Source organism: Metopolophium dirhodum, chromosome 1 (assembly GCF_019925205.1).
Source record: "Metopolophium dirhodum isolate CAU chromosome 1, ASM1992520v1, whole genome shotgun sequence".
Taxonomy (NCBI): Eukaryota; Metazoa; Arthropoda; class Insecta; order Hemiptera; family Aphididae; genus Metopolophium; species Metopolophium dirhodum.
In genome coordinates this window covers 134822544-134966722 of record NC_083560.1, presented here as the reverse complement: position 1 = coordinate 134966722, position 144179 = coordinate 134822544, and the positions used below count along the sequence as shown (strand labels likewise).

The following is a 144179-nucleotide window of genomic DNA, read 5'->3' as shown; positions in this document are numbered from 1 at the left end:
TAGTTAAAATGTCACAGCTCGCTACACCTCACCACCCTTTCAAAGGTTTTTGTAGGGCTACAATTTGTAGAACTACAAAAAGCTTTAAAATTTAAATTTTACATAGATTATACAATTTACATAGATAATGTTTACAATTTGTTTACATTATACATAGTTACATAATTCAATAGTATATAGATAAAATGGTTAATTATTGTCTTATTATGACAATTTACATGATAATAATTATTTAGTTACATATTTTTTTTATTATTACTCGAATAGAGTATTACAATTGATTAGATTTATATTTTTGTTAGTTAACATAATATATTATTTAAATACAATAAAAATTGTTATTAGTAATTTGATTAAAATAATTTGAATAATTTTTTATAATTGATAAAATGAATAAATGATGATTAAAATAATAGTACAATGATTATACAATTACAATATAATAAATTATGTTAGTATACATATATATATTTGATTACAATAAAATAATAGTTAGTATTTAAAATCTCCATTGGTATATATGGGACCAGTATATATTTTGTTTATATTGGATTATATTATATTATTAATTATCTTTCGTAAAATAGTAAATCTTTTGCACTAGGTACAATATTAATATATCTGGCCAAATCCAAACAAATTGGATTTGCCAAATCTCTGAACAGCAGTAACGCAATTGAATAACGAAGCATACAAGTAGTGTTTAAGACACTATCTGAAAAACACTATATTAAGTCAATCCCATATTGTAAATGATCAAAATGTATATCAATGTGATATCATGACCTTTGTTACAGAACCGTAGTACATACCTATTTATTATGTTTAGTAGTATACTTGTATGTTGCTACAAAAGAGTTGAATGTCATTGAGTTAAGTTATTAAATCAAGTTTGAAATACACAGTAGGTACCTACATTAAACTTATGGGAGTACACGACAGTAATAGTGACAAAGTGTTGACGTCCACCATAATAAAATGTATACTCACCAAAGACGGCACTGCTGTGTGCAACAGACGGCGGCGATGTGCATTTTCTACAGCGTAGTCATAATCCGGAATAAAGTGCCTTGAACACACCTTGGAGGTGTGGTTCACAGCAAAACCCTGGGCCACCACAAATGCCACCCACTCAAGACGACGACGCACGTCGGTTGGAAATCTAAAGGTGACATATTATTGATTTTATTACATTGATATTCATTGACGTGTTGTGTGAAATCGTAAATACCCGTGTATTGAAACGCCGTTGATGTCGTCCACGATTCCGCATAGAATGCAGCGTTTGACCATATTGAATAGCCTAAAGACATCACGAACAGGTTATAGTAAATTTATCAGATTTATTTATATAAGTAAAAAGTAAAATATACTAAATAGTAAATAATATGAAAAACTCGTTCAAAAAAAAAAAAATCGTTGTAATCGAATATAACGACGGTATCAGTCTGTTATCAGTGTTGATGTATTTTTAGAATTAATAGGTATACACCTTACATTGTAGTGTACGTAAGAGAAAATAGGAAAATGTGAAAAATGACATACCCAGCTCGTCGTAGCACACCTAACTGTTTGCGTAAAAATATGCTAAAGCGACTAAAAACATGTCATAAAAAAAAATAGTAACCGCAATGGTAACGCGCCGAAACGGCCAACGGGCTTACGTCGATCAGAGCAACTGATAATTGTCAATACGAATGCGGCTATAAAAAAGTTAAAAAGTACAATGAAACTGCGGTGTCAAAAACAAAAAAAGCGACGTGGTCAAAATAACGGAAAACCATGTGTGTGTAGGTAGTTAAACGGCACACGCTACCGCCTGTGTGCGGAAAAGGTAATCTGAATATTATAATGCCTATCTTGACTTGTACTCACTGGTATGAAAAGCGCCCAAAACAAAGCACACCAAAACACAGAGAAAAGCTCTAAACAACAAACTCTAACACTTTATAGTTTTTTCTGTGTTCGTAAATGTGCGTTGCGAGAGCGCCGGTCACAAGATGACGTTAGATGACACGGACGCGCACCGCGTCGCTAAAGTTGTCCCCCGCACACCACCACACCACCGACGACGAATGCGTATAATCATAATCTACTGGTCATACTGTAACAACTACGTGGTATTGCAGTGATATATTGCACACACACACACACACATACCCACAAACACACAATATACACATTACACATACTTATGTATATTAATTACGCAAAACAACCACAACAAATATTATAGTGTGTATATTCACGGACAACATTGTTGAAAGCACATACTGCTCGTAGGTAGCTATTGAATCAACTCGACCAACTATCTCGCTTTAAGCTGTAATATAAAAAAAAATTGTATTAATGACTAATGAATAATATATTTTAACCTAAGCAATAAATACCGAAAAATACCTACCTATGTGAATTAATAAATCCACACTTCTAAATATATAATAATATAGTCCATCATTTACCAACTGACTTCCCTGTTAATCGATATATATATATATATATATATGTATAATATGTCATAATATAACGTAGTCAAATATAATAATTGTATATAAAGTCAACAGCACATATTATTGTGTAATAGCTTAAAAATACAAACTACCTACATACTGTATAGGTACATTTATAATATGTTGTCGTATCATACATCTGAGTTAATTTTACACGTAAATACACAGGCACACTAATGATTATCAATTATCATTCTTAATTACTATTCCATAATTACAAATTACCTTTCGTTGAGTGTGATAGCAAAAGATAAATTACGAAAAAAAAATTCCAAATTAACACGGCCGCCGCAAATTATCTTCAATCCCGGCGTCCGGCATCGAAACCACGACCCCCGGGTCATCCGCACCGACATCATACCTACTTACCTACCTACTGAGTTGATAACTGGTGTCGAATCTATGACTCTTAAGCCGTTTCAACGTCCCGGCGAATGACGAACGCGGTCCCAGCGTCCGCAGAAGGCTTTTGAGCCAGCGATCCCGCCGCTTTGGGCAGCGGACGACCACCTCCGCCACCCTCAGACGTCGAAAACGCGATATTCGCGAAAAAAAATCGAACCCTCCGACGCACGTATTTATGCCTGTAATAGTAATACCCACTCGACGGCGGCGATATGGGCAGTCGGCTCTCGGCGTCGTCCCGCGGCCTCGGGACTCGTCCCGGAGGAAGTACGGCCTATAGATTTAGCGGGGAACGCGAATAAGGGGCAAACGGGGAGGGCAGACCACTCGAAAACGGCTAAAACTCGAATATTTGAAAAAAAAGGCAAAAAAACGCGCGCAACGGCGGCGGACGTAAGGCGCGTCGTCTCGGCCGCGGAGGGCAAATAGGTACTCAAAATCTGACGGGGAACGCGAATAAGTCATCAACGGGGAGGTCCGACGTCTTCAATAGGCGTAAAACTCGAATTTTGAAAAAAAAACGTAAAATGTTGGTTAAATACGAATATCACGATAAGGCGAAAGCGATAGCGAAAGTTAAATACCGAAAAAAAAAACGCGAAAAAAAAATTCCGAATTAACACGGCCGCCGCAAATTAACTCCCGGCGGCCGGCATCGAAACCACGACCCGACGCCTTACCTACCTCCCTACCTACTGAGTTGATAACTGGTGTCGAATCTATGACTCTTAAGCCGTTTCAACGTCCTGGCGAATTACGAACGCGGATTCGACGTCCGCAGAGGGCTTTTGAGAGGGCAATCCAACCGCTTTGGACAGCGGACGACCGGCTCCACCACCCTCGGACGTCGAAAACGCGATATTCGCGAAAAAAATATAACCCTCCGACGCATGTATTTATGCCTGTATATAGTTATACCTACTCGACGGCGGCGATATCGGCACTCGACTCTCGGCGCCGTCCTGCGGCCCCGAAAATCGTACCGGTGAAAGTATGGCCGCGCGCGGCCTATAAATTTAGCGGGAAACGCGAATAGGGTGCGAACGGGAAAGGTGGACGCCTCGAAAAGGGCTAAAACTCGAATTCTTGAAAACAAAGGCAAAAAACGCGCGAGAAAGCGGCGGACGTAAAGCGCGTCTTCTCGGCCGCGGAGGGTGGGCCGGGAAAAAAGTATGGCCGCGCGCGGTACGTAAATTTAGCGGGGAACGCGAATAGGGTCCAAACGGGGCCGCCCGAGGACCCCCGGGGGGGGTAAAACTCGAAAATTTGCAAAAATTTTGAAAAAAATCGCGAAAAGTGATAAGAAGGAGTGATAACCGTAGTACATACCTATTTATTATGTTTAGTAGTATACTTGTATGTTGCTACAAAAGAGTTGAATGTCATTGAGTTAAGTTATTAAATCAAGTTTGAAATACACAGTAGGTACCTACATTAAACTTATGGGAGTACACGACAGTAATAGTGACAAAGTGTTGACGTCCACCATAATAAAATGTATACTCACCAAAGACGGCACTGCTGTGTGCAACAGACGGCGGCGATGTGCATTTTCTACAGCGTAGTCATAATCCGGAATAAAGTGCCTTGAACACACCTTGGAGGTGTGGTTCACAGCAAAACCCTGGGCCACCACAAATGCCACCCACTCAAGACGACGACGCACGTCGGTTGGAAATCTAAAGGTGACATATTATTGATTTTATTACATTGATATTCATTGACGTGTTGTGTGAAATCGTAAATACCCGTGTATTGAAACGCCGTTGATGTCGTCCACGATTCCGCATAGAATGCAGCGTTTGACCATATTGAATAGCCTAAAGACATCACGAACAGGTTATAGTAAATTTATCAGATTTATTTATATAAGTAAAAAGTAAAATATACTAAATAGTAAATAATATGAAAAACTCGTTCAAAAAAAAAAAAAATCGTTGTAATCGAATATAACGACGGTATCAGTCTGTTATCAGTGTTGATGTATTTTTAGAATTAATAGGTATACACCTTACATTGTAGTGTACGTAAGAGAAAATAGGAAAATGTGAAAAATGACATACCCAGCTCGTCGTAGCACACCTAACTGTTTGCGTAAAAATATGCTAAAGCGACTAAAAACATGTCATAAAAAAAAATAGTAACCGCAATGGTAACGCGCCGAAACGGCCAACGGGCTTACGTCGATCAGAGCAACTGATAATTGTCAATACGAATGCGGCTATAAAAAAGTTAAAAAGTACAATGAAACTGCGGTGTCAAAAACAAAAAAAGCGACGTGGTCAAAATAACGGAAAACCATGTGTGTGTAGGTAGTTAAACGGCACACGCTACCGCCTGTGTGCGGAAAAGGTAATCTGAATATTATAATGCCTATCTTGACTTGTACTCACTGGTATGAAAAGCGCCCAAAACAAAGCACACCAAAACACAGAGAAAAGCTCTAAACAACAAACTCTAACACTTTATAGTTTTTTCTGTGTTCGTAAATGTGCGTTGCGAGAGCGCCGGTCACAAGATGACGTTAGATGACACGGACGCGCACCGCGTCGCTAAAGTTGTCCCCCGCACACCACCACACCACCGACGACGAATGCGTATAATCATAATCTACTGGTCATACTGTAACAACTACGTGGTATTGCAGTGATATATTGCACACACACACACACACATACCCACAAACACACAATATACACATTACACATACTTATGTATATTAATTACGCAAAACAACCACAACAAATATTATAGTGTGTATATTCACGGACAACATTGTTGAAAGCACATACTGCTCGTAGGTAGCTATTGAATCAACTCGACCAACTATCTCGCTTTAAGCTGTAATATAAAAAAAAATTGTATTAATGACTAATGAATAATATATTTTAACCTAAGCAATAAATACCGAAAAATACCTACCTATGTGAATTAATAAATCCACACTTCTAAATATATAATAATATAGTCCATCATTTACCAACTGACTTCCCTGTTAATCGATATATATATATATATATATATGTATAATATGTCATAATATAACGTAGTCAAATATAATAATTGTATATAAAGTCAACAGCACATATTATTGTGTAATAGCTTAAAAATACAAACTACCTACATACTGTATAGGTACATTTATAATATGTTGTCGTATCATACATCTGAGTTAATTTTACACGTAAATACACAGGCACACTAATGATTATCAATTATCATTCTTAATTACTATTCCATAATTACAAATTACCTTTCGTTGAGTGTGATAGCAAAAGATAAATTACGAAAAAAAAATTCCAAATTAACACGGCCGCCGCAAATTATCTTCAATCCCGGCGTCCGGCATCGAAACCACGACCCCCGGGTCATCCGCACCGACATCATACCTACTTACCTACCTACTGAGTTGATAACTGGTGTCGAATCTATGACTCTTAAGCCGTTTCAACGTCCCGGCGAATGACGAACGCGGTCCCAGCGTCCGCAGAAGGCTTTTGAGCCAGCGATCCCGCCGCTTTGGGCAGCGGACGACCACCTCCGCCACCCTCAGACGTCGAAAACGCGATATTCGCGAAAAAAAATCGAACCCTCCGACGCACGTATTTATGCCTGTAATAGTAATACCCACTCGACGGCGGCGATATGGGCAGTCGGCTCTCGGCGTCGTCCCGCGGCCTCGGGACTCGTCCCGGAGGAAGTACGGCCTATAGATTTAGCGGGGAACGCGAATAAGGGGCAAACGGGGAGGGCAGACCACTCGAAAACGGCTAAAACTCGAATATTTGAAAAAAAAGGCAAAAAAAACGCGCGCAACGGCGGCGGACGTAAGGCGCGTCGTCTCGGCCGCGGAGGGCAAATAGGTACTCAAAATCTGACGGGGAACGCGAATAAGTCATCAACGGGGAGGTCCGACGTCTTCAATAGGCGTAAAACTCGAATTTTGAAAAAAAAACGTAAAATGTTGGTTAAATACGAATATCACGATAAGGCGAAAGCGATAGCGAAAGTTAAATACCGAAAAAAAAAACGCGAAAAAAAAATTCCGAATTAACACGGCCGCCGCAAATTAACTCCCGGCGGCCGGCATCGAAACCACGACCCGACGCCTTACCTACCTCCCTACCTACTGAGTTGATAACTGGTGTCGAATCTATGACTCTTAAGCCGTTTCAACGTCCTGGCGAATTACGAACGCGGATTCGACGTCCGCAGAGGGCTTTTGAGAGGGCAATCCAACCGCTTTGGACAGCGGACGACCGGCTCCACCACCCTCGGACGTCGAAAACGCGATATTCGCGAAAAAAATATAACCCTCCGACGCATGTATTTATGCCTGTATATAGTTATACCTACTCGACGGCGGCGATATCGGCACTCGACTCTCGGCGCCGTCCTGCGGCCCCGAAAATCGTACCGGTGAAAGTATGGCCGCGCGCGGCCTATAAATTTAGCGGGAAACGCGAATAGGGTGCGAACGGGAAAGGTGGACGCCTCGAAAAGGGCTAAAACTCGAATTCTTGAAAACAAAGGCAAAAAACGCGCGAGAAAGCGGCGGACGTAAAGCGCGTCTTCTCGGCCGCGGAGGGTGGGCCGGGAAAAAAGTATGGCCGCGCGCGGTACGTAAATTTAGCGGGGAACGCGAATAGGGTCCAAACGGGGCCGCCCGAGGACCCCCGGGGGGGGTAAAACTCGAAAATTTGCAAAAATTTTGAAAAAAATCGCGAAAAGTGATAAGAAGGAGTGATAACGCGGGAGACCCGTTTTCCATCCACAATTCACTAAGTCAGTACGAAAAATCGCCACAGGCTGCGCCACACGGGTCTTCGTTATATACTATAAGACTAGCTCTCCGAGCGTCGCTGGGGGAGACCCCCAAACCACCCGTGGTTGGTGAGGAGTGTTGTCGATATCGGATGCCGCAGTGGTCTTGTGGTCTGGTCGTCAACCGAAGCCGACGCGGTGTATGGCTGATACAGAGGTCTAGTAATAGGGATCTGTGAAAAAATTAAGTGATAAGGATTTTAGATGTTGATAAGGATTTTGGATTTATGATAAGGATGGTGGATTAGTGATAAGGATTTTGGATAACTGATAAGGATTCTGGGTTAATGATAAGAATAGTGGATTGTGAATGGTGGACAATGTGCGTCGGCCGGGTCACGTCGTTAGATATGCAATCCGACTGCGTCGAATCGCGGACAGCGTTCATTACTGTCGCCGAAAACGCGAAATTGAGTAATAAGTTTCGTGAAAAAAATTGTAAAACATTTCGGGCGTCCATGCAAGTCATATAGCCGTCGTATTTTTTTGAGTGTCTAGCAGGTCAGTCACCTCAGTGGTCCGAGTAGGCAATCCCGCGCGACCTATAAATGTAACGGGGAACGCGAATAAGTCGCGAACGGGGAGGGCAGACGCGTCGAAAAGTGCTAAAACTCGAATTTTCGAAAAAAAACGGCAAAAAAAACCCCGCGACGGCGGCGCTCGGTTTGCACGTAATCGCCACCACAGCGGGCCCGCCGGCAAAAGAGTACGGCCGCGCGCTGTACATAAATTTAGCAGGGAACGTGAATAAGGTCCGAACGGGGCAGCCCGGGGACCCCCGAGGGGTAAAACTCGAAATATGAAGAAATTTTGAGAATCTTGAAAAAAGTCGTGAAAAGTGATAAGACGGAGTGATAACGCGGTGACGGCTCCGCCGCCGCAGGGAGACCGCCCGTCGAATTTTTTCATTGGCGGTTCACTAAGTCAGTACGAAAAATCGACACAGGCTGCGCCCTCGGGTTTCTGTTTTATACTATAAGACTAGCTCTCCGAGCGTCGTTGGGGGAGACCCCCAAACCCCCCGGTGTTGGTTATGAGTGTTTTCGATGTCGGAAGCCGCAGTAGTTTTGTGGTCTGGTCGTCGGTCTCGAGCTAGACAGTGTAAGGGTGATACGGAGGTCTGGTGATAAGGATCAGTGAAAAAAAATTGTGATAAGGATGATGGATTTTTTATGAAAATTTGTGATAAGGATGATGGATTTTTTATGAAAATTTGTGATAAGGATTTTGGATTTATGATAAGAACGGTGGATTTTGATAAGAAAAGTGGATTAGGGATAAGAATTTTGGATTACTGATAAAGATTCTGGATTAATGATAAGAATAGTGGATTTGTGATAAGAATGGTGGATTAGTTAATCGGATAGCTGTAAGTTTTTTACTGCCGTCAAAAACGCCAAATCAAGTAATAAAATTCACATATTTCAGACGGTCCAACTAATCATATAGCCACCTCGATTTATTTGGGGTCTAGCAGGTTGTCACCTAACCTCGAAGTTGGACTTATATGTCTCGGCAACAGGTATGCAACGTTCATTACTGCTGCAGAAACCGCAAATTAAGTTTATTCCGTTAAAAAATTGTAAAACATTTCGGGCGTCCATGCAAATCATATAGCCACCGTCTTTTTTTGAGTGTCTAGCAGGTCAGTCACCTCGAATGAAGTTCGCCGTAGTAATAAGGGTAGGCTATCCGACTTTGTCGGATAGCGGACAATGTGCGACGGCTGGGTCACGTCGTCAGTTATGCAATCCGACTGCGTCCCATTAGCGGGTTCTCTATTTTCCCTCCATTATCCTCTATGCTGGTATGGAAAAACGTCTCGGGAGCGCTAGACGGGTCTTCGTTTTATACTATAAGACTAGCTCTCCGAGCGTCGCTGGGGGAGACCCCCAAACCCCCCGGGGTTGGCGAGGATTGTTGTCGATATCGGAAGCCACATTGGTCTCGCGGAGGTCTGGTGATAAGTATCTGTAAAAAAAATTAGTGATAAGGATTGTGGGTTTATGATAAGATTGGTGGATTAGTGATAAGAATGGTCAAATACTGATAAGTAAAGTGGATTAGTGATAAGGATTTTGGATTGCTGATGAGGATGTTGGATTAATGATAATAATGGTGGATTTGTGATAAGGGTAGTGGATTAGTTAACCGGACAGCTGTAAGTTTTTTACTGCCTTCAAAAACGCCAAATCAAGTAATAGAATTCAAATATTTCGGATAATCATATAGCCACCCCGATTTATTTGGGGTCTAGCAGGTCAGTCACCTACCTCGACGTTGGACTTATATGTCTCGGCAACAGGTATGCAACGTTCATTACTGCTGCAGAAACCGCAAATTAAGTAATAAATTCCGTTATAAAAATTGTAAAACATTTCGGGGGTCCATGAAAATCATATAGCCGCCGTCTTTTTATGGGTGTCTAGCAGGTGTTCAGTCACCTCGAATGACGTTCGCCGTAGTAATAAGAGTAGGCTATCAGACTTCGTCGGATAGCGGACAATGTGCGACGGACGGTTCACGTCGTCAGGTATGCAATCCGACTGCGTCGAATCGCGGACAACGTTCATTACTGTCACCGAAAACGGAAAATTAAGTAATAAAATTCAAAACATTTCGGGCTTCTATGCAAATCATATAGCCACCGTCTTTTTAGTGTGTCTAGCGACCGGCTGAGTCAACTCGGTAGCCCGAGTAGGCAATCCGACTTCGTCGGATAGCAGATAATATGCGACGGCCGGGTCACGTCGTCAGGTATGCAATCCGACTGTGTCGGATAGCGGACAGCGTTCATTACTGTCGCCGAAAAACAAAATTAAGTAATAAATTCAAAACATTTCGGGCGCATATATTCAAGCCTGTATAAGATAGTAATAGCGACACGACGGCGGAGCTCTCCGCGATGTCAATCGGCCCCCGGGACTCGTCGCGAACGAAGCGCGGCCGCGAGCAGCCTATACATCTAGGAGGGAACGCGAATAAGGTTTCAACGGAACTGTATGGAGTTCGAAAAGGAGGTAAAACTCGAATTTCGAAAAAAATATTGAAATTTTCGTTAATTACGAATAATATAGGCGGAAGTGATAGCAAAAGTAAATAACGGAAAAAAAAATTCGGATTATCACGGCCGTCGCAAATTATCGACAATCCCGGCGTCCGGCATCGAAACCACGACCCGCAAGTCATCCGCACATACGCCTAAACCTACCTACCTACCTATCGAGTTGAAAACTGATGCCAAATCTATGACTCTTAAACCATAATGCTCAAAAGAATCTAACCCTCCGACGCATATATTCAAGCCTGTATATAGTAATAACGATTTGATGCCGCTAAATTAATTATTGTTGTTTATTTACTAAACGTACCTATACATAAGCAATATCAAACAGTATAGGCATATCATTATACCAGGTTTTACTGAAATATATGAAGATCTATTTGTTTATTAATATTGTATTATATGGTATCTGCAGCATTATAATTTTTAATTTCCTCAACCAATCAAGTCACCTAAAAACTGTAATGAATTAAGTGGGTACTATATAGTTATATTGTACTATTGTCTATTCAAGTAAAGAACCATATAATGCAGCCCTTGTTAAATAATATAGGTGGGTCGCTCAATAAATGTGTAGATAATAAAATAGTATTAATTAAATATTAATTATTAAATAGTTTAATAGTATAGTCATATCATAATACAATTGAACTGCCAGAATTTAATTAAATACATAATAAGTTATATTTTGTCTATTAATATACTTAATTTGACTAACCTAACAACTGAAATATTTTATTATACATTTAATATTTAACCACATAATCGTTTGACATGGGCTCAAAACCTACCCATATAGTATAGTCATATCATAATACATTACCTCAACCAATTAACTCACTCGAACTGTAATATATTAAGCACAACATACTATACGTTTGTTATGTTACTATTGTCTATTCAAGTAATTAATTTATTATGTATTAAATAGTTTATTTCATATTATACTCATAATTAAACCTACCTATATAAGTTGTTTCAAATAGTTTATAGTCATATAATCATACAATTTAATAAAAGCAGTAGCTGTGTATATTTTTTATTTATTAATTTGATTTTATGCTAAAGATTGAAGAAGTTCAAGAAATTAATTAAATACATTCATTTTTACTATGTTTATTTATATTGTATTATTTAAAATCCGTAGCATCGTTTGTATTTTACACCAAATTTGACTCACCTAAAAACTGTACATAAAATACATAAAATTTATAATTAGCAAATTATATTACCTCAAAACTGTAATATATTTAGTACTACCTTCATAGTATACATGTAGGTAAATTATATTACTATTGTCTAATTCAAGGGTTAAGGCGGCCATCTGGCGAATGAGCCCGCCGAAAGCGCCAGGTGCGGATGGTATAAGCGCAGCCATCCTGAGGAAGGCTTGGCCTATAATAGGAGAGGACATAACCAGAATGTTTGAAAGATGTATTTCCGAGGCTGTATTCCCCAGCGCTTGGCGTAATGCTAAACTGGTGGTGATACCGAAGCCCGGAAAAAAGGACTTGTCTGATCCAAAGACGTATCGACCCATTAGCCTACTGCCCACCTTAGGCAAGGCGTTAGAAACGCTCATAATCCAAGACCTGGAAAGAGAGACCGGCTTGAATGACTTCGAAAACCAACATGGCTTCGTGCCCGGAAAGTCCACGATAACGGCCATCAGGAAAGTTTACGACTGGGTAGACACCACCAGCTGCAGGTTTGCTTTTGGGGTGTTCTTAGATATCACAGGAGCGTTCGATAATGTTAGATGGGGTCCAATACTTAGCCGATTAGAGGAGATGGGCGCCTCCAACAGAACGTTAAGGCTAATTCAAAGCTACCTAAACAACAGAAAGGTAAATTATGACCTTGAAGGAGCCAGCTTTCAAAGAACGCTGGAGCGTGGATGCCCACAAGGTTCGCAGCTTGGCCCCACCTTGTGGAAGGTGGCCATGACTAGCATAGGCAGCATTAGAATGGACCAGACAGCAGCTATCGTCATGTACGCTGACGACATTGCATTGTTAGTTGGAGCTGCAAGACCGCCAACTGCTTTCAGGAGAGCTGAGGTGTATTTAGAAGAACTCAAGGCATGGGCTGCCAAATATGGACTAAAGTTCTCTCCTAGTAAAAGCCAACTAATGACAATGAAAGGTGGACTGAAACCCCTATACTCGGTCAAATTCGGTACTAACGCGAATGACCAAATGATAAGAGCTAGCGAAAACGTAAAGTACCTAGGAGTAATACTTGACCCTAGGCAGAGCTATTGGGAACACATAGCCTCCCTCAAAGAGAAAAACAAGATGCTATACAAGCGCCTAAGGAGCATGACATCAGCAAACTGGGGCATGGGCAGGCTGGCGGCCATGACAATTTACAAAGCGGTATTTTTACCGAGAATTACGTATGCAGCCGAAATATGGGGAGACGCATGCCATATGAAGAAGGCGATAAAGGCCCTAGGTAGCATGCAGCGTGACCCCATGATTGCCATCACAAGCGCTTACAGGACGTCATCGACGAACTGCCTGTCGGCAGTTGCAGGCGCGCTTCCTCTGGACCTAGAGATCAGGGCGCAGGCCAGCAAACTTAGATTAGGGAAAGGCCTCGTCTCTCAGGAGGACCATGATACCGCGGTGAGAAATTTCATAAGCGAATGGCAGGAACGATATGACTCCATAGAAAAAGGAGAATGGACGAAAACTATGATACCGGACCTAAGCCGGAGATACGGACCGCCCATGACCTTATACCACTACACCACCCAATTCTTAACTGGTCATGGAGACTTTAATGGGAAGCTAAACCAATTCAAACTGGTTCCGAGATCAAACTGCGCCTGCGGAAGCGGCTCTGAAACAGTAAGGCACGTCCTGCTATATTGCAAAAGAAACGAAGACCACAGGAAAAGGCTAATAGATGCGATGCGAGACGAAGGGGAAGCGTGGCCACCGAGGAACGGTGCCTTCCTCCAAACAAAGAAAACCTACGAAGCCTTGCGAACATTTAGCAACAATAGCCTCCGCAACAGAAGCGATAGGTAGGACCTATCATGGGTCAGGACGTAGCAGCACCAAAACCGGTGTATTGCACAGACTCGGGGTTACCCGGGTGAGCTAGCACGGAGAAAGTGGCACAAGAGGCGGGTTCCGCTCGAGCGCGTCCTGACCCGGGGCGAGCTCACGCGTCTGGGACGAGGAGTATGGCCCTGCTGCTGGGGTCATTCAGAATTCAGCATCAGTAATCCCTGCTTGTCGTAAAAGGCGACTGAAAGGGAGCCTGGCCAGTCGGGCCGGTGCCTGGGGCGCGGACACACCGAAACCTCCGGGGACTAGCGTGTTGTAGGTTCTGACCGCGACCTCGAGAAGAGCGGGTCGATCACCTCGGTGATGCCTCTGGGAGGCGTGGCAAAGGCTACCGAGCCTTGAACTCGGGGGTCGCGGCCACCGCGCCAGGGCGACCGCCACTGGTAAGGGCCCACCATGAGCCCGTGATACACGATCCTAATCCAGGTAGGACCAAAGCTGAGACCTCCAGTCGACGAAGCTCGGCCCGGCCATCCCACCATTGATGGGCCTTCCTAACAGGGGCGAAAATGGCACTTCGGGATGTGGGGGAGCCCCGCGGCGCCGAGCAATTGGCGACGCGCCCTCACACGACGGCCCGTCCCGACTTCGGTCGTGGCGTGGTCGGCGGCGGTTTGGTTTCGGAGTGGCGGCTAGCAGGAGCTAACAATGTGGTTAAAAGACCAAGCTTGGTCTAGGGGAAAGCTGCCGAGTGAGTATTCTCCTTAGCGCCCACCCAGCCTACCGGTGGGGCTATATGCACCGGAGGTTGCCCGTGACCAAACACGGGAAGTGAGGAGGATAGCCTCGCGATCCCACCTGGATGTCGAAGGGCACGTGAACGCCCCAGCCAACGGTACGGGCGCTATCTCTCCCGACTTCGGCGGGAACGGGTGTGCGCCCGGTGCTCGTGGTCCATTGACGACGCGCGGCCGGTGTACTGTGTGGGAAAAACCACCTTACGCCGTCCGTGAACCTCCGCGGCTCTCGACTAGCGCACAGCGCTAATGTGAGGTCCGCGGTTGTAGCCGCAAGGCACCAAACCCGGGAGTCTTCGTGTCTAATTCAAGTATAAAAGAACCGTCCCATATATTCCATAAGTTCTATTTTGTTATTGTATTATTTAGAATCTGTTGCAGTATATTTTGTATGCTACACTAAATTTATTTACATATTTAATATTTAACCACATAATCGAGCCCAATAAATATTGCTCAATAAAATATGTACAAAAAAAGGTTAGGTTAGGTTAGGTTAGGTAGTCAATAAAAGCAATAGCTGTGTATATCAATTTGTTATTAACCTTTAAATTAACTGTTTATTAATTTGATTTTGTGCTCTTTACGGGGTAAATAAACTCACTTGAACTGTAATATATTTGGCACAACATAGTATACATGTACATTAGTTATGTTACTATTGTCTATTCGAGTTATTAATTTATTATGTATTAAATAGTTGATTTCATATAATACTCATAATTAAACCTACCTATATAAGTTGTTTCAAATAGTATATAGTCATATAATCATACAATTTAATTTCCAGACTTTAATTAAATACATACATTTTTATTTTCTTTATTAATATTGTATTATTTAAAATCTGTCTCATCATTTGTATGCTACAACAAATTTGACTCACCAAAAATCTGTAATGAATGAAGTGGGTACTACATAGTTTACATTTAGTTTAGTTATTATAAGATAATAAAAGCATTAGCTGTGTATATTTTATTAATTTGATTTTATGCTAATGATTGAACCTATCAAACAATGCTTAATAAATGTAGCTAATTATTTATCAAATAGTCTAATTGATCACTTAATACTCATAACTAAACCTACCCACATAAGTAATATCAAATAGTATAGCCATATCTTTATACAATTTAACTGCCTGAATTTAATTAAATACATTAAGATCTATAAGTTCATAATAATTATTGTATTATATAGTATCTGCAGCAGCTTTGTATCATACATAAAATTTATAATTAGCAAATTATATTACCTCAAACAATCAACTGCCCTAAAAACTGTAATATATTTAGTACTACCTACATAGTATACAATGTAGGTAAATTATATTACTATTGTCTAATTCAAGTATAAAAGAACCGTCCCATATATTCCATAAGTTATATTTTGTTATTGTATTAATATTATTTAGAATCTGTTGCAGTATATTTTGTATGCTACACTAAATTTATGATTACCAAATTTGACTCACCTAAAAACTGTAATATACTAAGTACCTACTGCATAGTATAGGTATTACATATTTAATATTTAACCACATAATCGAGCCCAATAAATATCGCTCAATAAAGGTAGACAATAAAAGCAATAGCTGTGTATATCAATTTGTTATTTACCTTTAAATTAACTGTTTATTAATTTGATTTTATGCTCTTTACTATGTAGTAGGTACATAATATATTGCAGTTTTTAGGTGAGTCAGAAATGGTAATCATTAATTTAAAGTTAAATTGTATAATGAATTGGCTATACTATTTGATATTACTTATGAAGGTAGGTATTGTGTATTTAATCATGAGCATAAAATTAAATTAATAAATAGATAATTAAAAGGTAAATAATAAATTACAGTTTTTAGGTGAGTCAAATTTGTTAAGCTCTTAACATTTAGGCGTTTATTTATTTAGTATACATGTACCTACAGTACCTTCTGTGGCTATATCGCGTATCAAATATATATGTATACCGATATGAGTAGCTCACGGCGTCACCGAGACCGAGTAGGCAAAAGTCTGTAAAATATAAAATCGAACGCTTCGACGCATATATATATATGCCTGTATATAATAATAACGACGCCGTCCGATATCGCTGTTCGCGAACGAAGTACAGCCGCAGGCGGTCAATAAATTTAGCGGGGAACGCGATTAAGTCATCAAGGGGGAGGTCCGACGTCTTCGAAAGGGGTAAAACTCGAATTTTGAAAAAAAAGGTAAACTTTTCGTTCAATACGAATAATATGATAAGGCGAAAATGATAGCGAAAGGAAAAAGACAAAAAAAAAAAAGCGATCCCACCGCTTCGGGCAGCGGACGACCGGCTCCGCCACCCTCGGACGTCGAAAACACGATATTCGCAAAAAAAAATCGGACCCTCCGACGCACGTATTTATGCCTGTATATAGTAATACCTACTCGACGGCGGCGATATCAGCACTCGGCTCTCGGCGTCGTCCCGCGGCCCCGGGACTCGTCCCGGAGGAAGTATGGCCGCGCGCGGCCTATAAATTTAGTGGGGAACGCGAATAAGTCTTCGACGGGGAGGTCCGACGTCTTCAATAGGCGTAAAACTCAAATTTTGAAAAAAAAACGTAAAATGTTGGTTAAATACGAATATCACCGATAAGCATTGTAATTGTCTCGCCGCTCGACAGGTAATATGGCCATTATTAAATAATACTGTAGGACCCGAAATGAGCAATAAGAACCAATTAGGCAAATTGCCTAACACTTCAACACCCACGCTAAAATCAAACCTAAATGTCATACCCAAACCAACGGGTAACCTAACCCGACACAACATCACTCCAAAAAAACAGCAAATTATTACTACACTCAAATCAACAAAAATAAACCATAATAGCGCATCCATGCCGAGCCAGACGGCAGGAAACAACAAACAGTACCCCACCCCTGCCTCCAGCTACGCAACATCTTGAAAATTTCACAAATAAATCGATCAACATTCATTCTCTTTGTAAACAAGTAAATTCAGATATACCCTCGATTATAAACATAATTTATAAAGTTCGTCCACACCTTGAATTAAATGTATGCAATATATATCTACCAAATCAACACAGCTTTGACCAAATTGATATAGCAAATATTCTAAAACAAATACCAACGCCTTTCATAATTACCGGAGACTTCAATAGCCACAACACCAGGTGGGGTCAAAGTCATCTGATAGAAGAGGAATAGAAATTAATAAAGCATTTGAAGACGACAATATTATAATACTCAATAACAACGAACCCACACATATAAATATTGCAAACGGACTTATGTCCAACATCGACCTAACACTCTCAAATGCATCGCTAGCTCAAAGACTCGAATGGAAAGTATATAGTAATATAACCAGCAGTGACCATTTCCCCATCATCGTTAAATACTTATCTCGGATTTCTGATGAACCTTCTTCCGGGGAAAGGTGGAATCTAAAAAGTGCCGATTGGTCTCTCTTCAATGAATTACTCGACGAAGAAATCAAATATATAAACGATGCCGATACGGAAAACACCAACACAATAATACATACTTTTACTAACTCAATACTCAAAATAGCAAATCTAACAATTGGTAAATCAGCTACCAACAATAAAAAACCCAAAGTACCCTGGTGGAACCAAAACATTGTAACGTCTCCTCTTTACCTGGTGCTCTTCCCCGTTCCGGTGTCGTTCTGTTTATATTTACGAGGTCTCGGAGACTCGACCTCGGTGTGTGATATTATTACTAGGGATCAGGGTTACCTTATGTGAAGCAAGTACTCAACGTAATGTATATATATATATATCTGTTATTGATGTATTATTATTATTTACTACAAGTTACAATATTGAAATATACTTATAAATTATAACTCCGGGCTACCGATCGGGCCATGGTGTGTCGTGGGTGCCGATGTCCAAATGTGGGTTGAGCTGGTCGTCCGCAGGTCCTCTTCAGGTCGTTGTCAGCCCTCGAGTTCCACTATCGACCACCTCACTGTCGACTCTTCATTCTTGACAATCCAACTATCAACCGCCGAGCCTATTCTATCGACTACCTCACTGTCGACTCTATCATAACTCCCTCCCGTCAGGCGTCCAGGTCGGTTATTTACACGATGTGAGCTAAACATCGCGTCAGCATAATATATATTTCATACATATATACACATTTGTCATTACTAACACTCAGCATATTAGCCGTGCTCAACGTAGGGAGTAATGTACGATGTCGATGACGAATATCGTTACATGTACCCCTTGTCCATTTAAATCTGGACCCCAGATTTGGGAAGTCAAGCAACGGTAGCTGTGTTAGTGGTAGTGTTGTATTTTCTGATTTCATGTTCATTGTTCATCCAGTAGCAAAGAATAACGGTACTCCAACCTCCTCCGACTGTATTTTCTTGCTTGGACTGTGAAACATGAATTTTTTAGGTATACAAACACCAAGCCACCAAGGCAATGGTCATGCGTATATAATAATATTAATAATATATGCTCATTGTATATTATTGCTTGATAACTTCTGGATAGTGAAGTGGATTGTCGTTGGCTCTTCCGTCCTTGAATATCGACACCCACGGCTGTCTTCACTTACCCCTTTCAGTTGCCTCAAGTTAGTTAAAATTTAAGTATGCAGTATAAAGACATTTTTTTTTTTTTTTTTATATATATATATGTATATAAGAAATAGTGTTTAATTTCATACAAATTACATTGAAGATGGTACATGAAATATATTATAAGGTTACAAAAACATTGCAAGTAGGTACTATTAACATTTTTTTTTTTTTTTTTATCACTATTATAATAAATGTTCATAATACATTATAACATGTTTGAATTCAAAAATAGCATACAAAACAATGTACAAATATTTGTTTTGTTCAACTTAATATATAATTTAAATTACAATAATAAAAAAATTTTTTTTTTTCTGATATAATAATATACATTTAAATATTATACTCAAGTTATGTCTAGTGTTTTAACTAGTACAAAACCTAATTACATAATTTAGTACATAATTTTTATTAATCAAAACTGTACTAGTTAACTATAAATAAACTCAACAGTAGAGCACCAATTTTTGGCTAAACTTGGATTGGTTGCTAATTCAATAACGCAGTATTTTTACATTAAAAATGTATTTTTTTCAAATTTTCTTGGGAAAAAGGTTTAAATTCACATTTTACACCAAGTTAAGAATTATTAATTCGATTAATAGGTATTCTATTGTATTAAAATAATAATAAAAATGATAGTATTAATATCGTAGGTATAGACGATAACTCCATAATCAAGGTGTATCAATACACCTTGCTATAATATAATTTATAAACCTAATCAATTATTACCTGTAATAAATAATATTAATAATAATAAACATACCATAATTGAATAAATTTTTAAAAAAACATTGACACGTTATTTTAATTATTATGGTACACTAGTCATATCATATATTATAAATATTAAATATATTATTTAAATTTCAAAATCCTTGTTTAGAAATAGTGTTACCTATATAGTTATGACTTTATGAGTTATGACTGAATAATGACGATCAAGCAAATGGTTAACAAAAAAAAAAAAAATATTGTACATGAATTGTAATGGATGATAAAATAGTATGAACAATTAATATTTAATATGATAAATATTACACAAATTATGCACTAATATAGTATTAGATGTAATATTAAAAATTTACCAAGTAATTTTCAGTCGCTGAGCCATTATTCACCATATTATTGTCTATTCAATTGGTACATTAATTATATTATATTATCTCCGTGTAGCCCTCTACCTCTGGTTCTGTTAACCATTTCCCTTGGCCCTCTCTCTCCTCTACAATATAATTTTATTTTAGTAATAATTGTATGAATTACCAAATATCCTACGAGAGCCCCTATTAAATACAATCCATAAATGTATAAATCCTGATAGTTATTGGTTACGACGTTTTCTAATTCTTTGTCTATATCATCTACAATTTCGTCTAATTTTTGGGCGGATTGGTGTAAATTTTTTAATTCTGGCATTTGAAAGTTAATCTTTTTTAAATTTGTTTTTGAATTCTGTATTTTGTCTATTTTCAAACCTAATTCAGAAACATTTAATAAGGATATGTCTGGATTTATATTAACTGATATATTTATATTTTTGATTTCCTCTCCTGATGACTTAAGTATCACTGTTGGTGTATATAACGAGCATGAATATGGTAACCTAATAGTCCCTGTCCCTTTTAAAATATGAAACGTTGTTGACGTAGAACAAACTAAGGTGGTTTGTATTTCCGTAGCTACCCAATATAAAAATGTGTTTTTTGTTTTTAGTTTTTCAAAGTAAGCATTATTATGATAGATATGGTGCACAGTACATTGTTTCGGAAGTACAGTATTATTCGTCAATTTGAGAAGCTGTATTTCGCACAACGGGTATGATCCCAAATAAACCGGCATATCTAAAGCACAATATTTTATAGTAACCCCTAGAGTGCATTTATTGTATTCAATATCAGAATACGATATAAAATGTTGGTTATCAGATGAAATTGCTAGATATGGATTATTGGGCTGGATAAATATAAATTGTAAATTTGTTAGTTCTATTGGCATAGGCCATATCTGAAATAAAGTATAAATCTCTGGAGTACATATAGGAAAATTTATAATAAAAATTAATTGAAAATTTAGTAGTCACTTTTATAAGTTTCATAAAACCTTCCAGTGATGAATTAGTGTCAATATTTATTGGTAAGACTTGATTTACAGGTAATTCTCGCTGTATATTTTCCAAAATTGTTTTCAACTGAATGCTATTAAGAACTAGTGGGTGTAGTGTATTTTGATGTGCTAGTAGTAAAGCATCTAATAATTCTTCTATTTCAAGGGAAAAACTTGTCAAAATGAAATTAAAATTTGTTAAGTAATTAATTAATTGCCGATTTACTTGAAGCTCTATTAGATCATTTTTCCTAACATTAATTTTATCTACCAAATCGTTATATTCTCGTTGTAGTTTTATGAAATTTTGTGAAATTGTTGATGATACATTCGATATCTGATTTAATGATGATTGAACTAATTTTACTTGCGACTTCATAGTAACTAGAGTATTTTTATTATTTTTTTTTATTCGTATTTAATTCTTGTTGTATTTGTTGAAAATCGTTGTCTCCCACGACTCCGAAAGCCCAGTTTTCAAATTCTCCTATTGCATTTATTAAACCCCTCTTTATTCTTACACCATCCTGTAAAGACATAAGTGTTGTATATCGTTTCAATAGTTCCGTCTTAGTTATTTTTAACGTTGAATTAAAGTTACTGCATATATTTGAAACATTATGTTTGTTGACGGAACATAATCTATCATTGTAGTTCATTAAATTATTAATTTCATCAAATTTCTCAACAAAAACGGAAATATTTACATGTGTTAGTAAGTTAAATTCACTCGAATATACTCCCGTTTTATATATTGGTTCATAATAAATATCCGATCCATGTCCTTGGTAGTTGTCGATAATTGTCTCTTCTGTTTGCAACGTATCTGGTATTATCACGCTTAATGCTAGAACAACTGTAACTATTGCGAACATTTTACAATTTATTAAATTATAAAAATTAAAACGAAATGATTAATTATAATATAGTATAAAGATTGCCGATTAAATATTATTAATGTTAAATATTAAATTTCAATTTTAAAAACGATAGTTATGACACATTGTTCATTGACTTTCGTAGTCACGCTCTAGGTGTGTTATTATAATATCATTCGCTAATGTATACGCTAGCTATATATATATCCTTACTTATAATATTAATAATATTATAATAAATGCCCATGAATGAAATTGTGCTGAATTAATATTTATGTTGTTCACTCATTGACCTATATTTATTCAGCTAAAATGCCAAACTGTTAAAAATTACGTTATATACCTACACTATAATATTATATTAAAATCTATCGTTAGGAAATGAAGTGATGAACACACACATTTTTTTTTTACAAACAACTTAGCTTCGTTAATATTGCTTAACAATATTAAGAAATTAAGTGGTTGTGAAATATATTATGGTGGTCTCTCGACAGTAATATTATTTACAACGTGGTAAATAATATGTTGTGAGAGACCATGCAAATTGTCTTTATATTTTAATATTTTTAATTACATTTAATATTGTGTGGGGACCCTAGCTCATATCTATCCGAAAATGTATTTTTTCTTGTATTAATCTTTACTGTCGTGAGGTAGATTTTGGTCGACTTTTTGAAATGCCGTATAAGGTTTTATATTTCTATCTTGGCAAGGAATATTTGGATTGTTTGAATTTAATAAAATGTGTTTTACTTCGCGAACTTTGGTTAATGGACAATTAGCGCGTTTCAAGTCGTTTTCATTGTTTATTACCTCGGTTTCGGGTAACTTGATTGCTTCTAACATTTTCCTTTCTCTTAGCAAAGCACGAGAAGTATGAAGAGAACGAAAATCATGCGTAAAAGTAACTTGTGTAATTTCTAGGTCGGGATTATCATATTTTTTGTCATAACATCCTGGTGTCCAATGATCATTTTCAAAAAAAACTACTAGAAATTTCCTACCTGGTTTATAAAACCCTAAACCTGCAGTTTTTTTAGAATTTTCGTAATTTGGGCATATGATTATTAAATTGAAATTATAAAAATCAGCTACTGCTGCTACGTCCTCACAGTCTAACCAAATTGGTTTTTCGTGTAAATTTAAATCAAGTAAATGGGAAATGGTTTCTGCAGTTACATAAATATTTTCGTGCGCCAGCATTACTGTCAACGCATATATTGCACAAAATCCGTCTCCCGGGACCTCAATCAACTTACTACTACATCTAACAATTTCACGTAACGTTGGCTGAATTAATATTAAATTTCCCATTTTTTCAATTTTGTTGTCATTATCCGTATCCCTATTTAATGTAGTTTCATCGACTATTTTTTCAATTTTCAATTTAATATTATCTGACGTTCTACGTTTTTGATCGAATTCCAAAACAACTAAACCTTTATCACCTGTTAAAACTATCTGTTTATTAACAAAATTTATTTTGGCTTGATATAATTCTAAAAAGTCTGTACCTATTAAACTAGGTCCAACTAAGTTCCTAACCACCATGCATTTAATAAGGAATTTAATATTTTCGAACACAACAACTGTATTAATAATACCAAGTAGTTCTAAATCGGAACCGTTTGCCGTAATTAGCTTTACGCAATCGATTGCCTTTGGAGTGATTCCTACTGTTAAATTGTCAGCATTAATTATAGACGCAGTGGCCCCTGTGTCTATTACAAAATTATGTTCTATGTTTTCAATTTTGCCTACTACCTCAAGTCTTTGACCTGGTTCGAATGCTGCCGGAAGCGAGGTCGGATTACACGTCGTTATACATTTTTGTATCGTATTGTCATTATTTTTTTGCTTTTCAACAGTTACTGAATTTTTAGTTGCGAATTTGTTTTGAATATTATGGTCACTAATGACTGCTACTTTTTTTTCATTGAATAAACTATCTATATTATAATCGTCTATGTCAGTGTTTTTATTAATATCAATTTCATTATGTGTATCGTTAATTTTTAAGTTTTTTAATTGTTTTGGAGTTGGAAATAAGGTTTCGTAATTTTTATATTTTTTCGCTATTATTGTTTCCAACAATGTTGTACTAGAAATGGTATCGTTAGAATTTTTTTGCTGGCATAGAGGGAGTCTAACCACTCTCTCTTGCCTTAATAGTTTTTTTGATTATTATGAAAATATGTTTTATTCAAATTACGTGTATCATTATCAGGCACCTGACCGATAGTGTGCTGATTCATCACGTTATTTACGTCTACATTATTTTGATTCATACCATTTGTAGCATGCGATGGATTTTGATAATTTTGGCCTACGTTTTGTTCGTTAAAATTTGCACCTTGATTACTATTATACACATTATTTTTATAATATTGCTGACTTTTTTGGTTAGGCCTATTTTTATACCTATCATCCCACTTTGGTTGTGTATAGCCATTATTACTATTAAAATGATTTGGAGGGTTATATGTATTTTTTCGATAGAAGTGTTTATTAGGATCTATATATTGATTCGGTCTAATTTCATTATTTGTGTTGTAATTATTATTTGGATAAAAAGTATTGTTTGGGTGATAATTTTGATTATTAACATAATCGTTTGGAATAAATGAATTATTTGAACCATAGTTTTGATTACTAAAATTGTTGTTTGGATAAAATGAATTATTTAAATTCTGTTTTTGATTACTATAACTATTATTGTTATTATTGCATGGGTCGTAATTGCACATATTATTATTGAATGCATTGTTTGGATTATTTTGAAGATTGTGATATGGGCTAGGACTATTCACATGCATATTATTATTAAATTTCTTTTTCTGGTTAAAATTTCTATTACCATTGTTAATATTATTTAATTTAGATTTTAAAAATTCATTTTCTTTCCTAAGAGTGTCAATATCTACGGAACTTATATTTTGAAAATCTGTGTGCATCAATTTCGAATTTTCTATTTTCTTTAAATTAATTTCCAAGTTGTCTAAAGTGTCATTATTCATAATAGTTACGGTGTTATAATATTCTGGTGTTAGTGCCTCTAATATTATATCAATTTTCTCGGTTTCAGGAATGGTGCAATTTGTTTGACTGATTAAGTATAAAATATCTGCTAAGAACTCCGATATTGTTTCTGTCGATTTTAATTGTTTACTTCGTAATTTGTTTCTTAACATACGATTCCTAGCCGGCGATGCAAATTTTTCCTTAAATATTTGTTCTATTTCATCAAAAGTCGGATATAAGTTATTAATTGTTAATGTCTTGTATAATTTATAAGCGGAATTTTTTAAATATAATGGCAAGTAAGTTAGTTTTATTTGCGGAGACCACTCATTAGCAGTAGCTACCACGTTAAAGTACTCGAAAAATTCTAAAACGCATTCATCGCCCGAACCGTTGAAAATATTAGGTACAAATTGTTGAGGTCTTGCCATTTTATTTTAGGTAATAGGATAAAGGTATCTTTCCAAATTTCGAATTTTCAAAAAAATCTCCTAAATTATTCTCATCGATTTGTCGTAATATGCCGATCAATTCTGTTGCATTTATTTCTGAATCGAAGTGTTCATTTAAAAATAAAATATTTAATTTTGTTACTTTAGCAATCTGATTATTAGTATTTCGTTTAATATAAAATTTGACATCCATTAAGAATTATTAGGCCAATAACTTCACATAAGATTCACATGACACCCAACAATAATATCACAACACAAGGGGTGTACCTTAGAATCGAAATTTTTCTCGAGAAAAAACAAAATATAATTTCTAAAAAAAAAATCGGGACTCCAGGGACGGGCGCCTCCACCAACTGTAACGTCTCCTCTTCACCTGGTGCTCTTCCCCGTTCCGGTGTCGTTCTGTTTATATTTACGAGGTCTCGGAGACTCGACCTCGGTGTGTGATATTATTACTAGGGATCAGGGTTACCTTATGTGAAGCAAGTACTCAACGTAATGTATATATATATATATCTGTTATTGATGTATTATTATTATTTACTACAAGTTACAATATTGAAATATACTTATAAATTATAACTCCGGGCTACCGATCGGGCCATGGTGTGTCGTGGGTGCCGATGTCCAAATGTGGGTTGAGCTGGTCGTCCGCAGGTCCTCTTCAGGTCGTTGTCAGCCCTCGAGTTCCACTATCGACCACCTCACTGTCGACTCTTCATTCTTGACAATCCAACTATCAACCGCCGAGCCTATTCTATCGACTACCTCACTGTCGACTCTATCATAACTCCCTCCCGTCAGGCGTCCAGGTCGGTTATTTACACGATGTGAGCTAAACATCGCGTCAGCATAATATATATTTCATACATATATACACATTTGTCATTACTAACACTCAGCATATTAGCCGTGCTCAACGTAGGGAGTAATGTACGATGTCGATGACGAATATCGTTACAACATCAAATCGGCAATTAAAGATAAACATATTGCATTAAAAAAATTTCAAACGTCCAATAATTTTGAAGACTTCATTGAACTTAAAAAACTCCGAGCTAGAACCAAATATCTGATTAAAACTTGCAAAAAAGCCTCCTGGGAAAAATTCACAAGTAGTATCAACGAAAAAGCAGACACCAAACTCGTTTGGAACAAAATCCACTCCCTAAAAGGACTCAGTAGAAGTCGCAAAATAAACCTCATCGACAATAATACTGACCTACTAATGAATAACGATCAATCAATTGCGAATAAACTGGGAGAATACTTTTATAACAACAGTAGCGATAAAATCTATAAAACCCGGTTCCTAATGTACAAACAAAAATGCGAAAATGAAACTATTCTCAACAATATAGACAGTAATCTTACGGATCAAATTCTTCTAAATAAACCAATCTCCATCCAAGAACTCACATACACCTTAGCTAAATGTAAAAGTCACGGTCCCGGGCCTGACAACATACCTTACATATTTATTCATAACTTTGGACCAATTGCCCAAAAATGTATGTTAAAAGTATTCAATAGAATCTTTATCGAAGGCTCTTGGCCAATTACTTGGAAAAACGGTACAATTATACCAATCACTAAAAATGAAAAAGACAAATTTAAACCAGAAGGATATAGACCAATTACTCTACTGAACACCATGTGCAAAATATTAGAAAAAATTATCAACCATAGACTAACTTGGTTCCTTGAAAAATACAACTTCCTTTCTAAACAACAAAGTGGTTTTAGAAAAAATAGAAGCACAATTGACAACCTCTTTCTAATTAAACACGAAGTAAATCAGACCTTCGAAAGCAAGCAAATCATGGGACTAGTTAATTTGGACATCTCCATGGCATACGACTCAACTTGGAGACATAACATATTAATCAAACTCAATCGAATTTTAGCCAAAGGCTTTACACTCAATATTATAGCCGATTTTTTAAAAGACCGCACTTTCCAAGTAAAAGCGAATAACCAGATGTCCGATGAATTCTCTCAAGAAAATGGAGTACCCCAAGGCTCAGCATTGTCAGTAACGCTCTTTCTGTTAGCTATAAACGACATAACCCAATGCTGCTCCCTTCCCGTAAAATGCAACCTCTTCGCTGACGATTTTAATTACTCATGTCGAAGCAATAACATCTGCACAGTACAAAAATTTCTCCAGATAACCACTAACAATCTCGAAGAATGGGCAGGAAAGACAGGCTTTAACTTCTCTCCCAAAAAATCAAACTGCATAGTATTCACTCAAAAAAGAAAGGTAGGCCAACTTCATATTACTCTCGACGACAAGCCAATTCCCATCCAAAAATCAGTCAAAATCCTTGGTCTCTTTTTCGATCGCCGCCTCACGTGGGCAACCCACATACAATACCTTAAGACCTCAACCAATAACGCATTAAACCTACTCAAAATATTATCTCACACAGCTTGGGGAGGTGATTCTCAAACATTAATCAAGATACACAGATCTATATACAGTCCAGACTAAACTACGGTGCCATTATGTTCAAATCTGCATCCTACTCTACGCTAAAATCAATAGATGCTATTAATAACAGCGGGCTAAGACTGGCTATAGGCGCATTCCGCAGTAGCCCAATTTTAAGCATTTATAACATAGCCGGAGAATACCCTCCCGAGTTAAAAAGGACAGACTTAGCTCTAAAATACTTGGTTAGAACAGTCAGAGCCAAATTCATTCCACTCACTGAGGAAAATACTGAAATTCACCAAGAATTAAATGTAAACGGCATTGACCCGGCTCTAATAATATCAAGAGAACCAATGAACTATCCCCCGTGGATAGCCCATTATTCAATAAATACAGAATTAACTTCCTTCCTAAAACCCCAAACCCCTCCCTCAGTATACAGAAGTCACTTTCTCAGTATATTAGAACAATATAAAGACTACCAAAAAGTATACACTGACGCTTCTAAGTTTCATGACGAAGTAGGGTTTTCAATAATATTCCAAAACAGAAATCTACTATTCAAACTTCCAAGAACATGCTCCATCTTCTCGACTGAAGCAATTGCAATACTCGAGGCATTAAAAATAATATTACACGAAGACCACCCAAAACATATTATATGTAGTGACTCCCTAAGTACCCTCACCAGCATCAAAAACCAATTCCATCCCCCCCCCCCGAAGACGGTTAAAATCGGCTCGTACGGTCTCGAAACAAGACGCCGAATTTCATCACGGGCCTCCAAACAATAAATATCTCAAAGTTTAAGAAACGTCAGACGACATGCTGAGTTTTTCCGAAATAACTTTGAGGGGGGGGGGCAAAAGTACCCCGAATGCTGGGGGCCGTTTAGAGGGCCTCGAAACAAAATTTTTGGTGGTGAAACGGGGCATCCAGGTTGAAACCCGACCGAGATATCCTTAAATCAAAATGAATGAAACGTGATATTTGAAGCAGACTCATCAAACTCGCAGGGACGGTAGCCCAGGGTACTTGCTACGATCTGTGAAAGTTTCAGGACGATCGGTGGAAGGGTTGATTTTATATATTTTTTTTAAGCAAGTATTGGGTTTGCCGGGTGAGTCCCGCGGTAGACCAACAATGCACGATGAGATCCCTAACACCGTGATATTGATGTCACGCTCACCAACTGCACAGAGAGGGTAGCTCTGGGTACTTGCTACGATCTGTGAAAGTTTCAGGACGATCGGTCGAAGGGTTGATCTTACAGAATTTTTGGAATTATTTAAAACACGATTATATGTAATATAGCGTAATACTGTACGCGGATCGATGTATAATACGATATAATGGTGTGAACGGGTTTAAACCTCGGTAACACAGAGTCTACAGGGTCCTTCACAGGGTTGCAAAAGCTGGGGATGATCGGGGGAAGGTCGATTTTTTATTCAAAAAAAGTGTTCGGCTACAAGCGGTATTGGTCTAGCAGCAGTACTTTTGGTACGCTGGTGTGCTAAATAACCTTTTATTCGCAATCGGAGGAAGAAAGAAACGCTTATGAAAAATTACTACAATTCTCAAGTAATCTTTTTGGAAAAATTCTTTCAGTAGATGAGATTCGAACCCTGGTCGACTCTGCCCGCAGACAGTATTCATACCGACCACACCAGCATCGCGCCGTAGTTACAATCGTAAAATATAGTGTACTTAAGCCGCGGTCGCACTTGGTGCAGGATTACTACAATAAAATCATAGACCTATTAACAGATGGACTGCGCTTTCCATACCAACGACGTATTGATAATTGTCGCCAATATAAATTAATAGTGTTAGGTATAGTGATATGATTAATTTGGAATTAAATTTGGAATTTAGTACCACAAGGTCTCCTAGTAGTGTCTTTTCATTAAGTAATATTCTATTATCCTTTGTCGCATCATCTGTAACCCCTGCTTGTCCATGAATCGCCAGTATACCGAATAATCTATAATATAATTAACTGGATATTCTTTGTATTCCAGTAGGTCTTCTGGTTCTGGTATAAACTCCATGGAAACTAACAATATTTCACAAAAACATTCGCCTAACCATTCCCTATTGTCGGTCATATCATGTTAGAATCGTGCAATAACATATTCCTCTGTTTTACCTAAGGTAATTGGGTCATTAGAATTCAATAAATGAAACAATATGTGTCTATAGTAATAATATATATATATATTTAATAGTTTATCAGCAATTCAATTTCCCCTACGCCTTTCCTCGGCCATTCACATGGGTTTACCCTTTACTTTCTTCATACACCACACTCCGTAGTCGGTCCATGCTAGACGGTCGATCTTTGGATTGTTTTCGTAAAAGTTTTTGGCCACTCGTTTCGATAGTGCCCACCCGGTCTTTAATTCTTCTACACTTTCGTGGCCTGTAATGGTCGGTGTGGCCCAAGTTCCCTATAAATAATGGTCGCCGTACCTATTAGTACTCCCCTTTCTGCCGCTTGTCTGTTGAAACAACAACGTTCTTAATAATATACATATTTTTTTTTTTTTTTTTTTAGCTATTCATGGTGACTATTAAGTTAATTATTTCTTAATTCTAATTTCTTTTCTATAATCCTAATAATTCCTTAACTTGGATTTTCGTGATACTTTTTTACATCATTTTTGTGTACTGTAACCTTTCTTCTTCCTCTTTGAATAATAATGTTTTCAGTATCTAATATTTCTAAAATTTCAAAAGGTCCCTTCCATAAAGGTGTTAGTTTGTTCCGTTGAGTATTATCTCGTAACAATATAGTATCCTTTACAATATGTAATTCTACACTATGCGCATTACTATCATAATTAGCTTTCAATTTGATTTTCTTTTTAATTAACCTTTCCCTAGCGATTTTATGAGATTCCTGCATTCTTTGCTTCAAATCGTATAAATAATCATCATAATTGTACCTAGGTTCTGGATTACCTTTCAAATTTACTGGAATATTTAGTTCTTTTCCATACAACAATGTATATGGTTGATAGTTTGTAGACGAATGTTCTGTCGAATTGTAAACGAATAACGTATAAGGTAATAATTGATCCCAGGTGTTTAAATCTTTGTCTACGTAATGTCTAAGATATTCAGCTAAGGTTCTGTGCGATCTTTCCAATCCCCCATTGGTTTACGAGTGGTATGGACTAGTGTTTATCTTGTTAATTTTTAGTAGTTTGCATACTTCGGTAAATGTTTTACTTAGAAAATCTGTCCCTTGATCAGTAAGTATGATCTCTGGTATTCCATGAATACAAACGAAATGTACGACAAAAGCTTCAGCGACAGTATTGGCTGTGTGATTTGGTAATGGTACTCCCAAAGAGAATTTAGTTAAATCATCCTGCATTGTTAGAATATAAGTATTTCCAGAAGCAGTAGTTACTAATGGTCCTACTATATCTAAGAATATTTTTTCTAATGGCTTTGAACTTGTAGTGGTTATGACCATGGGTTGCTTAACTTTCCTATTGGTGACCTTGTTCTTTTGGCAGGACTCACATTTCTTAATGTAATCCTTAACATCAGATTTGAGTCCTGGCCAATTAAACTGACGTTTAATCTTCCTAATGGTTTTGTTTATTCCTGCATGTCCTCCAAGTACTGAGTCATGAAATTGTTTGAATATGGTTAACTTTTTTACCTCTGTATATTCCATTTTTGAACAAATTAGGATTTCTATTCCAGTGTTTCTGAATATATATCTAATCATAGCTCTAACCTTGTCCCATTCTAATCCATCCTTTCGACCTAACTGATTCATTATGAGTTTCTTTAAAGAATGCTTTTCACTAAAATGTTTTAAATTCAATAAAGCTGTATATAGATTTTCATACGTAGTGTTCTGCTTAGACTTACTTTTGGTTATTAAGAATATTATATACCTATCTTTATGTTTAACCTTTGTTACTTCTCCTACTTGTTTGTTGGATTTCAAGATAACGGTATCCCCAAATTTCTGTTTTATTTCGTAGTTGGTTCCTGACCTGAAGTTATAATACTTTTCTATTTCAGTAACTATATGATACTCAGGAGGTGACTCCAACAATTCTCCATGTACCTCCTTAACGTTACCATTGGTTATCAATGTGCCTTCGAATTTTACAAGGAAATTGTTATAGCTTTCCTCTTTTATATCCTGTATAGTATACATTCGTGTCAAAGCATCTACATTAGCATTCTGAATTCCAGGTTTGTATTTAATGACGTATTCGTATTGTTCTAATTGTATTCGCCATCTAACTAACTTTGATAAGGGGTCCTTTAAATTAAATATCCACGCTAATGGTCTGTGGTCGCTCAAGATAGTAAATTTCCTTCCATAAAGATAAGGTCGAAATTGCTTAATTCCATAGACTATAGCTAAACATTCTAACTCTGTTGTGGAATAGTTGAATTCGCTTGGACTTAAGGTCCTTGAAGCATATGCAAGGGGCAAATCTTTTCCTATTTCTCACTGTGATAATATGGCTCCAGTAGTATATATATGTATGTTCTGGCTCACTTCATATTATATCAATAAAAGATCACAAAGAAAACAATGTGCAAAAAGATCAGAAAATCTAAATGCAATAATAATTAAAATATTTTTTCGCAAAACTTATGAAATTAATTAATTAAATTCCAAATGAAATATTTCTTAAAATATTTTTTTAAGAAAATCTAAATGCAATAATAATTAAAATATTTTTTAATATAATTGTTCTATTTAAAATAAAAATCTAAATGCAAAAATGTATTAAAAAGAAATTGAAAAAATTAATTTAAAAATTAAAAATATAATAAATAATAAAATAATGGAAACAACTATCAAAGATTTTAATAAATTACAAGAAAAAGAAATGCAAAACGAAATAGAGAACTCAATATTAAATAATGAAATCTTTGTTAAGTTTTGTAAATACGATAATACTAATATACTATAATACTATAATACTAATAATAATAAAAATATTAAAATTATGAAATATAATCTAAATAAAATTCCAATTAAAGGAAATATTTTAATTGTCGATCATGGACACAATATTTCTGGAAATGGAAAACCTTATGCTTCTAAAATACTAGAATCGCCAACATGGCTTGAAATTTGTAAAATAGCTAATGATTTAATAAATACAACCGGTACTTATTTTTTCAAATATCTCCATGATATTTGTGTTGTTTAAAATTTCGGAAATATTAAAATATGTTGTCTTAGCATGGGAGGTACAGATTCCGATCACAAAATGCTTAGAATATAATAATATAATTAATTAAATTTTTTAATAGAATTGTTCTATTAAAAAAATATTTGATATTTAAAATCCAAAAATCTTTGAAAACGATTTTACACTATGATACTATGAGGGGGACTTATAAAGAATTAAAAACAAAAATGTTTGATGTAAAAATAAACATTCCAACATAAATAGCAACGGAGTTATACTTAAATGAAAAATATGAAGCGGGGGGTAAACTTTTAATATGTAGTGTAGATAAGCATATAAAACATATCTGTGTTGATCCGCCTTGATTTTATAAAATATTAAATGAAATATAGGACTTGTAATATTTAACTCTGTATAATTATACGAACTCATTATTAATAAAAAAAATGCATACAATTTGCAAAATATCTGTGTTGTACAGACATCCAGAATGGTGGCCACCTCTCACTTTTTTTATTTTTTTAACTGGTTGTCTGTACAACAGAGATATTTTTTTTTACCGAAGCACTGTGACGTGGTGGGTTAGACAGGTATTTATTTGTAGAATTTAAAGTCAGAGGTGGACATTATATACGTCAGCCTTGGAACAAGACTGAGGTAGATACAAATCAAGGTGACAACGTAGGCCGCACCACGTGACAACCTACATTCGCATGTAAATCACCAATCGCCCGAAGCGCTACAATTGCCGGCTTTATAATGCCCCCCACCTAATTTCAAATCCTACTACGAGAACAAACACAGTAGGAACAAATCTGCTGCAGTCAGATTCGAACCTAATATGTTCAGTCTCAAAACACACGCCTTAACCCACCGCGCCACAATGCTTAGGCATGTAATGTATACTATGTAACACTATTTAAATAAAATTAAACTAGTATAATTATACCACGCTGTATACTTCACACTGTATACATCACACTGTATACTTCACATTGTATAGTAGTCAGCTGATAACATTCCACAACAGGATGTTAAAAAATAATCAGTCGAGTTACATATTATTATTAAAACTAGGTCATTACACTTTAATTATTATTATTCGAATCATGTAATTCCTCTTGTATTAATTTACGTAGTTTGTTTAGTGAAAGTTTAATTTCATTATAATATAAATATATTTTTTTTAACATCGAATTATTAAAACATACATATGAGTACATCAACGACTCGTTAACGTAAAAAAACGACTCGTTAACGTAAAAAAACGACTCGTAAACGTAAAAAAAAAACGACTCGTAAACGTAAAAAAACGACTCGTAAACGTAAAAAAAACGACTCGTAAACGTAAAAAAACGACTCGTTAACGTAAAAAACGACTCGTTAACATAAAAAAACGACTTGTTAACGTAAAAAACCGACTCGTTAACTCGTTATTTTTTAATAGAAATATTTCTATTAAAAAAAATTATGATATTTAAATAAATTTTTTATAATTTTCAATAAATTCTAAACATAAATGACCACATATAGGTGGATCATTATAGTATTGAAATTGGGAAACAGTACAAAAAAGATTATCTTTACCCAAATATTTTAAAAGTTCTTTTGGTGGCTCACCAACTATATTACCAAATGGGTCAAAATATATTTTAAATGTATTGTTTATTTTTTTCCATGCAACCCAATGAGAACCATTTTGAGTAGAATCATTTAAATTAAATACTCCACATTCATTTTCCCATGGTGTTGTAGGTAATTCATTTAACATAAAACACCCTCTATAATTTTTTATTTTATTTCCAAAGTAATTTATATCTATATTACTCAATGGGTCAATTTTTATATTATTTTCTTTAATCCAAAACCGTGTATAAATACCTTCAAATTTTTCAATATTATTTCTAAATGTTTTTATTTCAAATTTATTCATTTTTTTAATTTTTTTTTCAATATTTTTTTTTTTTTTTTTCAAACCAGAACCTTGTGATCTAATTTTTTCCATCTCTTTATTATGTCGAATTGTTTCTTCTTCCAATTTTTTTTTATTTTTAGCATCAGTTATTGCTGTATAAACTGCACTTGCACCTGCAGCCGCAGCACTTAAACCTTCAATCACAGCAATAGCTATTGGTAAAAATCCACCTTTTTTAATTTGAACATGTTTAAGTTCTAATCTTGATCTGGTATTATTTTTTTTAGCGTTTTTTAATTTTCTTATTTGTTCTGACTCAAGAATAAATTTATGTTTTCCACTATCAATTTGATTATTTTCAATTAGAATTGATTCATCTTTATTATTTTTATGAGCTTCCAATATTTTATTAAATTGTTTTTTATTTAAATTTAGATTCATTTTATAATACAAAAAAATAAATTAAATTAAATTCATTCCAAATCGTCTTTTAACATTCATTACATTTGCTGTAAAAATGGCTGCAGTTTTTTCACCTATAGAACTATGAGGATCATAAAATCTTTCCATTGCTTTTTGTTCTAAAATTTTATCAGCAATATATCTTGTTTTAGTATCTTTATTATCTTTATAAAAATAATCATGTTCTCTCGCAGCTTCATCTAATTTGTTTATAGGTTTTTTATTTTTTTCTAACTTTGTTCCCGGTCCTAAATAATTATAACCAGGCCAATGTATTTGAGGTAAACTTGAACAATTCAAAAGAAAATTAACAATTCCTGAACCTGTAATAATTTTCTTTGGTAAACATGAAACATATGATGATAAATAATCTGCACCAATAATAGGTATATCAATTAATTTTTCCATTTCTCTAATACAAATATTAAGAATATCAAGTTTTTCATCATGGTAAATATTATTTCCTGTACTTTCTTCAATTGATATAAAATGTATACGTTTAATTATTTTTTCTTTTGATATATTTTTCACATAATTTGGTAAACAAGTTACATATTTTAGTAAATATTCAATACCTTCAGGAGTATCAATATGGTTTTCCATAATTATTTTAAACAAATGAAGAATACCAAGTTTTTCGTTTTTAAAATTATTATTTCCAGCTCTTTCCTCTGCAGAAATAAACTGTAAATTATCTATAACTTGGTTTACATTACTAATATAACGATATTCAATACGATTTTCTGTGTATTTCTTTAAACCCTCCCCTATTTGATTATCTTCAGCTAATATTTCATTATTTTCTTTCTTTTCCATAATTTCATTATCATCATTATTTTCTTTCTTTTTATTAATTTTTTTATTATTTTTTTTATTATCAGTAGTTTCTTTCTTTTTATTATCCGTAGTTTCTTCATCATTTTCATTCGTTTTAATTCCATTCATTTCTCTCCAAATGTTTTTAATCATATCATTATATTTTTCACCACGACTTGATTTAGCTCTTTTCGTTGAAGGATCATTGTTTTGATATATAGAATTAGTTTCAATTAATATATTTTTATAAATATTAAAATCATCATCTGTATAAAATTTCGGATTGGTAGTATCTACATGAGTTAATAATCTCCACAAACCTAGAGTTCCTGTATATGTTTTTCCATTTAAAATTATATTATCATTTTCAAAATTTATTTTATCTTTTCCAATCATATGAATATCATCTTCTTTATTATAATATATTCCAAAAGAATTAGTATCTTTTACAGTTGGTAAATATCTTGTCGAAATAGCACCTAAGCTTATAACATTTTTAGGTAATGGAGAATTACTTGTTGATTTTTGACTAGAATATTTTGGAGTTCCAAAAGTCTCTTCTGAACTTGTTAATCTTTTTAATTCTGGATTTCTAGGTTGATAATAATAGGGTTTATTTAATTTTTGAATGTCTCCTTCAGTTTTAATAGCAACATCTTTAACTGCATTCATTGTTGTATTAACATTTGTTAATGCGTTCATTATTGGTCCAAACTTTTTTTGTTGTTCTTCAATTACATGTTTTTGTTTTACAACTGTATTTCTAAATCTATCCTGTAAATTTTTTTGAATATTAATTATTTTATTTACATCTGTAGATTTATGTTGTTTTTTTTTTTTTTTAATATTATCTTCATCTTCATCATCTTTTTTTATAATAACAGTCTCTTTTTCATTAGGTTTAAAAAATTTATCTTTAAATCTATTTTGTAATTTTTTTTTAGTATTAATTATTGTCTGAATCTTTACATCTGATGTGTTTTTTAAATTATTTCCTACCTTAGAATTGTTTTGTTTTTGATCTTCAAATGTAACATTTTTTTTAATTTTTTTTTTTAATTCTTTTTGAATTTGTTTAATATCCATTTATTATACAAAATAAAAATAAAACATAATCATTCATCGATATATAAAATTGTATTACCTTTACTGTCATAGATTAAATTTTTTATCAAGTCTATTGTTATGAAACCATATGATTTTATTTTACTTTTTTTATCATATTTTTTACAATAAGTTTTATTAATTTCTTTAAATTTTTTTAAAGGTACATCTTCACTAATCAAATCGGACCATATTTTTTCAATATAATAATTTGATTGATTAAAAACAATTAAAACATTCCAATTATTTCTTATTGTTTTTATATCTACTGAAGTATAACTTTGTGTTAAATAAATAACACTAATATTCTTTGATCTTGATCTTATAAAATATTCAATTATCATGTCTTGTTTTTCTTTTAGAAAATCATCAAAAATCACTAAACTATTTTCTTCACAATCATCCACAGATATTATTTCATCATTAGAAAAATATGTGTTTATAGAAGGTATATCATCAAATATTTTTTTAATATATTTATAGACTGGTTGATCAATATTTTTTGTAAAAATATATAGATTTAAATAAGGAATCCAATAATTTATAATCAGATTATACAACAAGTTTGTTTTACCACAACCAGATGGTCCTATAATTAAAACACGTGAAGGTAATTCAAATAAAGATTTTTTTTTATTTTCATCTTCAATAAAAAATTTTACTTTTACTTTATCCATTTATTTAAAAAAAAATATATATTTGGTAATATAAATAAGAAAATGGAAAATATTTTAAATAAATATGATAATTATATAATAAATAGCCAATATGAAAGTTATATACCTCAAATCACAACAGAATTAAATAAACCAAACCGAAATACAATAGTTATAGTAGATGGTAAAGATAAATTTCTGAATGTTAAAAATTCAAAACTTTATTTATTACTTGAATATGTACAAGAAGATGGTACTAAATATCCAGCAAAATCTAATGTTATGTTATCTGATAATGGTGGAGCATTTTTGTTTCAAAAAATTACAATTAAATTAAATAATAAAATTATAGATGAAAGTGAGAATACTGGAAGACTAAGTACAGTAAAAGGTTATATGAGTTATGCTGTTGATGGAAATGGTCCTACACAAAATTCAGGATTTCAATCTACATCTGAAGGGGGAGGAAGTGTCGAACTCATCATTCCTTTATCACACTTAGGTTTAGGGTCAATGAAAGATATAAAACAAATTTACAATGCTAGATTTGAAATAATTTTTACAAGAAACACTGATGATGATGCATTGATTCTAGAAACAATCACTGAAGCTACAGCAGAGTCAAAAAATGTTAAAGCAAAACGTGGTAAAGTTAATATTTTAGAATTAAAAGTTCAAATGCAAACAATAGAATATGATGAAATAACAAAAATTCAAATAGTTGATGAATTAATTAAGAAACCGTTTATTTTAGATTTTAAAAAATGGCAATGTATTGAAATCAGAAATCTTACTGGAAAAAATATAAGATGCGATTTATCACCTAATTATCGAAATAATGAACATCCATTTTTTGGTGTTGTTTATTTTCAAAAAAATAAACTAGACAATCAAGATAGTAATGCTGCTTTTTTTGATGATTGTAATGTTGTAAATTATTCTTTTAAAGTTAATGGAAAAAAATATCCTAATGAATTGCAAAATCTTGATTTTAATGATATGAAATTTTGTCAAGCATATGAAGATCATATGAGTTATAAAAAAACCTATTATAAATCACATGAAGAAAATCCATTAATGTATTTAGATAAACAAATGTTTAAAAAGAGACCATTTTTTGTTGTTAACATGAGTAGACATCAAAGTCAAATTGCGGTCACCAACTGTACACTAATTTTAAACGTAGATTTCAGTAAAAATTTACCTGAGAACACAATTTGTTATGTTTGTTTAATTTCTAGTGCTAGTGCAATAGTTGATGAAAGTTTTTAAAAAAAATCGTTCCATACTTTAATTTTTCAAGATATTTTATCTTGAAAAAAAAGTTGCCCTCGGAATTTCCGAGGCCAACTTTTCATATTTATTTTTTGATTAGATCAAGAACACCAATAAATTCTTCATCAAAATTAACAATATTACCTTTCAAATCTAAAATATAAATTTTTATCTTTTGAAATCGATTTTTACTCACTGGTCTATATATCATTTTATGAGGTTTAATCAAAGCACTATTAGAATTATATTGAAATAAAAATAAAACTTCATCATAATGAGATAGCTCATCAATATGATGTGTAATAGATTCTTCAATTATATTACAATGTACTTCTAATATTTTGTTGTTATTATTTAATGATGAATTTTCTCCATAATGTGTATGTATTGTATCATTCAATCCTAAACTTAAATTTAAATCTTTATCAAATGAAAAATAATCTTTTGTTGTTATTTTAATACAATCACTATTATTTTCAAACTTCATAATCGAATTGAATAAACTATTTAAATGATTAATTGAATAATTTCCTTTTAATTCTATTTTACTATTTTCATTAGAAATAATACCTTTTATTTCTTTTAAGAAATCTTGAGTGTAAAATTTTGGATTTTTTTTTCCTATTACCGTATGAGTAATATCTGAGTGTATATGCTCAACACCTGATTCTATTTCTTTCCATTTAGGCCATGTTTTATTAATAGGGAACAAACGTCTTATAAAATCAAAACCTAAACAATTTGACAAATATTCATCAAAGCACAGACCGATTGAAGCAGTTATTTTTAATAAATTGTTATTTATTTCAAGATTTATTTTAGGAAAATTAGCCACAAATTTAGTTCCGAATGAATTAAATAAATTTTCAATTTCGCCTATTGAATAAATACCTATAGATATTGTACCTAGTGGGATTTGACCATTTCGACCTAATCTAAATTCACATTCTTTTTCAATATTTATATAATATTCACCATCAATAGGATGATACATTTTTTTCTCACTTGTCATTGAAAAATCAATTTCACTGTTTTCGAAACCTAAATATTTTTTTAATTTTTCATCTAATTTATAATAACAAGGAGATTTAATTGTAATTCTATTAGTTTCATCAGAAAATGATATAATAAGTGGTTCTATTTCTTTATTCAATTGTTCAATACTATATCTACCTGTTTTTATATGTATTATATTCTGTTTAATTTTTATACAACAGTCTGATTCAATATTAATAAAATTGTTGCCTTTCAAAACTATTGAATAGAGACCTAAAAAATGATCACCATCATCATTGTGAATAGTTTTGTTTAAATTAATACAACCCTTTTTAACTTTTATAAATACCATTTATAAAAGTAAATTTATTTTTTATTTAAAATTAAAATCATGTCTTGTTTTCCCATTCTTTAAAATTTTTTCACAATTATAAATAAGATTCAATTTTGTTTCCGAACATGTATTATACCATGTTATTTTGTTTTCTGTAAATTCATTCTTATATCTTTCTGGTAAATTTAACATATATTCATCGTTTAATACAACACTTACTCTTTTTCCAAACTTTGTATCAATCTTTATGAACTTATTTACTGTGTATGGTTTTCCTTGTTCCAAATCATTAAATTTTATAAATGTATATCCATTGTTCATTTTATTTAAAGCATCTTTAAAGTTTTCCATTTCCATTTCTTATTTATATTAGAAAATATAAATTTTCTTATTTTCAATAATTTTTTTAAAAATTTTCTATTTAAAAAATTTTTTTCAATATAAATATAAAAAATGAACGAAACTATATATTGTCTTAAATGTAAAATTCAAACAAAAAATATTAATGCAACTAAAATTCAAACAGTTAATGGTAGATGGAGAATTTCATCAAAATGTTTCAACTGTAACACAAATAAAAGTAAATTTATAAAAAATCCTACAATTGGACATAATATTTCCAATAAAAAATTAAATGATACAGATAAAATGATATTAGCTAAAGAACTTCATAAACCAGTTAGAAAAAAATTTCCTAAACGAAGAATAATTACTAAAGGTATTGATGATTTATGGGCTGCTGATTTAGTTATAATGAGAAATTATTCTGATGAAAATGAGGGTTATTCTTATATATTAACTGTTATAGATACATTTTCAAAATTTTCTTGGGCTTTAGAACTCAAAAAGAAAGATGGAATTAATGTTTCAGAAACATTTCAAAAAATAATAAAACAAGCTATATCACAAAATCATCAAGCACCAAAATTACTCCACGCAGATAAAGGTTTGGAATTTGAAAATAAACATTTTAAAAAAGTTTTGCAAGAATATGGAATTAAAATGTATCACACCCAAAATGAAGAAAAATCGTCAATTATTGAAAGATTTAACAGAACATTAAACAGTAAAATGAGATTACATTTCGAAGTTACAAATTCTAAAAATTGGATTAAAATTTTAAAAAGTTTAATATATGAATATAATTTCAAAGACATACATCGATCTATTGGTATGAGACCTTGTGAAGTAAATAAATCTAACGAAGATGATGTTTTTCATAAATTATTTTCTACAAAAAACAAACCTAAACCAAAAATTAAATTTAGTGTAGGTGATAGAGTAAGAATAACAGCTTCTAAAAAAACATTTGGTAATAAATATAGTAATAATTGGACAAAAGAAATATTTATAGTTAATGAAATTTTATACACAAATCCTATTACTTATAAAATTATAGATTTAAACAATGAAGAGATTATAGGGAGTTTTTATAACCAAGAGTTACAAAAAACAAAATTTTAAATGATATTTTTTAATAGAAATTATTCTATTAAAAAATTGAATGTAAAAAAAAAAATAATATTTTCTATAATAAAGAATGGAAGGATTAAATAAAATTGAATCTTTAGTTAAAGAAATTGATATCAATAATAAAATGGATGTATTAAATAAAAAAATATATCCTGCTAAAACTTGTGATAAATGTAATTTAACAATTGGTTCCAAAAGTTGGTCTGCTCATTTGAAATCTATTCGACATCAAAAAAATGATATAGATCAAACAATTTTACCTTGTAGAGTTAATACAAAATATAATGGTGTACCAATTAATCAATATAGACTAAAAAATTTTAATTTTTTGAAAGTAATGCGAAATGAAATAAAAAAAAGTATACAAAAAAAAAATAATAAATGTTATGTGAAATTTTGTGCTTTTGAATACTATGAATATTCTGAGAGTATTAAATATAATCTAAATAAAATTCCAATTGATGGAAATATTTTCATTATTAATCAAGGAGATGATGGTTTTGGAAATGGAAAGCCTTATGTTTCTAAACTATTACATTCACCAACTTGGTTAGAACTTTGTCATATAGCCAATGATCAAATTATTGCAACAGATGATTATAATCACTATTATCTAGACGATATTAAGATTGTTCAAGATTTAGGAAATATTAAAATGTGTGAATTTAGTATGGGATCTTAATATTATTTAAATATTATTTTTAATAAAAATTATTTTTATTAAAAAATTGAATGTAAAAAAATAATAATATTATCTATAATAAATAATGGATAATAAAAAAATTGAAACAAGTGTTAAAGGAAATGTTAACAATAATAAAATGGATAACAAAACTTGTGAAAAATGTAACTTAACAGTTAGTTACAAAAATTGGTCTAGACATTTGAAATCTATTCGTCATCAAAACAATGATCCAGATCAAACAATTATACCTCGATTTAGAGGAACATACAGAGGTACAACAACAAAAAATGTAAGAACAAAACAAGAGAGAATACCAAAAACAGATAAAACTTGTGATATTTGTAAGCTAACAGTTAAATACAACAGTTGGTCTAAACATTTACAGTCTATTCGTCATCAAAATAATGGTATAAGACCAAGAATATCAAGAGAGATAATACCTAAATCACATAGAGTTTTTAATTTTAATGAAGAAATATTTGAAATAAACAACACGATTCGACCTATTTTAAAAAATGAAGAAACAGCATTTCAAAGTAGATTAAAAACTTATATTATTAAAAATAATATGGGTATTAAAGATATACAAACATTTTTAAATCGTTTAGATAATCCAGTAATAGGACGACTTAAACAAGAATTAAAAATAAAAAAAATAAAACAAACAAATTTAAAAGTAAATATTTGGTTGTATGCTATATATAAGAGAGGTACTAATAAAGAAAATATGGAATATGAGGAAAAAAGTTTTAAAACACCAAATAAAATTTTAACAAAAAATTCTAACTTAAATGATTTTTATACAAATACAAAAATTAAAATTGTAAAAGAAGAAGAAGATTTTATAATGAAAAAATCTCAATGGAGACTTCATGAAATTTTAAGTTTGGGAATAAATATAAATAAATATGTTCCTTTTAAGGGTTCTTCATATATTCCATTACCTTAACATATTGGAAATAAAAAAGCTATTATAAATGTTCAAAATAAAGATGATAAATGTTTTCTTTGGGCAATACTCTCTGCTTTACATCCTGTTGAAAAAAATGGAGATAGAGTAACTAAATATAAAAAATGGGAACATGAATTTGATAAAGAATTTAAAGATATTGAATTTCCAGTAAAAATCACAGACGTTCCGAAATTTGTTAAAAGAACAAAAGATATTTCTATTAATATGTTTTGTTTAGATAACAAAGTAATTGTACCTTTAGAAACGAATGAAATCGAAAAAACTAATCATATAGATTTATTATATTTGACAGTGGATGATAAGGATAATAAAGGACATTATTGTTGGATTAAAGATTTAGGGAAACTAGTAGGAAGACAAAACACTAAAAATACTAAAAAAAGATTTTACTGTAAAATGTGTTTGAATAGTTTTGGTACAGAAAATATGTTAAATGAACATAAACATTATTGTACTAATAATAAAGCAGCTAAAATAATTCTACCAGAACCCTATAATAAAACTTTAGAATTTGAAAATTATAATCATTCATTAAGAGTCCCTTTTGTGATTTATGCTGACTTTGAATGTACACTTCAACCAATATATACTTGTCAACCAAATGATACAGAGTCTTTTACAAAATGTTATCAGAAACATATACCTAATAATTTTTGTTATTATATTAAATATAGTAATGGTGATTATAAACCACCTGTAAAATATTCTGGTCCAAACGTAGCTAAAGAATTTTATGAATGTATGAAAAATGAAGAAATAAGTATTTCTGAAATATATGATAAAATAGTTCCTATGAAATCATTGAATGCAGAACAATTAAATAATTATTATAATAAATCTAATAAATGTCATATTTGTGAAAGATATTTATCAGATTTACCTCCAATGTTAGAGAAAAAAATTAAAATAATTAAAGACACTATTGAATATTATAAAAATACTGATGATGTTAAAAATTTTAAATTGTATGAAGATAAACTTAAAATAATTAAAGACACTATTGAATATTATAAAAATACTGATGATGTTAAAAAATTTAAATTGTATGAAGATAAACTTAAAATAATTAAAGACGCTATAGAATATTATAAATTATTAAATATTATAAAATATTGTAAATTTAACAAATTTATTTTGAAACAAAAAAGTAAAATAAAAAATCTTATAAAACAAGTTCTTTGTCCTCAAACGGTTAAATTGTATGAAGATAAACTTAAAATAATTAAAGACACTATTGATTATTATAAGAATACTGATGATGTTAAAAAATTTAAATTGTATGAAGATAAACTTAAAATAATTAAAGACGATATTGAATCTTATAAAAATACTGATGATGTTAAAAAATTTAAATTGTATGAAGATAAACTTAAAAACGAAATAGAAAATAAAAATAAAAATATGAGAAAAGTTCGGGATCATAACCACTTAACTGGAGAATATAGAGGAGCAGCACATTCTATATGTAATCTTAATTACCAAAATCCTCGTTTTATTCCAATTGTTTTTCATAATCTTTCAGGTTATGATGCCCATCTATTTATAAAAGAATTTGGGAACGATACTGAAAAAATAAAATTGCTCGCAAATAATGAGGAAAAATATATTTCTTTTTCAAAAGTGATATCACGTGTAGTAACTAGGAATGGTAAAGACATAAAATTATCTACAGAATTAAGATTTATAGATTCATTCAAATTTTTACCTAGTTCTTTAGACAAATTAACAAATAATTTAAGAAATGATTCGAAATTAAATTTAAAAAATAAATTTAAAGAACTTAGTAAATATTTTCCTGAAGAACATTTAGATTTAGTTACTAGAAAGTTAGCTTATCCCTATGAGTATATGGATAGTAAAGAAAAATTTAATGAAACATGTTTACCTCCTATTGAAAAATTTTATAGTTCTCTCACCGATAAAAATATAACTAAAAAGGAATATGAAAACTCACAAAAAATTTGGAAAGTGTTTAATATACAAAATATGCGTGAATTCACAAGTTTATATAATATGATTGATGTTTTATTGTTAACAGATATAATAGAAAATTTTAGAGATATTTCTTTAAAAAATTATAAATTAGATCCTATGTGGTATTTTACAACACCAGGATTTGCGTGGAATAGTATGTTAAGAATGACAAAAGTAAAATTAGATTTATTAACAGATGTCGATCAATTGTTGATGTTTGAAAATGGAATAAGAGGTGGTTTATCTCAATGTAGTCAAAGGTATTCAAAAGCAAACAATAAATACATGGGAGATATATTTAAAAAAAAAGAGGAATCAATATTTTTAGAATACTTGGATGCAAATAATCTTTATGGGTGGGCAATGAGTAAATATTTACCTACTGGAGATTTCAAATGGGTTGATAATCTGAATGATTTTAATGTAATGAATATTTCTGATGAATCATGTAAAGGTTATATTTTAGAAGTCGATTTAATTTACCCTAAAGATCTTCATGATCTACATTCAGATTTCCCTTTAGCACCGGAAAGACGTTTTGATGACAAAAAACTCCCAAAATTATTAACAACTTTGTATGACAAGAAAAAATATATAATACATTATGAAACACTAAAATTATATATTAATTTAGGTTTAAAAATAGAGAAAATTCACAGAGTTTTAGAATTTAGTCAATCCCCTTGGTTAAAAGTGTATATTAATTTTAATACTAATCTCAGATCAGAAGCTAAGAATGAGTTTGAAAAAGAATATTTCAAATTAATGAACAACAGTGTTTATGGACGTACTATGATGAATGTTCGAAATCATGTTGATATAAGATTATGTTCTAATGCAGTCCAACTAGAAAAATTAATTGCAAAACCAAATTTTGATCGAAGAACAATTTTTACAGAAAATTTAGCTGCAGTACATATGAAAAGATGTAAAATAACTTTCGAACAACCAATATATGTAGGAATGTGTATTTTAGATTTATCTAAAATGTTAATGTATGAATTTTATTATAATATTATAAAGAAAAAATATAGAAATAGAGTTAGATTGTTATATACAGATACAGATTCACTTATATTAGAAATAAAAACTAATGATTTTTATCAAGATATGAAAATTATGTTAGATCATTTTGACACTTCAGATTATCCAAAAGACAATATTTATGGTTTACCTTTAGTTAACAAAAAAGTTTTAGGCAAGTTTAAAGATGAATTGAATGAAACAATTATGACTGAATTTATAGGTTTAAGATCAAAATTATATTCACATCGAATATTAGATAGTGAAAAAGAAGTTAAAAAAGCTAAAGGTGTTAAAAAAAATGTTGTAGAAAATAAAATATGTTTTAATGATTTTGAAAATTGCTTACTAACAAAAGAATCAAAATATGTTAAACAAAATTTATTTAGAACTAAGAAACATGATATTTTTACTGTAGAACAAAACAAAAAAGCTTTAAGTGTTTATGATGATAAAAGATTTATTTTGGAAAATGGTATTGATACATTAGCTTGGGGACATTATAAAACAAATATAGATAGAAATGATTTTGTAAACCATCTCAATACACTAATTAGAAATCAAAATCAAAAAGATTAGAAAAATAGATAATAATAACGCGTCCCCTATTTGGGTGCGCGTTAAATATCAATTTCTTTTTAATACATTTTTATTTTTAATAGAACAATTATATTAAAAAATATTTTAATTATTATTGTATTTAGATTTTCTTAAAAAATATTTTAAGAAATATTTCATTTGGAATTTAATTAATTAATTTCATAAGTTTTGCGAAAAATATTTTAATTATTATTGCATTTAGATTTTCTGATCTTTTTGCACATTGTTTTCTTTGTGATCTTTTATTGATATAATATGAAGTGAGCCAAAACATACATATATATACTACTCATTTGTCTTCTGTTAACTGGTTTATTTATAATCAATGAGCTGAGCAGCAATTTCTGATGTTTGTCATCTCCCATGTTCCAGTATTCTTTACAAAGAATAAAACGTTGTTCCTCTGATAATTTATTATTGCATTTAAACCTAAAAATCAAATATTTTTATTAATAATGTAATACTTTAGATTTAAAATACTAATAATGTAAATCAATTTATTTACCTGCATTTTGAGCAATCAACAAGTCTTGGAAGTTTTTCTGAGATTTTTTTACCACTTCTATTGGTATATTTTAAACCTTTCAATCTAAGATTTTTTGATACTGTTCTTTTCCAATTACTTTTATTAAGTTTTTTTGATCTTTTTTGCACAGTTGATTCTATTTCATTAATTCCAGACTCTAGTAGACTTTCAACTTCATCAACATGTTCTACAATACCTATATTAATATACTAATTATTAAACAAAATTTTAATTTTATCATAATATTTAATTATATTACAATTTGACATGATGTTTTAGTATTAAAACTTATAATTTATAAAATACCTTCATTATTATTTGAGTTTAATGTTTGATTGTTTGAAAGTTCTACATAATTTAAGGATGTTACTGAACTATCATTTGAAAAATTATCTGTAAATATTAATTTATATTATAATAAATCTAATATGTATTTAAACTAACAAGAAACTTTATTAATATAATATTTTATTAATCAATTTAATTGTATACTAACTATTAGTTTGATATATTTTATAAATAATATTGATTGATTTAAATATCTAATATTGATTCATTGTTAATGACTAAAAGAGGTTATTCATATTATAATACAATTTTAAATTACCTTTTTCGAATAAATTATTTGGCATATTCACATCTTCATCACAAGAAGAATCTGTAATTGCCATTGATGTTGGTACATAATAGTCACTTGAGCCCGAGTCATCATAATTAACACTACCATCGTCAGAACCAAAATCAAAACAGTGTGGTGGAGACTTATTTTGAATATCTGTTTTAATTTAAGATAATTTAGTAACAATTTTTATTAAGAGCACTATTATTCATACTTGTATTTGGTGAAGTGTTTGATTTTTGTTATTTTCTTTACACATCTGCAGTAATTTTCTAGTTCTTGAAGTCATTGTATTTAATATAGTTTAACTTTAAATATAACTATTTAATTATGTACTATAATTAATTTAACATTTTACTTCAACCGTTTTTATTAAGTTACCTATTGGTAAAAATACCGCATTAAAATAATAACAATTTATATTATTATCATTATATTGATAATGTAGAATGATTGTGCTGTCCAAATACAATAATACCAGGCAAAACATAATTATTTATACAAAATTCTTATAATAGAATATTGTATTATCTACTGGGAAAAATGTGTTAAATTACATAACCGTCATTGTGGCAAATGTGGTAAGTGCTTTTATCACATATGAATTATATGATATTACTAGAACAAATGTGATAAGTGCTCTTATCACATATGGGATAGATACTAGAGCAAATACAACATCTGACTATACAATTATATGACGTCACAAGAGTATTTCATATACCTCATTTGTGCACATAAAAATACACAATTTGAAATATTTATTTCATTACATAACACATTTTACACAAAATTTGTACTTAACACATGTGTGCACTTAACCATCGATATATTTATTTAAAGGTAATTTTCATGGTTCCTCTATTTTAGTTTAACATTCTTGCCCACGTAGTTGTATAGTTTGTTTTAAATCATTGTTTATCTTACATATATACATTTATTTTATTATATTTTGTATCATTTATTATAGCTTTTAAATATTCTTAATGTATGCGCTTAAATTACCTATTATAAACTATTCTTTCTAAATAAATATTAGCTAGCAACTCTCATAGTTTATAATTATTTAATTACACCTATATAGTGTAATATATACAATAGCTACCAGACAAAAAATATCTTTACTTATTACTACCTATTTATAACCTTCAATGTGTTTGTCAATAATATTTCACCTGCTGATCATAAACAGCTATTGTTGCAATTTTACTTTATTTCTTTACATTTTTAATAAATCATTTAATTTGTTTTAGATGCTGTGAGATTAAATTTGCAATATGCTAAAGTACCTGATAAAAAAATTGATGTTCCACTTCGGGTCTGGTTGGATCATGCAAAATTCAGAATTAAAGAGAAAAATGAAAAAAAGAACAAAGATATTAAATTGATAAATTAAATAATTGTATTAATACAATTATTATAAAAAGTTATTATAATAATAAAGAGATCTTAAATAAATAGTTTGTTTTACATATTATCTTTTTTATTCCAAACTTAAATATAGGTGGAGGTAACTTTCAAGCTCTCTCAATTTAAGAGTATGGAAGTTGTCATAATATTAATTTATAATAATATTTAACTAGTTTAAAAATGAAAAGTTATTTAGAATATTAACATAATATTCCAAAAGTAAATATGACTGAAAAAATTATAATACCTAATTTAAGAATATGTAGAAATATTGATTTAAGAATCTTTTAAAATAATGTTTACAGAATCTTGAATTAATGTTTTAAGAATCTTTTAAAAAAATGTTAACAGAATCTTTTCAATTAATGTTTTAAGAATCTTTTAAAAATTTAAAATAATGTTAACAGAATCTTTTGAATTAATGTTTTAAGAATCTTTCGACAAAATATTAGAAGATAGTTACTTTTGTGGCCAAATAATTTTGTTAGAAGATTATAGGAACTTTGAAAAATTATGTGGAAATGACAATAAAACTTTCTCACATTCCTAGAAAGTTTTACTAATATTGGATTGCTGTCTGGGATGTAGGTAGTACTAAATATATTACAGTTTTTAGGGCAGTTGATTGTTTGAGGTAATGTAATTTATGATATAAAACTACGCAGGTACTATATAATACAATAATTATAAACTAATAGATCTTCATGTATTTAATTAAATTCTGGCAGTTAAATTGTGTAATGATATGGCTATACTATTTGATATTACTTATGTAGGTAGGTTTAGTTATGAGTATTAAGTAATGAATTAATCTATTTGATAAATAATTAACAATATAAAAAATAATAATAAACTTCAATAATCCGCCCTCAATAAATTCAAAAAATATACACCAATATACCTATGCTCGACTACTTAACAATACTTTTGTTTTAATTATGTTGCATACGTCTATGTAACAAATTTAAAATAGTTATTCAGTCACAATAAAGCGGTGTTCCTTGATGCCGATGACATACTGATGAATTTGATGGTGCTGCAACGTGACTTATTTGATTTGTGTAGGTTCTTCTTCAGAGTTGTCGCCTTGGAAGAGTGACCAATTCCTCCTTGTTGACTGTAGCCTTCGACGGTTGCCTTCTTTGAATGAATACCCTGTCGACTGCGCCAGTGTTACGTGCTGCCTCTTCAGGGATTCACTGTGTAGATGATTTGAAAATAATAGTAGTCAAATTAGATTTATAATACAATGTTTTATTAGAACAAAATGAAATGTATAGTATCGTCGTGGTAATAGTAGTAGTAGTAGTCGTCCTGTATATGGCTAGTGACGTGAAGTCGCTTCTGCGTTGCTGGTCCAGGTACATCTGTCTTTACTGTGTTCCCAGCCCTCCTATATATAATGTCGGTTCCTTTGATGGATCCTGCGCATGGACGGGGCGGTGTATGTAGCTGATTCAATAAGTTGTTATTCTCGCAACCGCCGCTTCGTAACTTGTTGTTGACGTCTAGGAGATCATAACAACTCAAGGAGAACTGCCTCTCCGAGTAGAATAATACATATATACTAATACATGAATTGAGTACGTAAAGCTACTCCTTTACACTATTTGAAATAACTTATATAAATATCGGTAAGTTTAATTATGAGTATTATATGAAATCAACTATTTAATACCGTAAAATGGGGTGAATTGCAACAATTTTTGAGTTCTACCCAACTTTGATCTTCATTTAAAAATCAGGCATTTATACTACTGTTAAGGAAAACACTTTTTTAGAATTGCTGTTACCTTTTTCATCATTATAAGTATAATTCAAAAATATAACTTATAAAGTTTTTTTATAATATATTTTTATTTGACTTTGTTGCAATTCACCTTTGAATGGGGTGAATTGAAACATTGCATTAAAAATCATGTTTTATTCATTTAAAACAATTTATGGGTGAATTGAAACACTACATACATTTTTTTTTTTTAAAATAGGCAATTTTTTGAATTTATTGATATGATTTTCAATTTTTTCTGATTATTATAGGCAAAATAATAAATATCTCAAGTTTCAGTAACATAAAAATATAACAAACTTTGACAAATTTCAGTCTTTGAAATCACTTTATTATTTCATAAATTTATATAAAAGTGTATCTCCTAATTACCATATAGTAAGTAATATAACAAAATTACATTTTTTATTAATATCTTATAAAATAAAAAAAACAAATGAGCAAGTAAGTAATAAAGCAAACTTATATGTTAACATAATACAACAAATTTAACAAATTTCAGTCTTTGAAATCACTTTATTATTTCATACATTTATATAAAAGTGTATCTCCTAATTACCATATAGTAAGTAATATAACAAAATTTTATTTTTTTATTAATATCTTATAGTTTCATCATAATTAATAATATTTGATGATGGTACACCTTCAATTGATACTTCTAAATTATTAAAATAATTATCAATTTGTTCTGGCGAAACAGCAGCCCTTGCCCTTTTTATGTTTTGACAAATCCTGGGAGTAATGCTCTTTGCATGTCTTTTTAAAAATGACAGTGCAAACTCATGACCAGGCATATTGTCTTTAAACCGTTTTATAACTATACCTTTTTTATCACAAATATGTTTTACTATCATTCGTAGGTCCATAGTGTCCATGGGATAGCCCCATTCAGCACATTTCACTAATCTTTCAACAATCATATTTTCCATGTCTGCATCTAAAACTGTTTGACCTCCAATTGTTCTCCTTTTTCCGTTAGCTTTAACCCATCTTTGGAGTGTTGAGTAATGTACACTATGGTTTTCAGCAGCTTTCCTTAGAGAAATTCCATTTTTAACTTCAGTAGCAGCAGCATTTAAATCACCTTCATTTCTTTTTCTATACTGTTTCCCTCTGGGATCAGAAATATATACTCTGGGCATCTGAAAAAAAAATGTATTTTAAAAGTAGGTTCATGAAAGTGTAAAACAACACATTTTTGGTACTATTTATGTTTTTGTTGCAAATCACCCCATTTTTGGTTAACTACTAAAAATGTTTGATTCAAAAATTTATAATTAATTGAAAAATGTACTTACGTTGTTGTATTGTAAATTTCTTATAAATTTACAAAATTTTCTATTCAGAAAAAAAAAATTACTGTGATAGTGACATTTTAACAATATCAACTGAACTAGGATTTTGGCGGTTATAAAATGAGTAAATTGATAAGCGCGAAGGAAATATTTTGCTGTGGAGGTAGAAATAATCCGATAACAATAATTTTTTTTCCAATAGATAACATTTATCACAAAGAATTTAATTCTTATTTTTTCATAGTGATAACACATAAATTGAATATTCGTCATCAATAATAAACAAATTACTGAAGACTTGTTGCAATTCACCCCGTTTTACGGTACGTAATAAATTAATTCCTCGAATAGACAATAGTAACATAACTAACGTACATGTATACTATGTTGTAATTAATATACTACTGTTCAAGTGAGTTTATTGGTTGAGGTAATGATATATGACTATACTATATTGGTAGGGTTTGAGCCCATGTCAAAAAATTATGTGGTTAAATATAAAATATATAATAAAATATTACAGTTTTTAGGTGAGTCAGTTAAATAATTGTATTATGATATGACTATGCTATTAAACTATTTAATAATTAATATTTAATTAATACTATTTTATTAACTACACATTTATTGAGCAACCCACCTATATTATTTAACAAGGGCTGGATTATATGGTTCTTTACTTGAATAGACAATAGTACAATATAACTATATAGTACCCACTTAATTCATTACAGTTCTTAGGTGACTTGATTGGTTGAGGAAATTAAAAATTATAATGCTGCAGATACCATTGTTATGGACGTCTCCAAAACCGAGTTTGTTCGTTAATAAAGAAATACGTGGTGTATGAGTTATCACTAATACTTTATTAATATAATCAATTTTAAAAGAAATTTAGTTGTACAGAATACTTATTAGACTTAAAAGATTAACAGAGGTTCTGCTCGATGGTCTGACAGTACTACACTGACTCTTATACAGACAGCGAGACACAGTAGGGGCTCGCTCGGGCTCAAAACTGTCCACACAGCGTATTCCTTTAGACCGTGTGACTCTGTCTGTTCACATATTAACATTGTAACGTGCCCCAGTCAATGAATAGAAGGATGAAGGTAGAAATGTAGAACTTGAGTTTAAAGTATAATATAGTTACGTTTATTTAATTTATTTAACTGTTATTGATATATAAAAATTATTCTAAGTCCAATTATACGACTAAAATCTAGCGAGATGTGACTATATAGTTCCTGATGACTGTTCCTAAGCTCGTCGGTTGTTCGTCTGATGAACGCTTGTCCATCAGCTCTCCTCGATGGTTCAGTCCCTGTCACTACTTTACTCTGGATAACCATATATGGTCTTCTTGCGGTTAGGCCTACCGTGGGATTGTCACACGCTCTACACACGGCCGGATGTCAGACATATATGTGTTGTTGTTGTGCATTTGTGGTGTTTTATTCCATATAACCACACAAGATCTATACGGACATATTATACGAGTTATTTATATACGTAGGCATAATATATATATATTGACGCACGCCGTCCATGGTCACGCGCTTGATATTCGTTGTACTACTACACACGCAGCGCATACGCTATTATTATTATTAATGGTACGCGGCGCGTACTATGTACGATTACGTATACACTTTGATCTACTCTTTGATCTACTCTTTTATCTACTGCCTAGAAAGGTGTTATATTTTAGGTAATTGCATACTTATTAAATAAATGTCTAAACGTTAAGAGTTGAGACGGTGGTTGGGTTAGTTAAATTATATGATAATATCCTAACTCCACGATGGATGTGACAAACGTTTGAATACTTCAACGCAGAGTGTATGACTATACTACGGGTAGGTATATTTTGTATGCTACACTAAATTTTTGTTTACCAAATTTGACTCACCTAAAAACTGTAATATATTAAGTACCTACTACGTAGTAAAGGTATTATTTATTTAATATCTAACCCAATAAATGTAGACAATAAAAGCAATAGCTGTGCATATCAATTATTTGTTATTTACCTTTTAATTATCTATTTATTAATTTGATTTTATGCTCATGATTAAATATACAATACCTACCTACATATTAAGTAATATCAAATAGTATAGCCATATCATTATACAATTTAACTTTAAATTTATGATTACCAAATCTGACTCACCTAAATACTGCAATATATTATGTACCTACTACATAGTAAAGAGCATAAAATCAAATTAATAAACAGTTAATTTAAAGGTAAATAACAAATTGATATACACAGCTATTGCTTTTATTGTCTATGTTACGTACCTACGTATTAAGTAGTCATATATTAACTATGTACAGCGCGCCGCACGTTTCTAATAATATTTGACACTATAACTAATACGGAAATTAGTATAACATGCGGAGGTCGTTGCTAAAGTGTAGAGAAAACAATTAAACTATAGAAGGTGCCGTCACATACGTATCTTTCCTGGAAAGCCAACGCCCATACGCAGGATACGAGTCAACCAGCATACCAAATACGAGACCCGAACTCTGTCTCATCACCGCATGTATAATTCACCGCGGTTACAATTCGTCGTGGATATAGTAAAATTTATTAATGAGTAAATAATAATATAATAGTATAATTATTGTTCATTTAATTAAAACTTATAAATTAGTTTATGCAAATACATTTAGTATAATTATTGTTCATTTAATTAAAACTTATAAATTAGTTTATGCAAAAACATTTAACTGAAAATTATGGGCTATGCCTCTTAAATAATCTTCTGTTATTCTATTATGATAGTCATCACACACATTTTTTAACCTTTCAGCAAAGTCTTTGTATGTTCTTTTAACACCCATTGAATGCCCGGCTATAAACTGTTCAACATGGATTTTATTTAATGATTCTTCTTTTTTAAACGCCTCAATACACTTCCAAATACTAGGATGAATTACATTTAATGTGGATGAAAAACTATTATGCCAACCTTCGACAGAATTGTTTGTTCTTGGAATGTTTTCTGCTAAATAAGCATAACAGTTCCACAAATTGATCGGGAATAAGGCTGGCTTTCTTCTGTTCCTACGGTCCATACGACCAATCCACGTGTCTTCGAAATAATTAACCATTGGAGTTAAAAGTTCTTCATTTGTTGTGTAGTAACTAGTATCCATCAAATCATTGAAAGCCTGTTCAACATTAGCTACAGGTACAAAACTAAGGGCAGTCATCATTCTGATTTGTAGAGCGAATTCTGAATCTTCAGTATATTTTTGTTGAAGTCCAGCTTGTTGAACGTGTCTCCAAACAGACTGTGTAAAATGAAAAAAACAACCTCGAATTTTTGTAACTGGAAATGTTTTTGAAATGGCATTCATGGCCGCTTTCTTGAAATCAATCATAATCGTGTCCGGATTCAATTCAGGTTTTATTGATTTCAATGCTTCGAATAGGCGACAATATGTAGATTCCATTTTATTTGGTAATAATGCAAACACTGATGGGAAAACATTACTGTACTGTACACCATGTATCTGTAAAATCATATAGTAATTTACACATTTAGTTACAATAATTATGATATAACTTAATTTTTCTATTCGAAAATTAAAGTAATTTCATTACAATATTTTTTGAGTAACGAGTAAAGTAACTTTAATACATTTATCTCTAAATAACAAGTAAAGTAATTAAATTTAACGTTTTATCGGTTATATACCTATTATTATTTATACCCTTATTAGTTCACCATAGCCTTTTATTTAAAATATACTAATATATTAAAAAATAATTTAAAACAGTTACCGTATATATTTGAGTAAACAATGAAGGCGATGTCGAAAATGTTCCGTCTGCATACCAATGTTTACAGTTTTCCATAAGACGTAAATTTCTTTCGGTCGAAAATAATAGTATTCGGTCTTCTCCTGGACCACTATCGTACAGTAAAAATGGTTGTTCATCGTTCGTCAATTGGTATTTTTGGGGAATCATTAAATCACTTAGTGATTTTGGGTTTGGTGGTGAAGTATCTTCCTCATTTCTTATCCGCCGAATCGTTCGTTTAAGAGAACTTAATTTAGGTAAATGCGCTGTTGCTGAAGTAGTTAACTACAAGATGTATAATATTATGAAATAGAATAGTTTTACAATTAATAAAAGAAGTATTTTAAATAAGTGTACTTACAGATGTCGAAATTGAACCTAGTACTGCACGTGTTCTTAAATCGGGTCGTTCGATAGCTTTTTCTTTTAATTCGTTGATTGCTTTGCATACTTCAACTTTTGCACAGTCCGGCACATGATTATGTTTAAATTCTTTTATAATTTCGTCATTACAAACATGCAAACGTCCTTTACATTTTATCTTCTGATAATTTTCACACTTCCATATTAATTTATTTAAACCTTGTTTTTCAAGTATATAAATGTACCCTTTTAATATTAATTTATCTTTACCCCGTTCACTTTTAATATACGATATATTATTCATGATTATAAAATGAAACACTCTTGTAAACGTCGATATACGTAGTGGACGATGCCGACACAATAATTCAATAATCAGTAACGTGTGTAATCGTACAGTTAAACGTATCTGGTTATTTTTAAATTTAGAATTTTGGATAAGGTTTCAATTTGTTCAATCAATTTATATCAGTAAGATAAACTTAATGGCTCATCATATCAAAAATGCCATTTCGTAATTTAATATATAGACATCGACTGATAAATTGGCTTATTACATTTTTACATTATCAAAAAAAAAACTGCGATGAATTGTATGCGCGGTGAATTGTACACGCGGTGAGTTGTAAATGCGGTGAAATGTTGGCGGTGAATAGTCGCGCGGTGAAATATCCGGATACCGATAACATTAAAGGTCCTTTCACACACATCCGATCCGGGTCCGTTCCGAGTCCGATCCGTCAGGGCATCCGTGTACTCGGAAATATAAACTTGATGTATTCTAGTGAATATGTTCACAAACGTCCGATCCGAGTCCGATCCGAGCTTTCCGAGTTCTATCCGATCAAAAAAAATTTGTCGCTGACCGATTTTCCGTCCGAGCTCGGTCAAGTTTGGATACGGAACGGTGCCGAATCGAACCTGTAGGAACATGCATATCCATGAATATGCATGTATGAATATGCCTGAACAGGCATCCGAAGTCAATGTGCATGATTGTGTATGTTCGGCACCTATCATTGAGAAGTTTTTAATTTTTATTATTTTGTATACGTCAATTAGTACATTCAGTTGTCAGTATATACTCGTTTTTTTAAGACACTATTCACTAAATTTTCTTTACAAATCTCAAGATGAACAACGAAAAATTAATTGAACTCGTAAGAACGCATACCGAACTATATGACTTGAGTCATTCAAAATATAGTGACAGTACATGTAAGGATAAAGTTTGGAAAAGTATTGCTGATGAACTAAATCAAACCAGTAAGTTTTAAAATATTAAATAAGTAATTTATTAAAGTAGAAGTAACATAATATAATAGATATAATTAATATATATAATATATAATATAATATAATATATAATAATAATATATAAAATATATTGTATTATATATATAATATATAATATATATTTAAGTAGAAATTAGAAATAGAAGTAACATAATATAAATTATATTATAAATTATTATTATTTAGTTACTAATTTTAGAAAATTATATAAATGTGTAGTAGTATTTATTACAATTTCAATTTGTATACTGAAATGAACCCTATTATAATCTTAACTAATACTTAACATTAATTGTTTTATTGAATAACAAATTTATAAAAAATTTAAAAAAAAAATTAAACATTATTTTGCCATGGGATTGACCCTATGGACGAGTTAAAAAAATCCTTAAAAGTGTTTCTTATAAAAAATGGTTCCCGAGTTGCTTTTCCTCCTCGAATAGGAATATTTGTTAATGTAGTTACACTTAATTGATCTGCATTGAATTGCTGATTATCACGTATATAGGTTAGTTTACCATCGTACTTTTTAATAAAATTATGCAGTATGCATGTAGATATTATTATGACATCAACATTTTTAGGATTGGCTTGAATTCGCCTATTATATATTCGAAATTTTTGTGATAATATTCCAAAGGCGTTCTCTACGACTCTCCTAGCACGACAAATTCGATAATTATATATTCTTTTTTCATTGCAATCAAGATTTTTGCCAGGATAGGGTCTTAACAAATAAGTTTTTAAGGGGAATGCTTCGTCCCCAATTATAACGAATGGTACTTCATTTGTTGTACCTGGCAATGCTGCTTTTTCTGGTATATCCAGTTTATTTTGCTCTAAAGCTTTTCCCAACATTGAGTGGTTTAAAATACCACCATCGCTATTTTTGCCATAGCTTCCTACATCTACAGCTATAAAATTGTAATGCGCGTCGACCAGTGCTAATAATACAACAGAAAATGTTTTTTTGTAACAAAAATACTGTGAGCCGCTGTTAGGAGGTGCTTGAATTGTTACATGCTTCCCATCGATTGCACCTAAGCAATTTGGAAAATTCCAGGAAGTCCAAAATTCTGAAGCTATTTCTTTCCATTTTTGTTCATTTGGTGCAGCCATGACTTCGGGCATAATTTCAATAATTGCATTACATACCTCTATAATAATTGTATATACCGTAGAAACTCCTAAACGATAACTAAATGAAATACTTCTCATCGAATCTCCGGTTGCTAAGTACCTATAATTTTAAAATAATTTAAAATAATATTTTTATTAGATAAAGAACTTGAAAATGTAATAAAGGTTCCTCATAAAAAAAACTGGGTAAGTCACTCTGCTGTATAGTAGTGGTCAAGTAAAATAACGATTAGGCCTCTAACGATTTTTGATATTTGTTTTTATTCAAAAAGTATAAGTCATAAAACTAGAAACTTCTACCAGATGTTTAAAGTGACATTTTCTTTGCATGATTTTTTTTTCAAAATATTACGTTATTTTTTATTTAATTAAATTTTAACACCTTCATATATATCACAGTGACCTACTCAAGGACAACCCTACTACATAGCAGAGTGAGTTCCTATTTTTTTTTTAAGTACTTGGAATTTTTAACTTTTGACCACCCAAGCTAAAGATTAATTTGTACTCAAAAATGACATTTTTTATTGATTTTGAATTATATTAATTGTTTGATAGCTATTGCATGCAAAAATCGATGGAACAATTTAAGAGATCAATATAGGAGAGCAATAAAACGAAACAAAACCATATCGGGACAAGCTGCACCAAAAAAAATTAAGAAATATAAATATGAAGATAACTTGCAGTTTTTACAAGAGTTTTTACAAGAACGAGACACTATTACAAATTTATCATGTAATCTTAGTGACAGCTCTGAAGAAGATGGAAACACAGAAGAAATACATGATGCCCAAAACGATACTTCTATGAACAATGACAATTTAAAAACAAATCAAAGTGTTAATGATAACATTTGGAAAAAACAAAATACAATAAAAAAGAAACAAAGCTTGCCAACAACCAGAAACAGCTTCTACAAGTCTTATGAAATACTTATTGGAAAAAAAAGAAACAAGTAAAGAAAGTGATATTGATCCTGTAGATGCGTTTCTCAAAGGTATTGGTGCTACATTGAAGACATTTGATCCTTATTCTTTAAATTTGGCAAAATCTAGAATATTTAATACCGTTCAAGACATTGAAATGTCCAACATTTTAAACAAACAACAATCATGTGCTCCTAATAATCAACCTTCTCCATCAGTGTCATCTAACTCATTGTACAGCAACTATTCTCAGTCACAATCTCCACAAATTATACAACCAGACAATACAATATTTACACCAAGTGCGTTTACGACCTTTGGAAATGAAAATCAACACCAATAATTTCGTAATATTTAACATTAAAAAAAAATTAATAATTTCAATTAATAGTTTTTTATATTTTTCTTTTTTATTTGTAAGATTTATTTTGTTATCTAACAGATTTTATTTTATTTTAATATTTAAATAATTAAGAAGGTACTTAATATCAGTTAATAACACGTTTTTTTAATAACAAAATGTAATTCACGCTGTCTAATTTTAACATAAATATGATTCAAAATTGAGTATTACTAATTTATAAACATTTATACTTTTCTTTTTTTTTGTAAGATTTATTTTGTTATCTAACAGATTTTATTTATTTTAATATTTAAATAATTAAGAAGGTACTTAATATCAGTTAATAACACTTTTTTTAATAACAAAATGTTATTCATGTTATCTAATTTTAACATAAGAAATATGATTCAAAATTGGGTATTACTAATTTAAATTTTGTGTCGATTACTTACCTTAAGCATACAGCTAATCTTTCCTTTGACGGTATAGGTTTTCTCCAATGAGTTTCCTTCTTTGTTATTAAATTTTCCAACTTTTCATGTAAGACATTAAACGTGTATTGAGACATACGGAAATATTCATAAGACTTTTGTTCATCATCAATTAGACCGTTATACAAAGTAAATTCGCCTTCGGTTTTCCTTTTTTTCCACAGATCATGAACCCACACAGTTCTTTTCCGCTTATTTGTAATACTTATTTTAGATTTATTTTCTTCTTCTTCTTCTTCGTCAAGTAATAGTGCTATAATAATTAACTCTTCTTGGCTAAATTCAACCATGATGAATAGGAACTCTTGATGAAAACTGTTCTATACTACTGCGTACTGTGTACTGTGTAAAAATGAAGCAACTAAAATTAAAATCGGAACGGAGACGGCCCGGGTATATATGAACTAAGTCCTCGGAAACTACTAGGAATGGAAAAAATCTGATCGGACTCGTAACGGCCCCGGATCGGATGTGTGTGAAAGGACCTTAAATGGTGAAGATTTTGAAATAATAGTACAAGAGACACCTGACTATGACAATGATGTTAGTGTAGTATTAGGAACACCAGAGCATGTTTTTGAACCAGGTATTAATTATTTATACTTAGTAGTTGTAATTTATGTACAAAAAATTATGAAACTTAATGAATTTAAATTTATAGAAATGTGTCTTCTTTGAAAATCCAAATTTTTCTTCTCTATTAATAATATAAAACTACTTAAGTTTTAAGTACCATTACCAATCTACTTTATTATTAGTTTTATTTATCTTACAATGTGTTTGAAGATTTATCTATACTGTTAAATTACTTTTGATTTGTATGTTACCATAATGTTAAGTTAAAATTTATTTTTTGTCCAAAACAGTTAATTTATTTTTCTCCATCTCCCTTACAATACCCTGCCCCCTCCATGCAAAAATAAAAAAACAAAAATTATAAGCTTTAAGACAATTTATTTTTATTAATGAATTTTATAATAATTCTAGTTTTGTGTAACTATATGTAGGTATAATTTACTTAATAATATAATTAATACCTAATAATAATCATTATACACTATAATATATTAATACACACACCTATTAATAAATAATATAATTTACTTAATTATTACTAATTCAATTTACTCTTGACCCTGATAAATATAGTGATTTACATAGGTATATCAAATATTTTATTCTGATTTTATGTCTTAGATTTTGCTATGAATATAGAAAGTGTTGAAAATGTTGAAAGTCTTGGAATAATTGACAATATTGAAAATTATGGTAATGTTGAAAATGTTGAAAGTCTTGGAATAATTGAAAATATTGAAAGTGATGGGAATGTTGAAAATGTTGAAAGTCTTGGAATAATTGAAAATATTGAGAGTGATGGGAATGTTGAAAATGTTAGTCATAGCAGAAAAAATAAAATCAGCAAAAAGGGAGATACCAGACTTTATAGACAAAACAGGAAAGAAAAAAGAAATTGTGGGGAGCAATATGTTACTAATAAAGGAAAGCTAGTAATAGGTCGTGTAGACCTTTAACTGACTGTAGACTAAGATGTAAGACTAAAATTAATTGGGATTTACAACAAACATTTTTCAATATTTACTGGTCGATGAAATCTTATGATAGGCGGATAACATATATATCTAATCTCATAAGACCAACTAAAAAAGCAGTTACTAGAAAGAGAAGAGACACTCCAGAAAAGCAAAAAAATATACAAATGACATATCAATATCATGTTCCAAAGGACAATGAAATGGTTATTATTTGCAAGTTATGTTTCTAAAACATATTTGGTGAAACTCCAAAATTCATTCAAAAAATGTGTACACAAAAACTTTTATCTCCTGCTCAAAAAATGTCTCCAGATAAGAGAGGAAAAAGTACACCAAAAAATAAGAAAATTATGATTATAAAAAAACTACAAATGAGTCAGTCAGTCGTTGGTTGTATGAAAAACATTTTAAAAAATCTGGTTTGAAAATAAAAAATCCAAAAAAGGACACTTGTTCCCAATGTGACAGCTTAAATATACAAATTGTCAACAACAGGTGCACAAATGAACAAAAGGCTGAATTGATTATTAAAAGAAGTAAGCACCACGAAGAAGCAGAAGATGCATATGAATCAAAAAGGAAAGACTCTAGTTTAGTAACTGATGATATATGTGTGATAGCATTTGATCTTCAACAATGCCTTCCAACTCCCAACTTGGAATCATCTGTGGCCTTCTACAAAAGACAGTTATGGACATTTAATGTTACAGTACATAATGTTTTAACATCACATGCATATTGTTATATTTGGAATGAAACTATTGCTAAAAGAGGTGCCAACGATATTGGGTCTTGTGTTTTCCAGTACTTATCAAATCTACCACCAAATATATCTCATGTTATAATGTATAGTGACTGCTGTCCAGGCCAAAATAAAAATACTATATTTATGGCTATGTGCTTGGCTTTTTTGGAATAGCAAGACAAAATACAAATTATAGACCACAAATTCATGGTACCAGGGCACACGCGAATGGAGTGCGACTCTGACCATGCACGTATAGAAAAAGCTAAGAAACGTTTCTCTGCTCCTATCAACCATCCTCATGATTGGGCACAATTGATTCGTTATGCTGGGAAAGATGAATTTAGTGTCATTGAAACAAATCAAACTCATTTTCTAGATTTCAATAGCTTATTAAAATCAAAATATCAATTTAAAAAAAAAAAATGTTGTTGGGCAGTTGTTTTTGTTCAGAGATGCCAAGTGGTTTAGATATAAAAAGTGTAATAAAGATTTGGTATACTACAAAACTTCATTGAAAGAAGATGCAGTATTTGAATGTTTAAGTTTATCTCGAAGAAATGCTATTTCCAACCCATTACCAACCATACCTAAAGCTTATAATAATGATTTACCTGTAACACTTGAAAAAAAAAGGGATTTACTATCATTATTACAATTCATTCCTGAATTGTATCATGATTTTTATAAACAATTAAAAACCAAGGAGAATTTAAATGATCCTATTGTGTCGGATGAAGACGACGAGTAAGATATTAATTAGGTACCTAATGTGTTTATCATTTTTTATTAATTGTTTTTATTTCAATTTTCTATAAACTATTATTATTATGTTATGATTATGTTCCTAAAGTAAGGATATCAATAAATCATTAAAGTTTTATTTTTTAATACTCTTAAAATGTTAGATAGTTATAAATACCTATTATGTGATTATAATGTTACATATTTCACTATAATAAATATTATGTTTTTACTTTTTATCAATTGTTTTACTTTTTATTTAATGTTATTCCTGAAGTAAGGATCTCACTAAGTTGTATAAGCTTTATTTTGTAATGTTTTAAGAAATGTTTAAAATAATAATATGTTTTTACTTCTATCTTAATATTATTAACATTTAATATTTTTTTTGTTAGCTATATTTTATTAATGAACTCAACATTTATTTTCCTGAGAAAAGAATTTCTATTGGTTTGTATTCAATTATTTTGAAATATGAGTTAGTAATATTTTAAAATAACAATATATTATTAATTTTCATTTTTTTGTTACTTATGCCCTTTCTCACAAATAGTATTGAAATTTATTTGTGATAAAAGTATTAAGTCAAATGTGATAAAAGACATAAGTCAATATATTTTAAAATATCTAGTCAGTGGCGTACCCAGGATTTTCGAATGGGGGGGGGGGGGGGGGGGGGCTAAACAAAGTAAATCAAAATTTGACATCATCATAACAAACAATTTTCAATAAAGTCTTATTGCAGTTAATTGTAATATTTCATTATTATATAACATAACACATACGTCATACATAATATATTAGTGATATACAAAATATGTTATACTATAAATTATAAATTATTTTATTTTATATAACTTCAAATTCAAAATAAATATTTTATTTTTTACATTATTTGCTCCAGTCTTCTAGTTGCATCCTTCTGTGTGCCTTTTTGGAAAATAATTTAATTATTTCATCCTCACTCAATTGTTCTTTTTTGTTAATATTTGTTAATGCCAATCCATTGAGTCGTTCTTCCGACATGGTTGACCGTAAATATGTTTTTAATCGTTTTAGTGTTGAAAACGTACGTTCGGGTGTGGCTGAGGTGACTGGCAATGTTGCAAACAATTGTAAGAGTATTTTAATATTTGGTACGATAGCTGTGCAATGGGGTAAGGTAACAATGGCCGAATCTGGTATAATTTGCATATTTTTCCATTGGTGTCTCCAAATGCGCAACTCTGCTTTAAGAATAGAATCATCATCAGTTGAAAGATCTTGAGCATAGATAGAAGCCTTCAATATAGTTTCATCGTCGTACATACTAAAATTTGATGGAATAAGTCCCTGTAAAGGTATTATATCGCTTAGTCGTTGATTAAATCGTGCATCCAATTCTTGAAGGATGAAATCAAGAAAAGGAAGAAACACTGATACTTTGAAGTATGTCTCTGGATCTTTTGAATTTATATTTATTCTTTGTGTTTGCCTACCACATATCCGAGGCATGCATATTTCTACATTCGCTAAATTTGCAATATCAGAAACATCCTTAAAAATTTGTTTAAAGTGTCCATCTGCACCTTCTCGAAGCTCTTCTAGTGCACTGCGAATAACCATTACGTCGGATAATGCTTTAGAAATATCTTGTTGTTTGCTCTGAAGAGAAATACTGAGTTGCAAAGTGTAGGCAAAACAAGTTACTGTAACTTCAAGTGCAACGAGAAAATCAATTTTTGTCACTGAATTTAAATATAATGCTGCTTTGCATGAGCTTTCAGGATTAGGATCATGTGAAATATCTTCAAGAGCATGCACTACATAAACATAAAATTGTTTAAATGTAATCAATGCGTCATGACGCTCAATCCAACGTATCTCGCACAGTGTTTTCAATTTTTCTTTTTTTTGTGAATTATTGCTATCGCCTAAAATAACTGATTTCAATTTATCAGCTCTCTTAGCTGAAGCAGAAAAAAAAGCAGCAATACTTGATACAATTCCCATCATATTTTTGACCGAGGGAACATTACAGGCCTTGTATAAGCAAAGGTTCAAAGAGTGGCTAAAACAATGCGTATAGAATGCTAGTGGTTGCTCATTTAAAATTAGACTTTGGACACCATTATGTTTACCAGACATGTTTGCTCCTCCATCATAACCTTGTCCTCTAAGATTATCTATGCTAAGACCAACTTCTTTAAGTTTTATTAATATTGCATCTTTTATTGCTAAACCAGTAGTTGAAGTCATTTTTACAAATCCCAGAAAATCTTCTCTAAGTATCCAAGATGACGTATCTACATATCGTATACATACTGTCATCTGTTCAGTAGTGCTAATGTCAGTAGTTTCATCACATAGTAATGAAAAAAATCAAAATTGTTTGACTCGTTCAACTATTTTCCCTACAATTACATCACCAATTACATCAATTATTTCATTCTGGACTTTGGGGCTGATCATTGTGCAGTTTTTAGGGGAAGTTTCAAAGTGTCTTTGAAGTTCTGTATCACCACTGTCGACACGAAAAGCCAGAAGTGCACGAAGAATACCTTGTTCACCAACTGTACAAGAACTTCTCACACTTTCTAATGATAAAGAACCAGCTTCTCGATGACCACGCAACGGTAAATTATTTCTAGCACAGAATAATATTGTCTTAACAATTGGTATCAGCCTTTTTTTGTTGCTTTCAATCGATTGTTGTAGATGTTTATCAAAGAGTACATCAACTGTTTTTTCAAACCCACTTTCAAAATTGATTAGGAAGTCATTTGCTCTTTGAACAGAAAGAAGATGATATTCTGTTTTTGAATGTTTGTTGAAGTCATTCTTAGCATTTTTAAACTTTAACATAGGTGCAGTTACTAATTTTCCCAAATTCTAAAATTATGTATTAAGTTTTAATTAATATGTTGTATTTTCAAGAGTAAGGTAAAAATCATTAGGTATATAGGTTTAGTATGTAAGCATAAATTTACCTGTCTGCCTATTCCACCACCAGAAAAAGCAAACAAAACGCAAAATTTACAATAGGCTCCTTTATGTATATCACTATAAGCAAGCCAAGAATATTGTGTTAAATACTTATGCTGAAATTTTCTTTTTTGTTTGCCTTCTATATTCTCTGGAAAATTAAAATCTAATGGAGGTATCCAAATGTTTTTTAAACAATCAACAATTTCAGATTTTTTCAGCGTTCGGTCCATTATGAAGCAAGCAATATCATTCTTGTAAATTTCATTTTCAGTCAAAGCAGGCATTGATAAAGACTAAGAATAAAATATACAATGTCTATGATTTAAAACTTACAAAGACAGCAAAGCAAATAATAGTTAATTTTAATTTTATCAATAATTAATATCTAATAAAAATTTGCACCAAATGAATTGTACTTAGTAATGCAACGATACACATTATATAACTATTATAAATTACAATGCTCTATTACTCTATAAATATTAAATAATTTAAAATGACTTACTGTACTTTTCAGGGTCTCATTTTTTAATAAATTAGGATTGTCAACTTCTATACCATCGGGCAAAAGGCTGTCTTTTTTATTTCAATATTATTGCAACCATCCTAAAAAAAATATAATTATACTAATCTATTTTTTGCTACCTACCACATACAAATTTATTACTTATTAATTATTATAATATTTACTTACGACAGACTCAACTTTCTTTTTTTTTAAATTGAATACAGAAAACACATTAGGTCTTTTCTCAGACATTATTCTCAAAAAACTGTACAGAAAATAGAAAAAGTAGTAGCTATATTATTTAGTAAAGACTACGGAGTAAGGACTGTGTTAGTGTTGTTTGTCCGTTTGTCGCATCACGTCATGCGCCGTCCTGTACACCACAGATAACTGTCGTACTCGTTGTCGTATCATAATGTTCGTTACTACGTTCATACCGATCAAATAATATTATATCGTTACCATATACGTAACGTTTATTTTTTGCTTAATATAATAGCTCGTTGTTACTTAAGATAATACCATTAATTATAAATACTATAGTATTACTTATAGTATTTATAATCAATGATAATACGTTGTATTCAACACTGTTTTTAGAAATATCATGGTTTGTACTTTGTCTTTTATAATATTAAATGTATTCCATAACACGGCCAATGGGGGGGGGGGGGGGGGCTGAAGCCCTCTAAGCCTCCCCCTGGTTACGCCACTGTATCTAGTGCAACTGGACATAAGTCGTCTATAAACACCTGTTTAATAATTTATACTCATATTTATCATTTTATGTGCGAAAAAGTGCATATAAAAATTATAAAAATAGTTATTGTAAATATAATTACTTCACAGTATAAGTTATTACATTTTTTTTGTCTCCTGGAAAATCGTATAATTTGACTTGTACCCTTTCTCATCAAAACCGTCTATATATTTTATATATATATATCATATGGCCATGGGGGCGTCGCTTTTTACTATATTTTTACTATATTTGCGTATATTTTTATTCGTGCATGATACATTGATAAATCAATTATCACTCAGACTTCAGAGCCCTTTATAATAATATAATATATTATACGCTGTGTCAAGATACCCGTGTGCCCGTGTAGATAAAGCGTTCACGGAACCATCGGTGTATATTAGATACCCGGCTGATTTATGCGCATGATATGCGTCAGTGGTCAGTGATGCTGTGCAAGCGGCATTCGTCGATATGCACTCCTCGGCGCCGTCGCTCCGCTCCGCTAATCGGATATATCCCTCGACTTAACACCACCTCAAGTAGGTCACAGGTAATTACTAAGTTACTAACTGTTGTATCAGTTATCATAAAAACAATTAAAAAAGCGCAAAAAAAATTTTTGGTTGTCCCTGATGTGAACTCATTACATGTCGCGCTTCGTATGGTTTTCGGTACTACGTTTTAACATGCTCTCATAAAGCAATATAAGCTATTTAATTTCCGCATTAACTAGTCGGAATATTATACATTATGAAAATTAACTTTATTGAAACAACACAACATTGTATAATCGTCGCTAATTTACAACTCTTTATTGTATGAACTTCCAGGTTAGGATAGACCTTTAGAGTTTAGATAATATTATACTAATTACTAGTATATGATCCATAGACATATAATTTAATTTATATGTCTATGATATTATGATCTTATAAAGGTCAGCTACCACGGAGATAAGATAAGAACGTCGTGGCCGACGGGCGACGACGCGTTGCCAAAAAATAAATGATTATGAATGATGCACACTGCACAGGTCTCTATGTTATAAAACAATATACGCACTTGTGTAATACAACAATTAAAATAACAATAAAAAAATTGTTTTTAAAAATGCTTCATCGCAAGAATATAATATATCCCTTTCATATATTATATCCAGTGGCGTATCCAGGGGGGGCACAGGGGACATGCCCCCCTCCTCATTGACCGTAGGTATTTGCTTTTTATTGCAGTGTTATATATATATTATTTTTATTTTTGGCTATTTTTCTAAATTTCAGACAGTCGCGTGTGTGCCCCACCCCACTCTATGTATTATTCTCATCGGAAGGGGTTGCCAACCTTTTAAATCAAGTGAGCTATATTCAAAATGTTAAGTCTGGTGATCAACACTAGGTATGTCGAAAAACCATATTGTCAGCATTATTTTGATTTTACTTGATAAAGCTGGCTTGTTTAATATATTTATTATTATTAGTTATATCCCCGAAGTACCAACATTTCATAGTTCATACGATTACAGCGTATTTTATGAGATGTAAATATAAAGTCGTTCTAATTCTAAGACTAAAATAAATAATTTAATGATGGAAATATAGTAATCATTGGGAATTCCATAAGTTTATCAATATTTTAATACTACGGCGACGATGTGTGAGTGCGACGATATAATAATACGATATTAAGCTTGTCATTCGTCAACGATCAACGGTCACGACTCACTTCGCCTCACGACTCACCTCGCGCCTTCGCTATCACGTCTATATTATAATCGTGTTCGGCGACGGCGTCCGTCCTTCGCACGCGTTTCTTGAACGGTTTTATTCTTTACGAAAATACAAATACATAAAATGGTGTGGTGTGTTGTACATTTTGTTTTGGACAACACTGTGGAAGTAGTTCCTGGATTCTGGTATGCAAAAGGGAATTGTGCTTGGCCAAGATCGTCCAAAACTAAAGACATAAAAAAAGCAATATTCAATCAAGTACGACCAAATAAGCTTGATTTTTCGTTTTTTGAAGCACGTTGTTTGAGCAGTAATATTGGTAAGCATTATGGAAAACTATAAGTATATTTTGTATTTTAAATTAAATATGATAAGTATCTGTATCAGTACTGGTACAAAGATTATACCAGAGTGGAACGTCTCGCAGTTCAATATTTTAAAAATGAATCACATTTCAACTACATAATATATTTTCAAAAACATGTAACTTATAAATAAAATATTTAACTATTGGAATACAATTGCTATTAAAATGTTTTGAATTTAAATACTAATAATATTGTTTTAGCAATAATACGTATGTTGTATGTATGGTTTAAATTATTGTAAGAAGTTTAATAAAAAAATTCACATAAATATTTAAAAAAATTGAAAGTATACAGAACAGTAATCCCTCGTTATCCGCGGAGATTATGTTCCAGGAAAGTTGCGCGGATAACGAGACCATAAAGCAATGTAAAACGGGAAGTTAGGTTTTATTTACATACAATTTTTTATTTTTATTAGACATTTTTATTTATTTGTATTTTTATTACACAAAAAGGTTAATATGTTTGACAATTATTTGATTATGTATTTATTTTTTTAATATAATTTATTAATTATTTATACATACATAATATATTAGGAAGGAAAATAATTTGTAATTGATGTTTGTTTCCTTTTGTTTTCTATGTCTTTGCGAACTTCTTCGTAAGGCACCAGCAATTCTTGGATTCCTCTTTTGAACTTTAATGCTCTTTCTGTGAGTGGATCCGTCATAGGAACTTGTTCAGTTAGTTGGTTTGCTAATGAAAAAATCTCTTTGATTGATTTAGAGGAGAAATCCGGCTTCACAGGTTCTTCTTCCTCTTCATCATCCTCGGATGTTTTGGTTCGTTCGGGGTTTCGGTAATTTCTTCTAGATCATCCAATGTAAGTTCCTGATCGTAGTTCAACATAATTTCTTATACCTGAGAGGAACTTTTTTTTGGGTCTGGTCTTTAATCCAAATATTAAAGGTTTTTTCGGTCTTCTCCACCTTAACACGTTTTACTGGAAATAGGGGTACTTTCCATAACACTGCGTCGTATTGTCACTTCATTTTTTCTTATTTCTCGAACACTAGACTCGTTCATTTCGTACTTCCTAGCAAGTGACGCTACGGTATCACCACTTTTTATTTTATCCAAAATGTCAACTTTTTGCACGAGTGTCAAAGCGTTTCTTCTCCGTTTCATTGAAATTTTAGGTTGAGAAGCCACTTAAAATGAAGTATGGTACTAAATTAAATAGTAATATGTACATACAACCGTACACGTGTCACGCACTAATATCAACCAACAACTGAACAATTTTAAGATATAACAAATTAACCGTACATATTAAGGTATGTACTTTATGTAGCTTATCTGTTATAAGTATGGGTACAATAAAGATAAAATTTCATCGTATATATAAATACAATGTTATTGCCGACCCAACCGTGGATTTTTAATCCGCGGATAACGAGGGATAACTGTATTCACTTTTAAATTTAAAAAAAGGGTGGGTAAGTGGATGTCGCTCTGCTGTTCAGTAAGTTACAAGTGGGCTACTGAATAATGGACGGTATTAAATTTGAATTCAATGATATCATATAATTGTATACGAGAAACGATTCTGAGCGGTGACGGTTTATCAGTGTTGATATTTTAATTTTATATATTATTAATATTGTTATTAGGTATTTATTATTAATACGGTATCCGGTAAGTTGAAAAAATATTATAAAATTACAACAAAATTACTTAAGTCTATATTATTCAATTGTTGATTATTTAATATGTAATTTCCTCAAAATTTGAACACAAAATAACTATAAAAAAAAAACTGTGAAATTTTTTGGTTACAGAATAATCTACTTCCAGCCAAAAAAGTTTTCAATCCTTAGCTTTAAAAGTTGAACATTTCATACATTTTTAACTTCAAAATCATTATCAAATTTTAAATTTGATAAATCAAAAATCGAACTTAAAATGCCTATAAAAAAAGTTGTGCTTATTAATTTTAATACATATTTTTCAACTGCTATTTAAGAAATATATAAATATACCTTGTATTGCATTTTGAAGTTCTTTGGCCTAACAAATACAATTTTATTGATATTTAGAGGAAAAAAAAACTAAAAAAATTTCAATTTTAAATTGTCCACAAATAGCTCAAAACAACTCAAAATATTTTGAAAATCTTATCATGTATAGTAATTGATAAAATAATTAGTCAAATTTTCATGTACCTTTCTACAGTTATTGATTTTTGAATTACAACAAAATAACAAAATCGCAACATGAGAATTCGAGTGAATATCCAACTTCAAACGCTCATAAAAATTTAATTTTACTTATAGACATTTTTTTTTGAAAGTTAGATAACCTTATAAAAATCTTGTATTAAATTTTCAAATCTTAGATTTAAAAAAGAAACTTTTTTATGAATTTCCAACTTAAAATAATTTGCATATTTTCGTGATTTTTACGTGTTTTTTCAACATTTGAACATTAAATGCTTATAAAAAAAATTGTGACTGGATTTTTAATATGCTTAAAATATCATTGTAACAATATGTAAAGAGCCTTGTATTTCATTTTCAAGCTTTTTTACCCAACAAATAAAATTTTATTGACATTCAAAGAAATAAAAACTAAAAATATGGAAAACTGTAAATGTCCGTATACAATTTAAAACACATCAAAATATTTTGAAAATTTTATCTAAGTAATATTATATAAGTTACACCAAAAACTAAAATCAATTTTGTCAAAAACCAAGTTTGCGTAAAAATGTCCGTTTTTTTTTTTTTGTTTATCCCGGCACATTCGAAAATTACTGGGAATTTTAAATTTTGACCTTCCCAATGCACCAACTATATTTACTTTCCCATCGAACAAGATACTGAAGTTGAAATTCAAAGCATTATTTCGACTACCTATTGTGTACACAGACACAAATGAAAAAAAAAAATGAAAAACAAGTCATTGTAATAGCAATACATTCATCCCTCAGAATCTAAAACAAGTCTATATTCTATATTTGTCCAAGAGGTGCAAATATTTAAATTTCTATAACTATTATTATTATTACCTAGGGTTGTACTGGTCTGTGGTTTTGACGTTTGACTGCAAGGTAGGCCCTCTAATATTAATCGAATTTATTAAATATTTTTCAATTTATTAATGGTAGTTTTCCGAGCCGAGCCGATTAAAAGCTCCTGGCAAAACAAAAATTTGCACCCCCTCAAACAAAAAAAAAGATTAAATGTTAACTTATGAGCATAATCGATGTTTACTTTAAAGCTTAAGAGTTAGGCCCGGTTTTTCAATCACCCAACTATTCGTTAAATTACTATTCGTTGAATAAACCTATTCAGCAAATAAACTTCCAAATAAAACAAAAAATTATGACAACTGTTTTTCAATTTAAATTTATTATCCGAATAGTTATTCGGAGAATAAAACTAATCAGTAGATGATAATGATAATATGTATTAGGAGTTGTGCATTGTGGAACAAGTTAAAGAGTTCTGATCCATTGTAATTGGTTGAAATATCTCATCAGTGATAATATTATCATTTATCAAAGAAAAATCTGTATATTTTTATTATAAACAATAAACTGTTATATTGCTATTCTAAATTTCTGTATTATTCTGTTATTCATCAATCATCATTATGTCGTCCAATAAAAGGAATAGGGCAACTAACTTTACCTTTGAGGAAAAAGAACTGTTATTAAAATATGCAATTGAAAATAAATCTGTACTGGAAAATAAAGTGTCCAACTCTGTGTCCTGGAAGGACAAAAACCAGTGCTGGTTAAAAATTAGTGAAGCATACAATTCAACCACATCAGGCTGTGTAAGTTCTAAATAAAAATTTAATAATCTTCAATAAATATGAATTAGATATACATTTTTTTATAAATAACAGCCTAGAGATGCTACAAGCTTGAGATTAAAATATGAAGGATTGAAAAGATTATTGAGAGGAAGTAAAAGTAATTTATTTAAGACTGGAGGTGGCCCTCATGAAAATGATTATACTTGCTCAAGTGAATTAGAAAAACAATTATACAACATAATACAATTGTCGGTTGAAGGGTTGCCTTCAAAATTCGATAGTGATGCTGGTCAGTCACTTTTTATTGCCAAAATATTTTTATAATATGTATTATATAATTTAATAATTATTAAATTGACTTTTAAGTAGTTAACATAAGTAATATTGATGAAGAACATGAAGTTGAAAATGAAATAATAGATGAATCTGCCGTTGATATGTTTGCTCAATATGATTTTGTTTTTGATAACAATAATGAAGATCTTTCAACTATTATAGTTGGCCAATCAGATAAAGGTATTTTCATTTCTTATAAAGTTAACTATATTAAATGTTAATTTTTTTTTTATTTGTATGAGGTAAGCGTTATTTCGAAAATTTATGGGAGATGCGTGTTATTGTCATTAGGAGATTCGTGTTGTTATCATTAAATTATATTAGATAAGTGTTATTATTTACCATTAATAATAAAAAAAGATTAATTAATTATTAATATTTTCTTATAAATAAATAATTTACACGTCATGATATTCAATTTTAAAAAACATAACCTTTATTATTATTTATCATAGTAAAAACAGATAAATATAAATTGAACAAAAAATAAAATATCAACTTGTATATTATTAAAATAGAAATTAATAGAAATCAACTTATGAAAAACAAAAACGAAATAATAGAAACCAACTTGTTAAAAATAAAAATAAACAATATTTAAAACTTAAAAAAAATAAATTTATAACTTATTTATGTTAGGAACATTAATTGTCATTTTAATTAAAGGAAATATTAAAAAAAAAAGTTTGAAAATTTTTAAACTTTTGTAGTTTTGCGAGCCTTTAACTGTTGCTCGTGTGGTAAATTATCATAGAAATCATGCACATCTCTTGGCAAAACACCTTTTAGTTTCTGCAAATCATTCCACTTTGAAAGTGTTAGTACATTTCTACTTTGGTATAGGTTTGGTGCTTCTTTGTTGAAATCAATTATTTTTCTGGAACGATTATATTGAGGAATTTCCTGATACTCATCATCAAATTTTAACTTGAAATAAATTTTTTGAGAAATCGGATCATATTTTAATGCCCTAATATCCTTTACTTCTGGGTCTCCTTTTGATTTTCCTGGTCTTATGGATTTATAGAATAAAACATCTTTGTAGTCTTTAAAATCTGAATGAACCATCAAAATTGATTCATACGGACTGGGGTTTTGGCGTGCAGTCTTGGTAAGCTTCAAATAATCTGGAGGTAAATAAATTTCTTTATTTTTTATGACTTTTTCTATCATGCTATGGACACTGTCACAGGGCATCTGTGTGTGTCCTTTCATCAAAAACTTTTGTTCAATTGTAATATTATTTTTAATAGCAAACTGGAGTAAAGCGTTTGATAAGACACTATTACGATTCTGGTACCCACATCCATCTGAATAAAGTATTATGTCATTTTGAGCTGTAGAATCTTTAATGCAATTTAGAGTTAAATGTTTAGTTATAAGGGATGCAAAAACAGATGCTTCTAACTCACCCTCTGATTCGTCCCACCAATAGTTTGAGCACTGGTGTTCTGGTGCTAAATTATACACAGTGAAATTATGTACTTTCACTTCATACTGTAGTAAAGTGCACTGGCATTTAATGCTGGGCATAACTTGACTGCCTGTAAGTCCATGGTAAATACATTTTTTTTATATGCATGAGCATCAAGTGTATCTTTAGTAAGCTCTTCTCGGGCTCTGTCTTTTTCTTTAATATGCTGTTGATAGTCATTTTTACTCACCTGATTCACTTTATAACTAGAACATACGTCACATAAGTCTTTCCTTGGTTTAAATATTGATAAATTTCTTTTTTTCATAAATGTAGAAAAAATACTTTTACTTAATGGATTTTTAATGGAGTCTTCAACACATTTTTGTACATAGGCAGAGTATATTTCCATTTTAGAATTAAAAGGCCCTTCAAGGTAAAGTCTGTTTGTTTTCTGTCTACAGTAGTGACTGGGCATCTTGGCTAAACTGTCAAACCATAAATTTAAGTGGTCATATCTCATCAAAACAAACCTTCGAGGAGACATTTCATCTTGGTCTCCATCAACTGCCACTTCATTAGAACCAATGTTTTTCAATTTTTTTTGTGGAAGTCCGTTTACTTGATTGGAGGAATGTAACCAATTTTTTATCATCCACTCATTAAGACCTAATGTATTCTGGAACATGGTCTTGCACACAACAAAGTTAACATCTCTGGATTTCAAATGATATATGTAAGATAAATTTCTTCTACTGCTTTCTCCAGCAGCTGTTGTGTCTTGTTTTTTTACCTGTTTTGATATCATGTTAATACAAAATGTTTTTTTTTCCTCCCAACTACATTTCCAAAAGTCATCGAACATGGTTTTTCTTTCATTTTCTAGGAAACTATTGCAGTGTCGTACCTTTGACTTAATGCAGGATAATGAAGTACAAGCAGGCTTTAATATTCTTTTTTCCCGTTTAGTATCATGGAATACTTTTTTTCCTTCCCTGTGATATCCAACATAACCCTGTCCATGCATTCTTTTTGTTTTAGCTTGTTCTCTTATCCATTCATTTTTGTCTGCGAATAGTCTTCTTTTTCTTTTTCCATTTCTATTAACATTGGTGTCTAAACATGTAAAAATAATATTATTTTATACTTTCTAAACTGAATTTAAAAACATAAATATATTGAGTTAAAAATAATACCTGAGGTAGTCATCATAATATCAGATTTTATATTATCAATATCAATAGTTTGATTAGATAAATCATCAACACCAGCTGCAGTTATAGGATCTAAAAAATAATTTAAAATAAATATAACACCACACATCATAAAAATATAAATATTATAGTTAAAAATAATACCTAAGATAGTCATCATAATATCAGATTCTATATTATCAATATCAACAGTTTGATTAGATAAATCATCAACACAAGCTTCAATTATAGGATCTAAAAAATAATTTAAAATAAATATAACACCACACATCATAAAAATATAAATATTATAGTTAAAAATAATACCTGAGATAGTCATCATAATATCAGATTCTATATTATCAATATCAACAGTTTGATTAGATAAATCATCAACACCAGCTGCAATTATAGGATCTAAAAAATAATTTAAAATAAATATAACACCACACATCATAAAAATATAAATATTATAGTTAAAAATAATACCTGAGATAGTCATCATAATATCAGATTCTATATTATGAATATCAATAGTTTGATTAGATAAATCATCAACACAAACTGTAATTATAGGATCTAAAAAATAATTTAAAATAAATATAACACCACAAATCATAAAAATATAAATATTATGTTGAGTTAAAAATAATACCTGAGGTAGTCATCATAATATCAGATTCTATATTATCAATATCAATAGTTTGATTAGATAAATCATCAAAACAAGTTGCAATTATAGGATCTAAAAAATAATTTAAAATAAATATAACACCACAGGTACGAAGGTATATTATTATTGTACTGTTGATTTACCAAATTCAACATATATTTACATCGGTTCGATTGACAATTAGACCTTTTTTTAGGCATGGTGTACGACAGCTATAATATTATAATAGGAATAATACAGTATTAATCAAACAAGTAAAATATTGTACATTTTTATCAATTAATATTATATTACATTATGTTCCTGTTCTATAATTATTAACCTAATACTTAACAATAATAAATTACTATACTACCTTGCAACAAAATAGTTATACATACCTATTTGATCGAAGTTCTTAATAATAATATTTGAAGAAACGAACAAAAGCTCCGTACACCAACCAACGTCAAACACAATTTAAAAAAACACGAGATAAGTGTTATTCTACACAGAATTAAATACTTGTTATCACTACAAATGAGTTTTTGGAGGGAAAAACACAATAAAATTTTTCAGTCATGAATACAAATTACGCGCCATGATAACAGCTATACAGTGGTACCAATATCTCATTTTCGAAAAAACCTTGAGATAAGAGGTATTAGCACGAGGGTCGCGATATATATAACTATATTCAAGATTATAAACTTTTTTAGATATCTTATGAATATCAGAGACAATTTATTCTGTATGTATCATTAACAAGATATCCAACGAATATTCTTAACAAATAAGATTTTTGATATACTATTTCTTATATTAAATACATACATTGTAGATATGTTATTCAAGATAAACTTTTTTAAATATCATATAAATATTAGTAACAATATGTTCTATATGTATCGTTAACATGATATCTAATATATAATATAAAGAAATCAGATTTTTGATATATTATTTCTGATATTAAATAGATAAATTATAAATATGTGATATAAAATAAACATTTTTAGATATCATATAAATATCAATTATAATATGTACACCAAATATCGTGCTGAAAATATCTAATGTATATTGCACACAAATTACTTTTTTGATATTAGAATCTTGATATAGTAAAGTTATGTAACGAATATATAAACACATACATTGATTTTCAGTTATCTTTAAGACATTGTAAGTATATTACCTAACGAATGTAGAAAAAATGATATAAACTGAATATCAAATATATATCAATATATCACATTTGCTATATGGGTGGCGGTTGTTTTCGTACAAATTGCACGGCAAAAGTCACACGGTCGTCAGACTTCCTGTCCACCTGGAGGGTCGTCAGAACGTGTACTTTGCGCCGGGCCAAGCAGAAGAACGGCTACAGAACCAAGCTGTGCGTAGTACGAAACTCACGCAGTTCTTCGCGCTCAACACAACAGACGTGAATGCTCGACAATACTTGTACCAAGAAATACCGACGCATTACACCTGGCAGATGCCACGTAATCAAGAAAACGTACTCGTAAGAAATGTCACCCAATGGTTGCCGCGGCGGATTCGGATGGCAAACGTTACGTTGGCTCGGATGTACATAGTAAACCCACTGGACCGGGACCGTTTCCACCTGAGATTGCTACTTCTGAACCGAAGAGGCCCGAAGTCCTTTCAAGACATAAGGACGGAGGACGGGGTCGTTCACGAAACATTCACGGCGGCTGCCGTTGCACTCGGATTATTGGAAGACGACCGAGCGTGGCGGGATTGCTTGACGGAATCGGCGACGTTGGACACACCGCGGCAGCTGCGGTATCTGTTCGTCACTATACTGGTGTTCTGCGAGCCCTCAAACCCGCTGGCGTTGTACGAGGCGAACGAAGCAAACATGATGGAGGACTTCAACCGCCGTCTCCAAGACGTCGACCGCGCGAGGGCCGCGTGTCTGGCGGCCATCGAGGATCTACTTCGTGTACACCGGAAATCGCCGGGCGACTACGGTCTGCCCCTCGCCGACCCCCGTCTACTGGAACCGCTGCAGGACGACGCGCTGTTCCGGGCAATAGACGCGGCGGCACGGTGGGCCCCACAAGTAGACGCCTTGAACGCCGAACAGCGAACGGTGTACGACCGCGTGATGGCGGCCGTCGACGACCAACGCGAGGTGGCGAAAACTTTCTTCGTCGACGGACCCGGGGGTACCGGAAAAACGACGCTGTACGGATGCCTGATATGGGCGCTTCGGCACCGACCTCCGCAGCGGGAGGTGTTGTGCGTGGCGTTCACCGGTATCGCCGCGTCGCTCATGGACGGCGGCATGACCGTACACTCGACGTTCGGACTGCCTTTCGGCACGCTGACCAAAGACTCGACGTCCAGCGTCACCATGCAGTCCGAGCGAGCGCAGAAGATACGCAACGCGGCGCTCATCGTCTGGGACGAAGCCCCAATGTCGCCGGGACTGCAACTGACGGTGGTGGACCGCCTGCTCAGGGACGTCATGGCATCGGAATTACCGTTCGGCGGTAAAACCATGCTGTTCGCCGGCGACTTCAGGCAGATATTGCCCGTGGTCCGGAGAGGGACGAGAGCCGAGATCGTCATGTCGTCGATCAAGGAAAACGGTCTTTGGCGCGTCATGGAGCGCTTCAATCTGGTCCAGAACATGCGCGCGGACCACGACGCGGACTTTGCGACTTGGTTGCTTGAGCTCGGCAACGGCCGACTGCCCGCGGTTGACGGCGTTCCGAACACCGTGCAAATCCCGCGGCAAATGGTATGCGACGTTGATGATTTGATCGATTTCGTGTACCCGCAGCAAATGTCGTTGGCCAACGTCGACGAATTCGCTCGGAGAATCGTTGTGTGTCCCACCAACGAAGACTGTAGAGGTGTCAACAAGGACGTGCTGGAGCGCGTCGACGGTGCTCAGATGAGCTACACCGCCGTCGACACCATGATGGCGGACGATCCCGACGAAGTGGCCAATTTTCCCACGGGGTTCCTCAACAGCTTGGAACCGGACGGCCTGCCGCCGTACCGGCTGACGTTGAAGGTGGGGTGCATCGTGATGTTGCTCAGAAATCTCGATCCGAGGAGACGACTGTGCAACGGTACGAGGTTGGTGGTCACCGAACTGCGGCGTCACAATTTCAAGGCTAGGATTTTGGGCGGTGAAGCACAGGACGACGACATCGTCGTGCCCAAGATACCGCTCACGTCCAGCGGTGAGGACGACCTGCCCATCTTACTGCGGCGCCTTCAATTCCCGGTGAGATTGTCGTTCGCCATGACCATCAACAAGTCGCAGGGTCAGACGTTCGACCGTGTAGGTTTGTTACTGACGTCGCCTGTGTTCACGCACGGGCAACTGTACGTAGCGTTTTCGAGGGTGAGAAACGCACAGTCCGTGAGAGTCGGCATGTACGCCGATGACAGCGGCCGATTCGTCACCAAGAACATTGTGTACAGGGAAGTTCTGTAATGCATTATGTGTTGACAATGGTAAGTGTAAGTCTAGCGGACGCTCGATAATCAAGGTTGGGTGATGCTCAATGATCAAGTCTAGGTGACGCTCAATGATAAAGTCTAGGTGTCGCGTTCGGCTCTTAACAAAAATAAATTTCTTATAATTAAAGTTAAGGGTGCCTTCACGGCAAGGCGTTAGTTCAATATAAATATTTTACTAACGACCTTATAATAATAAAGAAGATATTAAAATAGATAACCCGAGCAATTAATATATTTAATGATTGATTTTATTGTAATGATAAGTAATGGTAGGTAATGAAATAATGATAATAATATGGTTCAAGAATAATACAGCTTAAATAATATAATATATAAATGTGAGATGCCTATTTGGCATCCACTAGGTAATAACAATGTAATAGAATGCTTGATTAGCACCTAAACATAATAATAATTGAATATCAAATATTTAATAATTGAATACTACAGCTCGTCAGCTGGTTACCTGGAGAACTGGTGTCCGTTAGCGGCTTCGAACCAAACGCTACCGTCTCAGGATGCGCACATTTTCACAATAAAAATACAATATTATAATAATTAAATGTGCAGCAACCCGAGAACGTACGACTAACGAGCCACCTGTTCAAACGAATAAATCACTGAACACATGTAATTGACAACGACACAAAATTCACGTGCTTCTGCAAGTATCTCGTGGTACGCCCTGATTAGGGGAATAATATTAGTGGTTGAATGAAAACAAATTAATGAACGATACTTACAGAAGGCAATTCACAGGAGACGAGCACAAAACGAATGAATAACGAAAACGAATGTATTAATGAATGAATAACGAAACCGAATGTATTAATGAATGAATAACGAAACCGAATGTATTAATGAGTGAATAACGAAACCTGGCTAAGTTTCGACCGCGCAGCTCGACAGACGAGAAGAGAGAAAAAAGAAAAACGAATGTATTTTAATTGAATATGAGGTTTTTACGAAAACGAATGAATATTTGAATGACCAATGAAAAAACGCATAACTCACAAAAATGCGATCAGTACCACCTTAAACATTTAATACGACGAAATATAGACTTTCGGTGGCACTGAAAGCGGTACACAACTTTATGAATAACGAAAAACATTGAAAAAATACACGAAAAAATAATATGAGACTATAACCGTTGGAATACGCACATTGCCCACTATCAGTAAGATAACACAATGTCACAATCTGACAGTGGGACAAAGCGCGCACTCCCCGATCCGTTGTCGTGAATCACACACACACATGCGCACACCAGACAGCCAGCTGATTTGCTGTTGGCGCGGAAACGAAGACATTTAATTTGTTTGCGGAGCGAACACTAGGTGACACTCGATGTTCAAGTCTAGGTGACGCTCGATGATCAAGTCTAGGTGACGCTCAATGATCCAAGTCTAGGTGATGATAGATTATCAAGTCTAGGTGACACTTGATGTTCAAGTCTAAGTGATGATAGATTATCAAGTCTAGGTGACGCTAGATTATCAAGTCTAGGTGACGCTCGATGATCAAGTCTAGGTGACGCTCAATGATCAAGTCTAGCGTCACACCAGATGTTCAAGTCTAGGTAACGCTCGATGATCAAGTCTAGGTGACGCTCAATGATCAAGTCTAGCGTCACACCAGATGTTCAAGTCTAGGTGATGTGGAGAGAAAGTTTGACAACCTCCATGTGGTCTCTCTGGATGCGAATACTCAAAGGTGTATTCGTAACTAATGTCAAACGGTTTGTTAGGATTTTATAATATTGTACAGTCACACATACATTTGTCAATAATTAATTTACGCTATATCAATAATTATTTATTTATACCTACTTGAAAATACATAGTCAATGTAATGAAATGTAAAAAATCATTTAAATAATATTATGTAACTTTCTAACGTTAGTTTAAATTATTTGACCTTTTTATATGTTTTGTTAGTATTAATATCATACAATGGATTTGATATTGATGTCTGTATGAGTAACTTTTTAAATTTGTTTTTACTTTTACTTATATAATATTAAATTTTAAACACAATTTGCAATAACTTTTTATATTAATCTAAATATCTGTTAATATAATATTATTATAGTTGAAATTGCATTCACAATCCTATACTGTGATTGTATTTATATTTGTTATACTATGCTATTATGAAACTTTTTACATTTGTTTTTTACTTTGTACCATATAAGATAATTTGGTATTCAACCACTAATTGTTATTATAGTACTCTAGCTTTATTGTATTTATCTCTCTATAACTTTGCTATTCATGTCTGTATTAATAACTTTTGATAACAATCTAAATATCTGTTATTGATTTGTTGTACATATATTAATATATTAAGTAACTTTTTACATTGTAATGTATAGTTAATTATATTCAATATTTTATTGGTATTTGACCACCAATTGTCATTACAATGTTTGTATAATATAATACCTTTAAACGCCTATGTCAAGAACTTTGTGATTTATATCAGTATGAATTATTTTAAATAATAGTCAAAATATCAGTTAGTTTCAAGTAGACTGTATTGTTATGTTTGTATTGTTTTTACTGTGATAGGTAACGTTTTAATTGTATCATCAATATTTTACTACCTACCTTATTATTATTATTACCTACCTATTACACTACTATTTGACACAATTCAATACTATAAGCTATTTTACCTCTCATCACTTAGAATTACTGGTAATTTGTAAATAATTTGTAACGTCTATGTAAGAATAAAAATAATATTGCAAGGCGACTCATGACTTATATTTAATAGCCTAAAGTTTTATTTGTATCGTCACCGTATTATAATGATACATCAGTATTGGTTGGTGTTCTTTGTATTACACTGCCTATTTTTGTGATACACATCTACCAATGGCACAAACTATTCAAATACATAATTACACAAGTAAACATATCACATCAGACCCCTAGAAATTGTACATCTAACACATAGGCTACTCATATTATTATACTCTAATAGTACTACTATTAAGTATTAACTAATGTGTTAACCATGATTATTATATTAAGGTAAGAAATAAAAACAAGACATGTGAAAAAAAAAAGTTTGGTGGCCATATGATTTGCATAAAAGCCCGAAATGTTTTACTTTTTTTTTTCACAGTAAAAAAAGCTGTCCGATATCCGACGCAGTCGGATTGCATACCTGACGACGTGACCCGGCCGTCGCATATTGTCTGCTATCCGACGAAGTCGGATTGCCTACTCGGACCACTGAGGTGACTGACCTGCTAGACACCCTTAAAAGACGGTGGCTATATGATTTGCATAGAAGCCCGAAATGTTTTGAATTTTATTACTTAATTTTCCGTTTTCGGTGACAGTAATGAACGTTGTCCGCGATTCGACGCAGTCGGATTGCATACCTGACGACGTGAACCGACCGTCGCACATTGTCCGCTATCCGACGAAGTCGGATAGCCTACACTTATTACTACGGCGAACGTCATTCGAGGTTACTGACCTGCTAGACACCCATAAAAAGACGGCGGCTATATGATTTTCATGGACCCCCGAAATGTTTTACAATTTTTTTCACGTTTCACGTTTTGAACGTTGCATACCTGTTGCCGAGACATATAAGTCCAACGTCGAGGTAGGTGACTGACCCGCTAGACACCCTTAAAAGACGGTGGCTATATGATTTGCATAGAAGCCCGAAATGTTTTGAATTTTATTACTTAATTTTCCGTTTTCGGTGACAGTAATGAACGTTGTCCGCGATTCGACGCAGTCGGATTGCATACCTGACGACGTGAACCGACCGTCGCACATTGTCCGCTATCCGACGAAGTCGGATAGCCTACACTTATTACTACGGCGAACGTCATTCGAGGTTACTGACCTGCTAGACACCCATAAAAAGACGGCGGCTATATGATTTTCATGGACCCCCGAAATGTTTTACAATTTTTTTCACGTTTCACGTTTTGAACGTTGCATACCTGTTGCCGAGACATATAAGTCCAACGTCGAGGTAGGTGACTGACCCGCTAGACCCCAAATAAATCGAGGTGGCTATATGATTATGAAATATTTGAATTCTATTACTTGATTTGGCGTTTTTGAAGGCAGTAAAAAACTTACAGCTCTCCGGTTAACTAATCCACTATCCTTCTCACAAATCCACCATTCTTATCATTAATCCAACATCCTTATCAGCAATCCAAAATCCTTATCACTTATCCACTTTTCTTATCAATAACCACCGTTCTTATCATAACACTCATAACCGACATCGGTTGACGACCAGACCACAAGACCACTGCGGCATCCGACATCGACAACACTCCTCACCAACCACGGGGGGTCTGGGGGTCTCCCCCAGCGACGCTCGGAGAGCTTCTTATAGTATAAAACGAAGACCCGTGTGGCGCCTCCTATGTCGATTTTCCGTACCAGCGTAAGAGACTACCAATGAAAAAATTCGACGGGCGGTCTCCCGGCGGCGGCGGAGCCGTCGCCGCGTTATCACTCCTTCTTATCACTTTTCGCGATTTCTTTCGATATTTTCAAAATTTCTTCACATTTCGAGTTTTACCCCCCCCCTGGGGTCCCCGGGCGGCCCCGCTCGGACCTTATTCGCGTTCCCCGGTAAATTCACGTACCGCGCGCGGCCGTAATTTTTTCCCGGCGGGCCCGCCGCGTGGGCCGTTACGTGAAAACCGAGCGCCGCCGTCGCGGGCGTTTTTTGCCTTTTTTTTTCGAGAATTCGAGTTTTAGCCCTCTTCGAGGCGTCCGCCCTCCCCGTTCGCGACTCATTCGCGTTCCCCGTTACGTTTATAGGTCGCGCGCGGCCGTACTCGAATATTTTAGTGCGCCGCGGCGTAGAGAACGATAGCGGAAAGCGCGGCGTCGTCGCTGTCTTACCGATTTTTCCGACTTTTTCGACTAGAGTCGCGTCTCGCCGCTCTCTCGAAAGTCTCACCTCCCCGTCGACGCGATATTCGCGTTCCCAGCTAAATTTATAGGCCGCGCGCGGCCGTACTTCGTCCGAGACGAGTCCCGGGGCCGCGGGACGACGCCGAGAGCGGAGCGCCGATATCGCCGCCGTCGAGTAGGTATTACTATATACAGGCATAAATACGTGCGTCGGAGGGACCGATTTTTTTTCGCGAATATCGCGTTTTCGACGTCCGGGGGTGGCGGAGCCTGTCGTCCGCCGCCCGAAGCGGTGGGATCGCCGGCTCAAAAGCCCTCCGCGGACGCCGGGACCGCGTTCGCGATTCGCCGGGACGGCGAAACCGCTTAAGAGTCATAGATTCGACACAACTTTTCAACTCGGTAGGTAGGTAGGTAGGTAAGGCGTCGGTGCGGTTGACCCGGGGGTCGTGGTTTCGATGCCGGCCGCCGGGAATTTCGTAAATTTGCGGCGGCCGTGATATTTCGGAATTTTTTTTTTTCGCGTTTTTTTTTTTGTCATTTTCCTTTCGCCATCACTTTCGCCTTATCACTTTTGACGAATTTTCAAAATTTCTTCAAAATTCGTGTTTTAAACGCCTTCGCGCACCTCGGACGGCCCCGTTCGGACCTTATTCGCGTTCCCCGTTAAATTGTGAGGCCGCGCGCGGCCGTACTTTGTCCCGTCCCGTCCCGCCGAGGCCGAGACGACGTGCGATAGGAGTGCCGCCGTCGCCCGCGTTTTTCGATAATTTTTTCGAATAGTCGAGTTTTAACCGTTTTGGAAACGTCTCACCTCCCGTTCGCGACTTATTCGCGTTCCCCGTTACATTAATAGGCCGCGCGCGGCCGTACTTGAATATTTTAGAGCGCCGCGGCGTAGAGAACGATAGCGAAAAGCGCGGCGTCGTCGCCGTCTTACCGAGTTTTCCGAGTTTTTCGACTAAAGTCGCGTCTCGCCGCTCTCTCAAAAGGGACGACGCCGAGAGTGGAGTGCTGATATCGCCGCCGTCGAGTAGGTATTACTATATACAGGCATGAATACGTGCGTCGGAGGGTCCGATTTTTTCGCGTTTTCGACGTCCGAGGGTGGTGGAGCCGGTCGTCCGCTACCCGTTGCGGTGGGATCGCCGGCTCAAAAGCCCTCCACGGACGCCGGGACCGCGTTCGCGATTTGCCGGGACGGCGAAACGGCTTAAGAGTCATAGATTCGACGCCAGTTTCCAACTCTGTAGGTAGGTAGGTAGGTAAGGCGTCGGTGCGGATGACCCGGGGAGTTATGAACAGTTATGAACGTTGTCCGCGATTCGACGCAGTCGGATTGCATACCTGACGAAGTTACCCAGCCGTCGCACATTGTCCGCTATCCGACGAAGTCGGATTGCCTACTCGGACCACCGAGGTGACTGACCTGCTAGACACCCTTAAAAGACGATTGCTATATGATTTGCATAGAAGCCCGAAATGTTTTGAATTTTTTTTCACGTAATTAATTTTTCCGTTTTCGGTGACAGTTATGAACGTTGTCCGCGATTCGACGCAGTCGGATTGCATACCTGACGAAGTTACCCAGCCGTCGCACATTGTCCGCTATCCGACGAAGTCGGATTGCCTACTCGGACCACCGAGGTGACTGACCTGCTAGACACCCTTAAAAGACGATTGCTATATGATTTCCATAGAAGCCCGAAATGTTTTGAATTTTTTTTCACGTAATTAATTTTTCCGTTTTCGGTGACAGTTATGAACGTTGTCCGCGATTCGACGCAGTCGGATTGCATACCTGACGAAGTTACCCAGCCGTCGCACATTGTCCGCTATCCGACGAAGTCGGATTGCCTACTCGGACCACTGAGGTGACTGACCTGCTAGACACCCTTAAAAGACGATTGCTATATGATTTGCATAGAAGCCCGAAATGTTTTGAATTTTTTTCACGTAATTAATTTTTCCGTTTTCGGTGACAGTAATGAACGTTGTCCGCGATTCGACGTAGTCGGATTGCATACCTGACGAAGTTACCCAGCCGTCGCACATTGTCCGCTATCCGACGAAGTCGGATTGCCTACTCGGACCACTGAGGTGACTGACCTGCTAGACACCCTTATAAGACGATTGCTATATGATTTGCATAGAAGCCCGAAATGTTTTGAATTTTGCATATTTTTTTTCACGTAATTTATTACTTAATTTTGCATTTTTGGCGACAGTTGTGAACGCTGTCCGCTATTCGACGCAGTCGGATTGCATACCTGATGACGTGACCCGGCCGACGCATATTGTCTGCTATCTGACGAAGTCGGATTGCCTACCCACACCACTGAGGTGACTGACCTGCTAGACACCCTTAAAAGACGATTGCTATATGATTTGCATAGAAGCCCGAAATGTTTTGAATTTTTTTCACGAAACTTATTACCTAATTTCGCGTTTTCGGCGACAGTAATGGACGCTGTCCGCGATTCGACGCAGTCGGATTGCATACCTGACGACGTGACCCGGCCGTCGCATATTGTCTGCTATCCGTCGAATTCGGATTGCCTACTCGGACCACTGAGGTGACTGACCTGCTAGACACCCTACCCTTATTATTACGGTGAACGTCATTTGAGGTTACTGACCACCTAGACACTCAAAAATATACGACGGCTATATGACTTGCATGGACGCCCGAAATGTTACAATTTTTTTCATGAAACTTATTACCTAATTTCGCGTTTTCGGCGACAGTAATGAACGCTGTCCGCGATTCGACGCAGTCGGATTGCATACCTGACGACCGGCCGACCTATATTGTCTGCTATCCGACGAAGTCGGATTGCCTACTCGGACCACTGAGGTGACTGACCTGCTAGACACCCTTAAAAGACGATTGCTATATGATTTGCATAGAAGCCCGAAATGTTTTGAATTTTTTTTCAAGTAATTAATTTTTCCGTTCTCGGTGACAGTAATGAACGCTGTCCGCGATTCGACGCAGTCGGATTGCATACCTGACGAAGTTACCCAGTTGTCGCACATTGTCCACCATTCACAATCCACTATTCTTATCATTAACCCAGAATCCTTATCAGAAATCCAAAATCCTTATCACTAATCCACCATCCTTATCATAAATCCACTTTTCTTATCAAAATCTAAAATCCTTATCACTTAATTTTTTCACAGATCCCTATCACTAGACCTCTGTATCACCCATACACCGCGTCGGCTTCGGTTGACGACCAGACCACAAGACCACTGCGGTTTCGATGCCGGCCGCCGGGAGTCAATTTGCGGCGGCCGTGTTAAATCGGAATTTTTTTTTCCACATTTTTTTTTTTGTCATTTTCCTTTCGCTATCATTTTCGCCTTATCATATTATATATTCGTATTGAACGAAAATTTTACCTTTTTTTTCAAAATTCGAGTTTTACCCCTTTCGAAGACGTCGGACCTCCCCCTTGATGACTTAATCGCGTTCTCCGCTAAATGTATTGACCGCCTGTGGCTGTACTTCGTTCGCGAACAGCGAGATCGGACGGCGTCGTTATTATTATGTACAGGCATATATTATATATATATGCGTCGAAGCGTTCGATTTTATATTTTACAGACTTTTGCCTACTCGGTCTCGGTGACGCCGTGAGCTACTCATATCGGTATACATATATATTTGATACACGATATAGCCACAGAAGGTACTGTAGGTACATGTATACTTAATTAAATAAACGCCTAAATGTTAAGAGTTGATACGGTCGTTGGGTTAGTTGAATTATATAATAATATCCTAGCTCGAGTCGACGATGGATGTGACGGAAACGTTCGAATACTTATATTATTATTGATCGATTGGTCGATATGACTATACTACGGGTAGGTATATTTTGTATGCCACACTAAATTTTTGTTTACCAAATTTGACTCACCTAAAAACTGTAATTTATTATTTACCTTTTGATTATCTATTTATTAATTTGATTTTATGCTCATGATTAAATACACAATACCTACCTACATAAGTAATATCAAATAGTATAGCCAATTCATTATACAATTTAACTTTATATTAATGATTACCAGTTCTGACTCACCTAAAAACTGCAATATAGTATGTACCTACTACATAGTAAAGAGCATAAAATCAAATTAATAAACAGTTAATTTAAAGGTAAATAACAAATTGATAATAACGAATTGCAACAGATTCTAAATAATATTAATACAATAACAAAATATAACTTATGGAATATATGGGACGGTTCTTTTATACTTGAATTAGACAATAGTAATATAATTTACCTACATTGTATAATATGTAGGTAGTACTAAATATATTACAGTTTTTAGGGCAGTTGATTGTTTGAGGTAATATAATTTGCTAATTATAAATTTTATGTATGATACAAAGCTGCTGCAGATACTATATAGTACAATAATTATTATGAACTTATAGATCTTAATGTATTTAATTAAATTCTGGCAGTTAAATTGTATAAAGATATGGCTATACTATTTGATATTACTTATGTAGGTAGGTTTAGTTATGAGTATTAAGTGATCAATTAGACTATTTGATAAATAATTAGCTACATTTATTAAGCATTGTTTGATAGGTTCAATCATTAGCATAAAATCAAATTAATAAAATATAACAAATATACACAGCTAATGCTTTTATTATCTTATAATAACTAAACTAAATGTTAACTATGTAGTACCCACTTCATTCATTACAGATTTTTGGTGAGTCAAATTTGTTGTAGCATACAAAGATGATACAGATTTTAAATAATACAATATTAATAAAGAAAATAAAAATGTATGTATTTAATTAAAGTCTGGAAATTAAATTGTATGATTATATGACTATATACTATTTGAAACAACTTATATAGGTAGGTTTAATTATGAGTATTATATGAAATCAACTATTTAATACATAATAAATTAATTACTCGAATAGACAATAGTAACATAACTAATGTACATGCATACTATGTTGTGCTAAATATATTACAGTTCAAGTGAGTTTATTTACCCCGTAAAGAGCATAAAATCAAATTAATAAACAGTTAATTTAAAGGTAAATAACAAATTGATATACACAGCTATTGCTTTTATTGTCTACCTTTATTGAGCAATATTTATTGGACTCGATTATGTGGTTAAATATTAAATATGTAATACCTATACTATGCAGTAGGTACTTAATATATTACAGTTTTTAGGTTAGTCAAATTTGGTAATCATAAATTTACTGCAACAGATTCTAAATAATACAATAACAAAATAGAACTTATGGAATATATGGGACGGTTCTTTTATACTTGAATTAGACAATAGTAATATAATTTACCTACATGTATACTATGAAGGTAGTACTAAATATATTAAAATTTTTATGGCAGTTGATTCTTTGAGGTAATATGATTTGCTAATTATAAATTTTATGTATGATGCATAGCTGCTGCATATACTATATAATACAATAATAATTATTATAAACTAATAGATCTACATGTATTTAATTAAATTCTGGCAGTTAAATTGTATAATGATATGGCTATACTATTCGATATTACTTATGTAGGTAGGTTTAGTTATGAGTAGCAAGTGATCAATTAAACTATTTGATAAATTGTTAGCTACATTTATTAAGCATCGTTTGATAGGTTCAATCTTTAGCATAAAATCAAATTAATAAAAAACAAATATACACAGCTATTGCTTTTATTATCTATGTTTATAAAGCAACACTCCCATATCGTTTGACATGGGCTCGAATATTAAATATTAAAAATATAATATACTATGTAGTGGGTACTACAGTTTTTAGGTGAGTCAAATTTGGTGTAAAATACTAACGATGCTACAGATTTTAAATAATACAATATAAATAAACATAGGAAGTAAAAATGTATGTATTTAATTAAGGTCTGGAAATTAAATTGTATGATTATATGACTATATACTATTTGAAACAACTTAAATAGGTAGGTTTAATTATGAATATTATATGAAAAACTATTTAATACATAATAAATTAATTACTTGAATAGACAATAGTAACATAACTAACGTATAGTATGTTGTGCTCAATATATTACAGTTCAAGTGAGTTAATTGGTTGAAGTAATGTATTATGATATGACTATACTATATGGATAGGTTTTGAGCCCATGTCAAACGATTATGTGGTTAAATATTAAATATATAATAAAATATTTCAGTTTTTAGGTGAGTCAAATTATGTATATTAATAGACAAAAAATAACATATTATGTATTTAATTAAATTCTGGCAGTTAAATTGTATTATGATATGACTATACCATTAAACTATTTAATAATTAATATTTAATTAATACTATTTTATTATCTACACATTTATTGAGTGACCCCCCTATATTATTTAACAAGGGCTGCATTATATGGTTCTTTACTTGAATAGACAATAGTACAATATAACTATATAGTACCCACTTAATTCATTACAGTTTTTAGGTGACTTGATTGGTTGAGGAAATTAAAAATTATAATGCTGCAGATACCATATAATACAATATTAATAAACAAATAGATTTTCATATATTTCAGTAAAATCTGGTAGTTAAATTGTATAATGATATGCCTATACTGTTTGATATTGCTTATGTATAGATACGTTTAGTAAATATTGTTTTTAAATAAGTAATTGATTAACAACAATAATTAATTTAGCGGCGTAAAGTCGTTATTACTATATACAGGCTTTAATATATGCGTCGGAGGGATATATTTTTTTGCGCATTACGGTTTAAGAGTCATAGATTTGACTTCAGTTTTCAACTCGATAGGTAGGTAGGTAGGTTTAGGCGTATGTGCGGATGACCCGGGGTCATGGTTTCGATGCCGGTCGCCGGGATTGAAGATAATTTGCGGCGGCCGTGTTAATTCGGAATTTTTTTCTCGCGTTTTTTTTTTCGTTATTTACCTTTCGCTATCACTTCCGCCTTATCACTTTTGACGAATTTTTTCAAAATGTCTTCAAAATTCGTGGTTTAACGCCTTCGTGCACCTCGGACGGCCCCGTTCGGACCTTATTCGCGTTCCCCGTTAAATTTTGAGCAAGACGACGTGCGATAGGAGTTCCGCCGTCGCCCGCGTTTTTCGATAATTTTTTCGAAAAGTCGAGTTTTAACCGTTTTGGAAACGTCTCACCTCCCCGTCGACGCGATATTCGCGTTCCCAGCTAAATTTACAGGCCGCAGGACGCCGCCGTCGAGTGGGTATTACTATATACAGGCATAAATACGTGCGTCAGAAGGTTCGATTTTTTTCGCGAATCTCGCCGTTTCGACGTCCGAAGACAGCGGAGCACGTCGTCCGCTTCCCGACGCGATCGCGTCCCCCTTTACGCGCCCTTTGAAGGACGTCGAAACCACGTTCGTAATTCGCCGGGACGGCGAAACGGCTTAAGAGTCATAGATTCGACACCAGTTTTCATCTCAGTAGGTAAGGCGTAGGTGCGGATGACCCGGGGTCGTGGTTTCGATGCCGGCAGCCGGGATTGAAGATATTTTGCGGCGGCCGTGATAATCCGTATTTTTTTTTCCGTTATTTACTTTTGCTATCACTTCCGCCTCTATTATTCGTAATTAACGAAAATTTCAATATTTTTTTCGAAATTCGAGTTTTACCTCCTTTTCGAACTCCATACAGTTCCGTTGAAACCTTATTCGCGTTCCCTCCTAGATGTATAGGCTGCTCGCGGCCGCGCTTCTTTCGCGACGAGTCCCGGGGGCCGATTGACATCGCGGAGAGCTCCACCGTCGTGTCGCTATTACTATCTTATACAGGCTTGAATATATGCGCCCGAAATGTTTTGAATTTATTACTTAATTTTGTGTTTTCGGCGACAGTAATGAACGTTGTCCGCTATCCGACACGGTCGGATTGCATACCTGACGACGTGACCCGGCCGTCGCATATTGTCTGCTATCCGACGAAGTCGGATTGCCTACTCGGACCACTGAGTTGACTGACCTGCTAGACACCCTAAAAAGACGATGGCTATATGATTTGCATAGAATCCCAAAATGTTTTGAATTTTTTTTCACGTAATTATTTTTTCCATTTTCGGTGACAGTAATGAACGTTGTCCGCGATTCGACGCAGTCGGATTGCATACCTGACGAAGTTACGCAGCCGTCGCACATTGTCCGCTATCCGACGAAGTCGGATTGCCTACCCGCACCACTGAGGTGACTGACCTGCTAGACACCCTAAAAAGACGATGGCTATATGATTTGCATAGAATCCCGAAATGTTTTGAATTTTTTTTTCCGTTTTCGGTGGCAGTAATGAAAGTTGTCCGCGATGCGACGCAGTCGGATTGCATACCTGACGACGTAACCCAGCCGTCGCACATTGTCCGCTATCTGACGAAGTCGGATTGCCTACCCTTATTACTACGCGAACGTCATTCGAGGTTTGACCTGCTAGACACCCATAAAAAGACGGAGGCTATATGATTTTCATGGACCCCCGAAATGTTTTAAAATTTTATTCACAGTAAAGAACGCTGTCCGCTATCCGACGCAGTCGGATTGCATACCTGACGACGTGACCTGGCCATCGCATATTGTCTGCTATCCGACGAAGTCGGATTGCCTACTCGGACCACAAAGGTGACTGACCTGCTAGACACCCTAAAAAGACGATGGCTATATGATTTGCATAGAATCCCGAAATGTTTTGAATTTTTTTTTCCGTTTTCGGTGGCAGTAATGAACGTTGTCCGCGATTAGACGCAGTCGGATTGCATACCTGACGACGTAACCCAGCCGTCGCACATTGTCGGATGCCTTATTACTACAGTGAACGTCATTCGAGGTGACTGACTTGCTAGACACCCATAAAAAGACTGAGACTATATGATTTTCATGGACCCCCGAAATGGTTTAAAATTTTTTTCACGGTAAAGAACGCTGTCCGCTATCCGACGCAGTCGGATTGCATACCTGACGACGTGACCCGACAGTCGCATATTATCTGCTTTCCGACGAAGTCAGATTGCCTACTCGGACCACCGAGTTGAATCAGCAGGTCGCTAGACACCCTAAAAAGACGGTGGCTATATGATTTGCATAGAAGCCCGAAATGTTTTGAATTTTATTACTTAATTTTCCGTTTTCGGTGACAGTAATGAACGTTGTCCGCGATTCGACGCAGTCGGATTGCCTACCCTTATTACTACGGCGAACGTCATTCGAGGTGACTGACCTGCTAGACACCCATAAAAAGACGGCGGCTATATGATTTTCATGGACCCCCGAAATGTTGTACAATTTTTTTCACGTTTTGAACGTTGCATACCTGTTGCCGAGACATATAAGTCCAACGTCGAGGTAGGTGACTGACCCGCTAGACCCCAAATAAATCGAGGTGGCTATATGATTATCCGAAATATTTGATTTCTATTATTTGATTTTGCGTTTTTGAAGGCAGTAAAAAACTTACAGCTCTCCGGTTAACTAATCCACTATCCTTCTCACTAATCCATCATTCTTTTCATTAATCCAACATCCTTATCAGCAATCCAAAATCCTTATCACTTATCCACTTTTCTTATCAATATCCACCGTTCTTATCATAACACTCATAACCGACATCGGTTGACGATCAGACCACAAGACCACTGCGGCTTCCGACATCGAAAACACTCTTTACCGACACCGGTAGAAGACGCGCTTTACGTCCGCTGCCGTCGCGCGCGTTTTTTGCCTTTTTTTTTCGAGAATTCGAGTTTTAGCCCTCTTCGAGGCGTCCGCCCTCCCCGTTTGCCCCTTATTCGCGTTCCCCGCTAAATTTGTAGGCCGCGCGCGGCCGTACTTTCACCGGTACGATTCCCGGGGCCGCGGGACGGCGCCGAGAGTCGAGTGCCGATATCGCCGCCGTCGAGTAGGTATTACTATATACAGGCATAAATACGTGCGTCAGAGGGTCCGATATTTTTCGCGAATATCGCGTTTTCGACGTCCGAGGGTGGCGAAGCCGGTCGTCCGCTGCCCGAAGCCGCGGGATCGCCGGCTCGATAGCCCTCTGCGGACGTCGAATCCGCGTTCGTAATTCGCCGGGACGGCGAAACGGCTTAAGAGTCATAGATTCGACACGAGTCTTCAACTCGGTAGGTAGGTAGGCAGGTAAGGCGTCGGTGCGGATGACCCGGGGGTCGTGGTTTCGATGCCGGACGCCGGGATTGAAAATAATTTGCGGCGGCCGTGTTAGTTCGGAATTCTTTTTTTCGCGTTTTTTTTTTTCGGTATTTAACTTTCGCCATCGCTTCCGCCTTATCGTGATATTCGTATTTAACCAACATTTTACGTTTTTTTTTCAAAATTCGAGTTTTACGCCTATCGAAGACGTCAGACCTCCCCGTTGATGACTTATTCGCGTTCCCCGTCAGATTTTGAGTACTTTTTTGCCCTCCGCGGCCGAGACGACGCGCTTTACGTCCGCCGCCGTTGCGCGCGTTTTTTGCCTTTTTTTTCAAATATTCGAGTTTTAGCCCTTTTCGAGGGGTCTGCCCTCCCCGTTTGCCCCTTATTCGTGTTCCCCGCTAAATTTCTAGGCCGCGCGCCACCGTACTTTCTCCTGTACGAGTCCCGGGGCACCAGTTTCCAACTCAGTATGTAGGTAGGTAGGTGAGGCGTTAGTGCGGATGACCCGGTGTCGTGGTTTCGATGCCGGCCGCCGGGATTGAAGTTAATTTGTGGCGCTCGTGTAATAACGGACCTCTTTTTTCGCCTTTTATAATTCTGACTCCCCGTTTGACCGATTGACGTCGCGGTGAGCGCATGAAAATAAATGAATTAGGCTTGAATATATGCGACGAAGAGCATTTTTTTCACGCGATTTTTCAAATATATGTATATAGATATACATATCATGCTTAATGTTTATGTAGGTCGTATAGGTTCTTATTATCCTACACGTGTATCTGATAAAAGACACCAATATACTAAACACGTATATCGTATGGTAACTTAATAATATTATATCATGTACCTACATAATAAATATATAAACATAACGGTCACGATGTTTTCGTTGGGTCGGTACCGAATGTCTTGACACATAATAATTATTATAATAACTATTACTTCAAGTGTAGGTATACCAATTTGCGTTCAATTGTACACTAATGACGTAGGTAAATATAAGTACGTTAGGTTAGGTGGTTGTTTTTTCTTATTATTATTGTGTGCGTACATACCCACAATACAATAATAGGTGTAAGTGTTTATGCATGCGTGAGAAATATTAAAAGTGGACCATCAATATTATACAGTGCACAATACTACGCGCGATAATACAGTACGACCGTTATTATACGCAACATTATACGCTTTGCGTGGGGTGGAGTGGAGCCGTGGGGGGACAACTTTGGCGACGCGAAACGCGCCCGTGTCAACCTGCCTCATCTCGTGACCGGCGCTCTTGCAACGTACATCAAATCTCACCGAAAAGCCTAATACGTTGTATTATTTAATATTCAGTGCTTTTCTTTGAGTTTTGTTGTTCTGCATTGGGCGCTTTTCACAAACCGGTGAGTAAACTTTTATATCTACTACTACTATATTATACTATTTAGATAGATAAACTACAGGTGTATTCGTGGCGGCGGCGCGTATCGCCAACGAACATATTTTCACCGCCTACAGACATCGTTCTCCGCTGCTCACGGCGCATTTCGAGTTTTTTTCGTACACTTTGAATACCTACAACGTTAATTAAACCGCATTCGTATTAGCTGAATACGTATTAGACGTGTAAGTCCGTTGGCCGTTTCGGCGCGTTGCCATTGCGGACACGTGTTTTACGGTTAATTCATAATATTGTGCTACTGCGAGCTGGGTATGTAATTTTTCGTATTTTTCTATTTTTTATGTACATCATGTAAGCCGGTGTGTACCTATTAATTCTAAAAATAACACACGATACTCATACATCACCGCTGATAACAAACTGTATCAGTCGTTTTTTTTTTACCACGAGGTTTTCATAATATTCAGTATTTACTTTTCACTTATTATTATTCCTATTATTATAATATGTTCGTTCGTGATGATGTTTTTAGGCTATTCAAAATGGTCAAACGCTGTGCTTTATGCGGAGTTGTGGACAACATCGATGACGTTTCCGTACACAGGTATTTCACACAACACGTTGATACATATCGATATATATATTATAATAAATAATGTGTCGCCTCTTAGATTTCCAACTGCCGTACATCGTCGTATTGAGTGGGTGGCATTTGTGGTGGACCATGGTTTTCCCGTGAACCAAACATCTCAGCTGTGTTCGAGGCATTTCGTCCCCGGTGTCGACTACGCTGTGGGAAACGCGCGGCGCCGCCGTCTGTGGCCCATGGCAGTGCCTTCTTTGGTGAGTGTGTTCAATAAATATCATTTCATTGCAGTACACCATGACGGTATGCCCGTCTGACTGGACTTCTAATACTGTTGTATACTCTCGTGAGTTTGATGTACCTACTGTGTATTTCAAACCTAACTTAATTTCATAACTTAACTCAATGGCATTCAAGCTTTTTGTTGTAACATAATACACATGACCTCACAAAAGTATACTTCTAGACCTTATAAATACGGTTTAATACACAATATCAAGTGAATGACATATTATAACAAAATTCATGATATTACACTCATTTGGATCACATATCTTCATTATTTCAAGTTTGATCAATTTTCACAACATTTACAATTTCTGCAGTGCTAATTTCATTTCATTTGTTTACGTTTATTCCATAGTATGTAATTTTTAAAGTTAAGCCAATGACAATGAGTAGTACCCAACCTGCGGTTAAAATTCCTTACATGCTTAATTATTCACTGTGCTCTTAGATGCATATCATTGTTTCTGTACTCTACTATACTACCATACTATACTGGCTCGGTACAACATTCTTGAAAACTAAATGTCTATTTTATCATAAAACTTTCATTCAACTTATTATATTATGATTAAATTGTAGAATAACTTGAACGACATTCAATTGTGTTACTGCTGTTTCAGATTTCAAACACTTTGCTTATCAAACACTGGGTAAAGCTTATTTTACCTAGATTAACTCATAACTATACTAATATATCAACTTTTACTATAGAACACTTAAGGTTTTCTCACATAAATTTACATTTTCTTAATGTTACTACTACACAAAGTAGGTATTACTAGAGACTCCTAACTAACCTCTCCTTTTTTTGTGAACTGTGTACTGGATAAGTGTTTTATAATTTCACATATTGCCGTACTGTTAGCAATGTTAAGATTATTTTAATACTTTCTCTCCTTTATTTATACAACTAACTTTGTTTGTACTACGGTGTAACATATTTACTACTGATGTGTGTTATATCAATACTTAGTGGTGATAAATATAGGTGTGCTTGATTTTATCACATTGAAGACTCTTTAAAAAATAACACCACATATATGATTTCATATTCAACCTTACATTCAACTTATCATATAATGATTTCATATAAATGCACTTATTGCATACGAGTACCTACACTTACTGTTATAGAGTGCAATACATTTTTTAAATGTAAGTCGTTATTGTTGTTGTTACAGTAATACCTAACCAACACAAGATTGAACACACAATCATTAAAATGTTTTCTTTTTATTGTTGTAAGTTAAAGTTCTGTATTAAATAACACATTTTTTTTTCTACTATTACTACTACTACTACTACTACTACTACTACTACTACTACTACTACTACTACTTACTACTGAACTAGGCCATTTGTAAGTTGTGTACTAGATAAGTATTTTATTAGTATTTTATTTTAATACTTAATACAACATTGTACTGATGTTAGGATGGACAGAGCTTAGATTTAGGCGTAGTCACACACATTATTTTGTACAACTCTTTGAAAAATGATCTGGACTACAACATGTATACTTTTATACTTTTATACAGTGCAATACAGTTTTACAACGTTTCAAAGTTATTGTTGTTAGAAAGATTATTAGTATGTGTGAAACAACTTAAATATTCTTCTGTGGATTTCTTTGTTCTATGATTGGTACTTGTAAATACAACAGATATCTTAACCTAGAGCATTGTACTGATGTTATTTAGGTAGACCTTTTTCTCTTGAAAATCTCTTAACAACATTTATCTTATACTATCTATATTGTTGTATTGATGTTTTACACACCTTCAATGGCATTTAGTAGTATTATACAAGTTCTACGGTTACAGTTAGTTATTATATTATTATAGGCATTTGGAAAGTTTTCTTACACAGTTAATATACATTACTTTGTAATGTATAGTTAATTATATTCAATATTTTATTGGTGTTTGACCACCAATTGTCATTACAATGTTTGTATATTATAATACATTTAAACGCCTATGTCAAGAACTTTGTGATTTATATCAGTATGAATTATTTTAAATAATAGTCCAAATATCAGTTAGTTTCAAGTAGACTGTATTGTTATGTTTGTATTATTTTTACTGTGATAGGTAACGTTTTAATTGTATCATCAATATTTTACTAGCTACCTTATTATTATTATTACCTACCTATTACACTCTAAGCTATTTTACCTCTCATCACTTAGAATTACTGGTAATTTGTAAATAATTTGTAACGTCTATGTAAGAATAAAAATAATATTGCAAGGCGAATCATGACTTATATTTAATAGCCTAAAGTTTTATTTGTATCGTCACCGTATTATAATGACACATCAGTATTGGTTGGTGTTCTTTGTATTACACTACCTATTTTTGTGATACACATCTACCAATGGCACAAACTATTCAAATACATAATTACACAAGTGAACATATCACATCAGACCCCTAGAAATTGTACATCTAACACATAGGCTACTCATATTATTATACTCTAATATTACTACTATTAACTAATGTGTTAACCATGATTATTATATTAAGGTAAGAAATAAAAACAAGACATGTGAAAAAAAAAGTTTTTATTCATGAGATCTGAAAAATATTAGAGGAAAAAATATTGTTAGGATAATGGCATTACAAAAAAATTATCCAATTGACTACTTACGGTGTTGAAATTATTAGCGCCTCCAGCTGCCGCAACGCCGAATCACACGAGCCACCAGCCATCGATTCATACAACGTCTACAATTTATATAAACAAATTAAACATGGCATTAAAAGGTATTCTCAAATTCACAACTAACTGTGGTCTCTCCAATACCACATGTGTGCATTCATATCTTACAATTTTGTATTTATTTAGCACTATTAGGATTAAAAATATTACTTACGGTTGATGCCATCGGGGTTGATATTCCGATAGGTTGGGGACCGGGAGTCTGAGTGCGTGTCGACCTTGCACTCAGACTCCGCGGCGGCCTTACCCTAACGGAACTCAACCCTCCACGTTGTGTGGCTGGTGCTCTCCTAGGTGTTTGTGGGGCTATAAATATAACAAACGTTATTAATTTAATTTTAATTTTATTATGAAAATGCGATATACACTCACCGAGGCATTGCCGGACAGTGTGCCCCATTTTATTGCATCTATAACATCCTGAAACACGATGTAGGCGTTAATTAATAGTAAACTTTTAAATTTTCCTATCACCTATGTACTTACGGCGTTTGGGGGGTGCCTTTCGCGGCGGTTGATGGCGATGGCGTGCGGCGACGGCGGTCTCGGCCGGCGGTGCAGGGGCGGCGGTGCTCATGTTTAGTGTTTGCACCGCCGCATTGAAGTTGATCTTTATATAATTCATTCTAAAAAGAAAAAAGATGCAACATTTACAGTATGTCAGCGCAATATATTTGTTTTTTCTATATTGGTCTCCCCGACCTGTGCAACGTAGACACAGTATAGATATTTAACAACTTTGCCGGAAAGCGTGGACAGGTGCTTACAAAAAATCTAAGTTTAAACATTAAATATTTTAATTTTCTGACGGAAAGCATTTGTTACATTATACTGATTGATAAATACCTGCGATCTGCGGTGAACGTTTTAAAAAAAAAAATTAAATTAATAATACAAAATATACTCACGTGTTGTCCGTCGGACGGCAGTCGGATGTTTAAGAACGGTTTGTGGGACGTCGGCGCAGTTAATTGTCAACGCAGGTAACCCATGCAGGTAACAAATTGATTAATTGACATTATATCGACATTGATTGATACACACGCAAACATGATTTTCAAAAATTCCCGCCTTCGACAAAATACCGACTATTACTTATAACGACAACAATTACTTATTACTACGGCGAACGTCATTAGAAGTGACTGACCTGCTAGACACCCAAAAAAATACGGCGACTAAATGATTTGCACGGACGCCCGAAATATTTTGAATTTTTTTCATGTAAATTATTACTTAATTTTGCGTTTTCGGTGACAGTTATGAACGCTGTCCGCGATTCGACGCAGTCGGATTGCATACCTGACAACGTGACCCGGCCGTTGCACATTGTCCGCTATCCGACGAAGTCGGATTGCCTACCTGCACCACTGAGGTGACTGACCTGCTAGACACCCTAAAAAGACGGTGTCTATATGATTTGCATAAAAGCCCGAAATGTTTTACTTTTTTTTTTCACAGTAAAGAAAGCTGTCCGATATCCGACGCAGTCAGATTGCATACCTGACGACGTGACCCGGCCGTCGCATATTGTCTGCTACTCGGACCACTAAGGTGACTGACCTCCTAGACACCCTTAAAAGACGGTGGCTATATGATTTGCATAGAAGCCCGAAATGTTTTGAATTTTATTACTTAATTTTCCGTTTTCGGTGACAGTAATGAACGTTGTCCGCGATTCGACGCAGTCGGATTGGCTACCCTTATTACTACGGCGAACGTCATTCGAGGTGACTGACCTGCTAGACACCCATAAAAAGACGGCGGCTATATGATTTTCATGGACCCCCGAAATGTCTTACAATTTTTTTCACGTTTCACGTTTTGAACGTTGCATACCTGTTGCCGAGACATATAAGTCTAACGTCGAGGTAGGTGACTGACCCGCCAAACCCCAAATAAATCGAGGTGGCTATATGATTATCCGAAATATTTGAATTCTATTACTTGATTTTGCGTTTTTGAAGGCAGTAAAAAACTTACAGCTCTCCGGTTAACTAATCCACTATCCTTCTCACAAATCCACCATTCTTTTCATTAATCCAACATCCTTATCAGCAATCCAAAATCCTTATCACTTATCCACTTTTCTTATCAATATCCACCGTTCTTATCATAACACTCATAACCGACATCGGTTGACGACCAGACCACAAGACCACTGCGGCATCCGACATCGACAACACTCCTCACCAACCACGGGGGGTCTGGGGGTCTCCCCCAGCGACGCTCGGAGAGCTAGTCTTATAGTATAAAACGAAGACCCGTGTGGCGCCTCCTATGTCGATTTTCCGTACCAGCGTAAGAGACTACCAATGAAAAAATTCGACGGGCGGTTATCACTCCTTCTTATCACTTTTCGCGATTTCTTTCGATATTTTCAAAATTTCTTCACATTTCGAGTTTTACCCCCCCCTGGGGTCCCCGGGCGGCCCCGCTCGGACCTTATTCGCGTTCCCCGGTAAATTCACGTACCGCGCGCGGCCGTAATTTTTTCCCGGCGGGCCCGCCGCGTGGGCCGTTACGTGAAAACCGAGCGCCGCCGTCGCGGGCGTTATTTGCCTTTTTTTTTCGAGAATTCGAGTTTTAGCCCTCTTCGAGGCGTCCGCCCTCCCCGTTCGCGACTCATTCGCGTTCCCCGTTACGTTTATAGGTCGCGCGCGGCGGTACTCGAATATTTTAGTGCGCCGCGGCGTAGAGAACGATAGCGGAAAGCGCGGCGTCGTCGCCGTCTTACCGATTTTTCCGACTTTTTCGACTAGAGTCACGTCTCGCCGCTCTCTCGAAAGTCTCACCTCCCCGTCGACGCGATATTCGCGTTCCCAGCTAAATTTATAGGCCGCGCGCGGCCGTACTTCGTCCGAGACGAGTCCCGGGGCCGCGGGACGACGCCGAGAGCGGAGCGCCGATATCGCCGCCGTCGAGTAGGTATTACTATATACAGGCATAAATACGTGCGTCGGAGGGTCCGATTTTTTTTCGCGAATATCGCGTTTTCGACGTCCGGGGGTGGCGGAGCCTGTCGTCCGCCGCCCGAAGCGGTGGGATCGCCGGCTCAAAAGCCCTCCGCGGACGCCGGGACCGCGTTCGCGATTCGCCGGGACGGCGAAACCGCTTAAGAGTCATAGATTCGACACGAGTTTTCAACTCGGTAGGTAGGTAGGTAGGTAAGGCGTCGGTGCGGTTGACCCGGGGGTCGTGGTTTCGATGCCGGCCGCCGGGAATTTCGTTAATTTGTGGCGGCCGCGATATTTCGGAATTTTTTTTTTTCGCGTTTTTTTTTTTGTCATTTTCCTTTCGCCATCACTTTCGCCTTATCACTTTTGACGAATTTTCAAAATTTCTTCAAAATTCGTGTTTTAACGCCTTCGCGCACCTCGGACTGCCCCGTTCGGACCTTATTCGCGTTCCCCGTTAAATTGTGAGGCCGCGCGCGGCCGTACTTTGTTCCGTCCCGTCCCGCCGAGGCCGAGACGACGTGCGATAGGAGTGCCGCCGTCGCCCACGTTTTTCGATAATTTTTTCGAATAGTCGAGTTTTAACCGTTTTGGAAACGTCTCACCTCCCGTTCGCGACTTATTCGCGTTCCCCGTTACATTTATAGGCCGCGCGCGGCCGTACTTGAATATTTTAGAGCGCCGCGGCGTCTTACCGATTTTTCCGACTTTTTCGACTAAAGTCGCGTCTCGCCGCTCTCTCAAAAGTCTCACCTTCCCGTCGACGCGATATTCGCGTTCCCAGCTAAATTTATAGGCCGCCTGCGGCCGTACTTCCTCCGGGACGGGTCCCGAGGCCGCGGGATGACGCCGAGAGCCGAGTGCGGAGAGCGGCGCCGTCGAGTGGGTATTACTATATACAGGCATAAATACGTGCGTCGGAAGGTTTGATTTTTTTCGCGAATATCGCGTTTTTTACGTCCGGGGGTAGCAAAGCCGGTCGTCCGCTGCCCGAAGCCGTGGGATCGCTGGCTCAAAAGCCCTCTGCGGACGCCGGGAAAGCGTTCGCGATTCGCCGGGACGGCGAAACGGCTTAAGAGGCATAGATTCGACACCAGTTTTCAACTCGGTAGGTAGGTAGGTAGGTTTAGGCGTATGTGCGGATGATCCGGGGGTCGTGGTTTCGATGCCGGCCGCCGGGATTGGAGATAATTTGCGGCGGCCGTGTTAATCCGGAATTTTTTTTTCACGTTTTTTTTTTTCGTTATTTTCCTTTCGCTATCACTTCCGCCTTATCACTTTTGATGAATTTTTTCAAAATTTCTTCAAAATTAGTGTTTTAACGCCTTCGCGCACCTCGGACGGCCCCGTTCGGACTTTATTCGCGTTCCCCGTTAAATTGTGAGGCCGCGCGCGGCCATACTTTGTCTCGGCCCGTCCCGCCGCGGCCGAGACGACGTGCGATAGGAGTGCCGCCGTCGCCCACGTTTTTCGATAATTTTTTCGAATAGTCGAGTTTTAACCGTTTTGGAAACGTCTCACCTCCCGTTCGCGACTTATTCGCGTTCCCCGTTACATTAATAGGCCGCGCGCGGCCGTACTTGAATATTTTAGAGCGCCGCGGCGTCTTACCGATTTTTCCGACTTTTTCGACTAAAGTCGCGTCTCGCCGCTCTCTCAAAAGTCTCACCTTCCCGTCGACGCGATATTCGCGTTCCCAGCTAAATTTATAGGCCGCCTGCGGCCGTACTTCCTCCGGGACGGGTCCCGAGGCCGCGGGATGACGCCGAGAGCCGAGTGCGGAGAGCGGCGCCGTCGAGTGGGTATTATTATATACAGGCATAAATACGTGCGTCGGAAGGTTTGATTTTTTTCGCGAATATCGCGTTTTTTACGTCCGGGGGTAGCAAAGCCGGTCGTCCGCTGCCCGAAGCCGTGGGATCGCTGGCTCAAAAGCCCTCTGCGGACGCCGGGAAAGCGTTCGCGATTCGCCGGGACGGCGAAACGGCTTAAGAGGCATAGATTCGACACCAGTTTTCAACTCGGTAGGTAGGTAGGTAGGTTTAGGCGTATGTGCGGATGATCCGGGGGTCGTGGTTTCGATGCCGGCCGCCGGGATTGGAGATAATTTGCGGCGGCCGTGTTAATCCGGAATTTTTTTTTCACGTTTTTTTTTTTCGTTATTTTCCTTTCGCTATCACTTCCGCCTTATCACTTTTGATGAATTTTTTCAAAATTTCTTCAAAATTAGTGTTTTAACGCCTTCGCGCACCTCGGACGGCCCCGTTCGGACTTTATTCGCGTTCCCCGTTAAATTGTGAGGCCGCGCGCGGCCATACTTTGTCTCGGCCCGTCCCGCCGCGGCCGAGACGACGTGCGATAGGAGTGCCGCCGTCGCCCACGTTTTTCGATAATTTTTTCGAATAGTCGAGTTTTAACCGTTTTGGAAACGTCTCACCTCCCGTTCGCGACTTATTCGCGTTCCCCGTTACATTAATAGGCCGCGCGCGGCCGTACTTGAATATTTTAGAGCGCCGCGGCGTCTTACCGATTTTTCCGACTTTTTCGACTAAAGTCGCGTCTCGCCGCTCTCTCAAAAGTCTCACCTTCCCGTCGACGCGATATTCGCGTTCCCAGCTAAATTTATAGGCCGCCTGCGGCCGTACTTCCTCCGGGACGGGTCCCGAGGCCGCGGGATGACGCCGAGAGCCGAGTGCGGAGAGCGGCGCCGTCGAGTGGGTATTATTATATACAGGCATAAATACGTGCGTCGGAAGGTTTGATTTTTTTCGCGAATATCGCGTTTTTTACGTCCGGGGGTAGCAAAGCCGGTCGTCCGCTGCCCGAAGCCGTGGGATCGCTGGCTCAAAAGCCCTCTGCGGACGCCGGGAAAGCGTTCGCGATTCGCCGGGACGGCGAAACGGCTTAAGAGGCATAGATTCGACACCAGTTTTCAACTCGGTAGGTAGGTAGGTAGGTTTAGGCGTATGTGCGGATGATCCGGGGGTCGTGGTTTCGATGCCGGCCGCCGGGATTGGAGATAATTTGCGGCGGCCGTGTTAATCCGGAATTTTTTTTTCACGTTTTTTTTTTTCGTTATTTTCCTTTCGCTATCACTTCCGCCTTATCACTTTTGATGAATTTTTTCAAAATTTCTTCAAAATTAGTGTTTTAACGCCTTCGCGCACCTCGGACGGCCCCGTTCGGACTTTATTCGCGTTCCCCGTTAAATTGTGAGGCCGCGCGCGGCCATACTTTGTCTCGGCCCGTCCCGCCGCGGCCGAGACGACGTGCGATAGGAGTGCCGCCGTCGCCCACGTTTTTCGATAATTTTTTCGAATAGTCGAGTTTTAACCGTTTTGGAAACGTCTCACCTCCCGTTCGCGACTTATTCGCGTTCCCCGTTACATTTATAGGCCGCGCGCGGCCGTACTTGAATATCTTAGAGCGCCGCGGCGTAGAGAACGATAGCGAAAAGCGCGGCGTCGTCGCCGTCTTACCGAGTTTTCCGAGTTTTTCGACTAAAGTCGCATCTCACCGCCGACGTGATATTCGCGTTCCCCGCTGAATTTCTAGGCCGCGGGCGGCCGGACTTCGTCCGGGACGAGTCCCGGGGCCGCGGGACGACGCCGAGAGTGGAGTGCTGATATCGCCGCCGTCGAGTAGGTATTACTATATACAGGCATGAATACGTGCGTCGGAGGGTCCGATTTTTTCGCGTTTTCGACGTCCGAGGGTGGCGGAGCCGGTCGTCCGCTGCCCGATGCGGTGGGATCGCCGGCTCAAAAGCCCTCCACGGACGCCGGGACCGCGTTCGCGATTCGCCGGGACGGCGAAACGGCTTAAGAGTCATAGATTCGACGCCAGTTTCCAACTCTGTAGGTAGGTAGGTAGGTAAGGCGTCGGTGCGGATGACCCGGGGAGTTATGAACAGTTATGAACGTTGTCAGCGATTCGACGCAGTCGGATTGCCTACTCGGACCACCGAGGTGACTGACCTGCTAGACACCCTTAAAAGACGATTGCTATATGATTTGCATAGAAGCCCGAAATGTTTTGAATTTTGCATAATTTTTTTTCACGTAATTTATTACTTAATTTTGCATTTTTGGCGACAGTTATGAACGCTGTCCGCTATTCGACGCAGTCGGATTGCATACCTGATGACGTGACCCGGCCGACGCATATTGTCTGCTATCTGACGAAGTCGGATTGCCTACCCACACCACTGAGGTGACTGACCTGCTAGACACCCTTAAAAGACGATTGCTATATGATTTGCATAGAAGCCCGAAATGTTTTGAATTTTTTTTCACGTAATTAATTTTTCCGTTTTCGGTGACAGTAATGAACGTTGTCCGCGATTTGACGCAGTCGGATTGCATACCTGACAAAGTTACCCAGCCGTCGCACATTGTCCGCTATCCGACGAAGTCGGATTGCCTACTCGGACCTCTAAGGTGACTGATCTGCTAGACACCCTTAAAAAACGATTGCTATATGATTTGCATAGAAGCCCGAAATGTTTTGAATTTTTTTTCACGTAATTAATTTTTCCGTTTTCGGTGACAGTAATGAACGTTGTCCGCGATTCGACGCAGTCGGATTGCATACCTGATGACGTGACCCGGCCGACGCATATTGTCTGCAATCTGACGAAGTCGGATTGCCTACCCACACCACTGAGGTGACTGACCTGCTAGACACCCTTAAAAGACGATTGCTATATGATTTGCATAGAAGCCCGAAATGTTTTGAATTTTTTTCACGAAACTTATTATCTAATTTCGCGTTTTCGGCGACAGTAATGGACGCTGTCCGCGATTCGACGCAGTCGGATTGCATACCTGATGACGTGACCCGGCCGTCGCATATTGTCTGCTATCCGTCGTATTCGGATTGCCTACTCGGACCCCTGAGGTGACTGACCTGCTAGACACCCTACCCTTATTATTACGGTGAACGTCATTTGAGGTGACTGACCACCTAGACACTCAAAGATATACGACGGCTATATGACTTGCATGGACGCCCGAAATGTTTTACAATTTTTTTCACGAAACTTATTACCTAATTTCGCGTTTTCGGCGACAGTAATGAACGCTGTCCGCGATTCGACGCAGTCGGATTGCATACCTGACGACCGGCCGACGCATATTGTCTGCTATCCGACGAAGTCGGATTGCCTACTCGGACCACTGAGGTGACTGACCTGCTAGACACCCTTAAAAGACGATTGCTATATGATTTGCATAGAAGCCCGAAATTTTTTGAATTTTTTTTCAAGTAATTAATTTTTCCGTTCTCGGTGACAGTAATGAACGCTGTCCGCGATTCGGCGCAGTCGGATTGCATACCTGACGAAGTTACCCAGTTGTCGCACATTGTCCACCATTCACAATCCACTATTCTTATCATTAACCCAGAATCCTTATCAGAAATCCAAAATCCTTATCACTAATCCACCATCCTTATCATAAATCCACTTTTCTTATCAAAATCTAAAACCCTTATCACTTAATTTTTTCAGAGATCCCTATCACTAGACCTCTGTATCACCCATACACCGCGTCGGCTTCGGTTGACGACCAGACCACAAGACCACTGCGGCATCCGACATCGACAACACTCCTCACCAACCACGGGGGGTCTGGGGGTCTCCCCCAGCGACGCTCGGAGAGCTAGTCTTATAGTATAAAACGAAGACCCGTGTGGCGCCCCCTATGGCGTTTTCCCGTACCAGCATAGAGGATAATGGAGGGAAAACAGAGAACCCGCCAATGGGACGGTCGGGACGCGGCGGCGGATCCGTCGCCACGCTATCACTTCCGCCTTATCACTTTTCGCGATTTTTTTCCAGATTTTCAAAATTTCTTCACGTTTTCGAGTTTTACCCCCCCGGGGGTCTCCGGGAGGCCCCGCTCGGACCTTATTCGCGTTCCCCGCTAAATTTACGTACCGCGCGCGGCCGCACTCTTTTCCCGGCGGGCCCACCGCGGTGGCGATCACGTGCAGACCGAGCGCCGCCGTCGCGCGCGTTTTTTGCCTTTTTTTTTCGAGAATTCGAGTTTTATCCCTCTTCGAGGCGTCCGCCCTCCCCGTTCGCCCCTTATTCGCGTTCCCCGTTACGTTTATAGGTCGCGCGCGGCCGTACTCGAATATTTTAGAGCGCCGCGGCGCAGAAAACGATAGCGGAAAGCGCGGCGTCGTCGCCGTCTTACCGATTTTTCCGACTTTTTCGACTAAAGTCGCGTCTCGCCGCTCTCTCGAAAGTCTCACCTCCCCGTCGACGCGATATTCGCGTTCCCAGCTAAATTTATAGGCCGCGCGCGGCCGTACTTCGTCCGAGACGAGTCCCGGGGCCGCGGGACGACGCCGAGAGCGGAGCGCCGATATCGCCGCCGTCGAGTAGGTATTACTATATACAGGCATAAATACGTGCGTCGGAGGGTCCGAGTTTTTTTCGCGAATATCGCGTTTTCGACGTCCGGGGGTGGCGGAGCCTGTCGTCCGCCGCCCGAAGCGGTGGGATCGCCGGCTCAAAAGCCCTCCGCGGACGCCGGGACCGCGTTCGCGATTCGCCGGGACGGCGAAACCGCTTAAGAGTCATAGATTCGACACGAGTTTTCAACTCGGTAGGTAGGTAGGTAGGTAAGGCGTCGGTGCGGTTGACCCGGGGGTCGTGGTTTCGATGCCGGCCGCCGGGAATTTCGTTAATTTGCGGCGGCCGTGATATTTCGGAATTTTTTTTTTTCGCGTTTTTTTTTTTGTCATTTTCCTTTCGCCATCACTTTCGCCTTATCGTGATATACGGATTTGACGAAAATTTGACGTTTTTTTTTTTAAATTCGAGTTTCAACCCTTTTGAAGACGTCGGACCTCCCCGTCGAAGACTTATTCACGTTCCCCGCTAAATTTATAGGCCGCGCGCGGCCGTACTTCGTCCGGTACAAGTCCCGGGTCCGCGGGACGACGCCGAGAGCCGAGTGCGGAGAACGCCGCCGTCGAGTGGGTATTACTATATACAGGCATAAATACGTGCGTCGGAGGGTTATATTTTTTTCGCGAATATCGCGTTTTCGACGTCCGAGGGTGGCGGAGCCGGTCGTCCGCTGCCCGAAGCCGTGGGATCGCCGGCTCAAAAGCCCTCTGCGGGCGCTGGGACTGCATTCGTAATTCGCCGGGACGTTGAAACGGCTTAACAGTCATAGATTCGACTCCAGTAATCAACTCAGTAGGTAGGTAGGTAGGTAAGGCGTCGGTGCGGATGACACGGGGGTCGTGGTTTCGATGCCGGCCGCCGGGATTGAAAATAATTTGCGGCGGCCGTGTTTATTCGGAATTCTTTTTTTCGCGTTTTTAATTTTCGGTATTTAACTTTCGCTATCGCTTCCGCCTTATCGTGATATTCGTATTTAGCCAACATTTTACGTTTTTTTTTTCAAAATTCGAGTTTTACGCCTATTGAAGACGTCGGACCTCCCCGTTGATGACTTATTCGCGTTCCCCGTCAGATTTTGAGTACCTTTTTGCCCTCCGCGGCCGAGACGACGCGCTTTACGTCCGCCACCGTTGCGCGCGTTTTTTGCCTTTTTTTTAAAATATTCGAGTTTTACCCCTTTTCGAGGGGTCTGCCCTCCCCGTTTGCCCCTTATTCGCGTTCCCCGCTAAATCTATAGGCCGTACTTCCTCCGGGACGAGTCCCGTGGCCGCGGGACGACGCCGAGAGCCGAGTGCCCATATCGCCGCCGTCGAGTGGGTAATACTAAATACAGGCATAAATACGTGCGTCGGAGGGTTCGATTTCGACGTCCGAGGGTGGCGGAGCCGGTCGTCCGCTGCCCAAAGCGGTGGGATTGCCCTGTCAAAAGCCCTCTGCGGACGTCGAATCCGCGTTCGTAATTCGCCGGGACGTTGAAACGGCTTAAGAGTCATAGATTCGACGCCAGTTATCAACTCAGTAGGTAGGTAGGTAGGTAAGGCGTCGGTACGGAAGACCTGGGGTCGTGGTTTCGATGCCGGTCGCCGGGAGTTAATTTGCGGCGGCCGTGTTAAATCGGAATTTTTTTTTCCACATTTTTTTTTTGTCATTTTCCTTTCGCTATCATTTTCGCCTTATCATATTATATATTCGTATTGAACGAAAATTTTACCTTTTTTTTCAAAATTCGAGTTTTACCCCTTTCGAAGACGTCGGACCTCCCCCTTGATGACTTAATCGCGTTCTCCGCTAAATGTATTGACCGCCTGTGGCTGTACTTCGTTCGCGAAACGCGAGATCGGACGGCGTCGTTATTATTATGTACAGGCATATATTATATATATATGCGTCGAAGCGTTCGATTTTATATTTTACAGACTTTTGCCTACTCGGTCTCGGTGACGCCGTGAGCTACTCATATCGGTATACATATATATTTGATACACGATATAGCCACAGAAGGTACTGTAGGTACATGTATACTTAATAAATAAACGCCTAAATGTTAAGAGTTGATACGGTGGTTGGGTTAGTTGAATTATATAATAATATCCTAGCTCGAGTCGACGATGGATGTGACGGAAACGTTCGAATACTTCAACGCAGAGTGCATTACAATACATATATTATTATTGATCGATTGGTCGGTATGACTATACCACGGGTAGGTATATTTTGTATGCCACACTAAATTTTTGTTTACCAAATTTGATTCACCTAAAAACTGTAATTTATTATTTACCTTTTGATTATCTATTTATTAATTTGATTTTATGCTCATGATTAAATACACAATACCTACCTACATAAGTAATATCAAATAGTATAGCCATATCATTATACAATTTAACTTTATATTAATGATTACCAGTTCTGACTCACCTAACAACTGCAATATAGTATGTACCTACTACATAGTAAAGAGCATAAAATCAAATTAATAAACAGTTAATTTAAAGGTAAATAACAAATTGATAATAACGAATTGCAACAGATTCTAAATAATATTAATACAATAACAAAATATAACTTATGGAATATATGGGACGGTTCTTTTATACTTGAATTAGACAATAGTAATATAATTTACCTACATTGTATAATATGTAGGTAGTACTAAATATATTACAGTTTTTAGGGCAGTTGATTGTTTGAGGTAATATAATTTGCTAATTATAAATTTTATGTATGATACAAAGCTGCTGCAGATACTATATAGTACAATAATTATTATGAACTTATAGATCTTAATGTATTTAATTAAATTCTGGCAGTTAAATTGTATTAAGATATGGCTATACTATTTGATATTACTTATGTAGGTAGGTTTAGTTATGAGTATTAAGTGATCAATTAGACTATTTGATAAATAATTAGCTACATTTATTAAGCATTGTTTGATAGGTTCAATCATTAGCATAAAATCAAATTAATAAAATATAACAAATATACACAGCTAATGCTTTTATTATCTTATAATAACTAAACTAAATGTTAACTATGTAGTACCCACTTCATTCATTACAGATTTTTGGTGAGTCAAATTTGTTGTAGCATACAAAGATGATACAGATTTTAAATAATACAATATTAATAAAGAAAATAAAAATGTATGTATTTAATTAAAGTCTGGAAATTAAATTGTATGATTATATGACTATATACTATTTGAAACAACTTATATAGGTAGGTTTAATTATGAGTATTATATGAAATCAACTATTTAATACATAATAAATTAATTACTCGAATAGACAATAGTAACATAACTAATGTACATGCATACTATGTTGTGCTAAATATATTACAGTTCAAGTGAGTTTATTTACCCCGTAAAGAGCATAAAATCAAATTAATAAACAGTTAATTTAAAGGTAAATAACAAATTGATATACACAGCTATTGCTTTTATTGTCTACCTTTATTGAGCAATATTTATTGGACTCGATTATGTGGTTAAATATTAAATATGTAATACCTATACTATGCAGTAGGTACTTAATATATTACAGTTTTTAGGTTAGTCAAATTTGGTAATCATAAATTTACTGCAACAGATTCTAAATAATACAATAACAAAATAGAACTTATGGAATATATGGAACGGTTCTTTTATACTTGAATTAGACAATAGTAATATAATTTACCTACATGTATACTATGAAGGTAGTACTAAATATATTAAAATTTTTATGGCAGTTGATTCTTTGAGGTAATATGATTTGCTAATTATAAATTTTATGTATGATGCATAGCTGCTGCATATACTATATAATACAATAATAATTATTATAAACTAATAGATCTACATGTATTTAATTAAATTCTGGCAGTTAAATTGTATAATGATATGGCTATACTATTCGATATTACTTATGTAGGTAGGTTTAGTTATGAGTAGCAAGTGATCAATTAAACTATTTGATAAATTGTTAGCTACATTTATTAAGCATCGTTTGATAGGTTCAATCTTTAGCATAAAATCAAATTAATAAAAAACAAATATACACAGCTATTGCTTTTATTATCTACGTTTATAAAGCAACACTCCCATATCGTTTGACATGGGCTCGAATATTAAATATTAAAAATATAATATACTATGTAGTGGGTACTACAGTTTTTAGGTGAGTCAAATTTGGTGTAAAATACTAACGATGCTACAGATTTTAAATAATACAATATAAATAAACATAGGAAGTAAAAATGTATGTATTTAATTAAGGTCTGGAAATTAAATTGTATGATTATATGACTATATACTATTTGAAACAACTTAAATAGGTAGGTTTAATTATGAATATTATATGAAAAACTATTTAATACATAATAAATTAATTACTTGAATAGACAATAGTAACATAACTAACGTATAGTATGTTGTGCTCAATATATTACAGTTCAAGTGAGTTAATTGGTTGAGGTAATGTATTATGATATGACTATACTATATGGATAGGTTTTGAGCCCATGTCAAACGATTATGTGGTTAAATATTAAATATATAATAAAATATTTCAGTTTTTAGGTGAGTCAAATTATGTATATTAATAGACAAAAAATAACATATTATGTATTTAATTAAATTCTGGCAGTTAAATTGTATTATGATATGACTATACCATTAAACTATTTAATAATTAATATTTAATTAATACTATTTTATTATCTACACATTTATTGAGTGACCCCCCTATATTATTTAACAAGGGCTGCATTATATGGTTCTTTACTTGAATAGACAATAGTACAATATAACTATATAGTACCCACTTAATTCATTACAGTTTTTAGGTGACTTGATTGGTTGAGGAAATTAAAAATTATAATGCTGCAGATACCATATAATACAATATTAATAAACAAATAGATTTTCATATATTTCAGTAAAATCTGGTAGTTAAATTGTATAATGATATGCCTATACTGTTTGATATTGCTTATGTATAGATACGTTTAGTAAATATTGTTTTTAAATAAGTAATTGATTAACAACAATAATTAATTTAGCGGCGTCAAGTCGTTATTACTATATACAGGCTTTAATATATGCGTCGGAGGGATATATTTTTTTGCGCATTACGGTTTAAGAGTCATAGATTTGACTTCAGTTTTCAACTCGATAGGTAGGTAGGTAGGTTTAGGCGTATGTGCGGATGACCCGGGGTCGTGGTTTCGATGCCGGTTGCCGGGATTGAAGATAATTTGCGGCGGCCGTGTTAATTCGGAATTTTTTTCTCGCGTTTTTTTTTTCGTTATTTACCTTTCGCTATCACTTCCGCCTTATCACTTTTGACGAATTTTTTCAAAATGTCTTCAAAATTCGTGGTTTAACGCCTTCGTGCACCTCGGACGGCCCCGTTCGGACCTTATTCGCGTTCCCCGTTAAATTTTGAGCAAGACGACGTGCGATAGGAGTTCCGCTGTCGCCCGCGTTTTTCGATAATTTTTTCGAAAAGTCGAGTTTTAACCGTTTTGGAAACGTCTCACCTCCCCGTCGACGCGATATTCGCGTTCCCAGCTAAATTTACAGGCCGCAGGACGCCGCCGTCGAGTGGGTATTACTATATACAGGCATAAATACGTGCGTCAGAAGGTTCGATTTTTTTCGCGAATCTCGCCGTTTCGACGTCCGAAGACAGCGGAGCACGTCGTCCGCTTCCCGACGCGATCGCGTCCCCCTTTACGCCCCCTTTGAAGGACGTCGAAACCACGTTCGTAATTCGCCGGGACGGCGAAACGGCTTAAGAGTCATAGATTCGACACCAGTTTTCATCTCAGTAGGTAAGGCGTAGGTGCGGATGACCCGGGGTCGTGGTTTCGATGCCGGCAGCCGGGATTGAAGATATTTTGCGGCGGCCGTGATAATCCGTATTTTTTTTTCCGTTATTTACTTTTGCTATCACTTCCGCCTATATTATTCGTAATTAACGAAAATTTCAATATTTTTTTCGAAATTCAAGTTTTACCTCCTTTTCGAACTCCATACAGTTCCGTTGAAACCTTATTCGCGTTCCCTCCTAGATGTATAGGCTGCTCGCGGCCGCGCTTCGTTCGCGACGAGTCCCAGGGGCCGATTGACATCGCAGAGAGCTCCACCGTCGTGTCGCTATTACTATCTTATACAGGCTTGAATATATGCGCCCGAAATGTTTTGAATTTATTACTTAATTTTGTGTTTTCGGCGACAGTAATGAACGTTGTCCGCTATCCGACACAGTCGGATTGCATACCTGACGACGTGACCCGGCCGTCGCATATTGTCTGCTATCCGACGAAGTCGGATTGCCTACTCGGACCACTGAGGTGACTGACCTGCTAGACACCCTAAAAAGACGATGGCTATATGATTTGCATAGAATCCCGAAATGTTTTGAATTTTTTTTTCCGTTTTCGGTGGCAGTAATGAACGTTGTCCGCGATTCGACGCAGTCGGATTGCATACCTGACGACGTAACCCAGCCGTCGCACATTGTCCGCTATCTGACGAAGTCGGATTGCCTACCCTTATTACTACGGCGAACGTCATTCGAGATTTGACCTGCTAGACACCCATAAAAAGACGGAGGCTATATGATTTTCATGGACCCCCGAAATGTTTTAAAATTTTTTTCACAGTAAAGAACGCTGTCCGCTATCCGACGCAGTCGGATTGCATACCTGACGACGTGACCTGGCCATCGCATATTGTCTGCTATCCGACGAAGTCGGATTGCCTACTCGGACCACAAAGGTGACTGACCTGCTAGACACCCTAAAAAGACGATGGCTATATGATTTGCATAGAATCCCGAAATGTTTTGAATTTTTTTTTCCGTTTTCGGTGGCAGTAATGAACGTTGTCCGCGATTCGACGCAGTCGGATTGCATACCTGACGACGTAACCCAGCCGTCGCAGATTGTCGGATGCCTACCCTTATTACTACAGTGAACGTCATTCGAGGTGACTGACCTGCTAGACACCCATAAAAAGACTGAGACTATATGATTTTCATGGACCCCCGAAATGGTTTAAAATTTTTTTCACGGTAAAGAACGCTGTACGCTATCCGACGCAGTCGGATTGCATACCTGACGACGTGACCCGACCGTCGCATATTATCTGCTTTCCGACGAAGTCAGATTGCCTACTCGGACCACCGAGTTGACTCAGCAGGTCGCTAGACACCCTAAAAAGACGGTGGCTATATGATTTGCATAGAAGCCCGAAATGTTTTGAATTTTATTACTTAATTTTTCCGTTTTCGGTGACAGTTATGTACGTTGTCCGCGATTCGACGCAGTCGGATTGCATACCTGACGAAGTTACCCAGCCGTCGCACATTGTCCGCTATCCGACGAAGTCGGATTGCCTACTCGGACCACTGAGGTGACTGACCTGCTAGACACCCTAAAAAGACGGTTACTATATGATTTGCATAGAAGCCCGAAATGTTTTGAATTTTATTACTTAATTTTCCGTTTTCGGTGACAGTTATGAACGTTGTCCGCGATTCAACGCAGTCGGATTGCCTACCCTTATTACTACGGGGAACGTCATTCGAGGTGACTGACCTGCTAGACACCCATAAAAAGACGGCGGCTATATGATTTTCATGGACCCCCGAAATGTCTTACAATTTTTTTCACGTTTCACGTTTCACGATTTGAACGTTGCATACCTGTTGCCGAGACATATAAGTCCAACGTCGAGGTAGGTGACTGACCCGCTAGACCCCAAATAAATCGAGGTGGCTATATGATTATCCGAAATATTTGAATTCTATTACTTGATTTGGCGTTTTTGAAGGCAGTAAAAAACTTACAGCTCTCCGGTTAACTAATCCACTATCCTTCTCACAAATCCACCATTCTTTTCATTAATCCAACATCCTTATCAGCAATCCAAAATCCTTATCACTTATCCACTTTTCTTATCAATATCCACCGTTCTTATCATAACACTCATAACCGACATCGGTTGACGACCAGACCACAAGACCACTGCGGCATCCGACATCGACAACACTCCTCACCTACCGCGGGGGGTCTGGGGGTCTCCCCCAGCGACGCTCGGAGAGCTAGTCTTATAGTATAAAACAGAAACCCGAGGGCGCCCCCTATGGCGTTTTCCCGTACCAGCATAGAGGATAATGGAGGGAAAACAGAGAACCCGCCAATGGGACGGTCGGGACGCGGCGGCGGAGCCGTCGCCGCGCTATCACTTCCGCCTTATCACTTTTCGCGATTTTTTTCCAGATTTTCAAAATTTCTTCACGTTTTCGAGTTTTACCCCCCCGGGGGTCCCCGGGCGGCCCCGCTCGGACCTTATTCGCGTTCCCCGCTAAATTTACGTACCGCGCGCGGCCGCACTCTTTTCCCGGCGGGCCCGCCGCGGTGGCGATCACGTGCAGACCGAGCGCCGCCGTCGCGCGCGTTTTTTGCCTTTTTTTTCGAGAATTCGAGTTTTAGCCCTCTTCGAGGCGTCCGCCCTCCCCGTTCGCGACTCATTCGCGTTCCCCGTTACGTTTATAGGTCGCGCGCGGCCGTACTCGAATATTTTAGAGCGCCGCGGCGCAGAAAACGATAGCGGAAAGCGCGGCGTCGTCGCCGTCTTACCGATTTTTCCGACTTTTTCGACTAGAGTCGCGTCTCGCCGCTCTCTCGAAAGTCTCACCTCCCCGTCGACGCGATATTCGCGTTCCCAGCTAAATTTATAGGCCGCGCGCGGCCGTACTTCGTCCCAGACGAGTCCCGGGGCCGCGGGACGACGCCGAGAGCGGAGCGCCGATATCGCCGCCGTCGAGTAGGTATTACTATATACGGGCATAAATACGTGCGTCGGAGGGTCCGATTTTTTTTCGCGAATATCGCGTTTTCGACGTCCGGGGGTGGCGGAGCCTGTCGTCCGCCGCCCGAAGCGGTGGGATCGCCGGCTCAAAAGCCCTCCGCGGACGCCGGGACCGCGTTCGCGATTCGCCGGGACGGCGAAACTGCTTAAGAGTCATAGATTCGACACGAGTTTTCAACTCGGTAGGTAGGTAGGTAGGTAAGGCGTCGGTGCGGTTGACCCGGGGGTCGTGGTTTCGATGCCGGCCGCCGGGAATTTCGTTAATTTGCGGCGGCCGTGATATTTCGGAATTTTTTTTTTTCGCGTTTTTTTTTTCGTCATTTTCCTTTCGCCATCACTTTCGCCTTATCGTGATATACGATAGGTTAGATACGATTTGACGAAAATTTGACGTTTTTTTTTTTAAATTCGAGTTTCACCCCTTTTGAAGACGTCGGACCTCCCCGTCGAAGACTTATTCGCGTTCCCCGCTAAATTTATAGGCCGCGCGCGGCCGTACTCCGTCCGGTACGAGTCCCGGGTCCGCGGGACGACGCCGAGAGCCGAGTGCGGAGAACGCCGCCGTCGAGTGGGTATTACTATATACGGGCATAAATACGTGCGTCGGAAGGTTCGATTTTTTTCACGAATATCGCGTTTTTGACGTCCGGGAGTGGCGGAGCCGGTCGTCCGCTGCCCGAAGCCGTGGGATCGCCGGCTCAAAAGCCCTCTGCAAACGCCGCGAGAGCGTTCGTGATTCGCCGGGACGGCGAAACCGCTTAAGAGTCATAGATTCGACACCGGTTTTCAACTCAGTAGGTAGGTAGGCAGGTTTAGGCGTATGTGCGGATGATCCGGGGGTCGTGGTTTCGATGCCGGCCCCCGGGATTGGAGATAATTTGCGGCGGCCGTGTTAATCCGGAATTTTTTTTTCACGTTTTTTTTTTTCGTTATTTTCCTTTCGCTATCACTTCCGCCTTATCACTTTTGACGATTTTTTTCAAAATTTCTTCAAAATTCGTGTTTTAACGCCTTCGCGCACCTCGGACGGCCCCGTTCGGACTTTATTCGCGTTCCCCGTTAAATTGTGAGGCCGCGCGCGGCCGTACTTTGTCTCGGCCCGTCCCGCCGCGGCCGAGACGACGTGCGATAGGAGTGCCGCCGTCGCCTGCGTTTTTCGATAATTTTTTCGAAAAGTCGAGTTTTAACTGTTTTGGAAACGTCTCTCGTAATTAATTTTTCCGTTTTCGGTGACAGTTATGAACGTTGTCCGCGATTCGACGCAGTTGGATTGCATACCTGACGAAGTTACCCAGCTGTCGCACATTGTCCGCTATCCGACGAAGTCGGATTGCCTACTCGGACTACTGAGGTGACTGACCTGCTAGACACCCTTAAAAGACGATTGCTATATGATTTCCATAGAAGCCCGAAATGTTTTGAATTTTTTTCACGTAATTAATTTTTCCGTTTTCGGTGACAGTAATGAACGTTGTCCGCGATTCGACGCAGTCGGATTGCATACCTGACGAAGTTACCCAGCCGTCGCACATTGTCCGCTATCCGACGATTGCCTACTCGGACCACTGAGGTGACTGACCTGCTAGACACCCTTAAAAGACGATTGCTATATGATTTGCATAGAAGCCCGAAATGTTTTGAATTTTGCATAATTTTTTTTCACGTAATTTATTACTTAATTTTGCATTTTTGGCGACAGTTATGAACGCTGTCCGCTATTCGACGCAGTCGGATTGCATACCTGATGACGTGACCCGGCTGACGCATATTGTCTGCAATCTGACGAAGTCGGATTGCCTACCCACACCACTGAGGTGACTGACCTGCTAGACACCCTTAAAAGACGATTGCTATATGATTTGCATAGAAGCCCGAAATGTTTTGAATTTTTTTCACGAAACTTATTACCTAATTTCGCGTTTTCGGCGACAGTAATGGACGCTGTCCGCGATTCGACGCAGTCGGATTGCATACCTGACGACGTGACCCGGCCGTCGCATATTGTCTGCTATCCGACGAAGTCGGATTGCCTACCCACACCACTGAGGTGACTGACCTGCTAGACACCCTACCCTTATTATTACGGTGAACGTCATTTGAGGTGACTGACCACCTAGACACTCAAAAATATACGACGGCTATATGACTTGCATGGACGCCCGAAATGTTACAATTTTTTTCATGAAACTTATTACCTAATTTCGCGTTTTCGGCGACAGTAATGAACGCTGTCCGCGATTCGACGCAGTCGGATTGCATACCTGACGACCGGCCGACGCATATTGTCTGCTATCCGACGAAGTCGGATTGCCTACTCGGACCACTGAGGTGACTGACCTGCTAGACACCCTTAAAAGACGATTGCTATATGATTTGCATAGAAGCCCGAAATGTTTTGAATTTTAATTTTTCCGTTCTCGGTGACAGTAATGAACGCTGTCCGCGATTCGACGCAGTCGGATTGCATACCTGACGAAGTTACCCAGTTGTCGCACATTGTCCACCATTCACAATCCACTATTCTTATCATTAACCCAGAATCCTTATCAGAAATCCAAAATCCTTATCACTAATCCACCATCCTTATCATAAATCCACTTTTCTTATCAAAATCTAAAATCCTTATCACTTAATTTTTTCACAGATCCCTATCACTAGACCTCTGTATCACCCATACACCGCGTCGGCTTCGGTTGACGACCAGACCACAAGACCACTGCGGCATCCGACATCGACAACACTCCTCACCAACCACGGGGGGTCTGGGGGTCTCCCCCAGCGACGCTCGGAGAGCTAGTCTATATATAATATACAGACATTGTAAATATTTGATCGAGCCAGACCGACGTTATTGCGGGCGATGCGACCACAAAAGTTATTAAAATATAATATTATTATTGTTACCCAAAAGAATATAGCTAATTAAACGAATTACAACTTTTAACTTTTAAGGGACATAATAAATTACAGAACACTCTCGTATCTACAAATTGTATGTATATTTCCATTATAAATAATATATCATTGACCATATTATAAATACAATTATTTTGTTATTGTTGTAATAATAATATTATACTAACTGTGAATAACATAGTTTGTAAGAATTCTAAAGCTCTTACAAGTTTTTTAAAATACAATAGATCGATAAACGTAAGCAAGTTTTGTTTTTTCCGAACCGTTCGATTTAATGCGTTAAAGCAGTGTCAAACTCAAAACTGAAAGATTAAATAAATGAATAAAACACCAAATAAATTCGAATTGTCCGATTTTGTGCGTAATTTAATTTGGGTGAGCAGCTGCGCGATTAGGTATATAATACGAGTGTGATAAAATTATTATTAGCTAGGGAGGTGAGTGTATAAAAAAAGTTAAGAATAATATATTATTAGATTCGATCGAGTTAGGACCGTTAAAAATGTAGCACAGAAAAAGAAGAAAAAAGCTTATACGCGTAAAATAGTTTAGATATTTTTATTTTTTTCTGCGCTTGTACCTATCTATTATTTTTATAACGAAGCTTTCCTCCGATCTTGTTAAGTGAACGGCAAATCTGAGATAAAGAATACTCGGAAAACTATAGCATATGATATAACGCGTGAACGCGTTGTGAAAATATCGATATTATTATTACACCTGCTTATAGGTACCTATCTGACCTAATACGTTCGACCGCGAACGGAAAAATACACGTTACAATATTAACTATCCATAATAATTAAGTCATGCCTAACAGATATTATTATTATGAATTATTGTACGGTCAAACGGCCGTGATAATAATAATATGAGCGATCAAATATTAAATTATTCGGACGTATCGACGTAATCCTTATCGTGTTCCGGTGTATAGTCGTATAATTATTATTCTGTGTCAACTGAATCGCTCGGTAAGAGACACGTCAAAATTGTCAAATAATAATATCATAAGTCGCAGTACCCTAGAGGTCCACGATGCTGGACGAGCACACACACACAATTTTATGCAAAATATTGTATACCGTAGTGATGGCTATAAAATATTATTTTATACAGCGTGTAAATACACACGAAATATAATATACATATATACCTACGACACGGTATTCGTTATCTGGGTACAACTGAATAAATATGTCACTTGTATAATATTATCGCGCGTGATACGCAATGAAAAATGAAAGTTTTAAGTAAAGAAATGTGCAAATTGTGCGTTATTACCTACCTATGTATTATGATTATTATTATTATCGAGTGAAAAAAAAAGAGTTGTTTAAAATATAAAATATAACCCGGCAGTGGCAACGAACACGTACTTCAGCTTCTTATAGTATAAAACGAAGACCCGTGTGGCGCCTCCTATGTCGATTTTCCGTACCAGCGTAAGAGACTACCAATGAAAAAATTCGACGGGCGGTCTCCCGGCGGCGGCGGAGCCGTCGCCGCGTTATCACTCCTTCTTATCACTTTTCGCGATTTCTTTCGATATTTTCAAAATTTCTTCACATTTCGAGTTTTACCCCCCCCTGGGGTCCCCGGGCGGCCCCGCTCGGACCTTATTCGCGTTCCCCGGTAAATTCACGTACCGCGCGCGGCCGTAATTTTTTCCCGGCGGGCCCGCCGCGTGGGCCGTTACGTGAAAACCGAGCGCCGCCGTCGCGGGCGTTTTTTGCCTTTTTTTTTCGAGAATTCGAGTTTTAGCCCTCTTCGAGGCGTCCGCCCTCCCCGTTCGCGACTCATTCGCGTTCCCCGTTACGTTTATAGGTCGCGCGCGGCCGTACTCGAATATTTTAGTGCGCCGCGGCGTAGAGAACGATAGCGGAAAGCGCGGCGTCGTCGCCGTCTTACCGATTTTTCCGACTTTTTCGACTAGAGTCGCGTCTCGCCGCTCTCTCGAAAGTCTCACCTCCCCGTCGACGCGATATTCGCGTTCCCAGCTAAATTTATAGGCCGCGCGCGGCCGTACTTCGTCCGAGACGAGTCCCGGGGCCGCGGGACGACGCCGAGAGCGGAGCGCCGATATCGCCGCCGTCGAGTGGGTATTACTATATACGGGCATAAATACGTGCGTCGGAGGGTCCGATTTTTTTTCGCGAATATCGCGTTTTCGACGTCCGGGGGTGGCGGAGCCTGTCGTCCGCCGCCCGAAGCGGTGGGATCGCCGGCTCAAAAGCCCTCCGCGGACGCCGGGACCGCGTTCGCGATTCGCCGGGACGGCGAAACCGCTTAAGAGTCATAGATTCGACACGAGTTTTCAACTCGGTAGGTAGGTAGGTAGGTAAGGCGTCGGTGCGGTTGACCCGGGGGTCGTGGTTTCGATGCCGGCCGCCGGGAATTTCGTTAATTTGCGGCGGCCGTGATAATTCGGAATTTTTTTTTTTCGCGTTTTTTTTTTTGTCATTTTCCTTTCGCCATCACTTTCGCCTTATCGTGATATTCGTATTTAGCCAACATTTTACGTTTTTTTTTTCAAAATTCGAGTTTTACGCCTATTGAAGACGTCGGACCTCCCCGTTGATGACTTATTCGCGTTCCCCGTCAGATTTTGAGTACCTTTTGGCCCTCCGCGGCCGAGACTACGCGCTTTACGTCCGCCACCGTTGCGCGCGTTTTTTGCCTTTTTTTTAAAATATTCGAGTTTTAGCCCTTTTCGAGGGGTCTGCCCTCCCCGTTTGCCCCTTATTCGCGTTCCCCGCTAAATCTATAGGCCGTACTTCCTCCGGGACGAGTCCCGTGGCCGCGGGACGACGCCGAGAGCCGAGTGCCCATATCGCCGCCGTCGAGTGGGTAATACTAAATACAGGCATAAATACGTGCGTCGGAGGGTTCGATTTCGACGTCCGAGGGTGGCGGAGCCGGTCGTCCGCTGCCCAAAGCGGTGGGATTGCCCTGTCAAAAGCCCTCTGCGGACGTCGAATCCGCGTTCGTAATTCGCCGGGACGTTGAAACGGCTTAAGAGTCATAGATTCGACGCCAGTTATCAACTCAGTAGGTAGGTAGGTAGGTAAGGCGTCGGTACGGAAGATCTGGGGTCGTGGTTTCGATGCCGGCCGCCGGGAGTTAATTTGCGGCGGCCGTGTTAAATCGGAATTTTTTTTTCCACATTTTTTTTTTTGTCATTTTCCTTTCGCTATCATTTTCGCCTTATCATATTATATATTCGTATTGAACGAAAATTTTACCTTTTTTTTCAAAATTCGAGTTTTACCCTTTTCGAAGACGTCGGACCTCCCCCTTGATGACTTAATCGCGTTCTCCGCTAAATGTATTGACCGCCTGCGGCTGTACTTCGTTCGCGAACAGCGAGATCGGTCGGCGTCGTTATTATTATGTACAGGCATATATATATATATGCGTCGAAGCGTTCGATTTTATATTTTACAGACTTTTGCCTACTCGGTCTCGGTGACGCCGTGAGCTACTCATATCGGTATACATATATATTTGATACACGATATAGCCACAGAAGGTACTGTAGGTACACGTATACTTAATAAATAAACGCCTAAATGTTAAGAGTTGATACGGTGGTTGGGTTAGTTGAATTATATAATAATATCCTAGCTCGAGTCGACGATGGATGTGACGGAAACGTTCGAATACTTCAACGCAGAGTGTATTACAATACATATATTATTATTGATCGATTGGTCGATATGACTATACTACGGGTAGGTATATTTTGTATGCCACACTAAATTTTTGTTTACCAAATTTGACTCACCTAAAAACTGTAATTTATTATTTACCTTTTGATTATCTATTTATTAATTTGATTTTATGCTCATGATTAAATACACAATACCTACCTACATAAGTAATATCAAATAGTATAGCCATATCATTATACAATTTAACTTTATATTAATGATTACAAAATATAACTTATGGAATATATGGGACGGTTCTTTTATACTTGAATTAGACAATAGTAATATAATTTACCTACATTGTATAATATGTAGGTAGTACTAAATATATTACAGTTTTTAGGGCAGTTGATTGTTCGAGGTAATATAATTTGCTAATTATAAATTTTATGTATGATACAAAGCTGCTGCAGATACTATATAATACAATAATTATTATGAACTTATAGATCTTAATGTATTTAATTAAATTCTGGCAGTTAAATTGTATAAAGATATGGCTATACTATTTGATATTACTTATGTAGGTAGGTTTAGTTATGAGTATTAAGTGATCAATTAGACTATTTGATAAATAATTAGCTACATTTATTAAGCATTGTTTGATTGGTTCAATCATTAGCATAAAATCAAATTAATAAAATATAACAAATATACACAGCTAATGCTTTTATTATCTTATAATAACTAAACTAAATGTTAACTATGTAGTACCCACTTCATTCATTACAGATTTTTGGTGAGTCAAATTTGTTGTAGCATACAAATGATGATACAGATTTTAAATAATACAATATTAATAAAGAAAAAATAAAAATGTATGTATTTAATTAAAGTCTGGAAATTAAATTGTATGATTATATGACTATATACTATTTGAAACAACTTATATAGGTAGGTTTAATTATGAGTATTATATGAAATCAACTATTTAATACATAATAAATTAATTACTCGAATAGACAATAGTAACATAACTAATGTACATGTATACTATGTTATGCTAAATATATTACAGTTCAAGTGAGTTTATTTACCCCGTAAAGAGCACAAAATCAAATTAATAAACAGTTAATTTAAAGGTAAATAACAAATTGATATACACAGCTATGGCTTTTATTGACTAGGTACATATTTTATTGAGCAATATTTATTGGGCTCGATTATGTGGTTAAATATTAAATATGTAAATAAATTTAGTGTAGCATACAAAATATACTGCAACAGATTCTAAATAATACAATAACAAAATAGAACTTATGGAATATATGGGACGGTTCTTTTATACTTGAATTAGACAATAGTAATATAATTTACCTACATGTATACTATAAAGGTAGTACTAAATATATTACAGTTTTGAGGTAATATAATTTGCTAATTATAAATTTTATGTATTTTATGTACAGTTTTTAGGTGAGTCAAATTTGGTATAAAATACAAACGATGCTACAGATTTTAAATAATACAATATAAATAAACATAGTAAAAATGAATGTATTTAATTAATTTCTTGAAATTCTTCAATCTTTAGCATAAAATCAAATTAATAAATAAAAAATATACACAGCTACTGCTTTTATTAAATTGTATGATTATATGACTATAAACTATTTGAAACAACTTATATAGGTAGGTTTAATTATGAGTATAATATGAAATAAACTATTTAAAACATAATAAATTAATTACTTGAATAGACAATAGTAACATAACTAACGTATAGTATGTTGTGCTCAATATATTACAGTTCAAGTGAGTTAATTGGTTGAGGTAATGTATTATGATATGACTATACTATATGGATAGGTTTTGAGCCCATGTCAAACGATTATGTGGTTAAATATTAAATATATAATAAAATATTTCAGTTTTTAGGTGAGTCAAATTATGTATATTAATAGACAAAAAATAACATATTATGTATTTAATTAAATTCTGGCAGTTAAATTGTATTATGATATGACTATACCATTAAACTATTTAATAATTAATATTTAATTAATACTATTTTATTATCTACACATTTATTGAGTGACCCCCCTATATTATTTAACAAGGGCTGCATTATATGGTTCTTTACTTGAATAGACAATAGTACAAAATAACTATATAGTACCCACTTAATTCATTACAGTTTTTAGGTGACTTGATTGGTTGAGGAAATTAAAAATTATAATGCTGCAGATACCATATAATACAATATTAATAAACAAATAGATTTTCATATATTTCAGTAAAATCTGGTAGTTAAATTGTATAATGATATGCCTATACTGTTTGATATTGCTTATGTATAGATACGTTTAGTAAATATTGTTTTTAAATAAGTAATTGATTAACAACAATAATTAATTTAGCGGCGTCAAGTCGTTATTACTATATACAGGCTTTAATATATGCGTCGGAGGGATATATTTTTTTGCGCATTACGGTTTAAGAGTCATAGATTTGACTTCAGTTTTCAACTCGATAGGTAGGTAGGTAGGTTTAGGCGTATGTGCGGATGACCCGGGGTCGTGGTTTCGATGCCGGTCGCCGGGATTGAAGATAATTTGCGGCGGCCGTGTTAATTCGGAATTTTTTTCTCGCGTTTTTTTTTTCGTTATTTACCTTTCGCTATCACTTCCGCCTTATCACTTTTGACGAATTTTTTCAAAATTTCTTCAAAATTCGTGGTTTAACGCCTTCGTGCACCTCGGACGGCCCCGTTCGGACCTTATTCGCGTTCCCCGTTAAATTTTGAGCAAGACGACGTGCGATAGGAGTTCCGCCGTCGCCCGCGTTTTTCGATAATTTTTTCGAAAAGTCGAGTTTTAACCGTTTTGGAAACGTCTCACCTCCCCGTCGACGCGATATTCGCGTTCCCAGCTAAATTTACAGGCCGCAGGACGCCGCCGTCGAGTGGGTATTACTATATATAGGCATAAATACGTGCGTCGGAAGGTTCGATTTTTTTCGCGAATCTTGCCGTTTCGACGTCCGAAGACAGCGGAGCACGTCGTCCGCTTCCCGACGCGATCGCGTCCCCCTTTACGCGCCCTTTGAAGGACGTCGAAACCACGTTCGTAATTTGCCGGGACGGCGAAACGGCTTAAGAGTCATAGATTCGACACCAGTTTTCATCTCAGTAGGTAAGGCGTAGGTGCGGATGACCCGGGGTCGTGGTTTCGATGCCGGCAGCCGGGATTGAAGATATTTTGCGGCGGCCGTGATAATCCGTATTTTTTTTTCCGTTATTTACTTTTGCTATCACTTCCGCCTATATTATTCGTAATTAACGAAAATTTCAATATTTTTTTCGAAATTCAAGTTTTACCTCCTTTTCGAACTCCATACAGTTCCGTTGAAACCTTATTCGCATTCCCTCCTAGATGTATAGGCTGGTCGCGGCCGCGCTTCGTTCGCGACGAGTCCCGGGGGCCGATTGACATCGCGGAGAGCTCCACCGTCGTGTCGCTATTACTATCTTATACAGGCTTGAATATATGCGCCCGAAATGTTTTGAATTTATTACTTAATTTTGTGTTTTCGGCGACAGTAATGAACGTTGTCCGCGATTCGACGCAGTCGGATTGCATACCTGACGAAGTTACGCAGCCGTCGCACATTGTCCGCTATCTGACGAAGTCGGATTGCCTACCCTTATTACTACGGCGAACGTCATTCGAGGTTTGACCTGCTAGACACCCATAAAAAGACGGAGGCTATATGATTTTCATGGACCCCCGAAATGTTTTAAAATTTTTTTCACAGTAAAGAACGCTGTCCGCTATCCGACGCAGTCGGATTGCATACCTGACGACGTGACCTGGCCATCGCATATTGTCTGCTATCCGACGAAGTCGGATTGCCTACTCGGACCACAAAGGTGACTGACCTGCTAGACACCCTAAAAAGACGATGGCTATATGATTTGCATAGAATTCCGAAATGTTTTGAATTTTTTTTTCCGTTTTCGGTGGCAGTAATGAACGTTGTCCGCGATTCGACGCAGTCGGATTGCATACCTGACGACGTAACCCAGCCGTCGCAGATTGTCGGATGCCTACCCTTATTACTACAGTGAACGTCATTCGAGGTGACTGACCTGCTAGACACCCATAAAAAGACTGAGACTATATGATTTTCATGGACCCCCGAAATGGTTTAAAATTTTTTTCACGGTAAAGAACGCTGTCCGCTATCCGACGCAGTCGGATTGCATACCTGACGACGTGACCCGACCGTCGCATATTATCTGCTTTCCGACGAAGTCAGATTGCCTACTCGGACCACCGAGTTGACTCAGCAGGTCGCTAGACACCCTAAAAAGACGGTGGCTATATGATTTGCATAGAAGCCCGAAATGTTTTGAATTTTATTACTTAATTTTCCGTTTTCGGTGACAGTAATGAACGTTGTCCGCGATTCGACGCAGTCGGATTGCATACCTGACGACGTGACCCGGCCGTCGCACATTGTCCGCTATCCGACGAAGTCGGATTGCCTACCCGCACCACTGAGGTGACTGACCTGCTAGACACCCTAAAAAGACGGTTACTATATGATTTGCATAGAAGCCCGAAATGTTTTGAATTTTATTACTTAATTTTGCGTTTTCGGTGACAGTAATGAACGCTGTCCGCGATTCGACGCAGTCTGATTGCATACCTGACAACGTGACCCGGCCGTTGCACATTGTCCGCTATCCGACGAAGTCGGATTGCCTACCTGCACCACTGAGGTGACTGACCTGCTAGACACCCTAAAAAGACGGTGGCTATATGATTTGCATAAAAGCCCGAAATGTTTTACTTTTTTTTTTCACAGTAAAGAAAGCTGTCCGATATCCGACGCAGTCGGATTGCATACCTGACGACGTGACCCGGCCGTCGCATATTGTCTGCTACTCGGACCACTGAGGTGACTGACCTGCTAGACACCCTTAAAAGACGATTGCTATATGATTTGCATAGAAGCCCGAAATGTTTTGAATTTTTTTTCAAGTAATTAATTTTTCCGTTCTCGGTGACAGTAATGAACGCTGTCCGCGATTCGACGCAGTCGGATTGCATACCTGACGAAGTTACCCAGTTGTCGCACATTGTCCACCATTCACAATCCACTATTCTTATCATTAACCCAGAATCCTTATCAGAAATCCAAAATCCTTATCACTAATCCACCATCCTTATCATAAATCCACTTTTCTTATCAAAATCTAAAATCCTTATCACTTAATTTTTTCACAGATCCCTATCACTAGACCTCTGTATCACCCATACACCGCGTCGGCTTCGGTTGACGACCAGACCACAAGACCACTGCGGCATCCGACATCGACAACACTCCTCACCAACCACGGGGGGTCTGGGGGTCTCCCCCAGCGACGCTCGGAGAGCTAGTCTTATAGTATAAAACGAAGACCCGTGTGGCGCCGCCTGTGCCGATTTTCCGTACCAGCGTAAGAGACTACCAATGAAAAAATTCGACGGGCGGTCTCCCGGCGGCGGCGGAGCCGTCGCCGCGTTATCACTCCTTCTTATCACTTTTCGCGATTTCTTTCGATATTTTCAAAATTTCTTCACATTTCGAGTTTTACCCCCCCCTGGGGTCCCCGGGCGGCCCCGCTCGGACCTTATTCGCGTTCCCCGGTAAATTTACGTACCGCGCGCGGCCGTAATTTTTTCCCGGCGGGCCCGCCGCGTGGGCCGTTACGTGAAAACCGAGCGCCGCCGTCGCGGGCGTTTTTTGCCTTTTTTTTTCGAGAATTCGAGTTTTAGCCCTCTTCGAGGCGTCCGCCCTCCCCGTTCGCGACTCATTCGCGTTCCCCGTTACGTTTATAGGTCGCGCGCGGCCGTACTCGAATATTTTAGTGCGCCGCGGCGTAGAGAACGATAGCGGAAAGCGCGGCGTCGTCGCCGTCTTACCGATTTTTCCGACTTTTTCGACTAGAGTCGCGTCTCGCCGCTCTCTCGAAAGTCTCACCTCCCCGTCGACGCGATATTCGCGTTCCCAGCTAAATTTATAGGCCGCGCGCGGCCGTACTTCGTCCGAGACGAGTCCCGGGGCCGCGGGACGACGCCGAGAGCGGAGGGCCGATATCGCCGCCGTCGAGTAGGTATTACTATATACGGGCATAAATACGTGCGTCGGAGGGTCCGATTTTTTTTCGCGAATATCGCGTTTTCGACGTCCGGGGGTGGCGGAGCCTGTCGTCCGCCGCCCGAAGCGGTGGGATCGCCGGCTCAAAAGCCCTCCGCGGACGCCGGGACCGCGTTCGCGATTCGCCGGGACGGCGAAACCGCTAAAGAGTCATAGATTCGACACAACTTTTCAACTCGGTAGGTAGGTAGGTAGGTAAGGCGTCGGTGCGGTTGACCCGGGGGTCGTGGTTTCGATGCCGGCCGCCGGGAATTTCGTAAATTTGCGGCGGCCGTGATATTTCGGAATTTTTTTTTTTCGCGTTTTTTTTTTTGTCATTTTCCTTTCGCCATCACTTTCGCCTTATCGTGATATACGGATTTGACGAAAATTTGACGTTTTTTTTTTTAAATTCGAGTTTCACCCCTTTTGAAGACGTCGGACCTCCCCGTCGAAGACTTATTCACGTTCCCCGCTAAATTTATAGGCCGCGCGCGGCCGTACTTCGTCCGGTACAAGTCCCGGGTCCGCGGGACGACGCCGAGAGCCGAGTGCGGAGAACGCCGCCGTCGAGTGGGTATTACTATATACAGGCATAAATACGTGCGTCGGAAGGTTCGATTTTTTTCACGAATATCGCGTTTTTGACGTCCGGGAGTGGCGGAGCCGGTCGTCCGCTGCCTGAAGCCGTGGGATCGCCGGCTCAAAAGCCCTCTGCAAACGCCGGGAGAGCGTTCGTGATTCGCCGGGACGGCGAAACCGCTTAAGAGTCATAGATTCGACACCGGTTTTCAACTCAGTAGGTAGGTAGGTAGGTAAGGCGTCGGTGCGGATGACCCGGGGGTCGTGGTTTCGATGCCGGCCGCCGGGAATTTCGTTAATTTGTGGCGGCCGCGATATTTCGGAATTTTTTTTTTCGCGTTTTTTTTTTGTCATTTTCCTTTCGCCATCACTTTCGCCTTATCACTTTTGACGAATTTTCAAAATTTCTTCAAAATTCGTGTTTTAACGCCTTCGCGCACCTCGGACTGCCCCGTTCGGACCTTATTCGCGTTCCCCGTTAAATTGTGAGGCCGCGCGCGGCCGTACTTTGTTCCGTCCCGTCCCGCCGAGGCCGAGACGACGTGCGATAGGAGTGCCGCCGTCGCCCACGTTTTTCGATAATTTTTTCGAATAGTCGAGTTTTAACCGTTTTGGAAACGTCTCACCTCCCGTTCGCGACTTATTCGCGTTCCCCGTTACATTTATAGGCCGCGCGCGGCCGTACTTGAATATTTTAGAGCGCCGCGGCGTCTTACCGATTTTTCCGACTTTTTCGACTAAAGTCGCGTCTCGCCGCTCTCTCAAAAGTCTCACCTTCCCGTCGACGCGATATTCGCGTTCCCAGCTAAATTTATAGGCCGCCTGCGGCCGTACTTCCTCCGGGACGGGTCCCGAGGCCGCGGGATGACGCCGAGAGCCGAGTGCGGAGAGCGGCGCCGTCGAGTGGGTATTACTATATACAGGCATAAATACGTGCGTCGGAAGGTTTGATTTTTTTCGCGAATATCGCGTTTTTTACGTCCGGGGGTAGCAAAGCCGGTCGTCCGCTGCCCGAAGCCGTGGGATCGCTGGCTCAAAAGCCCTCTGCGGACGCCGGGAAAGCGTTCGCGATTCGCCGGGACGGCGAAACGGCTTAAGAGGCATAGATTCGACACCAGTTTTCAACTCGGTAGGTAGGTAGGTAGGTTTAGGCGTATGTGCGGATGATCCGGGGGTCGTGGTTTCGATGCCGGCCGCCGGAATTGGAGATAATTTGCGGCGGCCGTGTTAATCCGGAATTTTTTTTTCACGTTTTTTTTTTTCGTTATTTTCCTTTCGCTATCACTTCCGCCTTATCACTTTTGATGAATTTTTTCAAAATTTCTTCAAAATTAGTGTTTTAACGCCTTCGCGCACCTCGGACGGCCCCGTTCGGACTTTATTCGCGTTCCCCGTTAAATTGTGAGGCCGCGCGCGGCCATACTTTGTCTCGGCCCGTCCCGCCGCGGCCGAGACGACGTGCGATAGGAGTGCCGCCGTCGCCTGCGTTTTTCGATAATTTTTTCGAAAAGTCGAGTTTTAACCGTTTTGGAAACGTCTCACCTCCCGTTCGCGACTTATTCGCGTTCCCCGTTACATTAATAGGCCGCGCGCGGCCGTACTTGAATATTTTAGAGCGCCGCGGCGTCTTACCGATTTTTCCGACTTTTTCGACTAAAGTCGCGTCTCGCCGCTCTCTCAAAAGTCTCACCTTCCCGTCGACGCGATATTCGCGTTCCCAGCTAAATTTATAGGCCGCCTGCGGCCGTACTTCCTCCGGGACGGGTCCCGAGGCCGCGGGATGACGCCGAGAGCCGAGTGCGGAGAGCGGCGCCGTCGAGTGGGTATTATTATATACAGGCATAAATACGTGCGTCGGAAGGTTTGATTTTTTTCGCGAATATCGCGTTTTTTACGTCCAGGGGTAGCAAAGCCGGTCGTCCGCTGCCCGAAGCCGTGGGATCGCTGGCTCAAAAGCCCTCTGCGGACGCCGGGAAAGCGTTCGCGATTCGCCGGGACGGCGAAACGGCTTAAGAGGCATAGATTCGACACCAGTTTTCAACTCGGTAGGTAGGTAGGTAGGTTTAGGCGTATGTGCGGATGATCCGGGGGTCGTGGTTTCGATGCCGGCCGCCGGGATTGGAGATAATTTGCGGCGGCCGTGTTAATCCGGAATTTTTTTTTCACGTTTTTTTTTTTCGTTATTTTCCTTTCGCTATCACTTCCGCCTTATCACTTTTGATGAATTTTTTCAAAATTTCTTCAAAATTAGTGTTTTAACGCCTTCGCGCACCTCGGACGGCCCCGTTCGGACTTTATTCGCGTTCCCCGTTAAATTGTGAGGCCGCGCGCGGCCATACTTTGTCTCGGCCCGTCCCGCCGCGGCCGAGACGACGTGCGATAGGAGTGCCGCCGTCGCCTGCGTTTTTCGATAATTTTTTCGAAAAGTCGAGTTTTAACTGTTTTGGAAACGTCTCACCTCCCGTTCGCGACTTATTCGCGTTCCCCGTTACATTTATAGGCCGCGCGCGGCCGTACTTGAATATCTTAGAGCGCCGCGGCGTAGAGAACGATAGCGAAAAGCGCGGCGTCGTCGCCGTCTTACCGAGTTTTCCGAGTTTTTCGACTAAAGTCGCATCTCACCGCTCTCTCGAAAGTCTCACCTCCCCGCCGACGTGATATTCGCGTTCCCCGCTGAATTTCTAGGCCGCGGGCGGCCGGACTTCGTCCGGGACGAGTCCCGGGGCCGCGGGACGACGCCGAGAGTGGAGTGCTGATATCGCCGCCGTCGAGTAGGTATTACTATATACAGGCATGAATACGTGCGTCGGAGGGTCCGATTTTTTCGCGTTTTCGACGTCCGAGGGTGGCGGAGCCGGTCGTCCGCTGCCCGATGCGGTGGGATCGCCGGCTCAAAAGCCCTCCACGGACGCCGGGACCGCGTTCGCGATTCGCCGGGACGGCGAAACGGCTTAAGAGTCATAGATTCGACGCCAGTTTCCAACTCTGTAGGTAGGTAGGTAGGTAAGGCGTCGGTGCGGATGACCCGGGGAGTTATGAACAGTTATGAACGTTGTCAGCGATTCGACGCAGTCGGATTGCCTACTCGGACCACCGAGGTGACTGACCTGCTAGACACCCTTAAAAGACGATTGCTATATGATTTGCATAGAAGCCCGAAATGTTTTGAATTTTGCATAATTTTTTTTCACGTAATTTATTACTTAATTTTGCATTTTTGGCGACAGTTATGAACGCTGTCCGCTATTCGACGCAGTCGGATTGCATACCTGATGACGTGACCCGGCCGACGCATATTGTCTGCTATCTGACGAAGTCGGATTGCCTACCCACACCACTGAGGTGACTGACCTGCTAGACACCCTTAAAAGACGATTGCTATATGATTTGCATAGAAGCCCGAAATGTTTTGAATTTTTTTCACGAAACTTATTACCTAATTTCGCGTTTTCGGCGACAGTAATGGACGCTGTCCGCGATTCGACGCAGTCGGATTGCATACCTGACGACGTGACCCGGCCGTCGCATATTGTCTGCTATCCGTCGAATTCGGATTGCCTACTCGGACCCCTGAGGTGACTGACCTGCTAGACACCCTACCCTTATTATTACGGTGAACGTCATTTGAGGTGACTGACCACCTAGACACTCAAAGATATACGACGGCTATATGACTTGCATGGACGCCCGAAATGTTTTACAATTTTTTTCACGAAACTTATTACCTAATTTCGCGTTTTCGGCGACAGTAATGAACGCTGTCCGCGATTCGACGCAGTCGGATTGCATACCTGACGACCAGCCGACGCATATCGTCTGCTATCCGACGAAGTCGGATTGCCTACTCGGACCACTGAGGTGACTGACCTGCTAGACACCCTTAAAAGACGATTGCTATATGATTTGCATAGAAGCCCGAAATGTTTTGAATTTTTTTTCAAGTAATTAATTTTTCCGTTCTCGGTGACAGTAATGAACGCTGTCCGCGATTCGACGCAGTCGGATTGCATACCTGACGAAGTTACCCAGCCGTCGCACATTGTCCTTTATCCGACGAAGTCGGATTGCCTACTCGGACCACTGAGGTGACTGACCTGCTAGACACCCTTAAAAGACGATTGCTATATGATTTGCATAGAAGCCCGAAATGTTTTGAATTTTTTTTCACGTAATTAATTTTTCCGTTTTCGGTGACAGTAATGAACGTTGTCCGCGATTTGACGCAGTCGGATTGCATACCTGACAAAGTTACCCAGCCGTCGCACATTGTCCGCTATCCGACGAAGTCGGATTGCCTACTCGGACCTCTAAGGTGACTGATCTGCTAGACACCCTTAAAAGACGATTGCTATATGATTTGCATAGAAGCCCGAAATGTTTTGAATTTTTTTTCACGTAATTAATTTTTCCGTTTTCGGTGACAGTAATGAACGTTGTCCGCGATTCGACGCAGTCGGATTGCATACCTGACGAAGTTACTCAGCCGTCGTACATTGTCCGCTATCCGACGAAGTCGGATTGCCTACTCGGACCACCGAGGTGACTGACCTGCTAGACACCCTAAAAAGACAGTTACTATATGATTTGCATAGAAGCCCGAAATGTTTTGAATTTTGCATAATTTTTTTTCACGTAATTTATTACTTAATTTTGCATTTTTGGCGACAGTTATGAACGCTGTCCGCTATTCGACGCAGTCGGATTGCATACCTGATGACGTGACCCGGCTGACGCATATTGTCTGCTATCTGACGAAGTCGGATTGCCTACCCACACCACTGAGGTGACTGACCTGCTAGACACCCTTAAAAGACGATTGCTATATGATTTGCATAGAAGCCCGAAATGTTTTGAATTTTGCATAATTTTTTTTCACGTAATTTATTACTTAATTTCACGTTTTCGGCGACAGTAATGAACGCTGTCCGCAATTGGACGCAGTCGGATTGCATACCTGACGACGTGACCCGGCCGTCGCATATTGTCTGCTTTCCGACGAATTCGGATTGCCTACTCGGACCCCTGAGGTGACTGACCTGTTAGACACCCTACCCTTATTATTACGGTGAACGTCATTTGAGGTGACTGACCACCTAGACCCTCAAAGATATACGACGGCTATATGACTTGCATGGACGCCCGAAATGTTTTACAATTTTTTTCACGAAACTTATTACCTAATTTCGCGTTTTCGGCGACAGTAATGAACGCTGTCCGCGATTCGACGCAGTCGGATTGCATACCTGACGACCGGCCGACGCATATTGTCTGCTATCCGACGAAGTCGGATTGCCTACTCGGACCACTGAGGTGACTGACCTGCTAGACACCCTTAAAAGACGATTGCTATATGATTTGCATAGAAGCCCGAAATGTTTTGAATTTTTTTTCAAGTAATTAATTTTTCCGTTCTCGGTGACAGTAATGAACGCTGTCCGCGATTCGACGCAGTCGGATTGCATACCTGACGAAGTTACCCGGCCGACGCATATTGTCTGCTATCTGACGAAGTCGGATTGCCTACCCACACCACTGAGGTGACTGACCTGCTAGACACCCTTAAAAGACGATTGCTATATGATTTGCATAGGAGCCCGAAATGTTTTGAATTTTTTCCACGAAACTTATTACCTAATTTAACGTTTTCGGCGACAGTAATGAACGCTGTCCGCAATTGGACGCAGTCGGATTGCATACCTGACGACGTGACCCGGCCGTCGCATATTGTCTGCTTTCCGACGAATTCGGATTGCCTACTCGGACCCCTGAGGTGACTGACCTGTTAGACACCCTACCCTTATTATTACGGTGAACGTCATTTGAGGTGACTGACCACCTAGACACTCAAAGATATACGACGGCTATATGACTTGCATGGACGCCCGAAATGTTTTACAATTTTTTTCACGAAACTTATTACCTAATTTCGCGTTTTCGGCGACAGTAATGAACGCTGTCCGCGATTCGACGCAGTCGGATTGCATACCTGACGACCGGCCGACGCATATCGTCTGCTATCCGACGAAGTCGGATTGCCTACTCGGACCACTGAGGTGACTGACCTGCTAGACACCCTTAAAAGACGATTGCTATATGATTTGCATAGAAGCCCGAAATGTTTTGAATTTTTTTTCAAGTAATTAATTTTTCCGTTCTCGGTGACAGTAATGAACGCTGTCCGCGATTCGACGCAGTCGGATTGCATACCTGACGAAGTTACCCAGCCGTCGCACATTGTCCGCTATCCGACAATGTCGGATTGCCTACTCGGACCACTGAGGTGACTGACCTGCTAGACACCCTTAAAAGACGATTGCTATATGATTTGCATAGAAGCCCGAAATGTTTTGAATTTTTTTTCACGTAATTAATTTTTCCGTTCTCGGTGACAGTAATGAACGCTGTCCGCGATTCGACGCAGTCGGATTGCATACCTGACGAAGTTACTCAGCCGTCGTACATTGTCCGCTATCCGACGAAGTCGGATTGCCTACTCGGACCACCGAGGTGACTGACCTGCTAGACACCCTAAAAAGACAGTTACTATATGATTTGCATAGAAGCCCGAAATGTTTTGAATTTTGCATAATTTTTTTTCACGTAATTTATTACTTAATTTTGCATTTTTGGCGACAGTTATGAACGCTGTCCGCTATTCGACGCAGTCGGATTGCATACCTGACGACCGGCCGACGCATATTGTCTGCTATCCGACGAAGTCGGATTGCCTACTCGGACCACTGAGGTGACTGACCTGCTAGACACCCTTAAAAGACGATTGCTATATGATTTGCATAGAAGCCCGAAATGTTTTGAATTTTTTTTCAAGTAATTAATTTTTCCGTTCTCGGTGACAGTAATGAACGCTGTCCGCGATTCGACGCAGTCGGATTGCATACCTGACGAAGTTACCCAGTTGTCGCACATTGTCCACCATTCACAATCCACTATTCTTATCATTAACCCAGAATCCTTATCAGAAATCCAAAATCCTTATCACTAATCCACCATCCTTATCATAAATCCACTTTTCTTATCAAAATCTAAAATCCTTATCACTTAATTTTTTCAGAGATCCCTATCACTAGACCTCTGTATCACCCATACACCGCGTCGGCTTCGGTTGACGACCAGACCACAAGACCACTGCGGCATCCGACATCGACAACACTCCTCACCAACCACGGGGGGTCTGGGGGTCTCCCCCAGCGACGCTCGGAGAGCTAGTCTTATAGTATAAAACAGAAACCCGAGGGCGCCCCCTATGGCGTTTTCCCGTACCAGCATAGAGGATAATGGAGGGAAAACAGAGAACCCGCCAATGGGACGGTCGGGACGCGGCGGCGGAGCCGTCGCCGCGCTATCACTTCCGCCTTATCACTTTTCGCGATTTTTTTCCAGATTTTCAAAATTTCTTCACGTTTTCGAGTTTTACCCCCCCGGGGGTCCCCGGGCGGCCCCGCTCGGACCTTATTCGCGTTCCCCGCTAAATTTACGTACCGCGCGCGGCCGCACTCTTTTCCCGGCGGGCCCGCCGCGGTGGCGATCACGTGCAGACCGAGCGCCGCCGTCGCGCGCGTTTTTTGCCTTTCTTTTCGAGAATTCGAGTTTTAGCCCTCTTCGAGGCGTCCGCCCTCCCCGTTCGCGACTTATTCGCGTTCCCCGTTACGTTTATAGGTCGCGCGCGGCCGTACTCGAATATTTTAGAGCGCCGCGGCGCAGAAAACGATAGCGGAAAGCGCGGCGTCGTCGCCGTCTTACCGATTTTTCCGACTTTTTCGACTAAAGTCGCGTCTCGCCGCTCTCTCGAAAGTCTCACCTCCCCGTCGACGCGATATTCGCGTTCCCAGCTAAATTTATAGGCCGCGCGCGGCCGTACTTCGTCCGAGACGAGTCCCGGGGCCGCGGGACGACGCCGAGAGCGGAGCGCCGATATCGCCGCCGTCGAGTAGGTATTACTATATACAGGCATAAATACGTGCGTCGGAGGGTCCGATTTTTTTTCGCGAATATCGCGTTTTCGACGTCCGGGGGTGGCGGAGCCTGTCGTCCGCCGCCCGAAGCGGTGGGATCGCCGGCTCAAAAGCCCTCCGCGGACGCCGGGACCGCGTTCGCGATTCGCCGGGACGGCGAAACCGCTTAAGAGTCATAGATTCGACACGAGTTTTCAACTCGGTAGGTAGGTAGGTAGGTTAGGCGTCGGTGCGGTTGACCCGGGGGTCGTGGTTTCGATGCCGGCCGCCGGGAATTTCGTTAATTTGCGGCGGCCGTGATATTTCGGAATTTTTTTTTTTCGCGTTTTTTTTTTTGTCATTTTCCTTTCGCCATCACTTTCGCCTTATCGTGATATACGGATTTGACGAAAATTTGACGTTTTTTTTTTTAAATTCGAGTTTCACCCCTTTTGAAGACGTCGGACCTCCCCGTCGAAGACTTATTCGCGTTCCCCGCTAAATTTATAGGCCGCGCGCGGCCGTACTTCGTCCGGTACGAGTCCCGGGTCCGCGGGACGACGCCGAGAGCCGAGTGCGGAGAACGCCGCCGTCGAGTGGGTATTACTATATACGGGCATAAATACGTGCGTCGGAAGGTTCGATTTTTTTCACGAATATCGCGTTTTTGACGTCCGGGAGTGGCGGAGCCGGTCGTCCGCTGCCCGAAGCCGTGGGATCGCCGGCTCAAAAGCCCTCTGCAAACGCCGGGAAAGCGTTCGTGATTCGCCGGGACGGCGAAACCGCTTAAGAGTCATAGATTCGACACCAGTTTTCAACTCAGTAGGTAGGTAGGTAGGTTTAGGCGTATGTGCGGATGATCCGGGGGTCGTGGTTTCGATGCCGGCCGCTGGGATTGGAGATAATTTGCGGCGGCCGTGTTAATCCGGAATTTTTTTTTCACGTTTTTTTTTTTCGTTATTTTCCTTTCGCTATCACTTCCGCCTTATCACATTTGATGAATTTTTTCAAAATTTCTTCAAAATTAGTGTTTTAACGCCTTCGCGCACCTCGGACGGCCCCGTTCGGACTTTATTCGCGTTCCCCGTTAAATTGTGAGGCCGCGCGCGGCCGTACTTTGTCTCGGCCCGTCCCGCCGCGGCCGAGACGACGTGCGATAGGAGTGCCGCCGTCGCCTGCGTTTTTCGATAATTTTTTCGAAAAGTCGAGTTTTAACTGTTTTGGAAACGTCTCACCTCCCGTTCGCGACTTATTCGCGTTCCCCGTTACATTTATAGTCCGCGCGCGGCCGTACTTGAATATCTTAGAGCGCCGCGGCGTAGAGAACGATAGCGAAAAGTGCGGCGTCGTCGCCGTCATACCGAGTTTTCCGAGTTTTTCGACTAAAGTCGCGTCTCACCGCTCTCTCGAAAGTCTCACCTCCCCGCCGACGTGATATTCGCGTTCCCCGCTGAATTTCTTGGCCGCGGGCGGCCGGACTTCGTCCGTGACGACTTCGAGAGTGGAGTGCCGATATCGCCGCCGTCGAGTAGGTATTACTATATACAGGCATAAATACGTGCGTCGGAGGGTCCGATTTTTTCGCGTTTTCGACGTCCGAGGGTGGCGGAGCCGGTCGTCCGCTGCCCGATGCGGTGAGATCGCCGGCTCAAAAGCCCTCCGCGGACGCCGGGACCGCGTTCGCGATTCGCCGGGACGGCGAAACGGCTTAAGAGTCATAGATTCGACGCCAGTTTTCAACTCTGTAGGTAGGTAGGTAGGTAAGGCGTCGGTGCGGATGACCCGGGGAGTTATGAACAGTTATGAACGTTGTCCGCGATTCGACGCAGTCGGATTGCATACTTGACGAAGTTACCCAGCCGTCGCACATTGTCCGCTATCCGACGAAGTCGGATTGCCTACTCGGACCACTGAGGTGACTGACCTGCTAGACACCCTTAAAAGACGATTGCTATATAATTTGCATAGAATCCCGAAATGTTTTGAATTTTTTTTCACGTAATTAATTTTTCCGTTTTTGGTGACAGTAATGAACGTTGTCCGCGATTCGACGCAGTCGGATTGCATACCTGACGAAGTTACCCAGCCGTCGCACATTGTCCGCTATCCGACGAAGTCGGATTGCCTACTCGGACCACCGAGGTGACTGACCTGCTAGACACCCTTAAAAGACGATTGCTATATGATTTCCATAGAAGCCCGAAATGTTTTGAATTTTTTTTCACGTAATTAATTTTTCCGTTTTCGGTGACAGTTATGAACGTTGTCCGCGATTCGACGCAGTCGGATTGCATACCTGACGAAGTTACCCAGCCGTCGCACATTGTCCGCTATCCGACGATTGCCTACTCGGACCACTGAGGTGACTGACCTGCTAGACACCCTTAAAAGACGATTGCTATATGATTTGCATAGAAGCCCGAAATGTTTTGAATTTTTTTCACGAAACTTATTACCTAATTTCGCGTTTTCGGCGACAGTAATGGACGCTGTCCGCGATTCGACGCAGTCGGATTGCATACCTGACGACGTGACCCGGCCGTCGCATATCGTCTGCTATCCGTCGTATTCGGATTGCCTACCCACACCACTGAGGTGACTGACCTGCTAGACACCCTACCCTTATTATTACGGTGAACGTCATTTGAGGTGACTGACCA

General features: G+C 37.0%; 6 protein-coding genes across 6 annotated transcripts; 2 read left to right on the top strand and 4 right to left on the bottom strand.

Annotated features, from left to right (window-relative positions):
* Positions 1-55987: 55987 nt before the first annotated feature.
* LOC132932551 (uncharacterized) lies at positions 55988-58469 on the bottom strand. Its single transcript, XM_060998938.1, has 4 exons — positions 58371-58469; positions 57448-57627; positions 57066-57371; positions 55988-56794 (listed from the first exon to the last, which is right to left on the bottom strand). Exons 1-4 carry the CDS (start codon positions 58467-58469, stop codon positions 55988-55990), a joined length of 1392 nt encoding a protein of 463 aa, XP_060854921.1.
* On the top strand, positions 58435-60987 carry LOC132936496 (transcription factor Adf-1-like). Its single transcript, XM_061003231.1, has 2 exons — positions 58435-58715; positions 60444-60987. The coding sequence occupies exons 1-2, from the start codon at positions 58583-58585 to the stop codon at positions 60845-60847; spliced, it is 537 nt and encodes a 178-aa protein (XP_060859214.1). The 5' UTR covers positions 58435-58582; the 3' UTR covers positions 60848-60987.
* Positions 60988-65581: 4594 nt separating this feature from the next.
* On the bottom strand, positions 65582-66928 carry LOC132932550 (52 kDa repressor of the inhibitor of the protein kinase-like). The gene has a single exon (XM_060998936.1). The coding sequence runs from the start codon at positions 66926-66928 to the stop codon at positions 65582-65584; it is 1347 nt and encodes a 448-aa protein (XP_060854919.1).
* A 123-nt stretch (positions 66929-67051) lies between these two features.
* Positions 67052-68234, bottom strand: LOC132932549 (uncharacterized). Its single transcript, XM_060998935.1, has 2 exons — positions 68163-68234; positions 67052-67561 (listed from the first exon to the last, which is right to left on the bottom strand). The coding sequence occupies exon 2, from the start codon at positions 67532-67534 to the stop codon at positions 67052-67054; it is 483 nt and encodes a 160-aa protein (XP_060854918.1). The 5' UTR covers positions 67535-67561; positions 68163-68234.
* Positions 68235-79935: 11701 nt separating this feature from the next.
* Positions 79936-81852, top strand: LOC132932548 (ATP-dependent DNA helicase pif1-like). The gene has a single exon (XM_060998934.1). It carries the CDS (start codon positions 79936-79938, stop codon positions 81850-81852), a length of 1917 nt encoding a protein of 638 aa, XP_060854917.1.
* Positions 81853-102101: 20249 nt separating this feature from the next.
* Positions 102102-102608, bottom strand: LOC132932546 (uncharacterized). Its single transcript, XM_060998933.1, has 3 exons — positions 102470-102608; positions 102356-102403; positions 102102-102289 (listed from the first exon to the last, which is right to left on the bottom strand). The coding sequence occupies exons 1-3, from the start codon at positions 102606-102608 to the stop codon at positions 102102-102104; spliced, it is 375 nt and encodes a 124-aa protein (XP_060854916.1).
* Between the last annotated feature and the right edge of the window lie 41571 nt (positions 102609-144179).

Excerpts from the sequence above, each read along its gene's own strand:
- LOC132932551 (XM_060998938.1), bottom strand. The coding sequence starts at position 58,469 with ATGATAGGTGCCGAACATACACAATCATGCACATTGACTTCGGATGCC. Across the intron at positions 57,628-58,370 it reads GGATATGCATGTTCCTACAG|ATAAAATGTAAAGGACGTTT; the intron begins GTTCGATTCGGC and ends AATTATCAGAAG. Across the intron at positions 57,372-57,447 it reads TAGGTTCAATTTCGACATCT|TTAACTACTTCAGCAACAGC; the intron begins GTAAGTACACTT and ends TACATCTTGTAG.
- LOC132936496 (XM_061003231.1), top strand. The coding sequence starts at position 58,583 with ATGAACAACGAAAAATTAATTGAACTCGTAAGAACGCATACCGAACTA. Across the intron at positions 58,716-60,443 it reads TGATGAACTAAATCAAACCA|CTATTGCATGCAAAAATCGA; the intron begins GTAAGTTTTAAA and ends ATTGTTTGATAG.
- LOC132932550 (XM_060998936.1), bottom strand. The coding sequence starts at position 66,928 with ATGACTTCAACTACTGGTTTAGCAATAAAAGATGCAATATTAATAAAA.
- LOC132932549 (XM_060998935.1), bottom strand. The coding sequence starts at position 67,534 with ATGTTAAAGTTTAAAAATGCTAAGAATGACTTCAACAAACATTCAAAA.
- LOC132932548 (XM_060998934.1), top strand. The coding sequence starts at position 79,936 with ATGGCAAACGTTACGTTGGCTCGGATGTACATAGTAAACCCACTGGAC.
- LOC132932546 (XM_060998933.1), bottom strand. The coding sequence starts at position 102,608 with ATGAATTATATAAAGATCAACTTCAATGCGGCGGTGCAAACACTAAAC. Across the intron at positions 102,404-102,469 it reads AAAGGCACCCCCCAAACGCC|GATGTTATAGATGCAATAAA; the intron begins GTAAGTACATAG and ends ATCGTGTTTCAG. Across the intron at positions 102,290-102,355 it reads CACTGTCCGGCAATGCCTCG|CCCCACAAACACCTAGGAGA; the intron begins GTGAGTGTATAT and ends TTATATTTATAG.